This window comes from Xenopus tropicalis, chromosome 5 (genome assembly GCF_000004195.4).
Source record: "Xenopus tropicalis strain Nigerian chromosome 5, UCB_Xtro_10.0, whole genome shotgun sequence".
Classification (NCBI taxonomy): domain Eukaryota; kingdom Metazoa; phylum Chordata; class Amphibia; order Anura; family Pipidae; genus Xenopus; species Xenopus tropicalis.
This window is the reverse complement of record NC_030681.2, coordinates 66,896,418-67,040,596: the sequence shown is the minus strand read 5'-3', so window position 1 is coordinate 67,040,596 and position 144,179 is coordinate 66,896,418. Positions and strand designations below refer to the sequence as shown.

General features: G+C 38.3%; 3 protein-coding genes across 8 annotated transcripts in view; 1 reads left to right on the top strand and 2 right to left on the bottom strand.

The window, feature by feature from the left end:
• Window positions 1–57,852: 57,852 nt before the first annotated feature.
• On the top strand, window positions 57,853–74,035 carry hddc2 (HD domain containing 2). Of its 2 annotated transcripts, XM_002935994.5 has the most exons (6): window positions 57,857–57,975; window positions 59,409–59,530; window positions 61,789–61,891; window positions 62,608–62,676; window positions 71,112–71,250; window positions 73,829–74,035. In XM_002935994.5, exons 1-6 carry the CDS (start codon window positions 57,901–57,903, stop codon window positions 73,924–73,926), a joined length of 606 nt encoding a protein of 201 aa, XP_002936040.1. In that variant the 5' UTR covers window positions 57,857–57,900; the 3' UTR covers window positions 73,927–74,035. The 2 variants fall into 2 exon arrangements, with proteins under 2 accessions (XP_002936041.1, XP_002936040.1); XM_002935995.4 differs by lacking the exon at window positions 62,608–62,676 and having other exon boundaries at window positions 57,853–57,975.
• A 5,513-nt stretch (window positions 74,036–79,548) lies between these two features.
• tpd52l1 (tumor protein D52 like 1) lies at window positions 79,549–126,798 on the bottom strand. Of its 2 annotated transcripts, XM_002936010.5 has the most exons (8): window positions 126,614–126,797; window positions 101,583–101,698; window positions 98,871–99,019; window positions 93,427–93,528; window positions 92,302–92,316; window positions 90,382–90,420; window positions 88,265–88,325; window positions 79,549–83,501 (listed from the first exon to the last, which is right to left on the bottom strand). In XM_002936010.5, the coding sequence occupies exons 1-8, from the start codon at window positions 126,633–126,635 to the stop codon at window positions 83,373–83,375; spliced, it is 633 nt and encodes a 210-aa protein (XP_002936056.2). In that variant the 5' UTR covers window positions 126,636–126,797; the 3' UTR covers window positions 79,549–83,372. The 2 variants fall into 2 exon arrangements, with proteins under 2 accessions (XP_002936056.2, XP_017949722.1); XM_018094233.2 differs by lacking the exons at window positions 90,382–90,420; window positions 92,302–92,316 and having other exon boundaries at window positions 126,614–126,798.
• Window positions 126,799–143,795: 16,997 nt separating this feature from the next.
• The window catches only part of LOC100487252 (myosin-11), a 19,250-nt gene continuing 18,866 nt past the window's right edge, over window positions 143,796–144,179 (bottom strand). For all 4 annotated transcript variants that reach the window (XM_031901897.1, XM_031901899.1, XM_031901898.1 and 1 more), the window contains one exon: window positions 143,796–144,179. This exon is cut by the window's right edge and continues 74 nt beyond it. In XM_031901897.1, the coding sequence (XP_031757757.1) occupies window positions 144,050–144,179 (130 nt within the window). In that variant the 3' untranslated portion in view covers window positions 143,796–144,049.

The window sequence follows — 144,179 nt, the reverse complement described above, 5'->3', positions numbered from 1 at the left end:
TTGTTATACAACGATTATATAATCAATCCAAACCTAGGTAGATAGGTAGATGGTTGTAGCATCACTTGTGGGGTTGCTTTTCATCAGCCTAGGGGTCTTAAGTTTAAGCAAAGGCCAAAGGACAAAATGGTTAATGCCCTACAGTGGCCAAGGCAAAGTCCTAATTTAATTTCAACTGAGAATCTTCAGCAAAATGCATGCAATGTTATGCAATGTTATCCAATTAACCTAAAGAGCTGCAGAATATCTGCCTGGAGTTAAGCACAAACTGGGTTCTTTCCAGCTTTTGCCCTTTTAATATAATTGTAGATGGAGGGGAAGCTCACTGGTGGTACAGGCACAAACACAGCTACAATGGTTGTGCCCTCTCCTGATTTTACTCTGAATTCAGTGCATTCAATGTATTATTTTTATTGTGCATAAATAATAAATACATATTTCTTATACTGTGTGTAGAATTTGGTTTTAGGGCCCTGGGTTGCTGTACTGGTTCCCACTCCAGCAGCCATTGCAGAAATAGTTATAATGTCTTTTTCCAGCTTTACGCTTCTAGGTTCTGCTCTGGGGAGGAAGAACCAGTACACTGACCATAGGTCGTAAGGGGAGATTTATCCTTCTAAAAGCTTGCCAGTTTCTATAGAAGAAAATGGGAGTTCTCCCAGGCAAAAGTCAAGCCATATTTTCAATTTGAGATATTCAAGTTTTTGAGTTCTTTTCGAGTTTGTAAATTTGAAAAATCAAGGTATTCATGTTTTTTTTTTTATTCAAACGAGTTTTCTTTATTTATAAATAAGGGATAATTTAATATGTGAGTTTATTCGATTTAGAAGCAAAAACTTGAATTTGCAAACTCGAAAATTGACAAATAAGCCCACAAGTGTATTGCTTATAATTGTCACAAGAAGGTGACTTGGTAACTCATCAGTCCTGTTGGAAATTGGGATGGAAAAGCAGGGGTAACATTTTTGCATAAGGCTGCTGTACCTGGGTATGAAACACATGTGCTTCAATAGGTACTTCAAGTACCTAAATAGGTCTCAAGTACTCTATGGAGATATAGAGTAAGGCCAAGGAAGGCAACATGACAACTTTTGTGTGTGTATGTATAAATGCAAATGCAAATTTTATTATCTCTAATAAAATAAATTGAAAATAAATTGAAGATAATGCTTCTAACACATAACTAGAGTTTATTTTTAATTTAATGCTATAACAATTTCAATTTTCAATATAATAAGGAAACTTCCACTTTTGCTTCTCAGGAAATCCCTTTGCTAAATTAATTGAGAGAAAAATAAAAGTCTGAGAATAAGACTTAACTTAACTTAAGACTTCAACTTAATAAAGATGTTTCTTTGCCTCCACATGAGAGAGAATTATTTCAGCCATGAAGTTTTGGCTGGCTTTATGCTGTATGTTCACAAAAATAAGCATAACAAGACTGCATTACCTCCTGCTGCCTTTCCTGTTTTCTTTTTATATGAATGATCCCAGAATGCGACCCTTAATTTTTAAAATGGTAATTTTCTATTTAGGATTTTCCAATGGCACATATAACTAAAAAAGTATATTTTTATGAAAATGCTTTATTTAAATGAAGCAGGGTTTTATATATGAACTGTTTTATGAAATATGTTTTCATAGAGACCTACATTGTTCAGGGGTATCGTTTTCCTTTAAGTGATTCAAGGATTTTTGTTAATAATATCAATTTTCTATCTTACAGAAAATATAAGGACACATCTTGTTCATGCAACAAGTTTTCCCTGCATATTACAATGAAAGATTAATAGAAAGAGGCAGGAGCTCATTTTTGACTCTTGTGAAGCAATATTCATAAGGAAGTCATTGCTTTGACTATTGTTTAAAATTAACTGTCATAGGGAGAGTATATAACCTTTATGTTCCATGCTACCATCTTCCATATTTAACATGTTTCTTTCATGATTTCATCAATTAATCAATTACTAACTTTTCTATTTTTATGGACCTAAAATGTTATTGAAGGTTTGGTACATGTTGGGGACAGGTCCTTTTTCTGGGGTTGGTGACCAGGACAAACTTTGTCCTTATTAATTCATAATCTTATGCATTTCAGTAAACCCTGCCCTTAGTAATTATCAGTTTCAACATCTTGATTTCCTACTTTTAATATACAATAGTTTTCTGAATAACAACAGGAAAAGTATTTGTTTCACAGCTTATAACTTACTGGAAGTTTCTAAAGACAGATTTGCAAAGGCGTGTACACCAGGGGATGTCCTCTCACTACTGTAGCAATGTAGCATAGAGCTTAGAGTACCACTTCAGCACCAAAACCATGTTTCTACTCAAGTAAATCAATGCTCTGAACTGCAAAAATATAAAAAAAAATAGCAATTTAAAGCACCATGCCTGACCAGACAGACAGTATCCTTGCAAATGTATTAAGTTAATAAAATGAAACATACTTTAACGTGGTTTAAGTCCCAAACAAAGTTACAAAGCATTCTAGATAATATATTGTCTTTAAGAAATACATTTACATTATGTGAGAGGTGCAGCAATCACGGCAAAAGCATTTTATAACACTTGGCACATGGAAGATTCTGGAAACTATAAGCCAGAGGCAGGACTACAAGTGTGCATATCTTCCTTGAGGATAATGAAAAATAAAATTTGTTTCAGAAAAAAATTAGCAAATAAAAAAGGCAGTTGACAGTTCATCATTTTTAACAAAATAAACCTCTTTTAAGAGAAGATTGGCATTCATATTGTATTAAAAAAACTACAAGGCACAGGAGATTTCTGCAACCATTTTTTTTCATTATGGAATCCATAAAACCATTGTGAAATAGGCAAGAAGACCAAGCATGACTGTTTTTAATGGAAAAATCATGAGGCCGTTTTCTCTTTTTCCTCCTAATTTCACGTTTGATGCTGGCGGCCCCTAGAGAGAAAATCTAAAGCTGTAATAAAAAGGCCGCAATTCAGCATAAAGAGACATGCAAGGCACCACTTATATGCAGGCACATAGATCATATTCCCATTCTGTGTAACTTTTGGAGAAAGATATAGTTTAGTAATGATTTATTTCAAAAGTATTGCTAAACCTTAGCATGGAATCTACTGTATCAGCTTGGTCACATTTTTAAAGGACGTACAGACATTCAACAAGACACTAAAGAAGGTGTTTGTAACTGTGATTGTATATATAAGTCCCTTGGAAATTGAAACACATACAGTATGTAGTGCTTTCTACTACTGCTATATATGTATATATACTTGGATAGCACTTACATGTAGTGTGCTCTAATCTTTATTAGATATCAAAAATCTACCATAACAATAACTGTACAAATATATAAAGGCAACATTTTGAGGCACTACAGGTACCATGGTTCCTTTCCTAAAATATTTTCACCATTATTTAACCTCAGTACATTTATTAGTATGTATAGCAGTTGCATTTTTAAATAAAAATAAATGACTGTGTCGGTAACCTGTAGCTAAATGTATTACTGAGCATTTTACGTTTAAGGGGAAAAATCCAATGAGGTGCATGCTTAAAAATATTTTTTTTACAAATAGGTTTTATTATATTTTTCTTATAGTTTTTGAGATATAAATGTTTCATTAGTATGCTTTTTCAACCTTATATTTTCTTCTTGCTGCAAACAGATCACATGCTGTTTGTAAGTAAAGCTTTGCAAGCATTCAGCGCTTACATGCAAAAGGCGTATTAGGAAGAATAGGGTGCATTTGTTTCTGTGCTTCCCTGCTGTGAAACACAATGCAGGGAAGCATAGAAGCAAATGCTCATGAGTACAAGCCCTTAGACAAAAACAATTAAACATGTTTGTGAAAAAAAATTAGTAACATCCACTGAGTGAATTTTTATAAACTAGTGATGCCCATTAAAAACTCCTAAGCATCTTGTAAACATCTTTTTTTTATTAAAAAATATGTTTCTAATACTCATTTACTTTAACTGATTCTTATTCCAACCACCTGGGGGTTGAACTGAGTGGCTAATAGAGCTATAGTATATTTGGGGGTCCCTAAAATTATCCACATTGTGGGGTGTAGTACTGTACAGCAAAGCCCCCATCTTCCACTTACTCAAGTGTCAGTGCTTATGATGGGATGTGATTAAAACAGGAATGATCTAGATTGTAAGCTCTACGGGGCAGGGACCTCCATCCTCTTGTGTTTTTGACTCTTATCTTTTTGCAATTGTATCTTTTATTTATTTGTGCTTATTGTAATATTTTGTATTTATCTATTATCTTAATACCCCCTGTTTATATTAATGTATTCTACTGTACAGCGCTGCATACATAAGTAGCGCTTTATAAATAAAGATATACATACATACATACATACATACAATGGCACTTCTTTGCAGATTTTATTTGTTAGTATTTTTTGCTCATGATTGCTGTCAACTGATTATGTGGTGATGCTGGATACTAGTATCTGCCTCTATGCCTTAGGCATAGAGGGGGAGCTGCGCACTGGTGACTGACAGGGCATCTTTAAAACACTGGGGGACTGATTCAATCTTGCCTTTACTTCATGTATGTTCTATGAACAACCAGATTTGAGGGTAGAAGTGAGATGTCCATTTTAAATGATTTTTACTCTAATGATTTAAATGATTTTCTAACACTAAGTAAATTACCCCAACTGTGTGGCTAACCCCATTGAGGGCCCTAATGCGGCAGAATTAAGGGTTTAGACCAGGGGTGGGCAAACTACGGCCCGCGGGCCACATCCGGCCCCTTTGCCTTTTTAATCTGGCCCGCCGACGACGCCAAGTCTCATCACGCGAGACTTGGGGGCTGATTTACTAAGACAGGATTTCGAATCCGAATTGGAAAAATTCCGATTGGAAATGAACATTTTGCGACTTTTTCGGTAATTTTGCGATTTTTTCGTATTTTGGCGATTTTTTCGGCGTCTTTACGATTTTTGCGTAAAAACGCGAGTTTTTCGTAGCCATTACGAAAGTTGCGCAAAGTCGCGATTTTTTCGTAGCGTTAACACTTAAAAGGCGCAAGTTTTAACGCTGCGAAAAAATCGTGACTTTGCGCAACTTTCGTAATGGCTACGAAAAACTCGCGTTTTTACGCAAAAATCGTAAAGACGCCGAAAAAATCGCAAAAGATACGAAAAAATCGCAAAAGATACGAAAAAAATCACAAAATTCCCGATCATTACGAAAAAAACGCAATCGGACGCATTCGGCCCGTTCGTGGGTTAGTAAATGTGCCCCTTGGTGTCATTGGCGTGCCGGAATTAAAGAGAGAAGGGGGCCCGCCCTGGCCCGGTCCGGCCCGGGGGTGAGTAAATGTGGCCCGTGAGCCAAAAAGTTTGCCCACCCCTGGTTTAGACTTTGTGTACATGTTCATTTGCTGAATAACTTTGAGTGACCTCAAATGGTGCTTAACAGCAAAAAGTTAAAAAACTGATTTTTAAATCTGAAACATCATTACACATGCAGCCGCAAGTGTTGTCGCTTTAAAATGGACATAATGTAACACATTCATTAATTGTACCTAATTATGCTTACCTGTGTCTACTGAGCTGGTGGAGCTTGGAGCTGCTATCACCCTAAACATAGTGGTAGTTTCAGGGTTCCAACAGCAAACTGCATCAGAAGGCAGCAATAGGTGCAGAAAACTTGTGCCAAAGAATCACATGAAGAATTACTCTATAGAGTATATTTATCAAAGAGTGATGTTAGAGCTTGCTACAGTCTGCTGGAGTGAAATTCTGCCGCTTCTCATTCATTTCTATAGCATTGCTAAAGATAAATATATCAAAGGGTGAACTTTCACTTATTTTAAAAATCCCATAGAAATGAATAAAGAGTGATGGAATTTCCCTCTAGCGGACTGTAGCAAGCTTTAACTTCACTCTTTGATAAATCTACTCCTATATGACTCAACTTATACCTAGCAAACATGCAACCTCACAGTTAGGTTTCTTTTTGCACAATCGTGTAAAAAATAATTGTGGTGCATGCAACTCCCAGCATAGCCAAAATTGCAATGGAATTCTGAGAAATTCTGATTTGTGTGCATAACTTGCATTTGGAAAACTGCAACGCATTTGTAAATTACACGATGTATGCATTAAAGGACATGTAAACCCCACACACACAAATTTAATCAGTGAACAGCCTCTTTGAAACCATTCAATACCTGCCACACTGGTTGTCCAGAAATTAATAGTAAGGCTGCAACATCCCCTTAATCACTTAGATTTGCTTCTCCTCCTGTAACCCACTCGGCCCCCTCCCTCAGGAATTTGCTTTGGCTGTTGGCTTGTGGACATGCTCAGTTGTTCTAAGCTAAGATGACTAAACACGCCCCCCAGTCTAGCAGCCAGTAAAGAGATGGCATTGCTGGTTCCCATAGAAACTCTGCTCTAGATGTCTAGATTTTTTTCTCCTGAGCTCAGCTTTACCATTACAGTGCTCAAACAAAGCAGAACTTTTATCAAAGACAGTTCTGCCTGTGTGAGCCTTCATTCTTGATGAAACGTATGCTGAATAAAGGTTTTTGTTTGTGTGTATGCTGTTTGCAGATTTAAATGTATCTAGTTATGTATCAGAGTAAAAATGGCCACCAGGTGAAAGCTGCTATTTGCTTTAGGAAAATGTGATGGTGCTGGCAAGTGGAGGGGATATATGCAGTACAAATGATGCCATTTGGGTGGGGGAGATGTGCCCAACTGATATACATTGTAGGCAAATGTAGGATTTACATATCCTTTAACATAGTGAAGCAATATTTGAATTGTCACTTCAAATAAACTAGACACATTTGCATGATCTTACTGAATACCCCTTTAAGTATTCTAATTACTGTATATTCTGAAAAACTAGAGAGATATTCATACAGTCATCCTTGTTGCTATGATTGCATAGTAGTTTCTGTTTGTCAGATGAATTAATGCAACACGCTGGTAAGGGCCCAACTAAACACATCTATATTTCACTGCTTTTTAACAAATATGTAACCCTTTTAGTTAATATCAAGGCTGATGCTTTTAGTTATTGTCTGAGTTTTCCTTCTTTGCTGTAAACCATTTTGGTGCTTTTAAATACAAGGAGCATTTTGTCTGCTGCTGCCATATAGCAGAATCAACAACCCTGGCCACCTGTTACTGTTTAGAATTGAATTTAGTGTCAAGCACCCTGGCTGAAGAACACAGAGCAGTGACTTGCAGATGCTCAAACATGGGGTGTACCATTGGCCTTAATGTCAAATTTCGTATGATACATTTCTTGGTTTTGAAACAATTTGAAAATTTAACTTGGGGTTTGGATTCAGTCTGGTTTTAGACAGATCTTTACTGAAGGATTTAGTATTCAGATGTATCTAAATGTATTCTTTCATAATTTTGCCATAGTTCCAGTGGGCAATACCCTGTATCATCCCTACTCATTACTTGCAGTAACCACTCCATAAGTGACCCAGAATTTCAATAACATATTCATTTTTTCAGCTGGAGGACCAATACCTGTCACTGGGAATAGAAAAAAACTCTTTGTTCAGTTTTTCATAAACAGAGTAAAATATTAAAATGTACTTTTCAGGCACATTGTGTTCAGTCAAAATGTATTATATTTATCATGGATTATTACTAAATTCCTACAACATTAATGCCCATCTAAAATAATTCATCTTTGTTATATACCCCATAGTACATTTCACATCAAACCAAGTTTTAATCCATCAAATCTCCCGTTCATTTCCTATTGGGGACTAGTTAAGTATTTTAATACATTTTATCTTTGTTTTGTTGAACTTACCCTGCAGCCTTCTAAGAACTGAGTACCACAATTCAACTAAATATTTGCATACTCTTCTTTATCTATCCAATTTTACTGAAGAAACTGTTTCAACAATTATACAGAATGTTTATATATTTATATAAATGTATAGGGAGAGAGAGACTGAGTCTGGTCATTATGGGATATCAACCAATGTAAAAAAAGAATGTTTTCCCTTTGGTTAACTCTTCCCTAATGTTACAAAGAAAGGTTTCATTTTATTTACAAACTTTATTTCAAATTTTCATTTTCTACCAAATACAATCTTTTAATAGAGGTGACATTTGTTTATGATTACATTTTAGTACCTTTACCTAACACTTTCTAATGGCAAAGCTTCCTAAGGCCAAGTTCAGGCGGGTGTAAAAATAGAGGGATTGCTGACACAGATCAAACAAAAGATATAATTCTTACTGTTCTGTTTCTCATATTTCTTAAAGAAGAATTATTTTAGAGGTAGGCCCTGACAACAAATAGAATGTGGCCCAGGTGTAAAAATACCAGCACAGGAATAGTAAACTCCCTGATTTGTGTCAGCCATACCCTATTATGCCATAAATCCACCCATGATCTGACCAAACCCAACTTTTTTTTTGATCCCCACCAATCACAATTGTCTTATGGAGTCTCCCTCTGCCACATGGCCCCTGACTGGTCTATCCCCTGTAATCAAAGATGGTGGCCTTGCAATCAGGATTGGGGAAATACTGCATAAGGTGGTACAGCTCCTTTAATGTTACATAAAACATATTAGGAAGGGAGCACTGAGTTGATAGAAAATTGTGAACATCTTGATGGGATATACAGAAGAGGTTAATGAGGAGCTTTAAGAGTATTTATATTGTTAATACTGTAATTTTGTAATACTATAATTTAGAAATGTTACATAGATGTAGACAGTGTTCTACCAAGAGGAGATGAAGAACATTTAGAAGAGCACTCTGACTAAAACAAGACCTGTAGATATGGCCAAGATAAAAAATATGGAATTATCAGTAACTGAATATTTATATTTAGGCACTTAAATTGTTAATAGCATATGCTACAATTTTGCATTGTTTTCCTTATGCAGGAAGATAAGAAAGACAATAGGGCTCATTTACATACTGGAAGGTAGAGTGCAAAGTGCAAAAAATAGAACATGATATTTATTTGTATTTTGAACTCTGCATTTTTCCTTTGGTAAATTGGCGCAAGATCTCTGAGATCAGTTTTAAAGCAGAGGCCTGTGGCTGCACCCATGATTACAGCACTGCATGCATTTGGCAGTGCTGTATAAATGAGGGGTGGGTGGAGGTGGCATGTCGGGGGCTGCAGTGGATACAGGCCACTCTGTACTTACAACCAACAGAGTGCAGAACTGCCCACAGCACAGGTTAAATATGAATAAGCATTAAGGGGCATGGACCCCCTTACTGCTCCTGCACTTGCAGCTAGTGCAGTCATAAATGGGCCTTTAGAGCATCATTACTAAACTAAACCTTTACTAAACTAAAATTGCAGTACCTGGAACTCTGAAGCTAGTGCCACCTCTAAACAAGGTGGTAACTTCATGGTTCCTGTATCACACTGTGCCAACAGGTGCAGCACAGATGTGCTAAAAGAATAGGGTGCATGCGTCCGCTCACCGGAAACACCAGAAGTTATGCCAACTGCTTATTTCAGCACAATAACATCTAATTCGAATTCAAATTAGATAATTTATCTTTTTGTTCAGCAGCCCTCCAGTTTGGAATTTAACTTAGCAGCAAGGTAGTGGTTTGAATGAGAGACTGATTAAAAAAGAAAGATATATTCTAAAAAGTAGCAATAATAATAAAATCATAGCCTCACAAGGGTTTTTAAATCCCAGGTGAAAGCTGGAAAGAGGCTACAGAGAAATTTTAAAAATATAAAATGTATAAAACGTGTATAAAAATGTGAAGACCAACTGAAAAGTATATTAAACTAAAAGTTAACTTCTAGCTCAGTACAGACATCTGGGAGTTAAATACCTCTGCAGGCAGGACAACCAAGAAATTCTTAGCTCCATCTTCTCACTATAAGAACTATGAGAAGAACATTTTTGAACCCTCAGACAACAGGACCTCCAGATCAAAGGCTGATAGCATTGACAATACAGGCCCAGAAAAAGGATTTACTGTCAGTGCAAATGTCTCCTGACAGAAGGTGAATGTAATTTTTTTAAGCAGTTACAACCTCTGCAGCACTTCCTTTCCTTGGCAGAGGCAAAAAAAACTCTTAATTTGTAGAATTTTATGTTAAAATAGGCAGCTGTAATTGTATTGCCCAAATTAATGCACATAAGGTTGGATTGTATTAGAAGAGGTTGTTATACAATTCTTTTGTTTACAGCATGTTTATGTGTGAAATTAATTTAAAGGTCATCTTAATGAACATTTCCCTTTTTTTTCAAGTTTATTTTTTTTTTCCCAAAAATTTCACCACAAAATGTTTATGAATACATATATGCCAAACAGATTTTTTCCACATCACTTAGTGCTCACAGAGTATGCATAGGCAAACCTGTTTCCATGTTCTGAGTTTGAATAAGTGGTGGTACGGGATCTAGATAGAGGGAGAAAAGGTGAGGGAAGGGGAGAATCGAGGGGAGGGTTGAGAGGGGATACAGATGAGAAAATAGGTAGTTAGAAAGAAAATAGGTAGTAGAAAGAGTAGATGTACAAACAGTAACCATAACTGTGATAATAATACAGGTACAGGACCTGTTATCTGGAAACCCATTATCCAGATTTCCGAATTACGGAAAGGCCATCTCCCATAGACTCCATTGTAATAAAATAATTCACATTTTTAAAAATGGTTTCCTTTTTCCTGTACATTGTACTTGATCCCTACTAAGATATAATTAACCCTTATAGGAGGCAATACAATCCTATTGGGTTTAATTACTGTTTAAATAATTCTTTAGTAGACTTAAGGTAGGAGATTCGAATGATGGAAAGACCCCTTATCCGGAAAACCCCAGGTCCCAAGCATTCTGGATAACGGGTCCCATAATAGTAATAATATGCTGTCACTGTGTCTTTCTCTGTAAATAAGTGTTGAATTTTACTGGGCATACTCAGTTTCGAGTTGGGATTATTTATTTCCTGGGTTCTATCTTTCTATCCATGGGTTCCATATTTTTCAAAATGTTCTGAGGTCACCCATCCAAACTGCCACACCACCATGGCTAGTAGGGTCTAGCACAGCTGTGGTAAATCCATACAGTAGTCCCAGGAAGTTAAAGTGGTCTAAGACAACTGCAAGATACTGTCAAATAATGGAACATAAGGCCTTAAACTTTTTTTTAGATGGGATAGGAGTTGTAACATCAATTTTGAATTTCTCTTTGATGTACTTAAAGAGGCTCTTTCTCTTCACTGGATTGCAAAGTATGGAAGAGAACACAAATGCTTTATGGGGGGGAAAGTGATGAAGATGTGAATATGTAGCCTTTACCTTTGTTCTGGAGCATAAAAAAAATCCCATCATTTAATCCAAAGGGATTGATGGTATTCAGTTTATAAATCTATAAACACACATGTATATATACTGTATATATATATATATATATATATACAAGCTAGATCATTTGGAGGGGTTGACCTTGATGGACAGTTGTCTTTCTCAAGCTGAATTAACTATGCAACTATGATAGTAAGTCTATAAGAAACATGGTCCATTACTTCCTAAAGGGTAAATTGCATAGGTAATGTTTCACTGGTTTATTTTTTCTTATAGAATGAAATAATTTAAATGTCTTAATCTCACAATCATGTGACTGTTTTGCAAATAAGTATTTAATAAAGCAAGAAAAGATTATTTGCTGTCTTGCTTTCTGGGTGGAGAACATTAAGTTTCTGTGCCAGCATTGTAAAAGAAACATATGGTTTCACACCAGTGTCTTCAAAAGGAACATTTAGCATTATAACTCTATTTTAAGGGGATTAACAAGGACGGATTAAAAAAAAACAAACAAAAAAAAAGACTTAATTCAATATTACTGTCATTTTGAGTTGCCAGAAACAGAAGCACAGCAGAAGCAGCTGTCAGATGATTTTAAAGAATACGTAATGCAAATCTTTGGTTCAGTAAATGTACAAGAGTATTTTTAACATCTCTAATTATAGGTATGGAATCTATCATCCAGAATGTTTGGGACCTGGTGTTTTCTGGATAAGGGGTCTTTACATAAATTATATCTCCTTACCTTATGTCCACCAAAAAATATTTAAACATTCTCTCAGTGAATCCAAATGGTAATTGCAATATACCTTTGGTGGGGTTGTACACTGAGAATAAGAGCCATTTGCTTTTTCCCACTCTTCCATGCCTTTCCCAACGTTCCATGCCAAAAATATCAAGCCATGCACACTTTTGCATGCCACACCAATTTTAAAGACCACTGCCATGGCTGCTTTCTTTTCCTTAAAGTGTGTCTGACTCATATGGGCACAAAAATATACAGTGAGAGGCAGTGGGTAATCACACCCAAAGCATAGCATCTTATTTACAGTGAAAGGCAGTAGTTTCTGGTACCTCAAATACATTAGATACAGCAATAAGCATTGTGAAGAAACACCCTAGACACACTATACACTGTGAGACTACTGGACTACTGCAGCACAAATATGGCAGCCCCCATATAGAGGAACATGGGGGATTAGAGAAGTAGTGTAAGGATCAGGTTCTTTTATGGCAAACTTTACAGAAAAGACAATGTTTTGATATATCCGTACCATCAGTATCCCTAAGTATTTTTAACTTTTCTTTTTGCATATTTAGCCATAAGCTCTCCTCTCCCTGTTCAGCATCCCCTCTCCCCACCTTTCTCTTATGTTCTCTACATTGATTTTTTCATTTTCTTTGTATCCACAATTGTTTTCTGTTCTATCATTCACTGCAAAGCTCTCTTTTCCCTATCATTCATGCTTTTCTAAAAATTTTCTTTTATTTTTTGCTTTTTTTCTAATTGCTTTCTTTGTACTGCCTCCCTTCTTCTAAAGTTGCCATATTTCTCTTCATGTTCATTTTTATTTTATTGTTTTTGAATGGTTTGCCTTTTCATCTGCTTGTCTTTCCAGCTTTCAGTGTTGGACACTAATCCCAGCATGCAAAAACCTGTTGCTATTTTTATTACTCATTTTTCTGTTTAGATCCTTTCATGATTATATTTCAGCCTTACATTTAAAGTAGAAGGAAAGGTAAAATCAAAATCAAATAGATTTCAAGGCCAAACATTCCACTAACTGTAGGTTTAGAAAATTATACAGTTTTGGAAAGAATAGATTCTGACGAATCCAGAATAGGCAAAACTGTCTATCTGCTCCAAACTACCAAGTTGCAGTGCTAACCTAAATTTATCGGTTTTTATAAAATTTCATGACATGTTTGAAAAATCACTTCAGTCTATAGCATCTTATCTTCGTCAGGTCACGATTCCCCAAATACAAAATGTGTACACATGTTTTCTACTCCAAAGTACCAAGCTGCAAAGCTTTTCTAAAGTTGGCGATTTTGATGACATTTCCAAAAATTACCTAAAAGTTTCCATTTTGCAGCAACTTATCACCCACATGCCATTAGGCATCAAGACATATATTCTAACTATGAATGCAAACATTTAATATACTAGCCTTACTTCATATAGTTGAAACAGTTAGTGATGCACTTGACCTGCAAGCAGGGTTGCCACCTTTTTTTGGAAAAATTCCTGCCTTCCTTTAATTTTATCTTTCGTATTAATAACATTGGCATCAGCCATTATTTTTACTGGCTAGCCCAGTAAAATACAAGCCAGGTGGCAAAACTACCTGCAGGCTGTCAAAGCCATTAAATTACATCAGTTACCAGAGGAAATCGGGTCTAAGTCATTTCTACAAATCCTTATTGGATTTTTCTATTGTCAGGTTCTATATCTACATTAAATATATATATTATTTATATTAAACGTTACATATGTACTCAGTTGTGTAGCTTGAGGAAAGGGGATCGGTGCAACCAGTTCCTCCTCCCTGCCCCCACCTCCCTGCCCCCACCTCCCAGCCCTGACTGTGCCACTATATTTATAGGAAAAGGAAAGGCTAAGTCACTTGGGGGTGCCAAAATGTTAGGCACCCCCAAGTGACTTTAATCACTTACCTTGTACCCCGGGCTGGTGCCCCTGTTAGGAGAAAATTGCAGCAGCCCGGGGTACCTGTAGCGAGCGCTTCCTTCTTCTGTATTCGCACTGCCGGCAAATTCCCGGGACAATCGCATGCGCAGTTGAGTGAAAAGCTGACTTTATAGTTTAAGTTCGGCTTTTTCACTCTACTGTGCATGCGCACGCGTGCAAGGCAGGAAGGAGGAAGCGCTGCAGCTACCCCGGGCTGGTGCTGTTCTCTCCCAACAGGGGCACCAGCCCGGGGTAAAAGTTAGGCAATTTAAGTCACTTGGGGGTGCCTAACATTTTGGCACCCCCAAGTGACTTAGCCTTTCCTTCTCCTTTAAAGGTAGAAGAAGGGCCAGGAAGGGGGGACTATGGTACAGTGGACCCCATGGTCTGGGCCTCCCTGTTGCATGGGCCACCCAGGTCTGCTGTATACATAGCTATACCACTGTATGTACTAGGCGAAAAGGGTTGCAGTTGACACAAAGGGGCAGATTCAAGTACGAGTTTGAATGCCGAAATGGATAAAATTCGGAATAGATACTATAATTTCTGATGATCGCAAATATCACGAAAATGCTTACAAAAAAATCGTATTAGTCACGTTAATATTGTATTGGCGATCCGAAAGTCACAAAATTTTCATATCTGAATGATCGTAAACGGCATGGTTTTAGAAGCCTCCCATAGGCCTCCCATAGCCTCCCATAGGCAGCTCCAACCAGGCCAAAGGAAAGTCACGATACCGAAGCTTGAATGGATCCGAAACTTTCATACTCGGCGCAACAAATACGATTTTGTCACACAACTTGTTGCGCTTTTTGTTGCAAAGTACGAAAAAAACGCAAAAAAGATGCACAGTACGAAAAATACAATTTCTTTGTATTCTGAAGCTATCTTACTTTCATTAATGAGACCCCAAATGTATGTGTCAATATAAATGCGTCATAATTTTTTTATTCTGGCTTCAGTGAATAAACTGATTTACAAAAATTACATCCTAATAGAAGTGCAGAAATGATTGTTACATCAAGTTGCTGCTGTTATTTATTTTATATCTAAGGCACTGTGTGTATCTGTCAACATTTTAGCCCATAGATTTTATTATAGTATAATGGGTCACTTGGCAGAAACCTCTCTGTGTAGATAAATTCACCTGTTTAAAAATATATGTGCAATATAATTTTATTTAATATCTGGTTATAAATTCAAAGAAGAAACTGTGCTGTAGTGTTCCATAGGTACTCTAAGGGGCACATTTACTTGCTCACGAACGGGCCGAATGCGTCCGATTGCGTTTTTTTCGTAATGATCGGTATTTGGCGATTTTTCGGAAAATTGTCGCGACTTTTTCATTGCCATTCCGAATGTTGTGCAAAATCTGGCGATTTTTTCGTAGCGTTACTACTTGAGCGAAAAGTCGCAACTTTTTCGTAGCCTTCGCGCAGAGTACGAAAGATTCGGATTCATTCAAGCTTCAGTATGGTGACTTTACTTGGGCCAGGTTGGAGCTGTAGGGTGCCATTGAGTCCTATGGGAGGCTTCCAAAATCATGCTAAGTCTGAAAGTTTCGCCCGCCGCGCACGAGCGCTCAATACGAAAAAGTCGCGACAAGATACGAGCGCATCGTAATGGCTATGAAAAACTCGCGTTTTTTCGCGCAAATCCTACTGGTAACAAAAAAGTCTGACAATTTCCGAAAAGTCGTAAAGGTGCCGAAAAAATCGCAAAAAATACAAAAAAGTCGCAAAATGTTCGTTTTCCAATCGGAATTTTTCCAATTCGGATTCGTGGGTTAGTAAATGTGCCCCTAAGGGGCACATTTACTTACTCACGAACGGGGCGAATGCGTCCGATTGCGTTTTTTTCATAATGATCGGTATTTGGCGATTTTTCGGAAAATTGTCGCGACTTTTTCGTTGCCATTCTGAATGTTGCGCAAAATCTGACGATTTTTTCGTAGCGTTACTACTTGCGCGAAAAGTCGCGACTTTTTCGTAGCGTTCGTGCCGAGTACGAAAGATTCGGATTCATTCATGCTTCAGTATGGTGACTTTTCTTGGGCCAGGTTGGAGCTGCAGGGTGCCATTGAGTCCTATGGGAGGCTTCCAAAATCATGCTAAGTCTGAAAGTTTCGCCCGCCGCTTACGAGCGCTCCATACGAAAAAGTCGCGACAAGATACAAGCGCATCGTAATGGCTACGAAAAACTCGTGTTTTTTCTCGCAAATCGTATTGGTAACGAAAAAGTTGCGACAATTTCCGAAAAGTCGTAAAGGCACCGAAAAAAATCGCAAAAAATACGAAAAAGTCGCAAAATGTTCGTTTTCCAATCGGAATTTTTCCAATTCGGATTCGTGGGTTAGGAAATGTGCCCCTTAGAGTGAGGCCAATTGTTGTGACTTGGGAAGTGCTTGGAAAAAAAGTGCAATGCATTCTGGACAGTGTCAAAACTTTAATTTTTCAGCAACTGTGAAAGGTTTCATGTGTACTGTGTTTCCATGTATACTGGGCATCCTTCATGGATACCAACCAAACAGCAGGGGAGGTTTCTTCGTTTTTTTCTTATATACAATATGCTTAGCTGAATTTGTGCTGTGAGGAAATGGAATGTAACAACTTGTTTGCAGGGAAACAGCCAAGAACTGTTTTTTTGTTCTTTTACTCCTCACAGTTGTTAAAAAGTATTACACTGGGATAAAAAAATGCACATATAAGCAGAGCATCTGCACAATCAAGTTTCCAAATCAATCCAACCCCCTCCATAAGTTTTATAGAGACAAACTTTGACTCTGTGATACTACAAATGCCATGCCATGTTGCAAGTTTGATCTCAGATTAAGCAAACACCAAACCTTTTTTTAATGTTTTTTTACAAATGTTTGCTAAAAAAAATGTATCAAGACACAACATGAAAACTCTGAGATAGAGTAGTCCATTTGTGATTATCAAAAAGGATGTTCTACTGACTTCTATGGTATTTTATGAAAAAAAAAAATACTTTTCCAAAAAAATATGACACACAGAAGTACTGAAGTCTGAAGTATTGAAAGCAACCCACTGGTTCCACTACTTACATTCTATTTTTTATTCTCGGCCTGTTCCAAATTAAAAAGTTATGTTTTTTATTCTAAATGTATAAATGCAGTACATAGTACAAAATGCAGTTTTCACTAATTAGTGTGGATTTTGCTTGAATCGAATGTTGCAGAAAGTATTTTCATAGGGAGATGGCAACACTCTGGTGAACATGGGCCACAGGTTTAATCACAACATTAGCATCCAATTCACTGCAAGTAAGTAGCGGCTATTGACGCAACCTGCATGTGGTACACTCAAACTAATATCATATCCAAGCTGGCTGTAAGAGCAGGCTGGGTTGGCCTTTGGTACTGGATGCAAGTTGAGCAGGCATGAGTGTCAGTACCCTGAATGGCACCAATGCTTTCTCAGTTTGGTGCCCATTTTAGCATTTTGAACTTGAGATTGTAAATGAGGCTTAGAAACATTTAAAATAAGACAGCAACACTTCTGTGGTTTGCAATGGATTTGTGGATTGCTGCAATATATGTAAATTGTTGCAATAAATCATGGTTGTGGAGTTTTTTTCTGATTTTTAATTCCTGCAATCATGTTTTTTTTTTTTTTAAATAAAACTCATTGTAGGTAGTCCATCAAGTTCAACCCATCCAAGTAAACCCAGCACACACAACCTATACTTACCAATCTATACACTCACATACATAAACTATACATACAACCACTAATACTAACTGTGGATATTAGTATCACAATAGCCTTGGATATTCTGCTTGTTTAAAAACTTATCCAGGCCCCTCTTAAAGGCATTAACAGAATCTGCCATTACCACATCTCTAGGAAGGGCATTCCCCAACCTCACTGCCCTCACCGTGAAAAACCACCTACGCTGCTTCAAATGGAAGGCTCTGTTCCTCTAATCTAAAGGGGTGACCTCTGGTGCGCTGATTGTTTTTATGGGAAAAAAGAGCATCCCCTATCTGCCTTTATTCCCCTCTGATGTACTTGTACAGTGTAATCATGTGCCCTCTTTTCCAGAGAAAACAACCCCAACCTCAACAGTCTAACCTCATAGTTTAACCCTTCCACCCCCTTTACCAGTTTAGTTGCACGTCTCTGCACTCTCTCCAGCTCATTAATATCCTTCTTAAGGACTGGAGCCCAAAACTGCACTGCATACTCAAGGTGAGGCCTTACCAGGGACCTATAAAGGGGCAAAATTATGTTCTCATCCCTTGAGTCAATGCCCTTTTTTATACAAGACAGCACTTTATTTGCTTTAGTAGCCACAGAATGACACTGCCTGGAATTAGACAACTTGTTATCAACAAAAACCCCTAGATCCTTCTCCATTAAGGAAACCCCCAACACACTACCATTCAGTAGATAGTTTGCGTTTATATTATTCCTACCAAAGTGCATAACTTTGCACTTGTCAACATTGAATCTCATTTTCCTGTTTGCTGCCCAGTTTTCCAATTTTGTCAAATCACTCTGCAAAGCGGCAGCATCCTGCATGGAACTTATAGTTTTGCACAATTTAGTGTCATCAGCAAAAATAGATACAGTACTCTCTATGCCCGCCTCCAGGTCATTAATAAACAAGTTAAAAAGCAAGGGACAAAAGACTGACCCCTGCAGTACTCCACTAACCACACTGGTCCAATTAGAAAATTTTCCATTTACCATTTAATCTATCCTTCAGCCAGTTCTCTATCCAATTACAAATTTTATGTTCTAGGCCAATATTCCTCAATTTGATCATTAACCTTCTGTGATGTTCAGTATCAAATGCTTTAACAAAGTCCAAGTAGATGACATCAACTGCCATTCCAGCATCAAGGTTCCTGCTCACCTCCTCATAAAAGGCGACTAAATTAGTCTGGCAAGATCTGTTACGCATAAAACCCAGCTAACTTGAATGCTTTTAAAGGACATTTTTTCGTAACCAACCTCGACACTAACACTTTTATTCAGCCATAAAGGTTTTGCTTTGCGATGCTGGAATATACTGTTGTGTATACCTGCAAAGCAATGTTTTAAAGATGTTCCATTTTCCTTCTGTGTCTAACTCTATGAAAAGCCTTTCCCAGTTGACACATTGCAGAGATGCCCTTATACTGGCAAAGTCTGCACATCTAAAATCAAGCGTTTTAGTTAATCCCTTATAGAGCTGTCTCTGCAGCATTATCTCAAAGGAGACCATGTTGTGATCACTGTTCCCCAAATGCTCACCCACACAAATATTAGAGATGAGTTCAGTGTTATTATACTTATTACCAGGTCCAAAATAGAGTCATTCCTAGTAGGTTCTTGAAATAAAAAGTTGTCATTTAGCATATTTACAAACCTACTAGCTTTTTCTGACTTGGCCACCCCATTACTCCAGTCAATGTCCCGATAATTAAATTCCCCTACAATAACAACTTGACCCAGTTGTGAAGCCTCCTCCATTTGCAACAGTAGCTGGGTCTCATCCTCCTCATCTATACTTTTCTTTGTGATCTTCTGCCCTACTAAAAATTTCTACCCAAGAGATTCGACATTTTAATTGGTAATGTCTTTATTACATGGCTTTAAATCTGACTTTACATAAAGACAAACCCCTCCACCCTTTTTAATCTCTCTGTCCCTCCTGAAAAGTGTATAACCATTTAAATTCACGGCCCAGTCGCATTTTTCATCCCACCAGGTCTCAGTGATACCAATTAAATAATAATTTTCAATACATGCAATAGCCTGCAGCTCCCCTAATTTACCCGACAAGCTTCGCGCATTAGCCAGCATGCAGCGGAGATTATTACTTTTCCCTCTGATGTTTACATTAGCTAACAGAGAGTTAGAGCTAAGGTGAAAATTAGTCTGTTTCCCTTGTAACAATGGAACCTCCTTATCTGATAAACTATATGCCCCCCTAACTCCTCCCCCACAACCCTTTGCTAGTCCCACTGCCCCGTCTACACTAGATTTCCCATAAAACTCTAGCTCACCCCCCCTTGTCTAGTTTAAAAACTCCTCCAGCCTCTTAACCATTCTCTCCAGTAGCACAGCAGACCCCCTTCCATTGAGGTGCAATCCGTCATGGCTGTATAGATTGTACCCCAAAGAAAAGTCAGCCCAGTGCTCCAGGAACCCAAACCCTTCCTTCCTACACCAAGACTTTAGCCACGCATTTAGCTCCGTAAGCTCCCGCTGTCTCCCTAAACTTGCATGTGGCACCGGCAAAATTTCAGAGAAAACAACATTGGAGGACCTTTCCTTAATCTTAGAGTCTAGATCCCTGAACCCTCCACCTACCATTCATTTTGTTGTTAGTACCGATATGTACCAAGACAGCCGGGTCATGCCCAGCCCCTCCCAATAATTTGTCAACCGGATTAACCACATGCCGAACCCTGGCACCAGGAAGACAGCAAACTGTTCGGTTGAAGCGATCCGCTTGACAGATTACCCTGTCCACTTTCCTAATGATCGAATCCCCTATAACCACCATCTGTTTAGGCCTAGCTCTGCTCTCCTCCCCACCACTACTAGAGAAACTGGTCTCCCGGCTGTTAGAGAGATCAGCCTGATCTAGAACCGCCAGACCAGAGTTCACACTCCCATCTTCTTCACACAATCTGGCAAGTCTGTTGGGATGTGCAAACCCTGGCGCAGGGTTATTTAAAAGATTATCAAGAGGTTTAACATATACAAAAGAAAATTTGCTGAATTCTCATTTCAGTGATAAGGAGTGAGGAGACTGACACCTCTAAGACAAAAACCATTTATTAATAGTTAAACCTAATAACATTTACAGCTAGGCCTGAAATCACATTTAAAGGAGAAGGAAAGGTAAAAACTAAGTAAGCTTTATCAGAAAGGTCTATGTCAATACAGTCGTAAGCACTCACAGAAAAGCTGCACTGAGTCCTCTATCAAAAGAAACACAGGATTTCTTGTCTCCTTTTTTGTAAACATGTTGTTCGGGTGTTTTCCTCTCTCTCTCTTAATTCCCTGGGCATGAATCTGCGCAGATGTCAGGACCTGCCTGTATTTGAACTCTGGACTCTATGTTAGGCAGGTTCTGCATTACGTCGCTGAGCAGCAGGAGACCTTGGGCATCCAGCCCTAAACATTATATTCACCCCTCTTTCCTCCATTGTTCAGACTCGTCGCCTCCTCCTCCCTTAGTAAGCCCAGGTGGTTGCAATTGGACAATTATCGGGCTTTATAAGCCAGTTAGAAGCAACCCCTGGTTGCTTGTTCATTAAGCCTTTTTTGTGATCCTGTGACCATACCTGCCTGACTCCTGCCTGGTTCCTGCACCTTTACCTGCCCGTGTTCCTGCCTTACCCCTGCCTGGTTCCGTTCGCTAGAGATGTAGCTAACTGTTCGCCGGCGAACTAATTTGCACGAAAATCGGGTGTTCGCAAGTTCGCGAACTTTTAGCGATGTTCGCAATTTTGGGTTCGCCTTAGCTGGAGCCAAATTTTGACCTCTCACCCCAGAGCCAGCAGATACATGGCAGCCAATCAGGCAGCTCTCCCTCCTGGCCCTCCCCCGGACCACTCCCTTCCATATATAAACCGAAGCCCAGCAGCCATTTTACATTCTGCCTGTGTGTGCTTGTTGAGCATAGGGAGAGAGCTGTGCAGGGGTTTGATGGACAGTTTAGGTAGCTTTGCTGACTAGTAATCTACTTTCTACTGCTCTATATGTAGCTGCTGAGGACAGCTGTGTGATTTCTGCCCTTTACAGCAACAAAACGCAACGCTGTGTCAACAATGTATTTTTCAGAGAAATGTTTGCCCTTGATCCCCCTCCTGCATGCCACTGTCCAGGTCGTGGCACCCTTTAAACAACTTTAAAATCAGTTTTCTGGCCAGAAATGGCTTTTCTAGGTTTTAAAGTTCGCCTTCTCATTGAAGTCTATGGGGTTCGCAAAGTTCGCAAAAGTTCGCACTTTTTGGCAGAAGTTCGCGAACGGGTTCGCAAACTTTTTTTGTGAGGTTCGCTACATCTCTACCGTTCGCTTCACCCCATTCCTCGTCTCCTGTCCCTGACTTCTGTTGGATCTCCTGGTATTGACCTCGGCCTGTTTAATTGACTGCTCTGTCTTCAGCCTGCCCCTGACCACTGCCTGTTATTTGGACCTTCCTTGCCTGCTGCCAGTCCTGACCCTCTGCCTGCTTAAAGGAACAGTAACACCAAAAAATGAAACTGTATAAAAGTAACTAAAATATAATGTGCTGCTGCCCTGCACTGGTAAAAGTTGTGTGTTTACTTTAGAAAGTCTACTATAATTTATATAAATAAGCTGCTATGTAGCCATGGAGGCAGCCATTCAAAGGAGAAAAGGCACAGGCACATAGCAGATAACAGATAAAACACTATTGTATTCTACAGAACTTATCTTTTATCTGCTATGTAACCTGTGCCTTTTCTCCTTTTTTCCAGCTTGAATGGCTGCCCCCATGGCTACACAGCAGCATATTATATAAATTATAGTAGTGTTACTGTAGCAAACACACCAGTTTTACCAGTGCAGGGCAACAGTGCTCTTTCATTTTTTGGTGTTACTGTTCCTTTAACGGACTTGTATTGTTTGCCGCCTGCCTCTGACCACTGGACCGTTTTGTGGACTTTGTATTTTCTCGCTCAATCCTTATAATAAATGTCTCTGCATCTCAACATGCCTTATACTGATCTACAACAACGCTACCCTTTATATCCATATTACACAGCATATAGGCTCCTACCTGCCAGCCACCCACCTGTGGCTGCTCCTGACAGCAGATCTGTGTAATCTGACATATAACGGCTAGAGCTGTAGCAGAAGCTACTTAAAATGGCAGCTGCTGTCTTAGCAAACAGAGAAAGCTTCAAGAGCTGTTTACTCAGGTGTGGTAATGCTTTCTGCAGAATAAATATATTGTTCTAGGTGGCACCAATGTGGTAACTCTATTGACAGTAAAATGCCAAAATGACTTTCCTTCTCTTTTAATACACACTGATTTAATTTTTTCTATTGTAAATGAAATTGGTTAATCAGGTCATCATCTAAAATGATCTTACATTAACCTAGGACCCTTGTTTATTAGGGTGCAAGTGAAATCTGTTGCCATTCGTTTTCTGCCAGATAAGAAAAACCATAAAAACCTATGTTTACTGAAACTGTGTAGAGACTGCCTTGAATTTGCAAAGGGTTAACAAATCAATGACATTTTCAGCATCTCGGCAAACAACAATATCTAAATTCGTTAACAAAAAAGCCTCTTTACTTTACAGATTAGCAAACTTCTCTTTAAAATGATTTAAACAGATTTTATGAAGTGCAACATTTGGAGTAAATACAAGCAAATGGCCATGTGACTGAGGTAAAGCCACTTTTTCACTAACTAATAAACTTGAGAGCCAGGTTATTCAAGCTTTACTAAACGAGAAAAATGCTACAGAATGTTCTGAGCTTTAGCAGGGTTAATACCAGTTATGTGAGCTGTACTTGCCAAAGAACAGAGTACAATTAGTGCCAATAACAGATATGTTGCAGTCAGTTCTTATAAACCAAATGTATGCAATATTTTCCAACAAGCCTCTAACACATTTGACAATCTAATAAACTGAAAGACTGAAGTAGCATTATTACTACTTACTAAAAGAAAACAACCAGTGCTATTAACTCAAAACTGATCTGCACCAGTTTGTTTAAACTTTGAACTCACTTTGTTAATGAGCCCTAAAATAGGTATTTAACACGGTATTAAAGAGAGATGGGAAATATTATGTTCTACAAAGGAAATAATACTGGATATTACAATCAAAGCTAAAAAAAATAAAACTGGGTAAAACAGACTAGACAAAAATGTAATCTATAAAGGCTGGAGTGAGCAGATGTCTAACATAATAGCCAGAACACCACTTTCTGCTTTCAGCTCCCTATCCTCTTAGTTAATGACTTTGGGGGGGCACACGAGACATAAATGTTTAGTTAGTTTGCGGGCACGCAGGTCAGATTCAAAAGCAAACTAACGCAATAGTTATGTCCCTTATGGTTCCCCTCAAGTCACTGATTGGTTACTGACTGCTAACGGCTTAGAGAGCGTTAAAGGAGGAAGTAGAGTTCTGGCTATTCAATACAGGCTATAGAAAACATTTTTTATTTTGCAGTCTATTTAACCCAGTTTCATTTTTACATTGAACTGTTCCTTTAAGGAATTTACTGAAGGTTTATAATAAGCTCAATTTTTGAAATCCATGTATTGGACCCCTTAACAAGAAACCCATTATCCAGTTCCGAATTACGGAAAGCCTATCTCCCATAGACTCCATTTTAATCAAATAATTCACATTTTTAAAAATTCACTTTTTTTCTGTAATTATAAAACAGAACCTTGTACTTGATCCCAACTAAGATATAATTAATCCTTATTGGAGCCAAAATAATAATATTGGGTTTAAATAATTTTTTAAGTAGACTTAAGGTAGGAGATCCAAATTACGGAAAGACTCCTTATCAAGAAAACCCCAGGTCTCGAGCATTCTGGATAACGGGTCCCATACCTGTACTAATAAATATTATTATTAAAGTTTTTAATTCATTGCTTAGGAAGTATTTTGTTTTTTCTTAATTGTTAATTTGTTTATAAATGCAAAAGTAATTGTTTTGTGAGCTTGAGGAGGCAGACAAATAATCTTGATAAAGCACACTATATTGTAATAATAAAATGACTATTCTAATAATATGATAATCTAAAACTATGTCAAAACATTAATGTATAATAAAAGCTATTTATGAAAGCAGTTTGTGGGCTTCTTTGTCATGGTGATAGAAATTATGACTATAGATCACAATTGCTGGAAAATGACCCTTAATGGTACTTATCTCACTTCTTATTCCTTTTATTTTGAAAAATATATAAACTGCTGTTTGGATGAAAAGGCCTTAACATATATATTAAACAGCATGTTTATGTTAAAGGGGATCCAAACCCAAAACAATTTATTAGCAGAAACATACATAGAGTGATCCTCTGTGCACTTTTACAGTTTACATTAATTTTTTAGCAGTTTCAGACAGTTTTAGACTAATAGCAGTCTTGGAGCAACAGCTCTCTTTGAAGCGACCCTGTCTATGCACTTTCTATGCATTTCCTATATTCAGTTAACCCTGTATTCCCTGTATTCAACCATTAGCCATTCGGGCCTTAGCAGTCTAAAAATGTAAATACTGTATCTTAGAAAAACATAAAAAACTCACGTTAGCTGAAATTTACCTTGGGATACCAATGTACAGGGTCGGACTGGAGGTGCAGGGCCCACTGGGGCTACCACCCCTGAGGGCCCCACACCCCCCAAGGTGCCCCCGCTGCATCCCGTGCACCCCCCTCCGAATCCCGCGCACTCCTCACAGGGGCCCCCGCCGCGGCCCCCTAACCGGGGGGGGGGGCAGGTTTTTTCCCGGTGCCCTGGCAGCCCAGTCCGACCCTGGCAATGTGCCTTGTTACTGCACTGTTATTCCCACTTCTCTAAACATCATATACATCCTTGTTTCAGTGGATCATGCCAAGTAATTTGATGATTTGATCTTTACACAGTGGTGCATATTTATAAAAATGTGAATTTAGAGCTTAATACATAACATCTCGCCCACGTTCTATTCATTCATATGGGATTTTTAGAAGCATATTTATCAATAGGTTAAAATTAGAGTTCAACATTTGATAAATACACTTCTAAAAATCCCATATGAATGAATAGAATGTAGGCATTCTATGTTTTTATGTATTAAGCCCTAAACTCACATTTTCATAAATCTATTATTTTTATTATATTTATACGCTGTATATATACACATACATTTGTAGTTTACTCTATTTTCTGCCTTTAATGGTACAAACAAATCAAAATATACAATAAAATAATAATTACTCTTGCCCTTATGAATATTATAACTGTTCTTTGTTGTGTTAAAAGCATTTTGGCAATCCCAACGAGTTTGTCTCCTGCACAGTACTTGACTTATTTTTATTCACTGGAGTTCCAGAAAAATAATGCTGAGTCTTTGTAAAATAAAAGTGTTCCCTAGTGGAATCTCTAAATGAAGTGTGATGAGTCTGAAAAGAGAAAATCTCAAAACAAGTGTTCTTTAAAAAGGTTAAAATACAACATGCTATAAATTCTGGACTAAAACACAGTGGGAAGCCATAGAGCCAATTTAGTAACATAGTAAGTTGGGTTGAAAAAAGACATACGTCCATCACGTTCAGCCATAATGCCTATATATAACCTGCCTAACTTCTAGTTGATCCAAAGGAAGGCAAAAAACCCCATCTGAAGCCTCTCTAATTTGCCGCAGAGGGGAAAAAATTCCTTCCTGACTCCAAGATGGCAATCGGACCAGTCCCTGGATCAACTTGTACTAAGAGCTATCTCCCATAACCCTGTATTCCCTCACTTGCTAAGAATCCATTCAGCCCCTTCTTAAAGTTATATAATGTATCAGCCAGAACAACTGATTCTGGAAGAGAATTCCACAACCTCACAGTTTTCACAGTAAAAAATCCTTTCCGAATATTTAAATGGAACCTCCCTTCTTCTAAACGGAGTGGGTGCCCTCGTGTCCGTTGGAAGGACCTACTGGTAAATAAAACATTAGAAAGGTTATTATATGATCCCCTTATATACAGTGGCTTGCAAAAGTATTCGGCCCCCTTGAACTTTTCCACATTTTGTCACATTACAGCCACAAACATGAATCAATTTTATTGGAATTCCACATGAAAGACCAATACAAAGTGATGTACACGTGAGAAGTGGAATGAAAATCATACATGATTCCAAACATTTTTTACAAATAAATAACTGCAAAGTGGGGTGTGCGTAATTATTCAGCCCCCTTTGGTCTGAGTGCAGTCAATTGCCCATAGACATTGCCTGATGAGTGCTAATGACTAAATAGAGTGCACCTGTGTGTAATCTAATGTCAGTACAAATACAGCTGCTCTGTGACGGCCTCAGAGGTTGTCTAAGAGAATATTGGGAGCAACAACACCATGAAGTCCAAAGAACACACCAGATAGGTCAGGGATAAAGTTATTGAGAAATTTAAAGCAGGCTTAGGCTACAAAAAGATTTCCAAAGCCTTGAACATCCCACGGAGCACTGTTCAAGTGATCATTCAGAAATGGAAGGAGTATGGCACAACTGTAAACCTACCAAGACAAGGCCGTCCACCTAAACTCACAGGCCGAACAAGGAGAGCGCTGATCAGAAATGCAGCCAAGAGGCCCATGGTGACTCTGGACGAGCTGCAGAGATCTACAGCTCAGGTGGGGGAATCTGTCCATAGGACAACTATTAGTCGTGCACTGCACAAAGTTGGCCTTTATGAAAGAGTGGCAAGAAGAAAGCCATTGTTAACAGAAAACTATAAGAAGTCCCGTTTGCAGTTTGCCACAAGCCATGTGGGGGACACAGCAAACATGTGGAAGAAGGTGCTCTGGTCAGATGAGACCAAAATGGAACTTTTTGGCCAAAATGCAAAACGCTATGTGTGGCGGAAAACTAACACTGCACATCACTCTGAACACACCATCCTCACTGTGAAATATGGTGGTGGCAGCATCACGCTCTGGGGGTGCTTCTCTTCAGCAGGGACAGGGAAGCTGGTCAGAGTTGATGGGAAGATGGATGGAGCCAAATACAGGGCAATCTTGGAAGAAAACCCCTTGGAGTCTGCAAAAGACTTGAGACTGGGGCGGAGGTTCACCTTCCAGCAGGACAATGACCCTAAACATAAAGCCAGGGCAACAATGGAATGGTTTAAAACAAAACATATCCATGTGTTAGAATGGCCCAGTCAAAGTCCAAATCTAAATCCAATCGAGAATCTGTGGCAAGATCTGAAAACTGCTGTTCACAAACGCTGTCCATCTAATCTGACTGAGCTGGAGCTGTTTTGCAAAGAAGAATGGGACATACCCTAAAAGACTGGCAGCTGTAATTGCAGCAAAAGGTGGTTCTACAAAGTATTGACTCAGGGGGCTGAATAATTACGCACACCCCACTTTGCAGTTATTTATTTGTAAAAAATGTTTGGAATCACGTATGATTTTCGTTCCACTTCTCACGTGTACACCACTTTGTATTGGTCTTTCATGTCGAATTCCAATAAAATTGATTCATGTTTGTGGCTGTAATGTGACAAAATGTGGAAAAGTTCAAGGGGGCCGAATACTTTTGCAAGCCACTGTATTTATACATTGTTATCATGTCACCTCTTAAGCGCTTTTTCTCCAGTGTAAATAGACCCAACTTGGCCAGTCTTTCTTCATAACTTTCCATACCCTTTACCAGCTTAGTTGCCCTTCTCTGGACCCTCTCTAATTCAATAATGTCCCGTTTGAGCACTGGAGACCAAAACTGAACAGCATATTCTAGATTCTAGAATAACCCCCTCCTCCCATGAATCTATACCCCTTTTAATACAGCTCAAAACCTTGTTTGCCCTTACAGCTGCTGCCTGGCATTGCTTGCTACAGCCAAGTTTATTATCTACAAGGACTCCAAGGTCCTTCTCCATTATGGATTTGCCTAGTGCAGTCCCATTAAGGGTATACGGGGCTTGCATATTTTACATCCCAGGTGCATGACCTTACATTTATCCACATTAAATCTCATCTGCCACTTAGCCGCCCAGATTGCCAGTTGGTCAAGATCCTGCTGCAAGGATGCCACATCCTGGATAGAATTGAATGTTCTGCAGAGTTTTGTGTCATCTGCAAACACTGATACATTACTTATAATACCCTCCCCTAAGTCATTTATGAACAAGTTAAACAAAAGTGGACCCAGTACAGAACCCTGAGGGAACCCACTGAACCTTATTCCAAGTAGAGAATGTACCATTAACAACCACCCTCTGTACCCGATCCTGTAGCCAGTTTTCTATCCATGTACAAATGACTTCACTAAGACCAGTAGACCTTAGTTAAGAAAGCAGTCGTTTGTGGGGAATTTATAAAAATATAAAAATAAATGTAGTCAATAAAGTTAAAGTAACACATTTGTGTGAGTTTTTATTATTTACATGGAACATGTTCTATTGGGGTAAAAGCCACACCTATTTTTTTTTCTGCCATCGGGCACCTGTGCCACTTGCCACAGCCATCTGTGTGACACCTTTAGAAGAGCAATGCCATGATCAGTAGATGGGTAAAACCTTTAAAAATTGCCAGTTTTACAAAATATGTCAATTTAATACCATCAAAAAGTTAGCTATTTAAATGGGTATCCCTTCTGTTGATAACAGCCATGCAGCAAAATCATAGTTTTTAGATGGTGTCGACAGGATGCCATAGATGTACTTACAGATTTAATAGGAATGTCTAACCTATGTATAACCCAGTCTAGCCAAAAGGACACCGGATATTGCTTATTAGGCATATTCAGCTAAACTGATACTTGCTTCCAGGTCATGACACATTACACTGCTGAAAATAGTCCTATATCCTTCCTCTTTATTTCCTTTTTCCTCATTTAGCACTAAATTATCTATGTATCTTTCTTGTTTATTTATGTTGTGTTGATATCTAAAGGTCACAGAAAATCAATGCTACTCAACTGCTTACACTATAAATGCAAACCTTGCTAATAATCAAATTATTTTGAATATTTCAGTAAACACGATTCTATCAAGCAGTTAGAAAAAAAGCAGTGCATTACATAAATTCACTTTTTTGCCCCACACTTTTCAGTGGTCACAGCTAGAAAATCTCAGGACGCCTTTTATGCTACACAATGGAAACAATAAGTTGATTAGGTTGCCATTATGGGAACAATAAAAAGCTTATCGGAGCAATATGGGAACAGATGGGGTAACTGTAAAATTAAATGCAGTCATGGCTAAAATTCAAATCAGAATACTCTGTATTGATGACTTTACAAGCACCACCTTACCCTTTTTTGCTTGGTCGGTAATCTTCTCTCTGCATGTGTACCCTGCTGAGTTGACAGGGCTCTTCCACATAATATATGTTTGCACAGTTCATGCTCATAGAAAATGTATATTTTCCTGTATTTGTTTTTAAAAGAATGCAGTTTTCATTTACCTTATTTACTACTTTCCATATTAGTTGATTATGTATTTTGATATTAGTTGACATTATATTTCCAGATTAGTCTACTCAAATTTTGTGTCTTCTGTGCACTGGGGAATACCAATGTAAGTTATATCATGAGTACCTAAGTGTTATTATAACATGTCAGACATAAGTGACAAAAACATTTGAAAACTGCTGTACTGGTTGGTTTTTGCAGCTATTTTACTAAAATACACACTGGAAATTTTGATGTATTCTCAGTAGTGATGAGCAAATTTTTTTGCCAGGCATGGATTCGCAGCAAATTTCCACATTTCATCTTAGGCAAATGGTTTAGTGAAACTTCAGAGAAAATTCGCTGTGTAAAAATTTGTTGTGTATCAAAATAAGCAGTGGTGCGACAAACACATATTACAAATTTTTTGCCGTTCGCAAACTTTTTCTGTGAATTTTTCAGCGAAGCGAAACAAAACAGATTCAGTCATCACTAAGGGGCACATTTATTAAAGTTTGTTTCTTTTTCTGGCCTTGAAAGTTGTATAAACTCGATGTGGTATATATTTGAGTTAAACTTGATTGTTGCTGTACACAAAACACAGAAAGAAATCGCCAGCACTCCGTCTAATCCACGCTGTAGCATTGACCAGCTGCTAGTGCCAGCGCTCGGTCTAACCCACATTCTGGAGTTGACCAGATGCTAGAAATGATAAAAAGCCATTATTTATACACAAAGAGAAAGAAAGATTGCCAGCGCTTAGTTTGCCTTTAAAAATGATTTTTACAAAAAATGAGGTGTTAGTATCACACTTTGGCCAAAATATGTAAGCTCACGTGCCACGTCAAGGCCCCTCATTGTACGTGAGTCCTACACTGCTATATATACTAATGAGCTGGGGCTTAAAAGCTCCCTGCTTTTTCACTAGAGCCTTTTGAGCTAAAGGTAGGTGCAATAGGTCTTACTACTCAGTCACATTGTTTTCTGGGGGACTTTATTTTAATTGCATCACAGATTCAATGTCATTAGACAGTGTAGGACTCACGTACAATGAGGGGCCTTGACGTGGCACCTGAGCTTACATATTTTGGCCAAAGTGTGATACTAACACCTCATTTTTTGTAAAAATAATTTTTAAAGGCAAACTAAGCACTGGCAATCTTTCTTTCTCTTTGATTGTTGCTGTATTTATAAAATGTCACAATGTTTGAATTGTTGGTGAAAAAGTTTTGAGTTTACATTCGAAAATCCCGAATTTTTCAAGTTGAAAGTAATGTTAAAACTCAAAAAATTCTAGTTTAAATGGACATTCGTTTCCATGAATCCTCTTTATTTTACCTGAACAGCAATTGCTCCAGCAGCCATTTGCACTCATTCTTGGAAAACAATAATGTGTTTCACTTGAAACTGGGTAAAACAGAAAGTTGAAGCTGGGTGAAATTGAAAACAATGAGGGGATTAACTTCTGAAAATTGCTTAGTAAATGTGCCCCTAATTCTCAGTATTTTAAGGGTTATCACAATTAAAGGGAAAGTTCACCTTTCAATAAACATTTAGTACAGGTATGGGCAGTGCCATGCCAAAGGCTGAGTGCGGCCAAAGCAGAGCCAAGGCTGGTCATGCCTCCTACCCCCTCCAGCCAACCCCACTTCCACAATAAATTTCCAAATTTCCCCCCGCTGACCTGATACCCGCTCTGGGTATGGGATCCATTATTCAAAAAGTTCCAATATAAGGGATGGCCATCTTCCACTAAGTCCATTTTAAGCAACAAATTTTTATTTTTTCAATGATTTTCTGATTTTCCTTATTGGGTTCTGTCATTTTTAAATTTTAAAGATTCCAGTCAGAGCTAATTAAAAACACAGACAAGATAATACCAGTTGTAATCAGGGCCTTTTCAGGGGATAGGGCCACCGTGAGGCAGCCAAGTCGATGTGGCCACCATGCTTAGTTTTTCTGTGTCAGTGCGGGTTGGGGAGGTGCATCGCTAGCACAGTGTGTGCAGGGCAGCACCCCTGGTTGTAATTCATTTGAATGCATTTCAGGCAAGCCTTTACCATGTGTGTGTGTGCCGTCACTCCATGCCTGTCTAACCATTCCTTGCACAGGCACCCAGGTATTATTACCCTTAATGGTGTGCAGCTTCCATGCATTTTTGTATTATATATATATATATATATATATATATATACGCTGGTCAAAAAAATAAAGGGAACACAAAAATAAGACATCCTAGATCTGAATGAATGAAATATTCTTATTAAATACTTCCTTCTTTACATAGTTGAATGTGCTGACAACAAAATCACACAAAAATTATCAATGGAAATCAAATTTATCAACCCATAGAGGTCTGGATTTGGAGTCACACTCAAAATTAAAGTGGAAAAAAACACTACAGGCTGATCCACCTTTGATGTAATGTCCTTTAAACAAGTCAAAATGAGGCTCAGTAGTGTGTGTGGCCTCCACGTGCCTGTATGACCTCCCTACAACACCTGGGCATGCTCCTGATGAGGTGGCGGATGGTCTCCTGAGGGATCTCCTCCTAGACCTGGACTAAAGCATCCACCAACTCCTGGACAGTCTGTGGTGCAACGTGGCATTGGTGGATGGAGCGAGACATGATGTGCGCAATTGGATTCAGGAACTGCTGACACACTCCAGCCACATGAGGTCTAGCATTGTCTTGCATTAGGAGGAACCCAGGGCCAACCACACCAGCATATGGTCTCACAAGGGGTCTGAAGATCTCATCTTGGTACCTAATGGCAGTCAGGCTACCTCTGGCGAGCACATGGAGGGCTATGTGGCCCCCAAAGAAATGCCATCCCGCACCATTACTGACCCACTGCCAAACTAGTCATGCTGGAGGATGTTGCCGGCAGCAGAACGTTGTCCACGGCGTATCCAGACTCTGTAATGTCTGTCACATGTGCTCAGTGTGAACCTACTTTCATCTGTGAAGAGCACAGGGCGCCAGTAGTGAATTCTCCAATCTTGGTGTTCTCTGGCAAATGCCAAATATCCTGCACAATGTTGGGCTGTAAGCACAACCCACACCTGTGGACGTCGGACCCTCATGGAGTCTGTTTCTGACCGTTTGAGCAGACACATGCACATTTGTGGCTCGCTGGAGGTCATTTTGCAGCATTCAAAAGTGACCAAAACATCAGCCAGAAAGCAAAGGAACCAAGAAGTGGTCTGTGATCACCACCTGCAGAACCACTCCTTTATTGGGGATGTCTTGCTTATTGCCTATAATTTCCACCTGTTGTCTATTCCATTTGCACAACAGTATGTGAAATTGATTGTCAGTCAGTGTTGCTACCTAAGTGGACAGTTAGATTTCACAGAAGTGTGACTGACTTGGAGTTACATTGTGTTATTTAAGAGTTCCCTTTATATATATTTTGAGCAGTGCATATATATATATATCATTCCATTTCTAATACTACCACCCCCTACAAGCCTTACCAGAGGTTTTTTTTCCTCGTTCTTTCTACAATAAAAACCTTTGTTTGTGGTCCTCTTCCAACATTTTGGGCTCCTGTATGGTCTAATCACACATGCATAGGGCAGCATTAAAAACACTGCATGGTGGGTAAAAAATTCATTTGCTTTCAAAATTGAATTGAATTGAAATTTGCAAACTGCACTCATGTGCATAAATTATTCCTCTTGTCTCTAGGATGATGAAAGGTACTGGTCAAGAATGAAAATCAAATAAGCAATAGGCTGCATTCATAGAAGTTTGCCTTCAGCCAATCACAATTAAGATACCAGGCCTTTGGAAACAATTGGCAAGTTGGCCATAAGATATCGTAAGGGTTGACTGACATTTTCTGAGCACTGTAGCAATGCATTTCTCAGAACCTTTCTAGTTTGCTGCTATCAATGCTTGTCTTGGCCCTTGTGCTGACAACTTTTTACATGTACATTGTTTTTTGATTTGTGCTTGACTGCAGATAGGAAAAAAGTGTCATAAAATTCAGAACAACCTTTCAACCCTAAAAAAACATTCAGGTAATCTCTGTGTTGATCTTAAAATGAGTTCTAGATATCATTTAATAACCTTTTAACCCTCCCTGGGAACCCTGGATTCTCATGAGAAACTGCAGAGTTGCCTTATCTACGTCACACAAGTGTGCAGACGAGGGAACTGCACTGCTTAAAAATACAGCATTAGCAGCCGATTTCCCAGGCCAGATATAGCTCAATGACAGTGACAGGAAAAAGCTGTAGAAGACAAACTGAGAAATAGGGCAGACAGGAGCAGATGAGAGATGTGGCTGTGACAGTGTGAAAAGATGAAACTAAAATAAGTTGGATGCTGTGGAGACACTATGAGGTTCTTGCATTTTATATTAACCTATATTGCAGGAAGGGAAGCTATGTTTCCTGTAAGGCAAAGGAAAAAATACAGCAATTATATTATTTTGCTAATTGAAGAGGAAGCCTCCTCCGTCCACAGCCTTATCTATTTAGACTTCAAATGTGACGCTGCTGCAGATCAACCATAAGAACCTAATCCATGGTAGGTAGCAACCACTGTATGCTCAAGAAGATAAAAGAGCCTGGAACATTTCCAGACTACTGTAAAGCATCTTCCTTTTTCCTTAAAGTCAAAGCAGTCAAAAAACATGTCAAAGGCTGTTGGAGACATGAATATTGCTTCACTTCTGTAGAAGGAACATTTATTTAGCATGCGTTTCATCTGAGGATTGCGTTGTTCTAAATTGTATATTTGTAGCATTATCTGGTGTCCAGCCTGACCAATACTACAGTTCAGTTTTTTGGGCCCTAATCTCATAGTAAAAGCGCCAATGAAAGCTGCACACAAACTGATTGTAAATCAAGCTAAGTGGAGATGTGAGACAAAATCATTTATGCCTGCAGGTGCAGTGTGCAAAGTGCAATTTTTTAAATGCAGCATTTTTCCCCATAACTCCAGGGTCACTGTTGTTTAGAATAAATTATTTGTATACCGATTTCCCAATAGACCCCCTGAATTGAATTGAATGGTCTCAAGCTAGTCTGAACTGCAGTGGTTGAATTTGTACAGCAAGGGTTAAACAGTTTTAACAACAGGCGTGAACCCATAGAATCTTATGCTAATTCAATTTTAATAACGAATGCTTCAAGTTATGCCTTCTACATTAAGAAAATTTTACATGCCACATGCACCCAATCAACAAATGCATTTACATTCATTTTGCTTTATCACACACAACTTGGCCAAACACAATGCTGTACTGGGTAATGTTGTGGAAATTCAGATACTGGAAGTCATTTGGAGTAGAAGTTTATTTATTACAGATTTCATGTTATTCTGGGTTAGACTGAGTCAGAATAATCACACAAAGGATTGGGAGGGTTTTTATACCCTTTACACAAGCATGTTATACCAAGGCTCTGCAGAAGGGAGTATAGGGAGCTCTTGGAAAAGAAAAGGGAGAATTGTTGTCATACTTACCGTAATTCTCCTTTCCTTGTCACTCTCCATATCAGCATTAAAATCGGGAGGCCCCTCCCACCCCCGCCTACAGCCCAGACTGTCCCTCCCTCTCAAAAACTTTAAGTACACCCATAGGTACCCACCTACCTCGTCTAATACCAAGTACCAGACTACAAGGGTGGGAAATGCTGATATGGAGAGTGACCACGAAAGGAGAATTATGGTAAGTATGAAAACAATTCTCCCTTTTCCTGGTCACGCCATATCAGCATTAAAATTGGATCTACCAAGCCATACTGAACCCAATGAGGTGGGAACAAAAACAGAGACTTGAAGAACTGCAAAAATTAATTTAATGAGGAAAAAGCCAGATGAGAGCCTGAAGCAAAGGCATGACTACTGGACTCGGACAAGTCTAGCTGATAATGCCTGATGAAGGTCCTGGCTGAAGACCATGAAGCCACCTCACAGATCTGCACTGAAGATACCTCTGCCCATGCTGCCCAAGAGGTTGACACAGCCCTGGTCGAGTGTGCCCTCAGACCCTCTGCTTGCCTTGGGCTTGATAAGCCTTCTCAATGCAAATTGTAATCCATCTGCTAATGGTGGAAGTGGCAGCCCACAGACCTTTCCGACACCCTGCAGGGATGACGAACAACTTGTCTGACCTCCTGAAAGAATTAGAGATAATGTTTTAGGCAGATAATGTTGTAGGCAACAAACTGCGTCAATCTTCTGTAATTCCTCCGAATTCTGCACATCCGCAGAAAAAACAGGTAAGGATATCTCCCTTTTTAAATGGAAAGTTGAGACTACCTTAGGCAGGAATGACTTGACCGGCTTGAGTATAACTCTGTCATGGAGAAAAGAGATATGCCCCTCTACATGCCGATGCTACAGCCACCAGAAATAGAGTCTTTAGAGTGAGAAGCCAGGTGGAAATCGTTTCGAGAATCTCAAAGGGCAATAGAGACAGAGCCCTTGAAACCAAAGGGAGACTCCACAGAGGAGGAGACTTGACCTCTGGAGGACGGACCTTGAGAACTGCTGAGAAGAATCTCTTGACCATGGAGTCTTCGGCCAGAGATTTTCCAGACAAGGCTGACAGCGCTGAGACATGAACCTTGAGGGTTCTGTACTGCAATCCTTTGTCTAGACCCTCCTGTAGAAAACTTAAGTCACTCTGCATCTTCCAGAGAAGGAACCTCTCCCAAATCCTGTAGTAAGCCGCAGAGGTGGAAGGCTTCCTAGCTTTTAATAGGGTATCAACAACATTTTTGGAGAGACCTAGCCCTGAAAGTCTTTTGCGCTCAGCCTCCAGGCCTGAAGGGAAAGAGCAGACGGGTTCGGATGTAAGAGAGGACCCTGATTCAGCAGATCTCTCCTCACGGGAAGGGGCCACGGAGGAGCTACTGTGAGCTTCAGAAGCAGTGGATACCAGGGTCTGCGAGGCCAGTTCGGAGCCACCAGGACTAACTCCGCCCTCTCTTGAATGACTTTCAGAAGTGTTCTGGAGATGAGGGGAAAAGGTAGAAAGGCATAAGCCATATGGAAATACCTTCCAGTCTCAAGGCTGCCACTAGAGTAACTAACACTTTGGAGAACACCCTCGGAGCCGTGGAAAGACAGAAGGGGAGGCAACGAAACTGGAAGTGCTTTTCGGCGATGGCAAAGCATAGAAAGCGATGATGGGTCGCTGAGATTGGAATATGGAGATAGGCATCTCTCAAATCAATGTAAAGGAGCCAATCCCCTGGAAGGATAGACGAGATGATGGAAAAGATGGACTCCATCTTGAATTTCTGGACCCTCAGATGCTTCTTGATGAACTTGAGATCCAAGATGGGTCTCCATCCCCCTGAAACCTTCTTTACTAGAAAGAGGACTGAATAGACTCCCTTCCTTTGGTCTTCCATGGGGACTGGGACTACTGCCTTCTCCTCGACCAACCAATCTACATAATGGGTCAGAACCTCTCTTTTTTCTCCTGAGTTGGGAAAAGAGAAGACTATGAATTGGTCGACTGACGGAAGAGAGATAAACTCCAGCCGATAGCCCCTTCTTAAAACATCTAGGACCCAGCGATCCGAGACGGAGGAATGCCAGACATCTAGAAAATTCCCCAACCTGGCCCCTACCTCGCTGATTACGGACGACTAGTCAGGAAGACTGTTTGGATGACTGAGAAGGCCTTGACTTGTCTCCTTTAGGAAAGGTGGCATGACCCTTTTTCCAGGCAAAAGACTTGAAACTTTCTCCTGCTGAACTAGAAGAATAAGAAGGCCTGCCCTTCCCTGGACCGTGGGAACTGGAGGACCTGAATGGAAAGGTTTTTTGTTTCTTCTTTTCTTGGGGTAAGAAGAGGCTTTTACCCCTAATGCCTTAGAGATAACGTCATCCAGCTTTGGACCAAATAACCGTAGGCCCTCAAACGGAAGAGTGCAGAGGCTCATTTTGGAAGACATGTCGGCTGCCCAGGATCTTAGCCAGAGAGCCCGACGAGCCGAGACTGAGATGGCCATAGAACGCGCTGCCAGCCTAGTGAGATCCACCGCACACTCTGAGACAAAACCTGCTGCCAGCTTAAGTTCTGAAAGGCTTGAAGAGATCTCTTTGACATCAGCACCTTCCGCTAAGGCTCTGTCAATGCCATCAATCCAGAAGGACATAGCTTTGGCCACTGAGATCAAGGCTACAGCAGGCTTACAAGCTGCCCCTGCCACCAAAAAACTCTTTCTCAAATCAGACTCCACACGTCTGTCCATGGAGTCTTTAAGAGCGGAACAGTCATCTATGGGAAGGGTAGTCTTTTTAGCTAAATGTATGACAGCTGGGTCAACAGAAGGGACCGTGATCCACTCCTGCACTTCGGACTCCTTAAAAGGATAAAGTTTAGGAAACCTTGTCCCTTGTGAGACAAAAGAAACCTTTTTAGAGGCTTTCTGCCACTCTGCTTTGATGAGATCCGATACTTCCTGGAAGAGAGGAAAGGTCTGGCGGCTCCTGGATGGAGTAGGCAGAACCTTGAGAGTCTTGGAACTGTCCAACTCCTGCTCCACTCCTAAGGTCAAGCTAGAGAAGGACACCAACTACAAAAAGACTGGCGCCAAAAGAAAAAAGGGTTCCCCTGTGACACGAGCAACTTCCAAGTCACCCCCATGCCACTACCTCTGACATCTGATGACCTGCACAGCCACAAGGTTCATCCAAGGACAAGTTACAGGAACATACCATGCTGTCTCCCAAACTTTACCAGAAGGGGAGGGAAAACGGAAGCTCTCTGCCAATTCACCCAAGGAACATCAATGCACCTTAAGGAATATATCCAAACTGAGATATATAACTGAGTCCCTGAGATATATAACTGAGAACCTGAAGGAACTGTAGACAAGGACAGAAAGAAAAAAGACGAGGTAGGTGGGTACCTATGGGTGTACTTAAAGTTTTTGAGAGGGAGGGACAGTCTGGGCTGTAGGCGGGGGTGGGAGGGGCCTCCCGATTTTAATGCTGATATGGAGTGACCAGGAAAAGGGTGTTTCAGATGGGTTGTGCTTGTAACCGGACTCTGCATGGGTAAAACAATAACACAGTACATAGTAGCTGATAAGACCCACTCTGGAGAATGCAAAGGTACCTTGAGACTGCTTAACCCTTGCCTTATAGAGCAATAGTTTTTTTGCTGCTGTGGTCACTGACCCCCATCTGAGAGCCGCAAAGAGGTAGAACCAGAAGACTAATAAATTCTACTTAGAAACCATAGCAAAAAACCATGCAAAATACATTTGTACAATGTTTTTGGTTATGTGAAAATAATAAGCATTTTGGTGCATTAAATGGACAAATTTAAGTAGTGTGGTTCCTTTAACATAAGTACCACACTGGAAACTATATCTTGACGCCCCTTATTAATTATTTATCTTTTTCAAAATGTACCAATTACTTTTTGCCTTTCCATTACTCTTTCCCATATTTTTCCCAATGGGCCTAGAGCAGTTTATTGTTATTTATTGTGGTAAAATTTGTTTTATGTTTCCAGAGAACCCAATGCTGTATTTTTTCTAATTAAATATCCACAGACATGATGTTCTTTGGGTTCTTAGAAAACACAGAGACGAGGGGAAATGATGTATATATTTGTAAATCTGTAAAGTATGTTTAAAAAACTGTGTGGAGAATTGCACATAAAAGTGTATTTCTCTGCTTTTATGATTCTTGTAATCCTAGTGAAGATAAAAAAATATATATTAATATAAATGGAAAATTACCACATTTAAAAATAGCTAAATGTTTTGGAAACTTTAATTCAGACATCTTATTGGTTGCTGTTGTTCTAGAGATTTGGAGGAAACTTTTCCCTGTTATTACATTCCCTGTTATATTCCTTAAGGAGAAATTCAATAAGGAATAAGTCTTTGTATGGTACAGCTTATGTTATGGGCTTTTAACAGTGAAGATCTGTACTTCGAAAATGCCCTGCACAGTTCCCAATCTTCTCTTTTGCTGATTCAAAGTAAATGTTCTGTCAGATACCTCAGCTTAATGATTAATTCACCATATGCAGTTCATATTTTACATATAAAGAAGAAAGGTTGTTTGCTTGTGTATTCATTGTGTGTTTGGACATGGTATGCCAAAAGCTTAGAGACCGATCTTCTAATCAATAGGTACTCTTTGTTCAAAAACACATGGGACCCATGCAAGTATTGGCCTTTAAATCTTGGTGCCCCGTCTCATTTTGTTGCAAGATCACATAATATTTTTTCTGAATACACAGTTTTTCAGAATAAGAGTTTTGAAACCAGTGCATTCAGCATCATAACCTCATTTTCTGCAAATATTTTGATATTTTTTTTAACAATAACATAGATAAGAAGCAACTGCACAACCACAGAAGCTACAATAATATGCCGTAACATGCACACTCCAATAACTATCAAAGCATTTATGAGCTACAACACATAACAGGACACCCACATTAAAACCATTTAAAACCACAAAAATCAGATTCCTCCCCCAGAATGACAATTGTGTGACCTCACCAAATGAGTGGATTGCAACGTGTATGGCTACCTCATAATAACAGCTTAACACCATCTCAGAAGCACAGCCCACATGTTCAAACCCCAATTATATCTACAAGCGTGTCACTATCAGACTAAGGCAGGCAGGAGGGTGAAGCGAGTTCCAGGAGGCACCGTCCTCCACGTGTATAACCTCTCACAGTCATTGTCAGGAGTGATGTAATCGAAAAGATGCCATCCTCTTAAATAGTCCCAGGCAAAGCAATGACCTAGTTAGGTCCAGGGATATATAAATGGACAAATAGAAATCCAGGAAAGTTACATTTGCCTTTTTACAGCAAATAAAAGGCAAAGGTCCAAAGTCCACTGGATAACCCCCCAAATGTAACTTCTCCCGAATTCCCAAATGTATTTTTTTCAAATCCCATTGCTCTTATACCTTCCACCTTACCATTGTGGACAGTACTGAGGGGTGTATAATTGGGCATATAATTTGCTGCACACAGTACTGAAGAACAATGCTTCTGAACTCACTTATGTAATTTCTGTATGGTTCGTCCCACATAATATTTTGAGCATGTATATATTAATAGATAAACCACATTTTTGAACTTACAATTTATATAGCCCTTTTAATTTTAAACAACGTACTGTATATGCCTCATATCCCATATTCCGCCACAAGAAGAAGATATCACTTGTGTAGCTCCCAACACTTCCAAAACAAAATGCCATAGGACACAGTGTGTCCCATCGTCATTCCTGAGACCTGCAAATATTACCTAGAATCAAAAACAAAATCATTGTGTTGCAACACAAATTCAAATAAACTCAAAATAAAATCATACAAATTTCCCATTCGGAAAAAATACAGTACTGCCTTGAGGCCCAAATGATGCGGGATATTCAAATACAATAACTCCATACAACAGCCACCTCTGGTTCAAGAATTAGGGCCTCGACCAGCCCTGAATCTCCCATAAGGCCACTTTGTCTTTTTTGGCAGGTTTGATGTCACAATCACTGGGCACAGTCTTTTTACACATCATAAAAAATCTGCACCAGTGTACTGATAGCAGATGGTGGTGTGAAATTAGATCTTCCTTTGAATTTTATTGAGTGAGAGGATGCATCACAGATCTGTAGATCTATATCAAGTGTATCACCCATTTCCTTCGCTTTGTATAATCCACATTCGGGAGCTAACCAGCTGCTAGAGCCATTATTTGTACACACAAAAAAGAAAAAAATTGCCAGCACACAGTTTGCCTTTACAAATAGTTTTTTTTACAAAAAATGATGTGTTAGTACCACACTTTGGCCAAAATATATAAGCTTATGTGCCACCTCAAGGCCCCTCATTGTACATCTTACACTGCCTATTAGCATTGCAAATCCATAGTGCATTTAAAATCAAGTCCCTACAGCAACCAGAGTAACTAGTAAGTAGAGTAGAGTAGTAAGACCATGTTGCACTTACCCTTATTTCATGAGCTCTGGTGAATAAAGCAGGGAGCTTATAAGCCCCAGCCCATTAATATACATGTGTGAATCCTATACTACCCATTAACATTCTAAGTCTGTAGTGCATTTAAAGGAGAAGGAAAGTTACACGGGAGGGGGGGGGTGCCAAATTGTTAGGCAAGTGAGAGATCCTCTTCCAACTTCAGTATACACGCATGAATAGTAGAGTAAAAAGCTGAACTTTAACAAAGAAAAAAAAGAGGGCTTTTCGATCAACTGAACATGTGCGGGCCTAAGGATTGCTGCAAAATGAGAAGGAAGAGAATCGTTTGCCTCCATTTACCCTGCATTTACCAATGTAATTTTCTCCTAAATGGAGCACCAGCTGGGGGATTTAGGTAAGCTATTACAATTACTGTCAAATGTTATGCAGTAATTCAGTAATTTAGCCTTTCCTTTTTCTTTAAAATCAAGTCCCCCAGCCATCAGTGTGATTGAGTAGTAAGACCATGTTGCACCCTTAACTCAAGAGCTCTAGTGAGAATGTGAGAAGGACCCAGCTCATTAATATACACCAGTGAGTAATTCCAAATAAAATATATAAAAAATAAAATAGCTCAATCTGCAGCTCCACTCCCTTGAATTTTAGGCTTTTCTGATTAAATGATTAACTTGTTTTATCCCAAAATCATTATTGTATGATAATAAGTAAAATGAATACTCAGAGATCTGCATGCTTATAGTTATTTAAAGCCCAGTCTGTGTACATCAGGTTCCTGCAGGGAGTTTCAGAAACGCAACCTTTACCACCTGCAGATAATTTGGTTGTGACTGATGCCAAAAAAACAGGCTGAAAGCAGTTATGAGGGGATATGTGGTGTGAACAGCGTGCCAGCGTGCTGGTGTACGCCAGACATGGGAGGGGGCTGAAGGAAATCTCACCTCATAATGAGAAAAACAGACTTGGATGAGCTGGCACAAACAGGCTACCCTCTGTCACCAATGTATATTTGTTTTGGAAAGTAAGTCCTTTTCTCATGTACCTTGGTTTACACAACCATAAAATGTTTAGCTTATTACAATATGCAGAGTTTCCACTCTAGTTTAAACTAATAAAAAATTAATAGACATAATTCATAAGCAAACATACGTACAGATAATATTCCACTTGCTTAATATAATATTATGCATCAGACAAGCCCTTACTGCACAAATTACTTTTTTCCTATTTGTTTTTTTTCACATTGTGACTCCTTAAAATCTGAATCAAATATGGTACCAAAACCTTACAGTAAGCTCCTGGAATCCAAATATTAACTATCCTTTCCCTTTAACTCACCTATCCTTAAAGGAGAACTATAGCTTAACTAAAGAAGCACACTAGAAATATTGTACATTATTTTTTGGGCTTCTGTATCAGCCAAAGGCAGCCACAGCCCTCTAGCAGGGAAGATCTGTGCCTCCAAATATTCCCCAATAGCTCCCCATCTTTTCTAAAATATCAATGTCACGATATTTGGCAGATTTATTCAGATTTATATTACATGGTAGCTCTGAAACTAATGCAATTAGCATCAAAATGTAATAATCAGCCAAGTAAGATCTGCTTATATTAAAGCAGAACCTCATTTTCTTTTGGATAATTTGAGACAACCCATAAGATTAGCTTCTCAACAGCTATTTAGGGCACACTGAGCATGTGAGTGTTGCAGACACTTTCCAAGATGGGAGCTCCTGTGACAATTGTAAAGACCTGGATCATTGCTGCTATTGAGATGCTGAAGCTTTAAGCTGGTGTAGTAAGTTCAGTATATAAAATATGGCATTTTTGTCCATAATCATTTTAAGGGTTTAGTCCTTTAAGAGCCTTATGTAATGTAAAATCCATTCCATGCAGGATGCTGCCACTTTGCAGAGCAATTTGACAAAATTGGAAAACTGGGCAGCAAATTGGAAAATGAGGTTCAATGCGGAAAAGTGCAAAGTTATGCACTTTGGTAGAAATAATATAAACGCAAACTATCTACTGAATGGTAGTGTGTTGGGGGTATCCTTAATGGAGAAGGATCTAGGGGTTTTTGTAGATCACAAATTGTCTAATTCCAGGCAGTGTCATTCTGTGGCTACTAAAGCAAATAAAGTGTTGTCTTGTATAAAAAAGGGCATTGACTCAAGGGATGAAAACATAATTTTGCCTCTTTATAGGTCTCTGGTAAGGCCTCACCTTGAGTATGCGGTGCAGTTTTGGGTTCCAGTCCTGAAGAAGGATATTAATGAGCTGGAGAGAGTGCAGAGACTACAACTAAACTGGTAAAGGGGATGGAAGATTTAAACTATGAGGTTAGACTGTCAAGGTTGGGGTTGTTTTCTCTGGAAAAGAGGCGCTTGCGAGGGGACATGATTACTCTGTACAAGTACATTAGAGGGGATTATAGGCAAATAAGGGTGTTGTGTTTTCCCATAAAAACGATTAACGCACCAGAGGCCACCCCTTTAGATTTGAGGAACAGAGCTTCCATTTGAAGCAGCGTAGGTGGTTTTTCACGGTGAGGGCAGTGAGGTTGTGGAATGCCCTTTCTAGTGATAATGGCAGATTCTGTTAATGCCTTTAAGAGGGGCCTGGATGAGTTCTTGAACAAGCATAGTATCCAAGGCTATTGTGATACTAATATCTACAGTTAGTATAAGTGGTTGTATATATAGTTTATTTATAGATTGGTAAGTATAGGTTGTGTGTGCTGGGTTTACTTGGAAGGGTTAAACTTGAAGGACTATGTAAAATAAGGTGTAAAGTTTACCTAGATTTCATTAACCATGGCAACTGATCAGATGTTTGCTTTCAAACAAATGACCAGTAAATGCTGTCTACCAATTAATTGATTAAAGTATGTTGCCATATCAATTACACCATTACTAGTGATGAGCGAATCTGTCCCATTTCACACTGCCGAAAAATTTGCAAAACAATTCAGCAATGGCAAAATGCGGAATTCACTGCGAATCCATACCTGGTGAAAACATTTGCTCATCACTAACCATTACATTACCCTACTAAATAATTAGAGGACTTTGCATGAAATGTGTCTATTAATTGTGATTTCTCATATTGTGCTGGCAAGTAAAATAAAAACAAAACATTTATTTATACCTATTTATAACTTCTAAAGTGAAACAAACTGCAAAAGAAAGTTTTAATTAGGAGCAAATATTTATTTGATATGTATTTTAAATCTTTTTCTCAAACACAATTTCTGCTTATAAAACCACATTGCACAATTCAATGTACAATATATCACCAGCTGTACTTTTATATTGGTTTGTGTCAGAGCTCATCAGCTCCCCATATAGGAAGACACAGCATCTCCTGAATTATAATTCTCCACACGGTACCATTTTCAAAGCTCACTGATACACAATTGTGTATACTGTTCTGAATGTCAGACAGTTTAATTCTTCTTGGGAGTATGCCAACCCTGAACCTACAGATGTCTTTTGTAAGGTCTCATCTTGGGCTGGGAAGTACAATAGCATGATATGTTCTTGCTGTCAGAATCCATAGTTCCCATGCTCAGTTTTGTGTACAGAAAATGGGTGTGGAGACTGGGTGCTAGATAACCTGTCAACCATGCGAGAAACTGTTAATTGATGACATTCACTCCCAAAGAGTCCACACCATTGTAGTCTGAGCTGGAGTTTGGATAATGGCAAAAAAATAAGAAGCTGTTTTATTGTTTGCTTTTTAATTCCAAAATCAGACAGATTTTATTATCTTTATCTTTTATTAGCCAGAATTAATCTGAAAACTTCATAAAGGCTTGAACTGCTTGCTTGGTCATAGCAAACTCAGACTGATACAGTATGCCAGAAGTTGAGTCTAATTCTGCACTGGTGGGTGTGCAAGGCTGTGACCACAAAATTCAAAGACAAGAGGTCCTCTGCACACCCATTATCAATATATACAGCACTATGGCAGGTTCACACAGAGTAAGGTGCAGATTTGATTGCTTGAATGGGCAATAAATAAGAAAGAATTTGGCAAATGATTACTCTGATTTCAATACTTCACAATTGTTTTTCGTAGATGGCGTCAGATTGACAAAATGCATGCAACAAATTGGATGTAGTCACGCATGTCAAAATATAATTGGACCAATACAAAAATTTGATTAGTAAAGTACATGTAATATTTTCCATCCGACATAATGTGACTGTCGGATGCCAACATGGCATGCAGTGAATGGGATATTGTCGCATCCAGTCAGAGCAACTTTTTTTCTGCATTGAAACATGTAGGATGCAGGAACAAAAAACTTCATTTTACTTTATCTGATCTGACATTACACTACAGCCAACGGAGATCAGATTTTATGGGATCCTACAAAATCTTGTGGCGTTGCATGGAGGATCAGATTAACTCAACGAAAATCCCCAAAATCTGATGAAAACACTTGTGGAGTTTAGCCTTAAAGCCGACTCAGGTCCTTTAGACCGATTCAACAGCTTTTCTGCCCGTGTAAGGGCACCCCAAATGGGCCTATTCCGATATCTGGCCTAAAATGGGCCAAAAATCAGGCAGGTTTGATTTTCCCTTCGGATCAGGACCGCATCAGCTCATTAATGAATAAAATATCCTAATATACTGATAATAAGGGAGTGTAGATGACCCTTTTAGACTGTGTGACATTTGACAGACCATATTTAGGAGAATTAAATCACATTTAAGCAAAAGAATGCTAATTTGTTTTATAGGTGTTAGAGTTCAGAGGCTGCTCTTGTTAGTCCCTTAAGCAAGGTAATGGCGGACTAATGATTTGGACAAGCAGTTTTCCGAGTTTCAGCTAACAAAAGAGTTTAGTAATTTGTCAGCATCAATGTTCAGCATCATTACCCATAAATTATTTGATTTATTGATCTATCATAATTCATCCCCATAATTTATAAAACAAAAAAGATACACAAGGTACAACTTACTTATATTTATTACATTTTAAATAAAATATTAAAGGTCTTAATATATGAATACCAATAATACCAATAATACACTTCAGTTTTCAGAAAGCTGCATAGAACATACTTGGCCAAATGTTGTCCCTTAAAGGAGAAGGAAAGGTGGAATCCCTGGGGAGTCCCAAATTTCAGGCACCCTTCAGTGATTAAGATCACTTACCTGATACCCCAGGCTGGTGCTCCTATTAACAGGAAATCGCACCAGAACAGGGTACATGCAGGCGATCCTCTTCGTTTATTCTCCTTTCACTGCAATCCCAGGGCCCACGCAATGGCAGTGAAGCCAGAAATCTGACTTTTTTGTTAAAGTGTGGCTTTTCACTCTATTGCACACAAGCGCAGCTGGCGAGAAGGAGGAGGTTCGCTGGCTTGCCTGTACCCCAGGCCGGTGCAGTTTTTTGCTAACAGGAGCACCAGCCTGGGGTATTAGGTAAGTAAATACAATCACTGGGGAGTGCAAAAATGTTAGGGACCTCCCACCTCACCATTCCTTCTACTTTAATATGCACAAAATAAATATTTATAGTTCTTCAAAATATTGATTTATTTAATCTGACTGTTGACTGTTGGCAACCGCATTTAATATACTTGTTAAGTGATACTAGTAACCAACATAAAGAATCATAAGGAAACATTTATTGGTATTCATCTGTAATTTAATAATACTGTACAATCACTCTAAAGTTTTGGCAAATGTTCAATGGCTAGTTTATAAGAAAGAGTGACATTTTCAAGAATGTTTTGATAAATTTCATTTGGCAAACCCATTTTTACACTTTTGCTGAAGACCTTGCAAACATTATGCAGTTAGCAAACACTTTTACTTGACTTTATCCAGAGAGTAACATAAAAAAGATAAGCTTGTACCTCAATTGTTATGTATGTATTTGTTGTAACAATTAAATATAGATCCTGGCCTGCTTGGCCAGCATAATTATCTTCTTGATATAATGAAGCTCAGGAAAGAGTTGTTTATATATGGAGATGACATCATCTCAGTTTAGTTTAAACTTATATAACTTGTCTTTATTGGGTTTCATGTTTCATTTTGGCATCACCAGTTTAGATCTGAAAGTTGTGGTAAATGTGATACACCATTCCATTTCAACATTAGTTACAAACACAGGTACTTAGTATGGAGCACTTCTGCCTTGCACCGCGGGGATCTGGATTGTGATTCTGCTGGGATCTGGAGTGTGATTCTGGCTTAATTACTATGGTATCTCTAATGAGCTTGTATATTCTTCACATTTCTGTGTGGATTTCCTCTGGGTTTCCTCCCACACTCCGAAAACATACAGGCAAGTCGAAGGGTTACTGATTTTTATGGTATACTTTTTATTTCAAAATTACACTGTTTACATAGAAAATCATTTACTTTATCATTTAAAATTTTATTCTTGAACCAACAAATGTATTTTGTTCTACTGGGAGCTGCTATCTACCCTTTGTTCTGTTAATCTGCTGCTTAGCAATAAAGTGTGACTGAAGTTTATCAGAGCACAGGTCACATGGTTGTGGAACCCTGGGAAATGAAGAATATGGCTAGCCCCAAAGGGAATTTCCAAATTTAAATATTAAAAAACCTGTTTGTGTTTTTGAAAAACAGATTTCAATGCAGGATTCTGCTGGAGAAGCTCTATTGACCATAGTGTGTGTGAATGTGATAGAAACCTTAGATTATATGCTCCACTGGGGCAAGGACTGATAGACAATCTCTGTAACATTTTACATAAATTTGTTGGAAGCTATACAGATAATAACACTAATTACATCTGCCATGGTGGTGCACAACTCCAGGTATAAGTATACTCTCCTTAGTATTTTAGCTCTGATATCTGGGCAACCTTTAGAACATAATATGAGATCCCTTGTAACAAAAAAACCATGTAAAATATGGATTTGCAGGGCCCCGGTAATATTCATCCCTGGTGGCTGCCCTGCCAGTCTGGCATACTGTAGTAGGTTTTTATAATTTCGCAATTTGCAATTGTGTCTGATATTTGGGAACAAAAAGACTGAACTTTTTTGAATTTTTTATTTAAGTTTTAATTTGTCAAGCAGATTAGAAACTAGTGCAGGGGAGAAAATGTAAGCCATTTTTAAGGATAAATCAATTTAGAAGGGTAGAATAACATGTATATGTCTGTATATCATTTACTGCGTATTTGTGGCATGTGGTGTATTCAAGGGAGACAGACAAGGCCAGATAACTCATAGCAAGTGCCACAAATATGCTTCCAAACAAAGAATATAATTTCAGCATTGCTGTAAAAACCAACATTTTTTCAGCAGAGACTTTTAGTAAACTGCTGTATCAGAAAGCTGATCAGTTAAAATGTTTATGATATATGACAGATTCTTTTAAATTTATGATATATTATTCAAAATATCAGCTTTTTTTTGGTAAACCCAGTTCAATTCATCTCCTAAACAGAAACAGATAAACAGTAACACTGGGGCCATGAGACAAGGTGGGCAAAAAGCTGCCTGTGGTTTTAAAAGTGGATAATTAGCTCTTCTAGAGCATTAAGGATGCAGCCTCCTCTTTGTCAGAAAGTACTGTCTGGCATTTGCAGTCGAAGTTTATCTTCTCAAGAATCTCTTTCCAGTATAATGTATTATTGTACTTAATATATAATTAAGTATAATGGTAAACGTGAGATATTTTTACTATAAGACTGCAATTTTATAATAAAATATTGTTGCAACTGTTGCAATATAAAACAATTCTATCATAAACATTATTTTGCACACAGTTAAAATAGATGTTTGCCATGGTGACATTTTGCCAGGATTTGTCATATAAATTGGTTAACATTTACCCCAATCCCCTTACTATAGAATAACTTACCATAAAGGTCAATTACCATGGAGACAGTTGTCACGGAACCTGTATCAGTGAAAAATATAGCCGTAGCTATGGTTACCTTTTCCATTGAGATGGAGACCATTATTGTGGCAAGTGTTACCATGGGGACAGCTGTTATGGAAATAAGTAGCAATTTCAGTGCAGAATATTGTCATAGAAACTGTTCCAAGGGAAATTTAGAGTAATGACAGATGCTATGGAAACCACTACCATGGTGACAGATTTTATAGACATGGGTGCTATGGAAACCATCACAAAGGTGATGTTAACATAAAGAATATGAACATGGGGATATGTATAAAGATTTCCAGCATAATCACAATCATGTCAACAGCTGCCTGGAAGACCACACCCATAAAAACTGTTATCATGGCATCACTTGTCATGGATAATGTTGCCATGGAAACTTTGCTGTGAAAGGTTTTTACTGTGGCAACTGCTGCCATGTTTTAGTAGTGTTGTTCTCTAGATAACAACTGCAGTACGGACCATTAACCAGTAGTCTTTTGCCATGAAAAATTTTATGTTATAGTGTCTTACTTCTACATACACTATCAATACACAGTACATTTAGGAGAAACTAACACTAAGCAGTGTTATAAACTGTGGATCACAGTGCTTGTAAACCAATGGCATGCTGATTTTCCCATTGAAAAGTTGCCACAGGGACATCTGCCTTGAAGCCAGTTTCCATATTTCTCTGGTAACCTGCATCATGTTGCCAGTTGCCATATATAACATATTCTTAATGACTTTTACCAAGTCAGATCTTGTTTTGGAAACTTTTACTATGTAAAATCTGCCACATGGAAATGTTAGTAGTGATAGTTTGCTGCTATAATGTTTGTTTAAAGGGACATGATTTTATGGTATACTTTTTATTTCTAAAATTACACTGTTCACATAAATAATTTACTTTGCCATTTAAAATTTTATTTTTTAACCAACAAATGTATTTTTTAGTTGTAATATTGGTGTGTAGGCAGCCATCTCAGTGCATTGTGCCTGAGAAATGCTTTCAAATAACCTATTGTTTCTCCTAATCCCATGTAGCTCAAGGAGTCCCAAGCCGGACTTGGATTTGTTACTATTGAGTGCTATTCTGACATCTTATGGGAGCTTTTATCTTGCTGCCGTCCCATTGTTCTGCTGGGAGGGGGGTTATATCACTCCAACTTGCAGCTCAGCAGTAAAGTGTGGTTTATCAGAGCACAGGTGATATGGTTGTAGCACCTTGGGAAATGAAGAATATGGCTAGCCCAATGTAAAATTTCAAAATTAAATATCAAAAAAAAATTTAAATGCAGGATTCTGCTGAAGAAGCTTTATTACGTGATGCATTTTGAAAAAAACCCACGTTTTCCCATAACAGTATTCCCTTATGGAACTCTTTGTTTTAGTGCTATTGTAGTGCTACCGACAAAACTATTTTCAAAATTGGGCTTTCTGGAATTTTCTGTGACCTGCGCTCCCGCTCACAATTCCAGGTGTTTCCAAATGGTTGCTGACCATGTACATGGAGTCATGGAAATATTAACCACAGCATTCTGTGTACTGCCCTATAGCCAAAATATATTCATCCCTTTATATTCAACTCCTATCCAAAACTTTGCAGTTTCTGATTCTTATTTTGTATGCAAGCTTTTAAAGCCTTTATGAAATACAGAAAATCAGTTGCTCAGACAAAGAATTTAACTAAATTGGTCTAGCATAATTTTCCACTGATAAACCCAAGATGCCTTGGATTTGGAGGGTTATTTTTTTCTTGAAGATTTGTTAGTTAAAAGTAATTCCAGAAATTAAAATTCACAAGATAATGATGTAATTCTTATTGTTCTCTGGCTAATATGACTTTCTTGATGCACTTCTTGTGATGTGTGCAATACTGGATTTATAAAAAGGACCATAGATAAAATATAAGGGGAGAGGAGTTTTTCAAGTTTTTCAAGTTTTTTTAAATCTCTACCACTGAAAAGCAGTAGTATAGTTACACAAAAATCTAAATAGAAAATGCAGATTATCTTTCCAAAACATTGGCCTCTAGTATTTAAAGGAACATTTGCAAAACAAAGCAGTATGAAATATACTGGCTACTACTGCAGAAGGGTATGGAGGATCAACTACTATGTAACTATGTCATAAATAATTTGCTGAAAATTGTGAAATTAGTTTTGTTTTTACACATTCAAACATAGTAAGTAACATAGTAGGTTAGCTTAACAAAAAACAAACACGTCCATCAAGTTCAACGTTTTATGTCTATATAAAACTTGCCTAACTGCTAGCTGATCCAGAGTAAGGCAAAAAAACACCTGTTTAAAGTCTCTCAAAGGGGAAAAACACCCTTCCTAACCAAAAGGTGCCTGGATCCAGTCCCTGGATAAACTTGAACTAAGAGGTATTTTCAATAACCCTGTATTTTCTCACTTGCTAAAAAAAGCCATCCAACCCCTTCTTGAAGCTATTTAATGTATTAGCAAGAGAGAATTTCACAACTACAGCTTTAAAAAACTGTTCTAAATATTTTGGTTAACTTCTTTTGTTCTAATCGGAATGGATGCCCTCATGCCTGCTGGAAGGACCTACTGGTAAATAATCCATTAGAGAGATTAATATATGGTCCTTTTCTATATTTTTACAATGTTATAATATTCTCTCTCTATTCCAGTGTCAACAGACCTAACTGTCTTTCTTTATAACTGAGACTTTCTACACCCTTTATCAGTTTAGTTGCCCTTCTTTGGACCCTCCCCCCTCATTCAATAATATCCTGTTTAAGCATTACAGACCAAAACTTCACAGCATATTCTAGATGGGGCCTTACCAGCGCTCTGTAAAGCAGAAGAATAACCCTTCTCCCATGAATCTATGCCCCTTCTAATACAACTCAAAACCTTGTTTGTCCCTCTGCAGACGGGGTCTCCTACATAAATCCTTAATCTCCACTCTCTATGGCATGTTTAATGATTTACTTATAGATCCGTGTTCAAAACATAACTACATGCTTAAATAGGAAAGGATATCTGCAACAGATACCACTGGAGGAATGGGAGAAAATATGGGATGATGCTAGGCAAAATGCATCATGTGTTAAGGGAAAAGTAACACTAAAAATTTTCAAGTACAAAACTATTCTACCCTGCCCCAATAATTGCCCTATCCTGCACACCATTTAATATTTTGAATGCTTTATTAGAAAATACCTGTTAAAACTTGGCTTCCAGTCATTTGAAACAGGACGATAGGGTGATGCAAGGCAGAATCCACTATGCAGCGATTGATTGGTCGATCCTCACATCCTGGATGGATTTAATTGGGCTGCATAGTTTTGTGTCATCAGCAAACCGATACATTACGTATAATACCCTCCCCTAGGTCATTAACAAACAAGTTAAATAAAAGCAAACCCAATGCAGAACCCTGCAGGACACCACTGTGCCATTATGTACCATTAACAACCAACCTCTGAACACAATCCTGTAGCCGGTTTTCTATCCATGTGCAAACAACTTCACTAAGACCAACAGTCCTTAGTTTAGAAAGAAGTCCTTTGTTAGGCACATCATAAATTTGTCTGACATGACCTATCTTTCATAAAGCCATGCTGATTACCATTCAGAATGCCATTCCCCAGAAAATCATTTTGAATGTGAACCCTTACATAGATATAGTTACATAGTTACATAGGGTTGAAAAAAGACCATTGTCCATCAAGTTCAACTCATCCGAGTAAACCCAGCACACAACCTATACTAACCTATCTATACACTCACATACATAAACTATATATATACAACCAGTAATACTAACTGTAGATATTAGTATCACAATAGCCTTGGATATTCTGCTTGTTCAAAAACTCATCCAGGCCCCTCTTAAAGGCATTAACAGAGTCTGCCATTACCACATCACTAGGAAGGGCATTCCACAGCCTCACTGCCCTCACCGTGAAAAACCACCTACGCTGCTTCAAATGGAAGCTCTGTTCCTCTAATCCAGGGGTAGGGAACCTATGGCTCGGGAGCCAGATGTGGCTCTTTTGATGGCTGCATCTGGCTTACTGCCAAACCTTTAATAAAAAAATAACGGGGGTGTGGCCTGCACACGGCGTATAGAAGACGTGTTCTAAGCCTTAGAACACATCTTCTATCTGCCGAGCGCAGGCCACGCCCTCCTCTGCATCCGGCATCCTTGGCACCCACCCTACCTAGCCCTGCCGCATCTGCGGGCAAACATATAGTATGGCTCTCACGGAATTAAATTTTAAAATATGTGGTGTTTATGGCTCTCTCAGCCAAAAAGGTTGCCGACCCCTGCTCTAATCTATAGGGGTGACCTCTGGTGCGCTGATTGTTTTTATGGGAAAAAAGAACATCCCCAAACTGCCTATAATCCCCTCTAATGTACTTGTACAGAGTAATCATGTCCCCTCGCAAGCGCCTCTTTTCCAGAAAAAACAACCCCAACCTCGACAGTCTAACCTCATAGTTTAAATCTTCCATCCCCTTTACCAGTTTAGTTGCACGTCTCTGCACTCTCTCCAGCTCATTAATATCCTTCTTAAGGACTGGAGCCCAAAACTGCACTGCATACTCAAGGTGAGGCCTTACCAGGGACCTATAAAGAGGCAAAAATATGTTCTCATCCCTTGAGTCAATGCCCTTTTTTATACAAGACAGCACTTTATTTGCTGTAGTAGCCACAGAATGACACTGCCTGGAATTAGACAACTTGTGATCTACAAAAAACCCTAGATCCTTCTCCATTAAGGATGCCCCCAACACACTACCATTCAGTAGATAGTTTGCGTTTATATTATTTCTACCAAAGTGCATAACTTTGCACTTGTCAACATTGAACTTCATTTTCCAGTTTGCTGCCCAGTTTTCCAATTTTGTCAAATCGCTCTGCAAAGCGGCAGCATCCTGCATGGAACTTATAGTTTTGCACAATTTAGTGTCATCAGCAAAAATAGAAACAGTACTGTCTATGCCCACCTCCAGGTCATTAATAAACAAGTTAAAAAGCAAAGGACCAAGGACTGACCCCTGCGGTACTCCACTAACCACACTGGCCCAATTAGAAAATGTTCCATTTACGACCACTCTTTGTACTCTATCCTTCAGCCAGTTCTCTATCCAATTACAAATATTATGTTCTAGGCCAATATTCCTCAATTTGATCATTAACCTTCTGTGAGGTACTGTATCAAACGCTTTAGCAAAATCTAAGTAGATGACATCAACTGCCATTCCAACGTCAAGGTTCCTGCTCACCTCCTCATAAAAGGCAACTAAATTAGTCTGGCAAGATCTGTTACGCATAAAACCATGCTGGCACAAACTAATAGTATTGTGAACTGCAATGTATTCAACTATCCTATCCCTTATTACCCCTTCCTAAGCTTAACAAGCCTTCAAATAACTTGCCCACCACAGATGTCAAACTTACTGTCTATAATTTCTAGGCTTTCCTTTAATCCATAGGCACCATAGCCTATTAAAGTAAGTCTGAGAAAATTAGAAATAGAGGCGTGGCTTAGAGTGAACTAAGCTCTCTGAGCACCCAAGGGTGAAGAAAAGAATCGATTTAGCACTTTTGCCTTTTCTATTACCATTATAACAACATTATTACTATTATTTAATGGAACCATACTCCCATTTAATATTAATATACTTGAACTTTTTGGGGTTAGTATAACAGTAATAAAACAGTAAAACAATCTGCTCCTAATTTTCTATCTTTGCCTTCCAGATTGCTGTTTACAACATTTATTATAATGTTTTTATACTGTTTATGAATGCAGCTTCTGTACCCCCTGACTTAATCAGTTTGTTTATATTTATATTGTTTTTTTAGGATCTTTAGGTAGTCCAGACAGAAATGGTTTTTTTGCCGACCCAATATACTATAACAAATATATTTATACAATTACATTCTCCCCAACAACAAACTATGCTGTATTGTAAATTGTTAGAAGCTTTTGAGATTAGCAACAATCAGAAATACAGAAAGTGTAGAAAAAAAGAAGAGAGAAAGGTCTACTTCAAATTTTGTGCAAGTGAAAAATTTGTTTGTGCTATCAAACAGAAAAGTCCCCTTGGTTTACAGCGCCACCTTCAGTCAGTCTAACCAACAGACTTGCTCACACTGCTAGTTGCTTGTTAAATAAGAAAATATCCCACATTCTTGGACTTATAGACGCATATCCGCAAAAAGTGTTTGTTTTTTTATTAACTTCTAATGCATACATCAACATTCTATGACACTGTCAAGCCTAGGTAGGGAGGGCACTGACTGCACCAGTCCCTCTTCACATAAATCCTCTCTAACACAGAGCTTGATTTAAGACACACTAGGCAGGTCTCTGTGCTCAGAAATGAAGTGAAGAACACTGCAGCTATTTACACAATGCCCCACGCATTTACAATTGCATCATGCACATTCCAAAATAAAAAGAATGTGTCTTTAAAGTTGCTTTTTACACTTCTTGTTGGCTGCTATCCAAGGCAGTGCAAGAGGTCTAAAAAGAAGTACTATATTATTAATTATTGTATACATTATAACACTATATAACCAGAGGCTACTCCCAGGAGTAGCCTCAGCTGTGCTTCACTGTTTCCAACAGTCTGTCAGGCTGAACAAAAAGAACAATAAAAAAACAATCTAATACCATTATCTACTGGGCCGCCTTTAGGCTAATGTTCCATGGGGAGATTAGTCGCCCGCAATAAATTTCTGCTCCTGCGGGCGACTAATCTCACCGAAATGCCTTCCCACCGTCAGTGATGCAAACTGCTGGTGGGAAAGCATATTCTTCACTATATTGCCCAAATTTTCCTCGCAAAGGAAAACCTCCACATGTGACACTAGCCTTAGTAGATCCAATGTTAACAGATGCATTTTACTTATAAACTATATAATTCAGGAAATCTGAAGCTCAGCTGTAATAATAAATAACAGAATTATGTTTAAAGTTTAACTGAAAAACATAAATTGCATCATTATAAAGTCTAAAACAACTGGACTTCTCTGAGTTTTTTTCCTTGAAAACGTTTCACCACTCATCCGAGTGGCTTCTTCAGTTCTAATGACTGGTAGGGAATTCCCCGGTATTTAAACTCTTGATGGTAGTACAGTCACAGACATCCAATCACAATGGTTACACTGAATTTATTCAGTTAGGTGTTGGCTGACAGGTGTAAGAAGGAATGATCCAGTCACAATGGTACCATGATTCTCATTGATGAAGGTGTTAATCTTTCAAAGTACATGACTGGAAGTGTGAACTGTTGTGAAACCGCAGGGGTAAGGATGTCAAGTTGTTTTAGACTTAATTCTACTAGATACTGTATATCATGACCTGGTTGAATGAGAATCTTCATAAACATGCATCATTATTATTAAAGGAGGCACTTCAGTGATACACAGTATCTTATTGAAAAATGAAAGCGACAAGGAGGCCTATTTGCAATGTTAGCAGAACTACTGTTCTGTTATACATTTAATAATAAAGTGAATTAGCATAAAAGGGGCAATTAATCGATGACAAGACCCTTGACAAATTCAATAAATACAATGTAAGATCGAGCTCCTGTATTGGAACACGATCAAATCCATTGCAATGTCACCTGGGGGTAAATTCTTGTTTTGCGTCTAGTATTATTTATCCATAACTACAGACTTTAATGTCTCCTATGACAAGTAGTCAACTCGCGGATATTGTAATCATGCAAAGGCTTTACAATTAATGTTTTTCTACAAAATCAAGCCTCTGCACCCCAATACCGCAGAATTTCACCACGAACTGCGTCCAGCAATACAAGTATCTTCCCGAACTAAACTAGACTATCTAGATATAGCCATAAAGCGAGAGGACGACAAACACCAATCGCGTTCAAGTTCTAATCACGTGCACATTTCCTGGCAGGCTGCATGATTGGTCATCTGCTAGCGAGGCGTGGCTCACTGCGTATCAACAATGGCCGCTGCCGGTAGCTGCTCTAGTGCAGGGAAGAGCTTGCTGCAATTCATGAAACTTGTAGGGCAGCTCAAGGTAATAGAGTACACTCGACCTTTCCAAGGAGGGAATTTGCCTGCTAGCATTATACGAGGGATTTTACATAGGGATCTTAAGCCAATGTATATCTATTCAGCAGGTTTGCAGCTGCAGTTAGCAGAATTCACTCGAAAGCCGGGTTAGTTACACATCATCTAAACTAGGGTTCTTTAGTCCTTAGCTAAAGAATCTGTGGTATAAGAAGCAAATCTGAATTTAATACAGCTACTCCTCTGTCTAAAAAGAGAAATTCGCTAACTGTAATTCATTCATCCTGTTGTACCCTTGGAGGCTAAATTTGATTGGATAAAATAAAAGCTCTATCTTGCATACATAAAGACACCACCCCCTTTAAACTGTGTCTAATTTAAAAGGTGTCCTTCTTTAAAAGGGAATGTGGCCATGTAATCCAGATGTCAGACCATAAAAGAATACCTTTGCAGTACACTAGCATTTTTAGACACTATCCCCTATATGTAATAAAAAGACAAATTTTGCTCAGCAGTAACCCATAGCAACCAATAAGATGTTTGCTTTTAAACAGGTGACCAGTAATTTCTCCCTGCTCGTTGGTTGCTATGGGATACTGCTCCTGGGCAAATTTAGTGTCTTTTATTACATAACCCCCAAAAAGTAACTTATAACAAGCCAACTGATGGAAGGAGTATCATAAAGGCAGAAACCCACCATATATATGTGTACTTCTGAGCAAATATTGTAAAATTCTATCCTGGTGCATTAAAGCCATCATCTTACCTTTTTTAAAACTCCCTCGCACTGTTGTGTAAAATAAAGCAAGTGCTTGCATCATTTGACCTATGGATGTCAGCTGCAAATATCAAATGTATAATCTGGCATGTCTAATTGGACCAGTGTTAGATTGCCTAGGACATTGCTGAATTACACACTTGGACTTCCTCCATCTGCAAGTCAGTGTGCGAGTGGTACTGTACTTGTTATTCACTTCCGTTTATACAACAGTGTTCAGACAGTGTGTCTCAACTATCAGAACTGGCAAGAGAGTGCTGAGAGGTGAATTTCAACTTCGGGATCACTTTAAACAGTGGACCATTTTAATTGCAATATTGAGAGAGCCAGGCTATGGTCTTGTGTGTTTTCCTTACTGTGGTCACACCTCAAAGAATGTGTTTGCTGTTGTCAGGGTAAGATGCATCTACAGGTGTCTGGGATCATATTTTTATTCTGTATAGGTCATATATTTTGCGTTCTGGTACTCATATCTGATGATGTTGAGGGTTTGCTTTTAATAGTGTTGTAAATATATATATATAAAATCAATGCAGAATATTGGCTCAGGCACCCAGGTAAAACAACTGTGTATGGTATTTTTATGTAGCGATTTTGGGACAAAATTTAGTCACTAATGGTTTTTTTGTTTGCTGATTTCTTATTTTCTCTCTTTCTTACAGAGAGTCCCTAGGACTGGCTGGATATACCGGCAAGTGGAGAAACCAGAAAGTGTGTCAGACCATATGTACAGGATGGCAGTTATGGCAATGCTCACTGAAGACAGAAAACTAAATAAAGATAGGTAAATGGGAACTGCCATTTGTACTATAAAATTACATTTTTTTTCTTGGTTGGAATGTATGAAATATAGCTAAATTCTTCACAAATCTATGAAGTTCCACTCATTTCCGAATCTCTACGTATTACTACGCCTGATGGTGTAGGGTGTAGGGTACTTAATATAGAGCCCATTATCCCACCTTCCAGCAGGAGTTAGTTTGTGTCTAAGCTGCTAGTTTCTGCTCCCACAGTGACTCATTTCCCATCCATTAATGTGATGCAAAAGCCTAACTTTGTTTACATCAATATGCTCTAAAGGAAGGTACCAGGTTGCTCTCACACTGCAGAGCCCATTTATTAAAGCAATTTTAGCAGTAGCCTTTGTCACAGGCTAGCTTGGGTTAACATTTAGTGGCCTCTGTTTTACACATCTGTATACTATATTTTCTTTGTACTGTTATAGGATTTGTTATCCAGAATGCAAAGCGAATGTGTTTTTTAGATAAAAAGTCTTCCTGTAATGTTTACCATCATGTCTTAAATCTCTTAAAAACATTTACATTTTTTTAAACCTGCCAAGTTTTGCCATAAAAATAGATTTATACTAGTTTACATAACACCTGAAAAACTAAATTTGTCTAGGCTACAAGCCACTAGGATAATCCCAGTGTTTGATAACTAATTGGAAAATACAAAAGTAGGACACAAGCTCTCTTGAAATGTAACTTTTATTTTACTACTATTAAAAACCACAATATTATCCGTAGGAAAAGAGCCAGTTATAAATTAATCTATTTTTTTTATTAGACTATAATTCACTTGTTGGTTGCTGCTGGAAGATATATATTCATGATGTTATTAAGTGTCTTTCAGACTAGACCTATAACTAAGGCCTGTCTAAAATAATTCCTAAAGTGACAGGTTAGAGGTGTTAATTTCAAAAAATAATTAACATGTTTAAAGACAGTGCCTCCTACCATTAATATTACCTTGGCACAATATTTAGGGATATTTAAGGATATCACAAAATGTATCTTAGTATACGTTGCAGTTTCCTGTGCTGCATCCAAAATGTCGGAAGCATTCACCTGGACCACCGATAAGGAGCGGTGAGGGACCTGACTCAACCTAAAAAATAAAACAGTCTTTATATATATATATATATATATATATATATATATATATATATATATATATATATATATATATGAACTTGTTGGCTACCAGTTACAATTTTAAGCAATTTATAAATACGGAGACAAGCACCAGATTAAATAGAGGGCTTGGGTGCCCAAGCCCCATGCCTTTCACTAGAAATGTTTACTCCATTCAATTAACCACACAACCCAGAAAACCTTAAAAAAAATCTTTAAAGAGTCAGGTCCCTCACCGCTCCTTATCGGTGGTCCAGGTGAATGCTGGACTTATAAAGAGCTGCACTATGTTTTCATCTTTAAAGGAGAAGGGACCATATAATGTAGGCACCTCCCATGATTATAATTGCTTACCCTGAGCTCCTTGGTGGGTACACCTGTTGCCAGTTGCTGGAAACTACACTAGCTCGGGGTAATACTGTTGGAGCCCCACATAGCCATCATCATCCTATTTCTGGATCTTCTCTAAGTTTCAGTCTGGGTGCTCATGCGTAGTGAGAGTGAAAAGACAAACTTAGAGGCAAAGTTCCTGCAAGTTTTAGCTAGCAGGAACACTGGTCCAGGGTCTTAGGTGAGTGATTATATTCACATTTAGCACCCCAGGGATTATACCATTCGCTTTTTTACTGAGCAGAGAATTACACATAGCATCTCAAAAGTAAACAGTCAGGAGAAGAGCTTTAGAGACATTTTCTGTTTCAGTAGTTACATACCCTTTAACAAGTGCCAGTTATTACTGTCACTATCTGAGACACTTTGTACTTTGTGACAGATTTGTTCTTTTGATCTCTGCATTATTTAATACATTTTGTATTATTACCTTCAAATAGACATTAGCTGATGGCTTCATATGCAGCAGTGGATAAGGCCACAGCAAAAACATAAGTCATTTTTCATATGAATAATGGAAATACATAGGTCCAGATTTATGATTACTTGAGCTTTAAAGGAAATCCTGCATGAATTTGCTGTCTATTTTAGGAAAATAAACCATATTTTAGCATGTGGTATATTTTCCTTTTCATAAAACACACAACACATTTTTTTACAGTGCTAGTTTTCCTGAAATATTGGAATGATTCAGTGCTTTTGTGACAGATACTGTTTTTTAATTTTTCTATCTTAGATGTATAAGGCTTGCTCTTGTGCATGACATGGCAGAGTGCATTGTGGGTGATATTGCTCCTGCTGACAATATATCAAAAGAAGAGAAACACAGAAAAGAAAAGGTGGGTGGTTTTCTTTTTAATTCTCTTCATTGTAGTGATTATAATTAGTGACTTTTCTTTGAGCATCACATGTAAGCACTATTAATTTCCACTCCCTTAACCTTCAGTTCATTTTACGGAAATCAACGATTAAAAAAAATGACAACATTAAAGCCTTCTTTTCCCAAAGTGAATACTTTTTTTCATTAATTGTTTCAGTATGTGGTTATGTGGTATAGTTTTGTAGGCTTTGTTTCTAACAGGGTGGTTTCTATAACTCTGTATTTTGTAGAGCTATGTATTTCTTACATGTGGCATTAACAGTGCCACTGCTAAGTGGGAATGCCATTATTTCCAGGAAACTGGACAAATAGCTCACGGCCTGTGCATTCTGGCATTTTGAACATTAAGCTGTAAGATATGGACTGCTAGCTGCGTTTTCTCCTGATATTTTCAATAATGCTATTTTTACACATTTAGATAAAGCATATTATTTACCATACAAACCTTGCTTGGTTGGAATAGTCAGTGACCTCAGTAAACTAATTATGTTAATTGCTTAACTGAATACTTTGGTAACTAAAACAGTTATATTATTTGAAACCATGAAATACAAAGATCAGTTTTAAATAGTTTTAGAACCTGCTGCAGGGGTCATTCCCCTTTTAAAAGAAAAAGCTAAATTTACAAACTGTTAAACTGAAGTATATCTATTTGTGTACAAAACTCTGTTGTAGGATGCCATGCAGCATCTCACACAACTGTTACCAGACATCTTGAAGACAGAGGTGTATAATTTATGGGAGGTAAGATATTTATTTACTTTGCTTCTTATGTACTAAATGTGCAGATTTCCTGTTAAGGAGAAGCCCAAAGCGTACCTTAATAGGTTATGGCTTTGCTGTCAGTTGTAAGTGTGCATCCTTTTAGGACCCAGAGCCTGTGTCTGCTGGGTATTCTGGGATTTAAAGGGGTTTTGGGGACATATGGAGCACAGACTGATAAGTAGTTTCCTGAAAAATATTATATCTACATAGTTTAGGTGGCCCTAAAAGGATATTTGCACACAGAAGGAATTCCTAAATTTTTCATAAAATTTCATTTAGCTCACCTACTAGGGTTAAAACCATCCAGTCTAATTGCTGATCAGATCCATGGTAATTGTACAGAGTTGCTAACTTGGTTGACCCAGTTGGTGAGCATTACACTATAGGGAATTCCATTAAACATAGACATTTTGGGGGCAAAACTGTGTTTTTTCACAGAATCTTCCCTGCCTTTTTTATCATTTCATTCGGCTCTCTGAAGCTGCAAGAAAGTAACTTTTCTACACTACACATACAATCTTTTTTTCTGGATTGCTGCAGTGTAACAGACTATATTCATCTGGTTTAATATAGCCAGTACAGAGTGATTATTTTGTATTTTCTGTCCATATACAAGGCAAGGGAATACTGTAGGAAACTGGATAAATTTGTGGAGTTAAACTACCCCAAAATTTTTTGGGACAAAACTGGTTTAATCCCCCTGCTTTTATAAGGGCTCTCTGCAGCTCCAGTAAAGTAACTTTCTTATGCTACTATATTATACCCCGCAGTGCTCTTGTTCTAGATTTCTGAAATGTAACAGACTGTACCCATCTGTTCTAAAATAACCATTACAGAGTAGTTACTTTGTATTTCCTATCCTGTACATAGTATCAGGGCTGTGGAGTCGGTAGATAAATTCTCCGACTCCTCAGTTTCTGATACTTCCGACTCCGACTCCTCTGTTTTTAATATGCTAATGTATTTTATACATCCAGGAAGGGGAAGGGGCAGTTAAAACACAACTGAACTGATAATAAACTGATAGACAATTTTATCTATACTCCTACTCCTAATGATTTCCATAGAATCCCATAGTCATGTTTAAAGTTTAAGCTAACATTACAGCTGAATTACAGCAGTTTTTCAAATGTTTTAAAGCTTCAGTCTTAAAGGAACAGTAACACCAAAAAATAAAAGAGCTTTAAAGTAATAAAAATATAATGCACTGTTGCCCTGCACTGGTAAAACTGGTGTGTTTGCTACAGTAAAACTACTATAATTTATATAATAAGCTGCTGTGTAGCCACGGGGGCAGCCATTCAAGCTGGAAAAAAGGAGAAAAGGCACAGGTTACATAGCAGATAACAGACAAGTTCTGTAGAATACAATAGTGTTTTATCTGTTATCTGCTATGTGCCTGTGCCTTTTCTCCTTTGAATGGCTGCCCCCATGGCTACACAGCAGCTTACTTATATAAACTATAGTAGGGTTTCTGTAGCAAACACCCCAGCTGTACCAGTGCAGGAACAGCTGCCCCCGGGGCTACACAGCAGGGTATTTATATAAACTATAGTAGGGTTTCTGTAGCAAACACCCCAGCTGTACCAGTGCAGGAACAGCTGCCCCCGGGGCTACACAGCAGGGTATTTATATAAACTATAGTAGGGTTTCTGTAGCAAACACCCCAGCTGTACCAGTGCAGGAATGGCTGCCCCCGGGGCTACACAGCGGGGTATTTATATAAACTATAGTAGGGTTTCTGTAGCAAACACCCCAGCTGTACCGGTGCAGGAATGTCTGCCCCCGGGGCTACACAGCGGGGTATTTATATAAGCTATTGTAGGGATTCTGTAGCAAAAACCCCAGCTGTACCGGTGCAGGGATGGCTGCCCCTGGGGCTACACAGCAGGGTATTTATATAAACTATAGTAGGGTTTCTGTAGCAAACACCCCAGCTGTACCAGTGCAGGAATGTCTGCCCCCGGGGCTACACAGCAGGGTATTTATATAAACTATAGTAGGGTTTCTGTAGCAAACACCCCAGCTGTACCAGTGCAGGAATGGCTGCCCCCGGGGCTACGCAGCGGGGTATTTATATAAACTATAGTAGGGTTTCTGTAGCAAACACCCCAGCTGTACCAGTGCAGGAACGGCTGCCCCCGGGGCTACACAGCAGGGTATTTATATAAACTATAGTAGGGTTTCTGTAGCAAACCCCCCAGCTGTACCAGTGCAGGAATGGCTGCCCGCGGGGCTACACAGCCTTTATATAAACTATAGTAGGGTTTCTGTAGCAAACACCCCAGCTGTACCAGTGCAGGAATGGCTGCCCCCATACTACACATCAGCTTATTTATATAAATTATAGTAGATTTTCTGAAGTAAACACACAGTGCAGGGCAGCAGCACATTATATTTTAGTTACTTTTATACACTTTCATTTTTTGGTGTTACTGTTCCTTTAAACTATTGACTATCCATTCCCTTCACGCATACAAGTATTTCTAGTCTTAATTAGTTATCAGTGAGAGTTAGGCTAGGTTCACAGTGGGCATTGTGTTCCCAGTAACAGAGGAACACGACGCAGTGGAGCTGCCGCACCTTAACTGTGCGTTACGTCCCATTTAGTGAAGCATACAGTCAATGAAAAGCATGCTTCATGGTCACTCAACATGTTCATTTATGCACTGCTTGCATTAGGCTTTATTCCTATAGCAGAGAAGTAATTAATTATGACTGTTTGTGAATTGGGACATTTAAACTTGCTTTATTTTTTTTTTTATTCCCATTTAAATTTAGTAGGAGTCGGAGTCGGTTCATTTTTTGCCAACTCCGACTCCAGGTACCCAAAATTGCCCTCAACTCCGACTCCACAGCCCTGCATAGTATTCTCTACAAATCAGTTTGAGTGCATTATTGTCATATCAAACTGAAATAGTACATTCGTTAGTATCCAAGTTTAATGCTAAATGTAAACAGTTCTTTGTTAAAAAGATGTTATAGTCAGTTGGAAAATAATGTAATCGCCATGGAAGATGTTATTTTCAACTTTGAAATGTCTAAATATATCAGGAAGGTTTAGCTATAATGCTTTACAAGCTATGGAATTACATTTCCCAGCTTTTTCTGGAAACCAAACTGTTAGGAGATGCTGCAAAAACTACAGTTCAACTACAGGTGTAGCCTTCAGCATTTCAAGGATGCTTCATGGTTTTTTTGCCCAGCAATAGCTGAAGGCTGCATGGTAAACTTCTCTGATATATGAGGTTATGGAAATGCTTAGATAGAACTTAAGGGTATAGTGTAGTAACCCTTCTGCAGGGCAGTAGTAGGAAATATGGTGCTCTCTCTCTCCTTTGATTGCTATTATGCCTTTGAAGTATCAATGACAGAATAGGGAGTAACTAAAAAGCTGACAAATTTCTCTCATACCCTTAGGGCAATGGCCATGGGGAAGGCTGGTTCCCTACAGTAGCCGAGATTAACCACAGGCGACCAGTCTCCCGAAATGCCTTCCTACTGGCAACTTCGGAAAATGAAGCATCACGTATGGCTTCCCAGTATTTCACTTTGTTGCTGGTGGGAAGGCATTTCTGGGATATTAGTCACCTGTGGTAGTCCTGTGGGCCATTGCCCTCATACTGACACCCTGTGCAGAAAAGAGTCTTGATTGCTGTCTCATAGTCAGCTATCCTTGCTGTCCTCGCATAGGCTACCTTTGTTTTGGTACAATAAATATATCTGACTTTTACATACCTGCTCTCATACAAAGAATAATGCAAAGACATATATGATGTGTTTGCGGAATACCAAAACATGAAGGGGCCCATTCATTAAAGCACAATTTTTTTCTGGTTAAAAGCATGATTGGAAAAAATTCGGAGTAACCACAATTATTTCTGATGTTCGAAATTGTCACAAAAATTATTTTTGTAAGAAAATATTTTTTCCTATGAAAATATCATGGTTGCGATCCGAAACTCACAAAATTTTCAGGATCCAAACGATTGTAAACAACTCAAAAACCTTTCTGGCTTTTAAACTTCAATGCATGATTTTGAAAGCCTTCCATAGGACTCAATTGGCACTGTACAGATCCAACCTGGCCACGACACCAAAGCTTGAATGAATTCCAAAATGGTCGTAGCGTTTTCAAAAAATAAGACTTTTTTTGTGGACGTTAACGAAAACTACGAAAAAGTTGTGCAATTTTAATGATGTTACCGTGGTCATTGCAAAAAAAAATCTTGCTTTAATGAATGGGCCCCAAAAATATAAGCAATGATGCTTGCTGATTTCAGTGGCAATTACATTTGCAAATAAATAACATTATTGAAAATTTATGTATATTGCAAACTTGAATTACTAGAACTAGCATTTTATTTGCTTATAATATAAAAAATAAACATCCTTTACATATTGTTTCTTTATGTAGTTTCTCTTTAATTTGTTTTTTAAAATGTAATTGTAAGGCATAACAGTGTAAATAAAAATAAATTGATAAATTAGTTGGGTACTATTTGAAAACAGTAAGGGGCAAATTTATTAATGATCATTATATAACGATTAATTGTGATTTATAAAAACCCCCTGTTTTTATTAACACCAACATTGATTCATAATAAATCAAACCAATTAACGAATTGATCAAATTTTATCGATCACCCTAGATAGTGGATTCAATCAATCTCAATGTCCATTTAGAAAAAAAAAAAAAAGACTTTTTTTCTGATAAAAAACAAATCCTGAACGCATGAACAATGATCAGTATTAATGATTTCGGTCTAACTGGAAATCTAACTGGAATACTGGAAAAATCAGCCTACATTTTTGTGATGGTAAACTACACAAAACATTAAAAGGTGTGTTTAAATTCCCCTTGTGTAGCTTGGAACTCAGCTAGTTAACGGTGCCTGTCAGTAGCACTGTCACTAGAACAAAGACTTTTCCAGTTTGCTGTGCAGTCAAATCTGCACTTCATTTGTGTTACATTTGCAAAAAATGTTACGGTTGCCATGGTGACTGGCTCTCCTATAAAATGTATTAGCTTAGTATTTAGAAACAATTTGTCCATTTACAGGCAGGCTCACTAATTCACAGCATGTATAAAAAAGTGAATTTCTACACTTGCAGTTGCAATAAAGGTTAAAGGAGACAAACGGTTATATTCAGTTGTTAGCTATGCATTCATGCATTCTATTTCTATGCTAAAAATAGAATAAAATGCTAAAAGCTAGAATAAAACGGCAACTTTTCTATTAGCTTTGATTCCATTTTTTATTCCAAAATTGCTTTATATTAACACTACTTCCTGTCTATGCTTGGCTGTGTAAGTCTCTCAGTGCTGCTGGTCACAAAATACACACTAATAAAATATTTGTGAGCAGTTCCCATTAGTGCTCCCTTTGTAAGACCTTTTTCTTATGCAGCTGCTCTCCTTCTATCCCATATGCAGCTCTGATCCTGGATTGTTCTGTCACCCCACCACCACCTGTTCACTTACTGGCCAAAATAAAATTTTAAATGAGCTGTACAGACTTACCCCAGCCTTCAGTAAAATGCCACATACCTGCCGCTCTCTCCCTCCCTGCCACCTTGCCCATTCACTTAGCTTTTAAAACCCCCTGGCCAGTACAAGCAGGAGATAGGTTTATAACTTCCTGTGAGATCTTCCAGACATACCTATCTCTTGTTTGGAAGTTGGAAGACCAGCTTACATTGCTAGGTGATTTTAACAGAGGAACTGCATTGTAATTAAATTTAATGTAAGCAGTGATGTATTACATGTGGTTATGTGTGTTATAAAGGAAAGGGATATCGCTGGGGATTGCCAAAATGTTAATCATCCTCCCAGAGATCCTGGGCCAGTGCTTCTGTTTACTGAACACTGCACCGGCCTGGGGAGCTACGTTAAAGCACCACATTGCAATCTTCTTTGATTTTTTATGAATCTTCTCTCTGATAGTGACAAGCAAATCCATTTCGCTTTGCCAGAAAATTTGCGAAACAACAGGAAAATCCGTGAAACGGCAAAAAATCTGTGAAACACAATTGTTGAGCAACTTCTTACAGTGATTCCAGCAACACACAGACTATTGGAATGCATGATTAGTGGATTTGACTCGTAGTAATGAAATATTTACAGAATGCAGGCAAGCAAGGGGAGAAAGGTGGATAAATGTTATGGCGAGCCAGGATGAAATTGGGATCTGAAACATTTGCATGACCAACCATGGTTAAAAACCCTCCCACAAATTGTGTCTTTAGAATTGATTTTTAGGAAATGTAGAAACAGGAAAGAGATTATGAAAAGCAAACGCTAATATAGCATGTTAAAGAGGCTGTTCTTTCTGCATATTGGTGATATTTGCTTATGGTTTAAGCATCACCATTTATTCATTATGGTGGAACATATATACACTGTAAAAGCAGCTTTATCTAGATAGATTTCCACTGGCTACAAATTCCCTACTTGAGAAGTAAAAGGTCAGATGTATCAGTGTTTTGTCTGAAAACTTGCAGTGATGATCCAATCCATTCAATAGGCTAGTTTTAGAATTTAATAATTATATATCTGAACCCATATTCATCATTGTCTGAGCCTTCAGGATTTTTATCTCAGACAGACTGGTCTTGGATATCAAGTCTTATTGAAGGCTGTGAGCTATGATAAATGTAACAACTCCAGTTGATTCAATCAATTTTAATATTGCTCCAATCTACTTTCCAGGGTAATTGTTAAGATTCAGAGTATCTGCACAGGTCATTCATATATCAAGTCAAGTAAGGTTCACACAGTGAGACTAAACCATGAATTAATCTGCCCCTTGATCTGTTAGTTCTTTTTTTTACTTGCGGGGGATTAGAAGAATTATACAGTACAACTTTTTATTTCTGTAAAACTTTTTTTTTTTAAACAAGGAACAGACTTGCTAGAGCAAATGCTCTGATAAAGGCTATAATAAATGCTAATAAAGGCTTATTTGTTTTCTCTAATTAGACTTGTTTAAGATTAGTCCAATTTAAAGGAGCAAAACTATTTTTGCAGCAAACCCCTAAAACACAAAACAAAATACTAGTTTTTGTGTGTGTCAACAGAAAGCATATTTTTTCTGTCTCTCTTCATTTTGACTGGGATTCTACGCTCATGCCCATTACTCTTGTATTATTAATTTTTTGGTTATTATTAGTTGTATTCTTTATATAGGAGCTTACAGTCTAAAGGTGGTCATACACAAGCCGATTTCAGCTGCCGATTCTTGTCCTTCAGACTAATTCAGCAGCTTATCTGCCTGTATGGCCACCACTGATGGGCCTACATGGCCAGATCTCGATTGGACAGGTTTGGTTTTCCAGCTCGTTGATGCAGACCACAGTCCGATGGCATCTATGCTTGCCAATGTAATTAGCCCAATATCGCCCACCTTAGGAAGGCATATATGAGGAAAAGGTCTACTCATTTAGCAACCTCGGATCTTACCAGTTATGCCCACCTTAAATCCCTATTACATTACCACACACTGGTCAATTTTATTGGGAACCAGTTAACTTGCATGTATGTTTTTAAAATGTGAGGGGAAACTAGAGTAACCTTTGGAAAGGCACACAGACACAAGCAGAACATACAAACTGCAGAGAGTGTTCTGACTGAAATCAACCGCAGCTCTGCAAAGCAGCAATTTTTTAATGCTTTTTCAAATGCATGCTAAGTGCTAAAATGCATATATTGTGCTTATATGCATTTATTTAAATATGCCTAAGTGCATTTGTCAGTTTCAAATGCAACCTTCTATTCTGTTGTCTTCTGAATGCATGTCAAGCGCAAGAAAATGCAGCATGTGGCATCTAAATAAACTTATGAAACACCAATGCCACAAAACACAATTAGCTGATGTCTTTTGGTGCGCTCAAACCTGCATCTGTAATGGTTGTAAACCGCAGAAAAACTGCCCATTTGTAAGAACCCTAAGAGCCTTGCCATGATTGGTTCCTGATGTGCATTGTTTGCCGTAAAAGATACAGTACTGTGTAGATTAATGCTGTAAATTGTCAGTTCTTGGCATTCTACATAGGCATCCCCTATACTATCCTCTGTCTAAGACAGGTAGAAAGTACAGGGCTGCATTGTGTTCCTGTTTTCATGAGGGTCAGGCTGGTGGAAGGCACATAGACCCTCTTCATACCCTCTTATTTCTGCATCATTGACTGCTGCATGAGCTTCTGCAAGTAAGTCCCTACTGTGAAAGTAGCTGGCTCCACTCTGATCCCCTGCGAAAGTTGATAAGCACTAAGGGGAGTGATATTGTGTTCCTTAGTGCTCTGCCACTTAAAGCAATGAAAATATATGCTTTGGGCTTAATGAGAAATATGCTTGCTGCACTGGTATTTCTGCAGTAATTGCTATTTTCTGTTTATAAACATATTGCACACAGGAGTATGAGCACCAGTCCACAGCTGAAGCCAAGTTTGTGAAAGAATTAGACCAGTGTGAGATGATACTTCAAGCTCTAGAGTATGAAGAACTGGAGAACAGACCAGGAAGGCTCCAGGACTTCTATAATTCAACAGCAGGTATGTGGTTTGGCTTTTACTTGTTTTTGACAAGCAGATATGTAGATGAATTACAATTTTTCCTAATATTTTCAGAAAAATACCTTGGATAAACTAAAGCAGGACTGTCAAACTGGCGGCCTGCGCCCCCCCATCTGGCTGCTGTGACTGCTTACCTTTAAATGGTATCCATACTGAGATTAACTGGCCCCCTGAATGGTTCACATCGCAAATTCAGGCTGTAAACCCATGTATTGTTTAAACAAATAATCCCCTGTACTGTTCACACCTTTTAATCCCTGCACTGTTCACCCCCTGCCATACTCTGCCTGCCCTATGCTGCCTGTGTGTGGCAACATAGGACAGGCAGAATATGACACACACAGTCAGCATAGGGCAGGCATGTTGTGGCACACACAGGCAGCATAAGGCAGGCAGAGTATGGTACACACAGGCAGGGTAGGGCAGGGAGAGTATGGCACACAGGCAGGGTAGGGCAACCTGTGTGCCATACTCTCCCTGCCCTACCCTGCCTGTGTGTACCATACTCTGCCTGCCCTATGCTGCCTATGTGCCTTACTCTGCCTGCCCTATGGTTCCTGTGGGACGTGAACCTGGCAGGGGTTTGTTCTGGTAGTTTGTTAGTATTTGGAAATTATATGGTCCCTAAGGTGTGTAATTATATGATGGGGGTTGCTGTGCTATCCATATGGGAGGAGGAGGCATATGGATTTAAGGTTCTGTCTGAAATCTTATGATATAATATAATTCTTTTGCATATGAATGAAGGGTCATATCACTACACCAACCATTTTGGTTTTCTGTGCTACCACCATTAATGTGGGTATGGTCTTTAAAGCTCTTGTAATAACATGGGTGTGGTTTTAAAAAAAGGGGAGTGGTCAAAACTGGCTTCCATTATCAGCCCTCCACCATGTAGGCGAGAAAAATTCCAGAACAGCACTGAACTAAAGGATCTATGCATAAACTAGATATATAGAGAATAATTTACCCTATTGTAAAATGTAAGTATAAGTCACTGAGAAGTTCCATAACTATATAAAGAAGTGCCAGCACTTCAGTGAGTCATGTGACAATTTATATATTTGAGCACTGATTATAATCAATGACATCACTAAGCACTGTTATATATCATTTACAGGCTATGCCTCTGGTGTATAATATGCATGTGAAATATCTTTTTCGTTAAATCGATGGACCATGAGAAATCAAAGATCATTATCATATTATACAAAGTACAGGTATGGGATCTAGTAACTAGAAAGCTTGGTTAAAGGGGCCATACACGTACCAATTTAGATCTTTTCTGTGGCCTCCATTGATGTTCAGTGCTGACTCGTCAGATATGGAGGTAGAAACAATAGGGATTCTACCTCCATCTGATGATTCAGCCCTAAGCGCAGAGTTTGCTCGGCGGCGCCGTTGAAAAATCTTTTGTCCCACCCGATCGTCGAGACGACCGATATCCGATGCTTTCACGATGTTGGTCATTGCGAGGATCCACCATACAAAGAACATCGCACAAAACAAGGTTTCGGATGATAATAACAGTGTGTGTATGGCCACCTTTAGGGTTCCTTTATATTTTGGTTCACTAAATTCTTTTACATTCAATAAACTTACTAGGATTATTTTGCATTCTGTATGGTTTAGTTTAGGATCAAGTAGAAGGCTTTATTTTATATTATAGAGAAAAAGAAAAGCATTTAAAATTTGTTGAAATATTTACTTAAAATGGACTTATAGGAGGTTTTGCTGGAATCCAGAGGTTTCTGGATAAGAGATCCCATATCTGCATATAGTTAACCAGTAGTGAATCGTAATATAGTCTTAATGTGGCTGAACTGAAGGTATGTTCTTTCAAGGTTTAACGTTTTTGCATACTTATTATTTGACTTATATTTCCATCTGCATATACTTAATGTAGCAGCGTGCAGATTTTTGTGGATGCTATAATAATGTGTAAAAACTTTACCCACTTTTCTTTACCCACAGTTCTTTTTTAATTTTTTTGTACTTTACGCAATTTGCTAGTCTAACTTTCCCCACAGAATATTGATGTTTGCTACCACATTGCAAATCTACCATCCAGTGTTTTTTCTGCCTGAAACTCTTTGCTGTGAACCTTGTTATTATACTGATATTTTGTGTTCTAAGCGGCTAAGAAATTGTCAAGGTTCCTGCTGACGTCTGGCAGTGGATTGCGGAGGTGTGATGGTCTATGTCATACCGTTATTTGCGTTAGCAGTGAAATAGGTTTTCAAAAAAAATGCAAATGATGGATATATATTTAGATGTTTGATGTAATGAACACTAGATTTAGCAAGAAACAGATTATGGAAACTGCTAGGAGGTGGCTACTAATTTAAACAACTAAATATATATCAGCCCGAAAAAGGCATAGTTCAGTAATACAAAATATTTAAGAAGGTATAAATATCTCCAGTTTCCTTTAATGAATAGATTACTTAAACATGATTCATTCTATCTTTAATAAAACACAAAATATGTTTGTTCTACAATTTTAATACTTTCAGAGTAATTATATTCAGCTATGCCATTTTTCCTTTTTTTTCAGGGAAATTTAACCATCCGGAAGTTGTCCAGCTTGTTTCAGCAATCTATGAGGAAAGAGACAGCGCAATAGCTGCAAATGCGAGAAGTTCTCAGAAATAATGTTTTAAGAAACTTGTTTATAGTTTTTATGTAATTGCAGTCAACATTTGTTTTCATTTTACACTATAATATAGCTATTGGTTCAAAAATAAATATCAACTGTACATTATTTTTTTCTATGTATTTTTTCCTCTGTCCTACCATTTTTTTTATTTCATTTTTATTTTTCCCCTTAGAATAAAACCACATTACAGAGTTTGCATAGCTACTCATTTTAGGCAAAATAGAAAAGAAATGGATGTTGAATGGATTCTCCTTTTAAAGGAGAAGGAAAGGTAAAAACTCAGTAAGCTTTATCAGAAAGGTCTATGCAAATACAGCCATAAGCACTCACAGAAACGCTGCACTGACTTTTGTCTTTGTTTACCTATGCCAGCTCTCTCCTCATCTGCTCCCCCTCCCACAAGAATGCTAAGAACTCCCTCCCCCCCCCCCTTAGGAATGTGTGACCTGAGCCATACAACAGGAAGCTTACTCGTAGTCTTACAAACTGCACATGTACTGGGGTCTTGGTCTTGGTGCAGGAGCAAGGCATTATGGGAATTTTGTTTACACAGCTCAGCGTTTTTTTTCCCTATGAGGCTTCTGATCATCTGAACAGGTGAAATATGGGGAGACCTAAGGGCACTATTGGGAGACCTAAGGGCACTATTGAGAGACCTGAAGGTATGCCTGCAGTTTGAGATTAACTATTTATTAGCATTTCTTCTACTTTAATGTTTATGTGGTGTTTTGCACTAGTTCTCCACATAAGAGCTCTACTGATAGTACATTTCCAAGTGTTTGCTGCTGTTTGACAAAGTTAACATCTTCACTACTAATGGTATGCATGCAAGGGCATTTGAGCTCCTGGCATTTTTCTGTTTCTACAATGCCATGCAGCAGAAACATGGGCATAATGTATTAGCCCATAGAGAGCTAAGAGCCAATTAAGGATTGGCATAGCATAACATTAGCATGGGGACTTGAATCAGATAGATGATGTTTCTGGGGCTAATATTATGGTTTCCCTTGCCTAATGTCAGTCTGCTAGTGCTGTGTATCCTTTATCATGTTGATACCCATTGCAGCTACAATCTATATCTGTCCGTCTGTCTGTCTGTCTGTCTATCTATCTGTCTACAGTGTGCAACTTAAGAACAACTCTATCTCTCTAATGTTGGAAAATCAATATTTACAAGGGAAAGTTACTCCTTTGCATATTTGAATATCTCTCCTAAAAATATTTTTGTCTTTCTAAAGTATAGAGACCTTGCCTATGTGCATTTCTCTACCTCTTATACTTTTCCTATGGTATATCTCTTTGACATTTTATTTTTACTCTTTCTATGAGACACGAACCTGTTTGCATTAATATGGTATAACTTGACAGTGATTTATAAGTGTCCTTTCTAAAAAGGTATCATTCCAGATTTATGACCACTGATTCAGTAGACCTACTGGAAACAGCATCTGGAAAGGGTTCTGCAACTATAGGTAACAAAAGAACATTCCCGAACAGAGGGTAAATTTAGACAGGCTACTCTTTGTAATGGATTATTTCAACATTTGCGATACTAGGGGGCAGATTCATCAAAGTACGAGTTTGAATCCCGAAATGGGTAAAATTCGGATTAGATACGATAATTTCTGATGATCGTATATGTCACGAATATGCTTACAAAAAATCGTAATAGTCACGATAATATCGTATTGGCAGTCCGAAAGTCACAAAACTTTTGTATCTGAATGATCGTAAACGGCAGGAAAACCTTTCTGACTTTGATCCTTCTTTGCATGTTTTTGGAAGCCTCCCATAGGACTCAATGGCACTCTGCAGCTCCAACCTGGCCCAAGGAAAGTCATGATAACAAAGCTTTGATGAATCCGAAACTTTTGTACAGATACGTTTTTGTAGCACAAATTGTCGCAAAGTACGAAAAAGTCTTGCAAATTAACAAAAAAGTTGCACAGTTCGAAAACTTGGAAAAAATATTATTTTTTTTGTAATCGGAAACAATCGTACTTTGATAAATGTGCCCCATTGTGGTGATTACAGGTAATGACTACATCAGAGCTTTATAATACGCCATTTGTTTGACAAAATTTATTATGTAAAATATTTTGCATCCTTTATAAGTTGCGTCTGAGTGATGTCAGAGATGCATTAGAGAAAAAGATCAAATAACTTTCAGTATCTTCAATGACTGGCGAGCCACAGCTCTGAATGAAGGCTTAGTGGGTGACTAATAAACATTTTAGAACTCTTTGTCAGAGAATCTGTAAGACCACTTTCTATTATATCTGTGTAATATTGACAAGCTGAGAGCATACCGCACTGCAGATAAGAATGATAATCACAGACTGAGCATGAAGCACTGCTTCAGTTCACTATGGGGAGAATCTAATTAATGATATCTGCAGGCAAATTTTTCAAATAAAGTTCAAGTGGTTATTAAGTGGAATAATTTCCTTTGTTACAAAATGTTCATAGTCCATTCCATTTCCTTTTATGAAACAACCCCTGGAGGGAAATATTTTCAGTTATCATTCTAATTGCCTTTATCAAAACATCACTTTTTAAATTAAAAAACAAAAATGCTCAAGTGCAAAAAAGAAAATAAAACAACCTCAGGCTCTGGTGTTTGTAGTGTCACGGACCTAAGAAAGAGCATGCGTTAAATGCCATTTCTTTTAACTTAGTGGATTTTTTTTTATTGTACTTTAAATGGCTATTGTAAAAAGTTCTGACCTACTTTAGTAACTGGGGCAAAGTAAACAGCCTGCAAGGTTTAGAGGATATCCAGCAGAAAAATAATGTAAACTGTACTGTAAATCTTTTCTGCTGGTTGATAAAGCTTCCCATATCACAGTACTTTTTAAACACTGCATTTATATAAACCGCCTGCTTGTTACAAAAGTCACCACTGGGCTTTGAGTTATCAAGGGTCAGGTTATATCTAGGGTCTTGATGTTAATTATGCTTCTTATTGATTTTACCTCCCCAAGAATCTTTAGTTCTTTCTAGAAAACTACTTTGTCTTACAGATAATTTGGTAGTAGAGCTTAAAGGGATTCTGTAATGATTTTTATGGTGTTCTTTTTATTTCTTAATTATACTGTTTACATTACAAATAATTCACGCTACCATTGCACAGTTTATTTTTGAACCAACATCTATTTTTCTTTTAGTTGTAATATTGGTGTGTAGGCAGCATTGTGCCTGAGTCTGAGCTTTTAGAAAGAGCCAGTGCTACGCATTAGAACTGATTTCTGGTAACCTATTGTTTCTCCTACTCCCATGTAACTAGGAGTCGCAAGCTGGACTTGGATTTTTTACTCTAAAATGCTATTCTGATATCTACCACAGGTGTCAAGGAGCTGCTGTACTGTTACCTTCCCATTGTTCTGCTGATTGTAAGCTCTTTTGGGCAGGGCCCTCTTCACCTCTTGTATCGGTTATTGATTGCTTTATATGTTACTCTGTATGTCCGATGTATGACACCCACTTATTGTACAGCGCTGCGGAATATGTTGGCGCTTTATAAATAAATGTTAATAATAATAATTGGCTGCTGGGGGTAAAATGGGAGTGGGATGATTTCACTCCAACTTGCAGTACATCAGTAAAGAGTGACTGAAGTCAAACGGCTGTGGCATCTTGTGAAATGAAGAACATAGCTAACCCATGTGAATATGCAGAGTGTCATTAAAGCATTAATGTATGCTTTTGCTGGAAGTAGGGGGCCTTCTCTAAATCATAAAATACAGTTCAGACTATTATTTGAACAAAACTTTACACTTAGTGCTACACATTTAGACATATAACATTCTCCTTGCATCCACAAAATTCAGAGCAATTCACACTGCCTCATGCACTACAGTCCATTAGCTGCAACCTTTGAACCTAGATGATGATGCATTTTACACATGGGCTAGTGTGTGGGGCTGCTCACCGATGTAAAAAAGTATGTGCTCCTGGCAAATATTCTTTTCCCCAATATCATTTACAGTCATGCAACACTTATCTAATGTTGTTCCATTGTGAAGTGATGCAAGTGAAACTTTTCACCACCCACTATTGAAAGCAGTGGGACTACAAGCTCATAATTTATCACCTCACATAGTTTAAGGTGAGGAAGGGGTTATATTAAATACTCTGAGCCTAAGGGGGACATTCTCCCATTTTTACACAGACAGGTTATGATGGTTTTCCTTTAATCTTTGGAATTAGGTAAATGTAAAAAAAGAGCATTTATATTTCTACTTTTACAGCTGAGGAGGTTATGTCCAAAAGGGGGGAGGGATATATTTTAACTTTGAGAATGAAGCACACTATTTGATTAAAAGTATCCTGTGCACCCAGATACTTTTAAGAAAGGGTTAGATGAATTTTTAACAAGGGAGAAAATAGACAGCTATTTATATTCTTTGTACACTATTGATCGAGGGAATGGTCTGATTGCTCAGACCATCCATCAGAATGGATTTTTTTTCCTTCTGAGAGCTCTGCTCTAGGAAAGCTATTTCAGAAATTCGTCTCTTAAAGAAGAAGGAAAGGTATAATTACTCAGGTGCTAAATCTGTTCGGCATCAGCCTGTGATTCTCATTAGCTGTGTTATCTATGGCCAAAAGCTGGTTAACCCAACCGGGCACTTCACATGCATGCACTCCAATGACGCAGCAGCAGGTGGTGAATGAGAATGACCTGCCATTGGTGAGGGGTCAAGGGTCTAGACTAGGGGTAGGCAACAGCAGAAGTATGTGCCCAGCCCTACCCAACCATTGCGCCCTAAGCACATGCCTTTTCTGCCTACCCCTAGTTCCAGCCCTGACCACCCTGTATTGTGTAGCTTTCTTGATAATGGGTTTCTAAATAACAAACCCCTTAGCTGTAATAATTTTTGAAGTAAGTTTTACTACTTTTTCTTATATTTTAAGATGATAAATGATTTGCTTTTGCTTTCTTAATCTATTAAACACAAGTTAAACATGTTGTTTATCAGTAATGCATTGCAAACTCATGCTTAAATCAATTAAAATCTCTTGGCCACTCACAGCGTAAGTGTTGCTTACACCCAGAATGTTAGGTTGAAAACGTTAAATATAAACAAGTGCAATACAAAATAATAAATACTGTTTGCGAAAGGGGACTAGTCTTTTGAAAATTACATATGAAACACTTTTTTTTAAATGAAAACATCCATGTACAGTTTACAATCTCTGCTGTCAATCATATATTACCTTCCCCACCTCTATGTTTCAGGCACAATTACTTTCACTTTGTATTCTGCGCCTCCTAGATGTCATTGCCCTCGTCACATTTCCTCTCTCTGTTCACTGTTTATTGTAGCCTGGGCATGAACAAGTACATTAGGTACACCATTCTAGTGCATACATTTGATTTCAGGATGATGCAAAGTTTGCTTTATCTGTGGATTCCAAAAGAACGAAGAAAGCAAGATTTAAATCATTTATATAGTGAACTAACAAAAAAATAGGATTTGAAATTATTTCTATGATGACAGGTCAGTTGTAACATTCACTACAGTTATAGTGGTGTTGGTTTTTCCTGATACGAAAATATATTAAACATTTCTATGTTTCATGCCCCTACAACTTAGCAGCAATTATTGGACACATTTATTTTTTCCAAATCAGGTCATTTTAATAAGAATATCAATTTCATATACAGAAAACTATTGATCTACTATTTGGATACTTCTTTACTTTGCTTTTTTTGGTTCACGTTATAGACACTAACAAAAGCATACAAAATATCATATAATCAGATAAAGCAGAAAAAACAAGGGTTCAAGTAACTCAAATCACAAACACAGATTTGAAAATATGTAACACAATTACTATCTATATTCTACTTAAAAGCTATTTATGTGCAATAGTTTGTATCTCTATCTCTTCACAGAATTTGAAGTTTGCATTGTAGGACGTTCAAGCTCTTGTGAGCAGGGCAACTAATCCTATTTTTTGATGTCACCCTTGTTTGTAAAATTATCTTAAGACCCCTGTTTGTTGACGATGATGACAACATGCACATATTACATACAGGGCTTGTGTAAATGCAGCCTTGGGAAGCGTCACCCTGTTGATAAAAATGGGGCTGATTTATCAACGTACATATTCAAATTTTTGTCACAATATTTTTTTTTGCCAAAGCTCACTCATCACAGTTTCTTAAACTTGAATGTTTGATATTTACTAAGCGCAAAACTTGAAAAGCTCAAACGTAAAACTTTGGCTTCTAAAAGCTTGCAAATTTATGTAGAAGTCAATCGTAGCAAAATGTAAGCAACTTTTTCAATGTAAGTTCTTGGAATTACAGTATTTTGACATTCTGTAAAGTCATTGAAAATGTTGAATAGAATGCAAATTTGCTACATTTATTTTTGTATTCATTTTTTTTTTAATAAATAAGCATACATTTGAGTTTGGTAAGTTTTACAGTTTATAAAAAAAAAAAAAAATTCTAATTTTGATAAAGAGGCCCCTCTGTCTCTAAATTCCTAGGATAGGAAGCAGTACAATTTTTGGGGAACAGTTGTAATTTTAGTTTCATACTTGCATTAATATGCCCCTATGTATCCCCTGATCTATATCTAGAAGTAACCCATACTGGAAAAAAAACTCTAAAAAAACTTCTCAAATGATATTACTGGAAGCCCAGTACCATAAGAATTAAATTAAATAAGTATTTAAAAATGATGTATCATTGCTAAGAATGTTTTGAAGAAGCTTGAGAAGCACTTCCATTCTGGAGTGTCATATAAAATGTCATATAAAATGAGGATTTAAATTATTTATGATTTAAGGGCTAATCTTAGTCTGTTTTAGCAGAGAAAAATGCATTTAAAGGTAAACAAACAAAAGTGCTAAAGGTAACAATGAAATCGCTACTCAGTTTTACATATATTAGTATCACAATCATTTGTGGCAATTACAAAAATGAATAAATTGTAGACTGTTGAATGTGAAAGGGCTGTGTGTTGGAAAATGGTATATATTCCAGATTATAAAAATATATACATGAGAAATCTTTGCAAGTGCCAGGGTCCATAGGAGGGGTAATTTACTCTTTACACAAGTTATAGAGCACTAAGGGGCACAACATCCACTTATTGCTCATTTACCAAACCCTTGTGCCTATATCCAGTGCAAAGCAGCCTTCTACACTATCAGACATGATAAAATAGATATGGAGAATGGCACTGCAGTGAGCAGTAAAATGAATATATATACAGGTATATATATAATATGAATATTTTTTAAATATGTAAATAGTAACAAAATTAAGCATTTGGGTGGGGCCCTTATTATCAGAAGGAAGTCAGTTGGCTCATTAAAGCGGGGAAAAAGCAAAGATTCTGAACTGTCTGTCTGTACAACTGTGGCACCAGCTAATAAGGGCTTGCTTTTTAATAGTTGCATTTCTAATAAAATGACTATTGATGCATGGATGACTCTAGAGGAAATTTAAAAGAAACTTGAATATGTAAGGGTAAACAAAGGTCAAGGACCGGATGGTATTCATCCCAGAGCATTAATGAGCTTAGCTCTGTGATTTTCAAACCTCTTTACTTTTATTGTCTTGCATAAAAAAGAGCATTAATTGGGGGGATAAAAGAGATGAAAAACGTAATTTTACCTTTTTATAGGTCCCTGGTAAGACCTCACCTTGAGTATGCAGTGCAGTTTTGGGCTCCAGTCCTTAAGAAGGATATAAATGAGCTGGAGAGAGTGCAGAGATATACAACTAACCAGGAAAAATGTATGAAGAATTAAAACTATATGGGTAGACTGTCAAGGTTGGGGTTGATTTCTCTGGAGAAAAGGTGCTTGTGAGGGAACATAATTACACTTTACATTAGAGAACATTATAGACAAATAGTGGGGGATATTTTTTCCAGATGAACAAAACTTTAATTTGAAGCAGCGTAGGGGCTAAAAAAAAAGTAGAATAACTATACATACTGTAGTTGTTGGCCTTAAGATTTACAGAGCTGGTAACACCCCCTATATTTTCAGGAGTTACGTGATTTTGGCACCTCTCCCCACTCTCTCCCACCACCCACACCCATACATTTTCACGATTTGTCTGAAAACTTCCTGTTAACCAATTGTAAATGCGTGGTTAGCATTATTTTGGCTACAGCTGCACATTTGGGAGTCACATCACTTCTGAGAGCGCGTGCTTGCGTATGATGTCACTTCCGGTCTTTGGTGTAATTTTTCACCAGTGGGCCAGCAGGCCACGCACCATCCCTCACTGACTGAATGTTAAAAGTTTACAACTCTGGATTAAATATGCTGCCTCAAATGCTATATATCAAGTCAGAGACCTGATTTGGCACTGGAAAAGTCTCTTAATCTGTGTGTGTCTCGGGACCCACAGCAGGCACATGATGGCTGTGAAATGACAAAAGAAAAGTTCTATATAAATTTCCCTTTCTTTTGCTTTAACCTCTTAATATTTACATTAGTGGTCCTGTATGATTATGTTGTTTTATTCTTTAATACTAATGAACATTTAAAATACATTTTTGAGACATTTGTGGTTCTCCTCCCACAAAGATCATCTTCTTTCTCAGTGCCCTCATGATAATGCCATCACGCTTTAGGAACAGATGATAGAGCCTTGGATCTGAGACCTAATTAATGTGTAAAAACTGTTTAGTTTTAAAACAATGAACAGCAAGAATCACTGTCACCACTTTGAAAGTTGAAAGTTGGGCTATCTTCACTAAACTCACCTCCCCCTTCCTTTGTAAACAAGACAATTTTTCCAGAGACATTTAAACAATCAAACCTTCTACCTTATATAAGCAGCAGCCTTTGAGCAGCTCATTTTCAGTACAAGTACTAAAGTGAAACTGGCTTCATATTCTTGTTAATGCCAGAAATAACAGAAACCATATTTCTTAATTAAAACAATAGAAAGTATGTTCAGCACACAGCTTTTTCATTTATGTGGAAAAGGGGTGTATAGTGGCCCCTTTAAATTGCATTATATAATCTCTTATATCAAAATATATATATATTTCTTGGGGAGTTTCAAAATCAATATCTTGACAACATGCACATTTCAAGTGTGTGCTTACTATGCTTTGAAAAAGTCCCAAGGTTTTCCTCTATCTAATACATATCAAGTATTTATCTACATTGATTTAAGTTTTGGAAATGTTTTCTATTTTGACTTGACTAGATAACAAACTGTACTATTTCATGTGTAATGTTTTATGTCTCCCCATGATGTTCTTAAACTTAGTTTTATTAATTCCCTCCAAAAAGTCCTAAAAAATAACTTAACTTGATCAAACCAGATCAAACTATTTAACCTTTTTGTAATCAACTGTCTTTCAAAGGTATTTAAATAAATATGATTTAAAACAGGTCGCATTATAGAACTAGATAGGCCTACATGGAGCATCTATTGAAACGTTATTGCTTATCACTGTAAATCTTCTTCAGCTTCGGGCAGTAGGGTCCCAGCCAATGAACTGTGTGCACTTGCATGAGCTGTAGAACTCAGGACCTCTTCAAAGCTTCCTTGGGTTTGATTTGCTGATCCAACCTTTGCCTGGTAATCACAATAAAAAGACAAACTGATATAGATACAGTGGTGTGAAAAACTATTTGCCCCCTTCCTGATATCTTATTCTTTTGCATGTTTGTCACACTTAAATGTTTCTGCTCATCAAAAACCGTTAACTATTAGTCAAAGATAACATAATTGAACACAAAATGCAGTTTTTAAATGAAGGTTCACGTTATTAAGGGAGAAAAAAACCTCCAAATCTACATGGCCCTGTGTGAAAAAGTGATTGCCCCCCTTGTTAAAAATAACTTAACTGTGGTTTATCAATTTCAATTTTCAATTTCAATATCAATTTCTGTAGTCACCCCCAGGTCTGATTACTGCCACACCTGTTTCAATCAAGAAATCACTTAAATAGGAGCTACCTGACACAGAGAAGTAGACCAAAAGCACCTCAAAAGCTAGACATCATGCCAAGATCCAAAGAAATTCAGGAACAAATGAGAACAAAAGTAATTGAGATCTATCAGTCTGGTAAAGGTTATAAAGCCAATTCTAAAGCTTTGGGACTCCAGCGAACCACAGTGAGAGCCATTATCCACAAATGGCAAAAACATGGAACAGTGGTGAACCTTCCCAGGAGTGGCCGGCCGACCAAAATTACCCCAAGAGCGCAGAGACAACTCATCCGAGAGGCCACAAAAGACCCCAGGACAACATCTAAAGAACTGCAGGCCTCACTTGCCTCAATTAAGGTGAGTGTTCACGACTCCACCATAAGAAAGAGACTGGGCAAAAACGGCCTGCATGGCAGATTTCCAAGGCACAAACCACTTTTAAGCAAAAAGAACATTATGGCTCGTCTCAATTTTGCTAAAAAACATCTCAATGATTGCCAAGACTTTTGGGAAAATACCTTGTGGATCGACGAGACAAAAGTTGAACTTTTTGGAAGGTGCGTGTCCCGTTACATCTGGCGTAAAAGTAACACAGCATTTCAGAAAAAGAACATCATACCAACAGTAAAATATGGTGGTGGTAGTGTGATGGTCTGGGGTTGTTTTGCTGCTTCAGGACCTGGAAGGCTTGCTGTGATAGATGGAACCATGAATTCTACTGTCTACCAAAAAATCCTGAAGGAGAATGTCCGGCCATCTGTTCGTCAACTCAAGCTGAAGCGATTTTGGGTGCTGCAGCAGGACAATGACCCAAAACACACCAGCAAATCCACCTCTGAATGGCTGAAGAAAAACAAAATGAAGACTTTGGAGTGGCCTAGTCAAAGTCCTGACCTGAATCCTATTGAGATGTTGTGGCATGACCTTAAAAAGGCGGTTCATGCTAGAAAACCCTCAAATAAAGCTGAATTACAACAATTCTGCAAATAGGAGTGGGCCAAAATTCCTCCAGAGCGCTGTAAAAGACTCGTTGCAAGTTATCACAAACGCTTGATTGCAGTTATTGCTGCTAAGGGTGGCCCAACCAGTTATTAGGTTCAGGGGGCAATTACTTTTTCACACATGGCCATGTAGGTTTGGATTTTTTTTCTCCCTAAATAATAAAAACCCTCATTTAAAAACTGCATTTTGTGTTTACTTGTGTTATCTTTGACTAATAGTTAAATGTGTTTGATGATCAGAAACATTTTGTGTGACAAACATGCAAAAGAATAAGAAATCAGGAAGGGGGCAAATAGTTTTTCACACCACTGTATAAAGTACAGGTCCCATGTCTTACAAAAGTATTCAAACCTTTGAACATTTGTCTAATTTACTTGAAGAACAAGAAAAGAAGAATTGTGCTACTATACAGGGGCAATAATACACAGCATATATCCTACCTAATGTTCTGGGCACATTATAAATGAAATTCACAATACATTACCCTGCATATATTTTAATCCTAATGCTCCTTTGCCTTTCTGTATATAATATGCTGGAGATTTTTCTTATAAATTTGATCTAATTTTATTATCTGGTGGAGATTCCATCACCCATTGCTTTCACAGTTCAATGTGTTTTAAATCCTACAAAACCCCTCTACTTAAGCTACTTTTAGGGGGAGATTTACAAAGACCCGAACGCTGGGAGTGTTCATGCGAACGCTCCGAGTGTATTCTCGCCAATTTTTTCACGCACGCGCGACTTTTACGTGCGGCCACATGAAAAATTCGGAAAGGCGCTGCCGCTGTTTGCAGTGGTTCGGTATGAAAATTCTGTGACTTTCGGATCGCCAATACGATATTATCGTGACTAATACGATTTTTTCGTAAGCATTTTCGTGATATTTGCGATCTTCAGAAATTTTCGTTTCCAATCCGAATTTTTCCCATTCGGGATTCGAACTCGTGTTTTGATAAATCTGCCCCTTAGACTTTAACCTGTGGCCCCTAAAATGGTGTTACTCTAAAGCTTCCATAATCCATAGATAGCCACTCATTTAGCAGGTTTTCCCAGAGAATAATAGGAGTGGTAGTTTGGCAAAGGTTTGTGAGCTGTTGCTTAGTGACTTGTGCTGATCACTGAGGGTGTTCCAACAGATATATTCTATCCACTTTTAATTTGAATCACAGTTCAGAACATTATCAGCAACATATTTACAGTCATGTGATATATAGGCAATATATCACCTAACGTTTGGTTTGTTTACACAAGATAGACCTAACTAGACTTAGAAACAGTGTGAGCAATGGGTAATTATGCCAAACTTTTCTGTTACAGAATTGTGCTATGCACCTAGCCTATGTTAAGATGTTCTGAAGTGCTGTTGAATGTTTCCTAGGCAACATGGAAAATGTCTTTGTCTTCACATTTTGTACTGTTTTGTGTATCATGTTCAGCTGCACCCCCCATCTCCACATTTCCTCTAATGCTACTGCATATTTGATTCACCATCTGTTAAAGGCGACTGTGTTCCACTGTCTGTACCCTTGAGCTAAAAGGACTTTTATAATAAACATCAAGATCATTTTAATGATTTTCAACTTAATAGGGATTGCAGTTGCTGGCATATCCATTCAGTGATCTTAAAATGATTATATTTGGCTATACCATTTCCACATTCAGTCTTCTCTTTTTGCAGACTTATCTTATCATACAGCTGACAATATGTTGATTTGGAAATCTTGCAGATTTTATCCCTTGTAATTCCTTAGATTACAGAACTGGTAAACAAATGCTGGGATGCTAATACTATAGAGTTTACACTTTGTGCTTGCATGACAACATGCAGTGTGGCATTATAATAGTTATCCAGCATTTAAAGTGTTTGGGAAATTTTGGCAGTATTTTGAAAATAACTCCAAAATGCTTTAAAGGGTACTAAAAGCCAGTCAGAATGTGAGGCTAATTATCTGATATTCCAATAAATAATTTCCAAGCTGTGGCAAATTACATAAAGCAGAGCTGTCACACATAAAAATGTTTATCAAATTAAAAACATTAGAGAGGATTATTGACAGATAGCGATGTGCTTTTTTCCATAAAAATGATCAGTGCACCAGAGGCCAACCCTTTAAATCAGAGGAACTTTCATTTGAAGCAGTGTAGGTGATTTTTTATGGTGAAGGCAGTGAGGTTGTGGAATGCCCTTCCCAGTGATGTTGTAATGGCAGATTCTGTTAATGCCTTTATGAGGGGCCTAGATGAGTTCTTGAACAAGCATAATATCCAAGGCTATTGTAATACAGTTAGTAATGATGTTGTTATAAATGGTTTATGTATGTGTGTATAGATAAGTCAGTATAGGTTTTTGTGTGCTGGGTTTACTTGAAAGGGTTGACCTTAATGGACTCTGGTCTTTTCTCAACCCTTTGTAAAATATGTATGTAACTATATCCCAAGGTGTTTTGGCCACTAGGAGACAGTGCCCCTAACAATGACCCTAATGGCTTAAACACAGGGACAGACTGGGTCAGCTGGGCACCGGGAAAAAACCCGGTGGATCCCACCGAGCCAGTCCCTGACACTGCTCCTCCCTGAACTCCACGATCGCACTGAAAATAAGTATAATGCACGCTCGTTCAGGAGGGGGAGGGGGTTGGGTGGTGGCATGAGTCCCTGGTAAGGGTGTTGGGGGCCCAACAGATGACTGACTGAATTTGAGTATCTGCCTTCATAGTGACCTTAGCGTGTGCTAATAGAACATACATTATAGCTTAAAAAACAAAAAAGGGCATTTGTAATGTGATTTTATTAAAGGAATAGTAACACCAAAAAATTAAATGTATCAAAGTAATTAATATTTTATGAACCATTGCCCTGCACTGGTAAAAGTTGTTTGCTTCAGAAATGCTACTCTAGTTAAACAAATCTGCTTTGTAGAGTGGGAGTAGCCATTGAAATTTAAAAAAAAAAAAAAAAGGAAGAAAAGGCACAGGTTACATAGCAGATAACAGATAGTTGCATAGTTCCCCATTGGATTCTACAGAGCTTATCTGTTAACCACTCATGCAACCTATGCCTTTTCTCCTTTCCAGCTGCCTCTGTGGCTACACAGTAGCTTATTTATATTAATTATAGTAGTCTTTCTGAAGCAAACACACTTTTACCAGTGTAGGGCAACAGTACATTATATCTGAATTATTTAAAAAAAAAAATATTTGGTGTTACTGTTCTTTAAGTGAAAAGAAACCATCATTTATGTATGATGCTTTTTTTAATATGCTACTGCTCTCACAAGCAGGCCATATATGGTAAGACCTGGATCATCATAAAAGCAGAGAAACCATTCGCTGGACCTGTAACATTACCAAAGACATTCTTATTTCATTTATTTATTTAGTCTAAAAATGAACTGAAACTTACTCTCAATGTAGTTACTGTATTCTCAACTCTCTCTTCAAATGACTTGAATGTTGGGGAATTCCTGGATGAATACAGCAATGGGAGAGACAGTGATCCGCATGTGGCACAACACACCAAACCTCTCAAGTGGGTTATAAGCATATAGTATTATAACACTTTCCAGAAATATTAACTATGCGGTTGATTTAATAAATACTATGGTGGTAATGTTATCATTACCGATGGTATTTATGATAAATGAATCTATATTTGTTTGTTCTGAAGGATGTTCCTTCTATAGTTCCTTCTAACATCCATAATTACCCACTTCATTCTGTGGCCTAGCATGATTGTATTTGAACAAGTGAAAGACAGCATTAAGGTTTAGGTGAATAAATCTATTAAGATCCACAGTATACAAGGTTGTGGGGTGCATACCTCGACCTTTAAGATTTTAAGTTCTGCAAGTGTGCTTTATTGGTTATGGCCATTTCCTAGTTAATGGTCATTGACCATATTAATGGATGACTACAGTTTAGCCATCAAAATCACATACTGTATAGTTGATCGTCCTATGGAATTACCTATTGAATCATCCAGTTCAATCCTTTCAGTTTTATGTTCTAAACCAGGGCTCCCCATCCTTTCTTACTCGTGAGCCACAGTCAAATGTAAAAAGACTCAGAGAGCAACACAAGCCCATAAAAGTTCATGGAGGAGCCAAATAAGGGCTAAGATTGGCTAGTAGGCAGCCTCTATGTACACTATCAGCTTACAGGGGGCTTTATTTGGTAGTAAATCCTGTTTTTATTCAACGAAAATGTGTCACTAAGCCAGAAATTCAAAAATAACTCCCTGGTTTGGGGGCACTGAGAGCAACATCCAAGGGGTTGGGGAGCAACAAGTTGCTCCCGAGCCACTGGTTGGGGATCACTGTTCTAAACTTTTTCATATTGACTGCACTTAAACCACTCTTGCTTATTACATTAATTATTCGTTGTATTATATTTAAGGTAATAGAGCTTTTAAAGGTATGCATTAGTAATGAGCAAATCTGTCCCGTGTCGCTTCTTTGGAAACTTCAGAAAAATTATCAAAACGCAAAAAAATCGCCTAGAGTGAAATGTGGCATTTTGCTGTAAATTCATGTCTGGTGAAAAAAATTGCTCATCACTTGTGTGCACACAGTTTAAAAAGATTTTTTTTGTGCAAAGCCCTCAGAAAATTAGGAAATCCCACTGCTTTCCATAGCACGTAGTGCACAGAATTTCTGAAATGCAGAGGCATATGGAATCCCAAAATGCTCCATTTATTTTTAAGTTCAGACAGTGTTAATGCATCTGTTTTACATAAGCCCAGCTAAATGAGCTCATGTCAAGTCCTGCCATAGGGGTATTTTCCTTTTAATAAGCTGTCATTGTTTTGGTCTGTGTTTCGTGGTCCTCCAATAAAAATAATTCTAATGAAGAATTCTGCCTGAAGATTTGCTCATTGAGTGCCTCTTCTTCAAAAAACACTGTTTTAATTAAATTCTAAAAAATACATTAGTATACTGGTATAAAAAAATCAATGAAATAGTTTTTTAAAAATAGTATTGAAGTAATTTTAAAGAATTCACTTCTTCCAACATTATTGCATATGCAGCAAGGAAGCTTTGAAAAAGATTTTAAAGAGGGTTTCATTTCTTGAGACTGTATCCAAAACAAGAAATACAGACCATTTGGCTTCTCAAACTGTGCTCAGCAGCTCCTTTCTTCCATTGCTAAATATAAATTCTGTGTTCTTTTTTTCCACGTTACCACAGAAAATTAAACTTCACAATCACAATTATGTTGTCTAACATACTTAAGGTTAATGGTGTTATTAGCATATATTTTTGTCCTGTTATCACTGAAGCTTACATACTAATTGTTTAGAAAGTGTTGCGCTAATGATTCACTCCTTCCTCCCGTGCACAGTTGCCTCTGGGAATTTAATGTGTGTCAGCCATTTCTCAATCAGCTTTAAACAATACAGGTAAAAAGAGCAATGCATGCACACAAAAAAACATATTACAGCAGTTAGAGAAGTACCATACATACATACAAAAGTACAACCATGTATTTTCAAAACACATTCACACATGCCAGTAAAATTACCTCATGGCTGGCATACTTATGGAGTGGCGAATGGAATAGCTGCCACAAGAAGGCATTAGAGGAAACAAAACAAAATGCATCACTGTAAATTACGAAGCCCAAACCAATTATTCCTTTTAATTAAACACACTTTATTCCTATCTGAGCATCAAGACTGTTAGAATTTACTGTTAAGAGGGAAACAATAACAAAGTAATTTTTTTTAGCTCATTTTAGTTTATAGATATGCCACTGACATGATAGGGACTAAGATTATATTGACCTTATATTGACCTATGTAATAAATGGACATGCAGACAAATTAACTATGGACAAAGAATTGAGTTGGGACACACTTTTTTTACAGGTCTGCATGAGGCCCCCCATTATTATGAGAAACTACCCACCACCACCACATGTGAGTTTCATAGGCATTCAGTAACAGTTAAATGTATGTGTAATATTACAGTAGACTGAACGCTCCCTGAATACTTTTTCCATGAAAGCATTTGCTTTCTCCCCTCAACAGCAAGTTTTATACTCCGTTTCTTGTACTTTTGGAATCCATGGGGATCAGAAGGCCTCTAGATTTAAACAGTTGTGTAACTTATCCATATATACATTAAGCAGTCTCCCTGTTAAAGTCTTGGGGTAAATTTTTAATGCATATATGCAAACTACTGTGGGAATGTGTCCTGTTCAAAAAATGCCTTTACTGCTGACCACTGGGAATTTAAATCTATGCCTTATTATTATTGTAGATTTAAATGTAAGTGTATCGTATTTCCCATGACTAACAAACTGTATTTTCGTTCCACAAGAGATACCAATATAAGTAAAATTAATATATATGAATAATAATTTGTGTCACTAACATGTAATATGAGAGAAAAAACAGAGTTTGGATGATGCAAATTAAATTAAACATTTTTGTTGGAAATGGAATGCCTGGTGAGTAGCCTTACACCTGCACAGTCTACTTTTGGGTGATAAGCAATTTTTATATCCATCAACAGGAAGTACTGGATGGTGTGTTCAACTGATTATAATAGTGTGGGAAATATAGGTTTTAGTGGAAATGTTCAGATATTTTCTTTGCTGGTTTGAAGATAGGGTGCTTTAGAAAGAAAACATTTCAGACAACGAAACCCACAGGATCAGAGCACAGAAGCTAAACAAATACAAAGAAAATGTCAAAGCAACCATTGGGTGGCCCTCACATTCCTGGTGATTAATAGGCTTTTGAAAAAGGCCCTGAAAAAGTTACACTGATTGTAAGTAATTGTTACTTGGAGTTCCTATACCTGACTGTTTTACTAACCTAACTGTCAGTTATAGCTTCTAATGCCTACTACTTACAAATGCCTACTACTCCACAAATATGGCAGCCCCCTCATAGAGGATCAAGGTGGATCATATAGGTAATGTAAAAACATCTGGAAAATACTTTTATGGCAAAATTATAAATATCATGCAAAGACAATGTTATAATATATGTAAAAAAGGCTCTAATTTCACATGTCAGTATCTCTTTAAGGCTAATGTCCCACAGAGCAAGTTAGTCAGTTGTGATCTCTGCTACCATGGCCCATTAACCACTCTCACATACCTTTCCACTGGCAACAATAGGAGTCACCTGTGGAAAGGATTATGCATTGCTTTAGCTTTTGGCCTTTCTACCAGCGACTGCTTTTGTTGCTGGTGGAAAGGCATTTTGGAGCAGTTAATTGCCCACAACAGATGTCTGCTACCGCGGATGACTGCTTCAAAATGCCTTTCCACCGGAAACTGAAAGCGGGCAACTAACTTGCTCCGTGGGACTGTAGCCTTACTGCTTTACTAATATAGTAAATAGCAACAAAGAACAATATAAATACAAAAGTATTCCTCATCTATATAAAACAGAAATAAGTAAATAAAAAATTAAGGAGTTTACCTTACCTAATAGAATGCGATCTGAAGCAGAAGATGGAATAGCAACAAAACATAACAGTATTAAATAACCTTAATTCAGAAAGATGCATTGTGGCTTGATCTGATTTGCAGTCCACTAAGCAAAATGATACTTATTCAGCTACATAATGCCTGTTTATGGTAATCAGTATCAGCACCAATGTATTGCTTACACAAAATTACCATCTATGGGGTATATGTATCAAAGGGTGGGAACAGAACTTGCAATAGGAATATTTTTCAGAGATGCAAATTTTACCTTTGCCAAACTGTGGCTCTATTCTCAACCTAAAATAAATATGCCCCTATGAACATACTCCACAGTTTTGATTCCATCTTGAGTATATTTCTAGGTTTAAACTTACAAGGTCACAAGGGAAATAGCAAGTCTGCTCTTTTTGTGTTGTATCAAAATGGCGAGGAAAATAGTTGTTGGCAACAGTAACAACAACTAAATGTCTAATACTTTTATTCAAGGTAAATGCTTCATGTTCAGTATAAAAAATAACAAAGATAACTTAATATTTTAGACTTATTGAACACAATTTTACCATCTTCTTTCATTATCACATTAGAAACTGGAGCCAACATTGTATCCACAGTTTATACAAATAAAATATTGTTTTCGAATGCAAATGTGTACTAAAATGTGGTTTACTTCTGTTTCAGTTAAATGGGATAAAATGTATAAAACGGTGGCAGAACTGCAAATCATGCCTCAGGCTTGTACAAAATCACCTGGAATTTAAAGGGTTAAACAATAGTTCAATTGTTTCAGATGGGAGATAGTATACATTATGAAATATAAATGTATACAGTATCTTCTGAACCTATTCAGAAGCACTGCATAACTTCAGATTTAAATTTAAAACTGTTCCTGCCTGAGGTATTTGTTACTCACATAATTTGGGATAAAGTTGGAAAGACACATGCATGCACAAGGAGTGATTTAGTCATTTCCAACAGGATATCTAAGGAACTGGCTCATAAGTAGCTAAGAAGCACTTGGTTCTTAGCTACCACCTCTTTAATTCATTTAGGAACTTGGTTTGTGTGTAGTCCTTTGGAAACAGGTAATTTCAAGGCTGGTAGTGGAAAGAGAAAGAGCAGTACCTCATATCTCCCAGCTTCTTCCCAATTGCACTTCCCACATTAGTTATAGCAGCTGTTGCTTTTAGTCCAGCTTGGCTTAGAGTTTCCTGGGTTTTCTTATACCTAAATTTTAAGGAGAAAGGACAAGATAATAACAAAGTCCACTTAACAAACTAAATATTTTTATAATATAATTGAACTATATAAATAAGAGATGAGAAACCATTGTTATAGAAGGTTAATATATTCATACAGCAAGTGAGTTTTGCATTGAAAACTTCAAAGTGCAAGAACAAGGTCATTTTCTACTAATTAGTCTTGTCAAAATGGGGATGCACCTTGCAGGTCCTTTAAGTATCACTGATGAGGGACATTGCTATACAATAATGATTATTAGCATGAACTTTGCTGGGAGAGAGAGAGAGAGGTAGGGCTACTGGAAAACTCAGAATAATTATTTAAAGGACATTTTGACCCTACATTTTCCTACCATGTATATAAGTTTGACAAATCTCCCCCACCCACACTGCATCGTTTGTACTGCATATATCCCCTTTGTTCGCCAGCACCATCACATTTTCCTAAAACAAATAGCAGCTTTCAACTGGTGGTCATTTTCCCTCTGACATCATCAGTGAATTCTACATCTGCAAACAGCATGTGCGCTGTAACGTTCATGCAATGAAGAATGCAGGCTTACACAGGCCGAACTTACTTTTAAGGATGCACTGAATCCGGGATTCGGCCAAGATTTGGCCTTTTCAGCGGAATTCGGAAGAATCCATGTCCTGCCCAAATCGAATCCAAATCCTTAAAATCATGTGACTTTTCGTCACATAAACAAGAGTTTTTTTCGCTGTGCACAGTTCTTTCAGTAAAGTAATTTGCATATGCAAATAAGGATTCAGATTTGGTTCGGTATTCACCTAAATCTTTCATAAAGGATTCAGAGTTCAGCTGAAGCCCAAAATAGTGGATTTGATGCATCCCTACTTACTTTGATAAAAAAAAAGTCCTGCTTGGATTGAGCACTGTAATGGTTAAACTCAGCTCAGGAGAGAAGGGTAGGAGAAAAAAAAAAACATGTTTCTCCAGCAGGGTGCACTATAGACTGGAGGGTTTTTTTTGGCAACCTGAGTTGAGAAGAACTGAGCATACTCAGTTAGCCAAGAGCCAAAGTCAATTCCTAAGGGAGGGGGCTGAGTGGGTTAAAGAAGAAAAAAAGAAGTGATTAAGGGGATGCTGTAGCCTTACTATTAACATTTTAACAACTGGAGTGGCAGGTATTTAGATATTTCAAAGAGGCTGTTTGCTGAATACATTTTTTGTGGGGGGTTTATATGTCCTTTAACCAACAGATAAGTTATATTATAATAGGTGGCCTGGCAAATAATTTTACATTGCAATAAATATTGCCCTCTTAAATATTTTCTCTTGAGTCAATATTTTGTGATGCCCTGTGTGCTCCCTCACTGATTACCAAAAAGGAAATAATGCAGGTTCTACCTGTAGCTTTTGGAGGAAATAGGGGTGTAAAATATGCATCTCTGTTTGTACATTGTCTGAAGTAACTAGTATGTATGTGTGCCCTTGGTTTATTTCTGAGCACAGTAGTTCATACAAGCCAAAGCGTGAGCTTTATGTGTATATACAGTATAATACAGACTCTAGTACACCATATACTGACTTTCTTGACAATTTTGTGCTTCGTAAACAGTGTTGGAAAGGCCCTTACCTATTTCATTTGCACATCATGTTTTTTTAGTGGAGTCCCACTAATTAATGATTTATCATTAATGATTAGGGGAGGGTGTTGTAAGTAATGTATCAGTGTTTGCTAATGACACAAAACTAGCAGCCCAATTAATTCCATGCAGAATGTGGAATCCTTGCAGCAGGAGCTTGACAAACTGGCAATCTGGGCTGTAGCAAGCAATGCCAGGAAGCAGCTACAAAGGCAAACAAGGGTTTGAGCTGTATGAAAAGGAGCATGAGAAGGGAGCAGAGTCATTTTGGGTTAGGCTTGTTTCAATTTCTGCTTGGTGAGTTTCAATAGTGAGTAGTTGCGCAGACATGGCAAAAAAGCTCAGTTTTTATGTTTTCTGTTTCACTGTGCTGGGAGAGATCGTCTTTTGTCAGTGTGACGATCATTTGCGGTATCACACTTTACCCCGGGGTCACTCTGTTGATGACGCAGATGGTGAGGAGGCCTTGCTTTCCTCTGCTTTATTGGAATACTGCACACGTTCACCAAACAAATGGCAGCACTTGTTTAAAGCTTCTGGTTTTGTTACAGAAAGACTAATGAAGCATTAAGAAAACCATTTCTTGGTGCAATGAGAGTTAGTACCCAAATAGTGTCTACACAACATCATGGTAATTGGCTGACCAGTGATCCATTTACTGACTTAATTAGTGACACTCTTCTCACATTAAATCCTGAATTCATTTAAGTGCTGATCTGTGCTTATCTAAAGAACAACAGCTGTAGCGCCCAAATCATTTTTGCTTAGTTTTTCATCCTTAAAGCATTATGGGACTGTGCAATTGGAAATGTGCACTTTGAGCCATTCACATTTACTCATATCAGACATCTGTGTATTTTCTATTTTTTCCAGGTAAACAATTTGCAAATTTTACAATTGAAAATGTAGACAATTATTCATGGCTAAAGAGAGCAAATCGCAAAGTTACTGCACCACTGCTTTACCCAAACCAGCTACTCAGATCAAAACAATAAATGAATATTAAATATATAACCATACAACAATAGCTTTAACTAGGTGAATCCAAAATGATCTGCAAAGCCAAATAGTTTAGCGACCAGTCATTTTACGTTGTAGGAAATACCTACAAGATGAGTCTGTAGATGTCTAAGGAGCAAATTAATCAAAATTTGAGTTTAACACAATTTGATTTTTTTGCAGCAGACATTGCAAATTTGACTTCCCGTTACTCAAATTTTTGAGATTTATTGAGCATACAAACACAAAAACTGCAGCATGTATGGTATACTTGATAACATGCCCATGTGGGCTTTCATATGTTGGAAAAAGAGATCAGACCTTAAGGCTGAGGATTGATGGACATAGATCTGCAATAAGCCAGAATACAGGGTTCCAGTCATATGACTAATGGGAATGCACATGGTTGAGTGAGTGCTATGTGTTTTACCTTTATATACTGTGTTTTTTTATTGTGAATTGGGTCTTGCTAAAGATGGTGACCGAAACGTTGGCCTGTTCTTTTAAATGGTTTAAATAAAGTTAATTATTTTAAGAAAAAGGTTCAACAGTGTCTTGATAAAGGTCTTAGGTGGAGACCGAAACGTTGGCCTGTTTTAATACTATGACACAATAAAAGTAATGTTTTATCCTTAAAAGATCCTGGTGTGCACCTTATATCGTTGGATTTTTGGATAGTTTGATACATGGAGGTAGCACCCAGGTAATTTGTATTGCAGGTTTGGTGTGCTGAAAGTGTCTTGGACTGTGTATGTATATATATATATATATATATACACATATATATACACAAAGGATGGCACACCGCTACATAACATACCTCGGGTGCTCGGTAAAGGGTTCCAATAGATGGTGCAACTAATAAACCTGTAGCTAAACATTTTATGGAGAAGGGTCACAGGCTCCCTACCTTTAGATATATTGCTATTGACCATGTTCCACCCTTGCGGAGAGGAGGTGATAGATCTAGAGCTTTGCTCTAGAGGGAGGTGTTCTGGATTAAAAAATTGAACACCTTGGCCCCATTGGGATTAAATAAACACTGTTCCTTAATGGAACAGTGTTGCAGTGCTTTTTCCATTTGCTATATTTTAACTGTTCTACTTTGTTACATGTTGTGTCATCATGCTTTTTTGGTCTCTGGATTAGATCAGTGGATATGCTTTTAATTGATGTTCTCTCTGACTGTGTATACACCTGTATGATTTGAGATGAATGATTATTATTTAATTCTGAATACAGGGTTCCAGTCATATGACTAATGGGAATGCACATGGTTGAGTGAGTGCTATGTGTTTTACCTTTATATACCGTGTTTTTTATTGTGAACTGGTAAAGGTGGTGACCGAAACGTTGGCCTGTTCTTTTAAATGGTTTAAATAAAGTTAATTTTTTTAAGAAAAAGGTTCAACATTTTTATATATATATATATATATATATATTAATGTAAGGTGATGGGCCAGAATATAAATGGGAGTTTATGGCCAGTGGTATGCTCATTATAATTCTCCTTATGGTGTTTGATATTGTTTTCTCCTTGGTACAGGGTTTCTTTTAATTTTGACACATGACTGGAATGACTTGTGCCATTGGGTGTGGGTTTGTGCTTTTATCTATTTATAGCTTTGATGGTTTTTACATGTTTAAGGTCTTGACAAAGGCCCAAGATGGGGGCCGAAACGTTGACCTATTTCTCCATGTATTAAGTTTTATATATTTCAATAAAAGCTAATTTTTAAAGGATTCCCAGTGTGCACCGCTATACCTGTGGACTTTATTGAAATTGCTTGAATCGGTAGCACCTGGGTCAATTAGCCATTTGCTAAGGAGTGCTGAACCCTCGTGGTTTGTATATATATATATATATATACACAAAGGATGGCACACCGCTACATAACATACCTCGGGTGCTCGGTAAAGGGTTCCAATAGTATAAAAAAGACCAGCAACTCCGGGATTTCTTGTGAAAAATCAAAACATATATTCAAAGTAGCATAAACAGCCGACATAACGTTTCGGTCCCCATCGGTCCCAATTGCCCTGAGAAAGGTCCCGATGGGGACCGAAACGTTACGTCGGCTGTTTATGCTACTTTGAATATATGATTTGATTTTTCACAAGAAATCCCGGAGTTGCTGGCCTTTTTTATACTAATATATATATATATATATATATATATATATATATATATATATATATATATATATACAAAATCCAAAAATAGGTAGCACACCATAAGCTGACATTGATATCTGGGGGCCAGTTCAGTAAAAATAGATAAAAATGCAAACATTGACGGCACTCACAATTTGCACAAAAAATTGTCAAAGAACATATACTGTAAGTTACAAAACAGTGAGGTTTTTATGAATCCATCCAACTGAAAGTTTTTTCTGCTTAAATTGAATTTCGCACATAAATTTTCATGTGTACCATAAAATAATGTTTTCTCATGAAATTGAATCTGGCCCAGTATGTGATAGTGATCCATTTAAATACAGTGGCATGATGTGGCAGAGTTTTCTTTATCCATGCTCTTTAAATATCTTTAAAAATTAGCTGTCCTTTGATTATCCAAGAACATTTGACAAATGTGTTCAGATGGAGTTGACTGGAAGATTTGTATTAAAAATGAAAACCAATCCTCAAAAACAATACAAATCCATGCATATATATTAGCAGCACAGTACAGCACAGTACAGTACAAAGTTAAGGACTTACGCTGAGTGGGTTTGTACATCGTGCCAGCTGCGACTGAAGTTCTGCTTCAACTCATTCATCATGCTGACTCCAAGCTTTTGCTTTATTTCTACGAGGTGCTTCTCTTTAGCTGCTAACACTTGCCGTAGAGTAACAATTTCATTCTCCAACTATGTAGAAAATACAGAAAGAGAAAGCAGGATTACAGTGAGCAGATCTAATCCTGTGAGGACCCAGGTCAGTTTACAGTTAAATATTTTGTGTGGTGATAGAGAGAACAAATTTAATTAGTTTGATAAATGTTAATTAGAGAATTACCTCACTCATTCCTTCTTGTTAAGGGCCCTTAAGGACAGTGTTCTGCATTGTTGCATAATGGACTTTACTGTTTTCAACAGGCAACAACACATCAAGAAGTTGAGCGTATATTATTCATATATTTAGCTCATAACCAAAATAAAAATATACCAATCTTGAAACAAAATTAAAAATCTACAAAATACTTTTAATGCTGTCATATTAAAATGGTTGTTCACCTTTGTATTAACATTTAGTATGATATTCTAAGATTATTTGGAATTGATGTTTATTTTTTAGTCTTTGTGGAATTTTAGATGCAATCTGCTTGCTAAGGTCTTGTTTACCCTAGTAATCAAGCAGTGCTTTGAACGAGAGACTAGAATTTGAATATAAGAGGAACTGAACAGTAAGGCAAGGAATGAAAAGTTATAAAAAATAATAAAATTGTAGCCTCACAGACAGCGCCAGATTTCACTATAGGGCGCCCATGAATCAATTTTATTGGAATTCCACGTGAAAGACCAATACAAAGTGGTGTACACGTGAGAAGTGGAACGAAAATCATACATGATTCCAAACATTTTTTACAAATAAATAACTGCAAAGTGGGGTGTGCGTAATTATTCAGCCCCCTTTGGTCTGAGTGCAGTCAGTTGCCCATAGACATTGCCTGATGAGTGCTAATGACTAAATAGGGTGCACCTGTGTGTAATCTAATGTCAGTACAAATACAGCTGCTCTGTGAAGGCCTCAGAGGTTGTCTAAGAGAATATTGGGAGCAACAACACCATGAAGTCCAAAGACCACACCAGACAGGTCAGGGATAAAGTTATTGAGAAATTTAAAGCAGGCTTAGGCTACAAAAAGATTTCCAAAGCCTTGAACATCCCACGGAGCACTGTTCAAGCGATTATTCAGAAATGGAAGGAGTATGGCACAACTGTAAACCTACCAAGACAAGGCCGTCCACCTAAACTCACAGGCCGAACAAGGAGAGCGCTGATCAGAAATGCAGCCAAGAGGCCCATGGTGACTCTGGACGAGCTGCAGAGATCTACAGCTCAGGTGGGGGAATCTGTCCATAGGACAACTATTAGTCGTGCACAGCACAAAGTTGGCCTTTATGGAAGAGTGGCAAGAAGAAAGCCATTGTTAACAGAAAACCATAAGAAGTCCCGTTTGCCACAAGCCATGTGGGGGACACAGCAAACATGTGGAAGAAGGTGCTCTGCTCAAATGAGACTAAAATGGAACTTTCTGGCCAAAATGAAAAACGCTATGTGTGGCGGAAAACTAACACTGCACATCACTCTGAACACACCATCCCCACTGTCAAATATGGTGGTGGCAGCATCATGCTCTGGGGGTGCTTCTCTTCAGCAGGGACAGGGAAGCTGGTCAGAGTTGATGGGAAGATGGATGGAGCCAAATACAGGGCAATCTTGGAAGAAAACCTCTTGGAGTCTGCAAAAGACTGGGGCGGAGGTTCACCTTCCAGCAGGACAACGACCCTAAACATAAAGCCAGGGCAACAATGGAATGGTTTAAAACAAAACATATCCATGTGTTAGAATGGCCCAGTCAAAGTCCAGATCTAAATCCAATCGAGAATCTGTGGCAAGATCTGAAAACTGCTGTTCACAATCGCTGTCCATCTAATCTGACTGAGCAGGAGCTGTTTTGCAAAGAAGAATGGGCAAGGATTTCAGTCTCTAGATGTGCAAAGCTGGTAGAGACATACCCTAAAAGACTGGCAGCTGTAATTGCAATACAAAGTATTGACTCAGGGGGCTGAATAATTACGCACACCCCCACTTTGCAGTTATTTATTTTTTATTTGCATTAAAAAATGTTTGGAATCATGTATGATTTTCGTTCCACTTCTCACGTGTACACCCCTTTGTATTGGTCTTTCACGTGGAATTCCAATAAAATTGATTCATGTTTGTGGCTGTAATGTGACAAAATGTGGAAAAGTTCAAGGGGGCCGAATACTTTTGCAAGCCACTGTAATTGTACCAGCACACCGTTGACATTTGTTTGCACACACCTACAGTAATCTGTATAATGCCATTGCCTATTAAACAATCTGTAGCTATGGCTATCTAGGCATTATGTTATATGGTATTCACTATCCTTTAAATTGCTTTTTGTATTTAGAATCCTCACGCAGCTGCAGATCTCATCCTTTATCACTTCGAGTACTAATTTAAAATGACACTGTTCCATCCATCCAATATTTGTGTATTTTCCACTCACATCTGTGGATGTTTTGTTGATTACATTTCTGTACAGCTAAATATTTTTTTATATAGGAAACTTATTTTGGCATTTTGAAGAGTATGCAAAAATATTAATCTTCTACTAATAATAGCAGTTAAATATTTTTTCCCAGGATGGAGAAACAAATAACAAAATATGCAGAAAAATCACCTTAAACAATTCACTCTTCAGTTCTTCTTTCTCTTCTTCAGATATAGTTTCAGAATAATCAATGTCTGTAGCAAGTTCCTCATCTGTTTCCTGAAGGGGCTGAGTGTCCAAGAGATCTGTAACCAAGTGTCATAGTAGTCTGTCAGTAACTTCAACATGTACTTAATGCTGGATATTATTGAACTTAAAGACATCCCAAAGAAAGGCAACAAAGCTGGTTAAGGTTATGGAAAGTCCAGGGCAAGGCGGGGTCCTAGGAAACTCGCCCAGCCACCTGGGGGGCTGGAGGTTAAATTATGATGAGGTGGTGGGGGATTAGTGGTAGGCAGAGAGAAGATGTACGTGCCTAAGCCCCCCCACCTTTGCGCCCTAGGCATGTGCTTCTTGTCATCTTGTTTGACCCTAGGAAAGTCTCAGTTATAAAGAAAGACTAAGTTGATAATGTTTACTTAAGGGGAGATATAATAACTACTGTATGTATAAACATTTAAGGGGAGCATATAATAATCTCTCTAATACTTTATTTACTCTTATATTACTAGTTATTTACTAGTTTATTACTAGTGTCCAGCAGACATGGAGGCATTCATTCCAATTAGAAGAAGGCTGGTTCCAATAGCCTCAAGAAGGGGTTGGATGGCTTTTTACCAAATCACTAAAAACAGGGTTACTGAACTTAGCTTTTAGCAAACTCTTTATCTAGAGACTGGTCGACGCAAATCATCAAGCAGAAAATGAGGTTCAAATGTCATAGAAGCCAATGCTACTTGCACTGATTTCTGACCTGTCATATAATGATAATTTGCATTAATCACATCACTAATCAGCCTTCTGTTGGGACTTTCACATTCTATATACAGTATATTGTGTGTCGGTCCCTAAGTTTAGGTAACTGACATCAGCTCAGATAATATGATGTTAATTCAGCAGAAAAAGCGATGGGGAGCTACTTCTACTGTGGATGACTTTGAATTCACAGATCTTCACTGCTAGAGGGCTATGGTTGCCTTGGGCTGGTATTTCCATGTTTAGATTAAAACATGAGTGTAAACTGCTATATAGCTTGCCTCAGCTTAAAGGAGAACTAAAAATGAATATGTATATATATATATATATATACTGTATATATATATATATATATATATATTATATATATATATTTTATATACTGTACTTACTGCACCAGCCTAAAGTTTTAGCATCTCAATAGCAGCTATGATCCAGGACTTCCAACTTGTCACAGAAGCTTCCCTTCTTGGAAAGTGTCTGCTCAGTGTGCTCTGGGCAGCTAAGCAAAATCTGGTCTATCATAAAAGCTGATGCTTCAGGACTGCTTATTACATTCTGATGCTAATTAATCTGTGCTGCCATGCAGTAATTATTTGTATTAATTACTAATCAGCCTTATATTGAATCATTTATATTCTATATATATAGTGTATTGTGCATTGGTCCATAAGGTCAGTTACTGACAGCAGCAAAGAACATGTGCAGTGAATCAGCAGATAGAAGATGGGGGCTACTGGTGCGGTTGCCTTGGGCTACTACAGAAGCCCATAACATAAATATACAACATTACTGCCCTACTTATTTAGATAGGATTTAGTTCTCCCTTAACCATTTATGTACACTTTAACAGAATATCAGTTAAGTTGTCACAAGTTATTGAATACCTACAGTACCTTTGCTACCTTAAAGAAAAATAATAGCATCTTTAACTTCTAAGTAAAGCAAGAAACATTCTGTGCACAAAGAAGCTACAACCTTAAAGGGGTTGTTCACCAACAGTTCACATTACTAAAACAAATCTTTTCTATAAACATACAGTGAAACCTCAATTTAACATCCCCTGATTTTACGTTTTCCTGCATTTTACACCATTGTTTTGTGGCCCCACTAATATATAACACATAATAAACTTCGTTGATTTTACATTTTCACAGATTTTGCACCATTTTTTTCTGGTCCCCTGAAAAACTTGAAATGGGGGGTTCTACTGTAGTTAACAAAAAATGTGCAGCTGAAGAGATATTCACCTCAGAATCACCCCTCTGCTGATCCTTCACTTCTGCACAGACCTTGTGGGGGTCAGTAAACCCTATAAACACTACAGTTAAGTAAGTAAGCCTCAGCAAATGCATGTACTTCGCAGTTAGAAATTTGCTGGATATTATCAAGGCAGAAGAAGCAAATGAATAAATGGAATGCAAAAAGCTTGGTGTTGCTTAGGCAGTCTAAAAATGCTAAAAATTAAAATTAAATGCAAATTGCAAAAGTGCTCAGAAAAGCACCCCTTTAAGAGGATTTACTTTTCCCTTGGTTAGACATGGATCCAAGCAATACTTGGGGGACATTTATATGACATTGTGCCAATTTTTCAGCTGCAGCAATAAAAATACACTGAACTGTGCGGACAAACTCTTGTGTTAATCTTATAATCCATCCTGAATGTATCAGTTGAATTACCTGCTAATACTGTATAGAAGAAAAAAGCAAAGTAAGGCAAAGCTATGCATGTTGCTCGATTTTTCAGCAGGTGAGTTTTATTTGAGGTGTCCTGCTGCTGTACACTCACTGGAAATTGTAAAATGCAAAGTAACAGTGCAGTTGGAGAGTGTGTGTGGGAGGCAATGCTTTTCAATTTGCAGACTTATTGTAGGGTATCAGGAAAAATAACTATTTTAAGGATGTATAGAGCAAAACATTTTGAGTCCTTTCTTTCGGCTACAAGTACTGAGTTTACAGAGAGCATGCTGGCAGGGAAGGTTTTAAGGTAAAAAATTAGATATATAAAGGCAGCAGAGCCTTGTTTCTGTCAAATATGTGCCTTAAAATACTAATTGCCACTGAAATAAAAGAGTTTATTTTGTGTTACAGAATGGAATATGTTTATTCAGTGCAAAGACTGCTATAATACGAATAGGCAGAGTCTCAACAACCACTCCAAAAATGGTGGCAGCACACCAGCAAATGCAAAATGTTTGGACATGTAATTTTAAGGGGCATTTAAAGGTACACATCTACTTTTGTTCAACAAAATTAGTGAAAATTGCATTGAGAAACTATTTAGCCTATGTTTTTCGGGGGTTCTTTTTTTATTAGTATTACTATTAACATGTATTTATAAAGAGCCACCATATTCTGCTGTACTGTACACACCATAGGTGTGAAGTTTCCTCTTAAGGCAACTTCGTCGACCTTGGCAAATTGTGGCGCCGCGTATGCCATCCCACTGGTGACTTACATTCTAGCCGGTGGGATGGCATTGTGGGGAGATTAATCGCGACAACATAGATTTGTTGTGGCAAGACTAATGTCCCCGTGTATCACGCCCTAAGAATTCTAGGAATTTAACCCTTACTAGGTCCCCTCTTAATCAGGCAAGTTTATTTAAATAGAGATAATGTGCATGTGTATAAACAAGAGTCACCCTTTGCTTGAGCGTAGCTATTTGCAGCCAGGCTAGCAGATAACGAGTGGTTCATTATCTTTGAACAGCAAATTGATTAAGTGCTTAATGGCAAAAGCACCAGGAAGATCAAAATAATTAATTTACCCTTTGCACTGTTTAGCACAAAAAACTCCAACAAGCTCACTAAGGAGGGCCATAGGCTGTCTACCTGCTGTGCACTCCCACAGAGAAAAACAGGCAGCAACCTTACTTCAGTGCTCAGTAGTGACTTAAAGGAGAAGGAAAGGCTAATAAAGAGTTAATCTCAAGTTGCAGGCATACCTTCAGTTCTCTCAATAGTGCCATTAAGTCTCCCCATATTTCTCCTGTTCAGATGATCAGAAGCAGGAAGAAAAAACGCTGAGCTGTGTAAAGAAAGTTCCCATAATGCCTCGCTCCTGCACCAAGAGTAAGACCGGTGTACATGCTCAGTGTGTAAGACTATGGGGCACATTTATCAATCCACGAACGCTCCAAATGCGTTTTTTTCGTAATGATCGGTATTTTTGCGACTTTTTCATCACCGTCACGACTTTTTCGTATTTTGCATGTATTTTTTGTGACTTTTTCGTCGCCGTCGTGAAAAAATCCTATTGTTGCGCCGAGTACAAAAATTTCGGATTCATTCAAGCTTCGGTATTGTGACTTTCCTTGGGTCAGGTTGAAGCTGCAGAGTGCCATTTATTCCTATGGGAGGCTTCCAAAGTCGGAAAGTTTTTCCCGCCGCTTACGATCGTTCAATATGATAAAGTTGCGATGGCGACGAAATAGTCACGAAAAATACGAAACGTTGCAATATTTTTGTTTCCAATCCGAATTTTTCCCATTTCGGAATTCGAATTCATGTTTTGGTAATCTGCCCCTATGAGTCAGCTTCCTGCTGATTGGCTCAGATCCACATTCCTAAGGAGGGGGAGTGAGTTCTTAGCATTCTTGGGGGAGGGGGGAGCAGGAGAGGGTAAAAGAGCAGAGAGCTGCGTGTCTCTGGACAGGAAAACAGACACAATAAATCTTTTGACAGAGGGCTCAATGCAGCGCTTATGTGCTTATGGCTGTATTTACATAGACCTTTCTGAAAAAGCTTACTTAGTTTTTACCTTTCTTTCTCCTTTAAGCCTAAATGGTCAGGCACTATAGTCCACAACTGGGAAAATCTGCAAAAATGTAGCTGCTAATGTGGGTAAAAATATGATGAATTGTGCCAAAAATATCACTTGCAAACTACACTTGCATTGGTAAATTGTGTTTGTTGCTTGCCTCCTCATCTATTCAAATTCATACCATACCTTACATTTATTTACTGTATATTTCACACAAGTTCACATATTGCAGTAACACACCAACCTACAGGTCATTTATGAATGGCACTAAAAATATACATGGAATTATTGTTATTGCATATATGGACGTCCCACAATATCTGTGTAGTAGTAGTATTAGAAAAAACTTCTTCTGTTTAACAGATACTATCACACATGCCACAGGACCTGGGGCCAAGGCTGGGGGAATTCCCCATGTATGGCATTATATACAGGGAAACGAGAGTGGCCCCTCTCACCAATTCCTGATTAGGCAAAGGGATCAATCCCCAGCATTCGCACACCGAATCCTGCCTGGCCTGTACAGATTCCTTGCTGCCAACTTGCCTTTTGAGATTTTACAGCCTCGTTAAAATAAATGAATCAATGCTCTTTTAGTTGTGATCAATTGTTTAACCATATTTGAAAATGATTATATTAAAGTTAGAGGTTTTTTTAAAAAAAAATATGCTAGTGATTAAGGAAAATAGAATAGAATATTTGACATACTGGCGGGTCACCTTTTGCAAAAAAAATGTCCACTGTCAATTTAACTTGTAGGGAAAACATTGTGATCAGGTCAGGATTCAAAACAGGCCCTGGCATTTCAAGTACGCAGAGGTAAAATTGGCCCCCCACAGGCCCAATAAATAGTGACTGTCTGTGGCAACTTAGAGCAGCCCCTCTGGCATTTGCCAGAATCTACAAATTGCCAGCCCAATCCTGGGTGTGACCTAGAGCAGATTGTAGGCATGCTGCACTTTTGTCATTTTTTACAGAACTGTAACTAAATGTACATGGTGTACTAGTAACTGCCAGCAATGCGTTTCAGAGACTGACTGACATCTAGGACATGAAGCTGTAGGATGCTGGGTTTTTTTTATTTATTTTACCTTTTGTCAATATTCATATTCTAATCTGCTCAAATAGTCATGCCTGTGTAATCATTGCATCATGTTCTTATCCATGTGTTAAATAGAGTCTTTATGTTTCCTTCACAGGAGCAAGGTTGGATTATTTATGTGTGATTTTCCACATGTTAGAAAAGTGGCTGATTTGGTTGGCTTGTTCTGTGATGCATCCATCCCATGTGGAAAATGTGGTCTCTTATAATGAGAAGTACTAATTGCAGGAGTGATATTTTAGGAGTATTGTCAATGTCAAAATGGATTTTCATTCTGCTATGGTATTTCTTTTAAAATTCTAACCTAAAGCTCATTGGCACATACCTTTATATGTATCTACAGTAAGGGGTAGATTTACTAAAACTCCATAATTTCTCTTTTTTTTATTCTCAAATTTGAGTAAAATCGTTTTTCCAAATATCTAATATTTACTAAAAATAATCGTAAGGAAAATTTGCTGCAAGAAAAGTTGTAAAAAAATTCAACTTTTTCAAATTGTTGCCGCGAAAATCCTGACTTTATTGAATTGTCGCTGTGACAATTAAAAAAAGTTGAGTTTTCAAACAAAACCCAGGAAAATCTCTAAAGTTTCAATAAAGAACTTCAAGGAAAGGGAAGGGTCCTTTGCCATTGACTACATGAACTCGACTAGTATATCCTGCCAAATTGTTGAATTCGAATTTTTAGACATTTAGACGCACAGTAAATCTTGGAAAAGCTTTTTTCTCTGCAACTTTTTATGCTAAAAAGTCAAGTTTAAAATGAAAATTCGAGTTTAAAAATCGATGGTTGATAAACAGGCCCCTAAAAGTTATATTTGAAGTCAATTTTTTTCTTTTTAATTCTCCAATAGAAGAAAAATATATGGAGCAGTCAAATCATCACTGAATAGAATGCACATTTATTAAGTCCATTTAAAAACACGTTGTGCGAGTGCAAAACAGGACCATACGCTTGATGCGTTTCGTGGTGTCACGCCACTTTCTCTTTTTAATTCTAGCACATTTTCAAATAAGAAGTTTGTGATGGAATGTGGCCATATCATACTGGCTAGTTTACTGTATCTTTTAATAAAAAGCCATGGGTTTCAGGCATGTCCATCTCTCCAAATTTGAGGTTAATGTCTCCTTATGTGGGCCTTTAATAAAGCACCACCTTGAGAAAGTGTTTTTTGCCATTTTGCTAAGCTTGGATTTTTCCATCCAACTTCTGACCAGAATACATATGTCTTTTCAAAATTAGCTTGGGGCAATAGATTTTACCAAACCCTGTATTTTAACCATGGGCCTAAAGGCTACCCATAAACAGAGTTAACAGCTTTTTCTCAGATTATACTGTATGATTCTCAGGCTCAGCAGACTCTAAATCTACCAAGCACCATCAGAGTGACACTGCATTAGGATTCAACAATCTGAGCCATTCAGACTTTCCAACCGGATGTATGTAGGAAACGTATTGCAAATAATCTCTCTCACTCAGTGCCCTTCACTATGCTCACAAGATCTGTGTGTAAGGTCTTTGTTACAAAGCCACATGACCCCGAACAGAAACCTACAGTAGGTGCATTTGGTACATTTATAGCCTAACCAGTTTTATCCAACAGATGTAGTTGCACTACCTTTTTTTCAGGAGTTATGTGTATAAAGCGTTTGAACACTCAAAACCTACAGACATGATATTCACATCAGATAGCGATTCATTAATTTTTAGTCTTTGAAGGTATAGCGTGCAGCCTACTGTGATCAGAGAGTGACAAGTGGAGAGGGGTTGGGGGTCGGCAAAAGTATATCCTGAGATCTTCCATGACCCTGAACTAGGAATAGGCAGACAGAATATGTACATGCCTAGTCTCCCCCTCAGTATTGCACCCTAGGCATGTGCCTGTTCTGCCTACCCCTAGTTCCAACCCTGATTCGATAAGCCAATATGACAGATCTTTTAAAAATTCCAAAAAGATTCTGCAGGTCACCAATAGCATTAACAAACTGATTTTTGATAAATATCCCATTGTGTTAAATTTCACCTATTCCCATACCATTCTGTATACTGTGTATACGCAACTGTAACATTAATATTGGCTCTGAATTCTGACATTTCAATAAAATACGTCACCACTTGTAGTTCTAGAATCAGGTGGGGCTTACTGAAAAGGGAGAAGTGCCTCCAGTTGTGATTAAAGTTAGCCATTAAAGTAGCTAATATACCATTATTAGAACAATACAGATGGAATTAGTTTGCTGAAAACCTAAATAAAATTTTACTGATTTACATTTTTGAGTTGCATTCACTTCTTTTAATTTTTAATTCAGCTTGAATTGCATCTTCGAATGCTTTAGGGCAGTGCTGTCCAACCTCGTGGTACAGAGGGATGGAATTTTTCTGGCCTACGTGGTGGAGGGCTGATAACAGAAGCCAGTTTTGACCACTCCTCTTTTTTAAACTGCATCCACTTCAAACCACACCCATGTTACCACAAGAGCTTTTGAGACCATGCCCACCTTAATGGTGGTAGTGCAAAAACACAAATGGTTGGTGCTTACTGTAGGGATATCACCCTTCATTCATATGTGAAATAATTATATTATGTCATTATGACACACCTTTAAAGGAGAAGGAAAGGCATTTTGGCATTTTACTGCCAATAGATTTGCCACATTAGTGCCACCTATAACATTATATTTATTCTGCAGGAACCATTACTATACCTGAGTAAACAGCTTTAGAAGCTTTCTCCGTTTGCTCAACATAGCAGCTGCCAATTTAGGTAGCTTCTTTCCTGCAGTCTCTAGGCATTTTAGGTGAGATCACACATTCCTAAGGGAGGGGGGAGGGAGTTCTTAGCATTCTGGTGGGAGGGGGAGCGGAGGAGAGAACTGCGCAGACTCTGGCCCGGGGAATTAAGGATGTTTCTGAGAGAGGAAGTCAGACACTGCAACATCATGGTTACAAAAAAGAGACAAGAAATCCTGTGTTTCTTTTGATAGAGGACACATGCTTATGGCTGTATTTAGATAGACCTTTCTGATGAAGCTTACTTAGTTTTTACCTTTCCTTCTTCTTTAAATCCATATTCCTCCTCCTCCCCCCCCCCCCCCCCCCCGTGGATAGCACAGCAACCCCCTTCGCATAATTATACACCTTAGGAACCATATATTGACTATTTTCAAATGCTAACAAACTTCCAGAACAAACCCCTGCCAGGTTCACCTCCCACAGGCAGCATAGGGCAGGCAGAGTATGGCACACACAGGCAGCATAGGGCAGAGAGAGTATGGCACACACAGGCAGCATAGGGCAGGCAGTACATACAGTGACACAATGATGAGGTCTGAGGTGTGAACAGCTGAACATTGTGGGTTCTTAGGTCTGAGGTGTGAACAATACAGGGATTACATGTTTAAACAATACACGGGTTTACAGCCTGAATCTGAGGTGTGAACCATGCAGTACTGATACCATTTTAAGTTTACACAAAGGTAAGCAGTCACAGCAGCCAGACAGGTGGGGGGGGGCCACACAGAGGAGGGCAGCAGGCCACCAGTTGGACAGCGCTGCTTTAGGGTAAGGACACACAGGGCATTATTACATAAGGTTTTTAAAAATGTGGATTGAGTGTAAATACGCATAAAATACATTCCTATAGGCAATTATGGGATACGCAACATTGTAATGTCATAGGGCGCTTACAAGTCGACAACCACTATGCTATGCCATCATATGCATTTTTCTGCTGTAACACCAACACACCTACAAAACTCCATTCCATATAAACAAGGGATCCACATAGTAGCAGATATACTAAGGTGAAATAAGCATACGTGTATTTACAAAATGGAGGCAAATCTCTTGCAAGATGGCTCGTGCCCATACACATTAGTGGCGTAGCTTTCATGATGTAATTACATTATGTAATGACCCTGGGCCACCTTTCCTCGCTACATTTGGCTAAGAAACACACATTATAAGCTGTGTGGTTTTATTAGTATGCTCAAACCTGTGTTTTTAAAAAAAAAAAAAACATGGCATAAAAACACCCCATGTGCCCTTGCCCTTAAACATAGTTGCCAAGTTGTAGAGCTACATATATAGTTTAGGTCAAGCACTGAATCATAACTGGCAGGATTTTTATAAATACAGGCCACAGAGCATTACGTTAAAATACATTTTCTTGTACTAAGAACTTTAGCTAAGTACTTCATGCTTGCTGCACAAGTTGCCCAAAAGCTCAAGGCTACTTGTTTTGTCTAGTGTATGAAGTGTAATCCTTACTATTTTCGTTTAGGAACATAAAATCACCAAAAGTATCTCAAGGCAAAACTGAAAACAGTATGGGGAGGGAGGCCAAGAACAGATTAACTGCAGGCTGATTCGATGAACTGAAAATTCATATCAGCCCATTGCATTACATGCATATTAAAAAATACCTGCGCAAGTATAAATACAAACCCATATATGAAAAACAATAGGGGATTTCTTCTATGATTTTGTTATTCTGTTAGCACCAGTACATATCTGCAATTTGTAACATTGCAATTTGTTGTATGATATGTTTTTTTTTACTAGATGACTGTATATATAATACTTTGCTGCTCTGTTCTCTGTGCACTTCCTAATGTATTTTCTAATGTATTCATAATTATAAAACAATAAAAACCATTTAACATAAAAGCAATAGGGGAGGAATTGTGTGTATAGATTTACACATATTTATCAATAGATAGAAAAAAGGCACATACAGTACATACATTTAGTTTAGCTTTATAAAATACAGTAGTGTTCAGACTATGATTACACCTGCAAAAATATATTTCTATATAAAAAGTCTGCCAAGGAATTCTATACATAAATAACTCTAATACCGAATATATGCCTGTGCAGAAATTAAGAACACAGAGATGAACGTGGAGACTCCTAAGATTCAGAGTAGGCGGAAGAGCTAAAGGCTAATCACTGCACGGATGGCTGCTCTATACAAATGTCACTTATTGTTTGGGAAAACACTTCAACTGTAAAAATATACATGTCAGATGCACAAAACCTAATTATGAGAAATATGGATTATGGTGCATGATGACAATTTTTCTATCACTTTGCCACTGCCACATACTGACTATACAAGCCAGTATCTATACATCATAAACAAATGCTTCTTAAATTCAGAACATGAACTGATGTAACAGAAGAACTAATTCGTGATTAGTGAAGAAAACAATTTAAAAAGCAGAACTTTAAATGGCATAGCCTTATTTAAAGGAGAAGGAAAGGTAAAAACTAATAAAGCTTTATCAGAAAGGTCTATGTAACTAGAAAGGTCTATGTAACAGAAAAGTTGCACTGAGTCCTCTATCAAAAGAAACAAAGAATTTCTTGTCTTCTTTTTTGTAAACATGTTCATGGGTATCTGACTTCCTCTTTCAGAAAAATCCTTCATTCCTGGGGCCAAAGTCCGCACAGCTCTCTCCTCTCTCCTGCTCCCCCCTCCTATAAGAATTTATAAAATGTATTCCCCCCACCCTTAGGAATGTGTAATCTGACCTACAGCTAGAGCTGCAAGCAGGAAGCTACTTAAAATGTCAGCTGCTGTCTTAAACAAACAGAGAAAGATTCTAGGGCTCTTTACTCAGGCATGGCAATGCTTTCTGCAGAATAAATATATTGTTCTTGGTGGCACTAATGTGGCGAATCTATTGGCAGTAAAGGGGTGGTTCAATTTTAAGTTAACTTGTGTATGTTATATGTGATCCAAGTAATTTCCAGCTTTCGGGGGTGACCCCTTCTTCAGGTGCAGTGACTGCACCTGAAGAAGGGGTCGCCCCTGAAAGCTTGTGCTGTTTGTCCATTTCTGCAAATAAATGATTTAAAGGCATTGCCGACAGACTGGAGTGCTTCTTCCCCTTTGCAAAGATACATGGAAAAAAGGCTTGGGAGCGGCTGTGGAAGTCAAGCACCCTCTGAGAACATGTATGTAAGTGGTGTGCTGAAGATTTTTGTTTATGTTGATTGTACATTAAATAGGTAAACATATTAATGCTTCTGGGACATTTGAGTTCCCTTTCCGGGTTTTGTTACTTTTGGATCGTAGACAGTCATATATTTAAAAAGGATATGCTGCAAACCTTAGAGGGCTTTTTCTCTTGAAGCTTTGAGATCTGAAGTAAAAAGTAAAGAACCAAACGTTGCAGAAGCATACATGCAAGAATGAAAAAACACAAACTTATATAGGTAAACTTTTCCATTAGACATGTATTACAGTTGTAATGCATTAGAATTTATGCATTAGAATTTAAAGCTAATAGTGTCCAATGTATGTAAGGATTATGGCATTGTTGGCATATCTACACATCTTTTATAGTACAGGCAATACAATTTATAAAATAAAGGGCAGCTACTTGCATGTCACTACTGTAGTGGTTTGTTGCTTCTCTTTTCATTAACAGCTTTTGTGTTGTACATTCAGCAAATCTGACATACTATCTCTGCTTTTTTGCAGCAATGTCTGTGTACTCATAGATTGCATATAATAACTCGCTTTCAAATTCCCATTAATTGTAGAATTATTATAAACATAAGAACAAATAAGTGTAATTGTGTTGAGTTCTCATTTGCAGAACTGCAAAATGTAGGCTTTCAAAAGTATTCATTGCAACTCTATAACTGATATTTGATAACTGTACATGATGGACATTGTGTTAGCCTATATAATTATATATGGTATAATGCTTTCTGCCTAATATGCTTTTATTATATGGATAAATAAGAAATTTGCCTTCCAGAACGTTGTGCTCCTCATACCAGATTTAAAAAATGGCATAAGGAGCAGGTTGCAGCAGGCAAGCCAGGTCCTTACCACCTTACATAGGGAGCTCCGTTGCAGTCTGCATCTAATGCTGCTCCCTAATGTGCACCCTAATGCAGGTAGCACTCATTCAGAGGGCTAAAATATAGCTATGTGCAAGCTCTACCACAGACAGATCAGTCTTTATTTTATAAAGGGCCTTGTTTCATTCTCCATTCTTTGATTCCTCACCATTTTCCTATCCTTAAATCACTTATTGGGTATAATGCTCCAGTCTAGTCCTTACATGTAAATGAATGCCATATTTGGGATCAAGGAAATAATCCATTACAAAGTGTTAATCAAGATATTTAAAAATGTTTTTTTATGCCAGACAAAAAGCCTAAAATCACATTGTTTAACAGTAAATTCATTCAAAAGTCAATGGGACAAACTTAAGTAAAGAAAATTGTGAAAAATGCTCAGTATAGGTAGAGCTCCTTTACAACATTTTTAACCAGTTTTTTCAACTAACCTTAAATGCACAAGAAGCGACCCTGTTTCATTCAGTTTGCTGTTGGAAGCTTATCACTGAAATGGCAATGACACAAGGGCACAAATTGCCCTTCATATAATGAATGTGATGAAGCAGAATTATAGATAGTATTTAAAGTACATAGCCTTCAAAACTGGTACACAGTAATAACAGGCTGAGAAGTTTAAATAACTCTTGCAAGAAATTTTGAGATTAATGGTTGCTAAGAGTACTACGCATTACTGAGTCATGTGTCTGTATCCCTTAGCAACCCACTGCCAGTCTAGTCAATCACAGTGATATGCTATAGAACATTGGCAACAAATCTAATCTGTTTCCTTAGGCTAGAGATGCTCATTAATTCAAGGTATAAAATATGTGAAAGAATCTAGAATTTGAAATACTTCGGTAGTCAGATATTTGAGGCATTGCTTTAATTTTTCATTAATTATTAACCAAACCTTTTTCTTTACAGCATGGTAACACTTGTACAAAAATATTATAGGGACAATTTATGGGGATATCCCAATGTATCTACATAGATAATAAATGTATCCTCTCATCCCCCCCCCCAAAAAAAAAAAACAGAACATGTTTTTAGGAAAGTGCTACAAGTGCTGTATAATCTTACACACAGGGAAGACAAACAATGAATAAAATAAATATGTATAACTATACGGAGATTAAGATCTGTGTAGTAAGAGACACACTAGCGAGGAGTTCCCTGCCCCATAGAGCTTACAACAAAGTGGATGGATAATATACAGGCACAAATTGCAAAACAAAGTTTTGTCATTTGAAGAGGTTGAGAGAGGGTCCTATAGGGATGGATTTAGGAGCAGTGAGATAGGAAGGTTTTTGACCAAAGATGGCAGTGGGTGTGGATGGTGTATAAAGACATTTGATCTGAGAGGAGATGGCTAGGAACCTACGAGGAGGCAAGTAAAGAAATGTGAGGAGCAGGGGAGTGAATGGCTTTGGACATTAGCAAAAGGATTTTGTATGCTATTCTTTTGCTTAAAGGGGTAGTTCACCTTTAACTTAATTTTAGTATGGCGTAAACAGTGATATTCTGAGACACGTTGCAATGTTTTTTTATATTATATAGTATTTTGTTCAGGAGCTCTTAGAGTTTAGAGTTTCAGCAGTCAATTTACCCTAGTGTAGACACAGAGAGCTGTTTTTTTTAAGTTGACAAAAAGCATAAACCAGTGGCTTTTGATCTCCATTAATTTTCTTTAACGGAATCACTGTTGCTACGGCCTCACAGTGGGCCTGTAACACTAGTGACCAGGCAGTGGCTTCAATAAGTGACTAGAATTTGAATAGTAGCGGGACTGAATAGAAAGATACCTAAGAAAAAGTAGCAATAACAATAAAATTGTAGCCTCACACAGCAATAGTTTTTTGGTTGCTGGTTCAGTAGATCATGAGAGCTGGAAAAAGGCAAGTCATTCAGAAATGTTCAGTTAGTAGGAGACAGCAAAGTCAGTATAAATGAACACCAAGCGCTCCGGACTAGAAGGGTCTTTTAAAAGCAGGTCCTTTATTGATTCATTAAAAAGCTAAACGCCTGACGCGTTTCGTGCGCGTGCGCACTTACTCATAGGCCATAGTAGGAGACAGCAGTAGTCGAAACTGGAAAGAATAAAAGCATGGATTAATGTTTTAGTTGTTATGTGTGAAAGAAAGGGGTTATCTTGGTAATATTTCGATGAAAAAAAAACCTAGCAGGTTTTGGCAGTGGCATTAAAATTATTTGAGAATGTGAGGTACTGGTCAAAGATATCCCCAGGATAGGAGAGGATGTTATCATACTTTATCATTCATATCATTTTAATAAGAAAAATAATATTTTAATTCTTTGAACAAACTTGCTCAGAATGTCATTGCTTTCAGCTTCTTCACCGGCCCTGCAAGTAACAAAAGGAAAGCAAGGCTGACACAGCATGTCTAATATCTACTGTCCCATAGCTGCAAATTTTCCACTAGTGGTACCTTTCTTCGCTGCCAACAATAGCAGTTATTTAAATCTAATCTTGAGGAAAGGTGCTAGGGCTGTGTGTTTAACTGCTAAAAATCCAATGCCATGGGGCAAATGTGAGAAAGAGAAATGCTTTGGTGGCAGAAGGGAAAGCTCACTGACATTTTTGAAGAGATATCTAGAGAAGTTATTCTCTTCACATAATAAATATGCTACTTTGAAAGTAAACTTTTATAGTTATATTTCTATTAGTAATCTGAAGCTTTCAAAGTGTTTCTATCCCACAAAAGTCACAAAGTGGGAGGGCTTGTTTTTCCTATTCCCGTACTTTATAAAATATTTCAATCCTGAAAATATAAAGAATAAGGCTGAGTTGTTAGAGAGAAAACAAAAATGTCAGCTAAAGATTATTATTATTATTAACATGGATGTATATAGTGCTAACATATTCCTCAGAACAGAATAATAAATGGGTGTATACACTAGACATGCAGATTACATACATACAAAAAAAAAAAAATAAAACAACTAATACAAGAGGTAAAAAAAGATCTACCCAAAAATCTTACAGTCTAGAAATCTGGAATGAGAAAGAGCCTATCCGCTCACCTCATCTCCATGATGTCATATGCATGCCTGGCTTTAGTCTTACTAGGCCAAACTACTGTGGGATTCACAGCAGCTACTTATTTTTTTTCCTTATTAAATATGTCCTGACTTTCAGTAAAGAGCCCCCGCCATTTTCTTATGAAGCAATACATTTACTGAAGATGATACCTGTGTTAATTCGTCAGATTGTGTTTGACTGCCTTGAGCAGTTGAATACCATGTAAATCGCATGTAGGGAGTACACAGTAACATGGTAAGTTAGGTTGGACATACGTCCATCAAGTTCAACCATAATGCCTACATAACCTGCCTAACTGCTAGCTGATCCACAGGAAGGCAAAAAAACTCCAAATGAGGCCTCTCTAATTTGCCGAAGAGGGGGGAAACATTTCTTCCTGACTCCAAGGTGGCAATCAAACCAGTCCCTGGATCAACTTGTACTAAGAGCCCATAACCCTGTATTTCCTCACTTGCTAAAAAACCATCCAACCCATTCATGAAGCTATCTAATGTATTAGCCAGTACAACTAATTCAGGAAGGGAATTCCACAGCTTCACAGCTCTCACAGTAAAAAATCCTTTCTGAATATTAAGATAAAACCTCCTTTCTTCTAATCGGAATGGCCTTGTGTCCTCTGGAAGTACCTACTGCTAAATAAAGCATTATTATATGTTCCCCTTATATATTTATACATAGTTATCATACCACCCCATAAGCACATCTTCTCTAGTGTAATCTACCCTAACTGGCCCAGTCTTTCTTCGTAATTGAGACTTTCTATACCTTTTGCCAGCTTAGTTGCCCTTCTGCTCCCCCTCTAACTCAATATGAGTCCCGTTTGAGCACTGGAGACCAAAACTGAACACCATATTCTAGATGGGGCCTTACCAGTGCTCTGTAAAGGGGAAGAATAACCCCCTCCTCCCGTGAATCTATACCCCTTTTAATACAGCTCAAAACCTTGTTTGCCCTTGCAGCTGCTGCCTGGCATTGCTTGCTACAGCCAAGTTTATTATCTACAAGGACTCCAAGGTCCTTCTCCATTATGGATTTGCCAAGTACAATCCCATTAACGGTATAAGTTAAAAAAATCTTTTAATATATGGTTATCATGCAACAACAACAACATTGCATTCAAAAGGTACATATACAAAATCCATTAGTAAACAAAAATATGCAAAAACATTCTTTTAATGCAGTACCACCCTACTATATGTTTTTTATAGTGTGCAGGGTTTATATGTGGGCTTCTATTGTACATTTATATATATATATATATATATATAATCCTCTATTGGGAGGATTTTGAAACCTTAGCACAGGGGTGGGAAAACTTTTTGGCTCAGGGGCCACATTGACTAACAGACAGGCCGGACCGGGCCGGGACAGCGTTACGCCCGGAGCTGCCATCAAAAATTATGGGGCCTCTCAGCTCCCCCCCAGCATCCTCCATGACCTGCGGCTCCCTCCTCCAGCGACCTGCTGCTTCCTCCGTCCCGTCCTTCTGTTCCCCGGCTCCCCAATGCATTCTTTTATATGGTTGCGCCCCGTGCGTGCTGACGCTGTGCGCACGCATGGGGCGCAACCAATCAGGGCCTGTCATTCTTTTAAGGGGGCCGGAGACGGCGGGGCCGGATTGAAAGGGCTAACGGGCCGGATGTGGCCCGCGGGCCGTAGTTTGCCCACCCCTGCCTTAGCACCTAAATCCATTTCCTATTTGATGAAATTGTTTTAAAGGGCAAGTATATAGCCCAGAGTGCCATCCATCATTCTAATTTATTCATATTTTCACATCCCAGATGCATGACTTTACATTTATCCACATTAAATCTCATCTGCCACTTAGCCATCCAGATTGCTAGTTTGTCACGCTCCTGCTGCAAGAATGCCACATCCTGGATAGAATTGACTGGGCTGCAGAGTTTTGTGTCATCTGCAAACACTGATACATTACTTATAATTAGTGATGGGCGAAAAGTTTTGCCAGGCATGGATTCATGGTGAATTTCCACGTTTCGCCATTGGCGGATTGGTTTGCGAAGCGGATGGAAAAAATTTGCCACGCGTCCTAAAATTTTCACCCGCATCAAAAGAATAGTCGCAGGTGTCAAAATAATAGTCGGGCAACAAAAGAATAGCTGCGCGACAAAAGAATAGCCGTGGGCGACAATTTTTTTTTTTACGTGCAACATTTTCGCTGTTTCGCGAATCTTTCGAAAGATTTGTGAATTTTTTGGCGAAACGGGACAGATTCGCTCATCACTACTTATAATACCCTCCACTAAGTCATTAATGAACAAGTTAAACAAAAGTGGACCCAGAACAGAACCCTGAGGGACCCCACTGAGAACCTTACTCCATGTAGAGAATGTACCATTAACAACCACCCTCTGTACCCGATCCTGTAGCCAGTTTTCTATCCTATGTGCAAACAACTTTAATAAGACCAACAGATCTTAGTAGTGATGAGTGAATATTCAGGAAACATGAGTGCCATGTGTCTTTTACAAGGATAGATTCCTAAAACATGGGAGTGTCATCAAAGCGGGGAAAGAAAATACACCACTGGTTCAACATTGCATATCACATCAACACAATGTTTCCTCCCTGAAAATTATGGGGATTGAACAGGTCCACTCTGCTGGGGGAGGTATAAAAAGAAATACTTCACTACTTAGAAAGGAAGCAGAATGGATTTTTTGTCTTAAAGGAGAAGGAAAGGTAAAAACTAAGTAAGCTTTATCAGAAAGGTCTATGTAAATACAGCCATAAGCACTTACAGAAACGCTGCACTGACTTCTCTGAAAAAAGATTAATTGTGTCTGTAATTCCTGTGCCACAGACACACAGCTTTCTGTTCTCTGCTCTTTCCTGCTCCCCCCTCTCTCAAGCATGCTAAGAACTCACTCCCCCCCCCCTTAGGAATGTGGATCTGAGCCAATCAGCAGGAAGCTGACTCATAGAGGGAGATAACCTTTTTACTAGCCTTTCCTTCTCCTTTAATACAGTTTTTCCAAACCTTTCTTGTTTTTTAGATTGAGATTGACTGGGTTGAAACGCATTGGGCTTTATTTTCTATGATTTTGTAATAAATTTTTATTTTGTATTTACTTTCTTTGAGTGTCCTTTTTCTGCTGATTCACTGCACATGAGTTGTGCTGCTGTCAGTTACCAGAGTTAGGGACCCACTTACAATATAATGTATATACAGATTGTAAGCTCTTTTGGGCAGGGCCCTCTTCACCTCTTGTATCGGTTATTGATTGCTTTATATGTTACTCTGTATGTCCAATGTATGTAACCCACTTATTGTACAGCACTGCGGAATATGTTGGCGCTTTATAAATAAATGTTAATGTAATGTAATATACAGAATATAAATGTCACAATACAAGACTGATTAGTAAATAATTCAGATTATTTGTACAGAGCAGCTCTGAAGCCAGTGCAATAAGCATCAAAATGTAAAGTGAGTGTCACTGATACTCCTAACAAAAGTTTGAGAGCTCCTGTGAGAATTTGAAAGCCTGGATCATTACTACTATAAAGATTTTTAACCTTTTGGCTAATAAAATATGTTCAGTATAAAAAATATGGCATATCTAGCTTTATTCATTTTTAGGGTTTAGTTTTCTTTTAAGGGATTATGTGTGTACCAACTACCACACAAGCAGACAAGTGTCACAAGGCTGTTTAACATATCTGTTGTGTCATCTATGATCCAGATTATTTGAATGCATTTTGATTGCAGAGGTTGGCAGGGATTAGAAATGGATTGTATCAGGACACTATAATACCTGTATATGAGTTCTATATACTGGACGTTTTTGAATTAGGTAACTGTTCAAAACCATATTATTACATTAAAAATCAAGAAAAGGCTGCATATTTTTAAACTGAGACAACTGAAATAGGTTTAGATGATTCATTAAATAAGTTAATGAGCTACTACTACTAGTGATGAGCGAATCTGTTCCGTTTTGCAAAAAATTAGTGGAATGCATTTATCGTGCCCTTTTTTGACGCGACTGTGCCCAATTTGACGTGCGACCACATCTTTTCCACACAGTGAATTTTTCTGCGGTGAATTTTCTCTGACGTTTTGCAAAACAATTCGCCAATGGCAAAATGCGGAAATTCACTGCGAATCCATGCCTGCCGAAATAATTTGCTCATTACTCACTACTATTACTAGCCCAAGAATTCCACATAATAAATTCTATACCTGTACTATATAAATATTTTCTTATGATTAATTTAGAAAACTAAGAGGGTCAGGGATGCAACATTATTATGACAATTATTAATCTATTTTGCATTAAATATTGTGAATGGTTGTTTTTTGGTCTTTAATGCCACAGATCTCTGTGGCTAAATACTGAACAATGTTATGCTGGATTACATTAAGCCATTCCAGTTTGTTCCAATTTGCCTTTTTACACAAGGAGTAGTACTGGCACATACGGGGCCCAGCAAGCCATCTACACCGTGTAAATCGAGCATAAAACCTGGTATGCTCTGATCCCCAGATCCCCTATGGCCTTTAAAAAAAGAATCACTGATGGGAAAAATAATCAGAAAACTAAAATGGTAGTATTTGTTAGGCTTTGTGTTGATTGTGTGGTTACAGAACACACAGAGTACTGATTCATCGAGATTTTAGACATCATGTATTTTTCCAGTTTCCAGTTTGTTGACTTTTCCAGTTCTGCCTTGACAATCACCGTTTTGGCACCACTAATAGAAAATCCCTGTAAAGGTGTAAATGCATTTATACATTTACTTTGTATATGATGACACAACAACACATGCTTTTCAGGCAGAATCTGCTCTGAATCATGCCAGTTCTTACTGGACATAGTAGAAAATCAGTTTGGCAGTGACTCATGTTGGCAAGTTTCTACAATTATTAGCCAAACAGAATAATGGTCTCCCTCTCCCTGCATAAGAGCCTATAACTATGTGGCTACCTGTGTAGTCAAATTAGCAAATGATCTACTCTTTGCACAACAAATTCAATGTGTAAACAGTGTTTCATTAAAATATTTTAGATTTAATGTCTCATTAAGCATGCATAGAAGCTACCAATAGAAATCCTGCTTGCAGCTGAAAATAATGTTTGAATTCAAACAGCTTGGCCTCTCTTCTCGCAGTTCTCTCGCTTGTTACTCTTTTTCACAAACAGGTCTCGGGACATCTCTTTCACCTATTTTTTCTAAAACTTTGGTTGTAAGAGCCAAGCTGCTTTATGTTTACCTTTCTTCTGCTTTTACAGCCTACACCATGCTTCCCAGGGAGAGATTGTGGAACCCCTGAACCAGTGCACTTTCAAAACATATGCAGGAAATTGATGTATAGAAAAGGTACTTTAATCATACTCACTGCTCAACAAAGACTATAAACAAGCTGGGGAAATAGGGTCTTCCAAGCCTGTGGGCCAGCTTGGTATTGTCTAATGCAGTGCTGTCCAATTTACTACATGTAGTGAGACAATTATTTCTCATACAGCATGTTGGAGGGCCGGATTAAATTAAATTTATTGACAAATAGTGAAATCTATGGAACCTTTGAGCCCAAAAATCTGTCAACCTGCACGCTACTAATATGAATGGTTGATTAGGAAACATTAAAATGTAAATTGCAGAAGAAAAACTAAAACGTTGTACTATAGTTTACATGTAAAATCATAGATAATGCTAGATCAAAAGTATATGTGGTTATAATGGCCAAACCTAAGTGGATATTTTTTATATTGTATGTTTTCACTGTGTGTTCCCTTTAAGAAAAAAAACCAGCAAAGCCCTTCCCATAGTAAAATACAAACCAACAGGTAAAAGTAAATGCAACAAAAATGGTCTTCCATTTTCACTTATGTACTTTGGTTGTGGTAAATTAGTGATTTTTTTTAAGGGAACACACATTACAGACAAAGCAAAGGTCATATCAGATACTGTTACCTTAGATATATATCCCATTAACCCCCATATGTAAAAAAAAAAAAGGCACTAAGTTTTCCCAGGAGCAGTAACCCATAGCAAACAATGAGATATTTGCTTTTAAACAGGTAACCAGTTAATGCTGCCTGCTGCTTGGTTGCTATGTGTTACTGCTCCTGGGCAAACTTAGTACCTTTTATTACATAACCCCCCCAGAGTCAACCACATGCGGAAGTATCATCTAGTGCACCTTCTTAATAACACAGCAACCTACAACTTCCCAGTTACCTTCTTTAATTACTGGTAAAATTTTGTTTATTTTGCTCATTGGTATATTGCAGTATATTCCACTCTATAAAGCTTGCAAATTTCCTTACACATAGACAACAGAGCTGAGCTTGTCACACACGAGCTGAAAGCAGAAGGGGCGTTGCAGGTTTGTGATTGGGCATATTTATTCACTTGGGAGGCATTTAAATTAAAATCCGGAAGAGGGGAACAAACATGGCTGCTCCGTGGGTCTGTAATTCGTGCTACCATAATTATGAAGCGAAAAACTTTGCAGATTTAGTTTATAAGGAATTTAAAGCTGATACAAATTAAAACACAACAGCAGGTGTAAAAAAATTTTTAATTGGCCCTCAGTATCACTTTAAAGGAGAAGGAATGGTAAAAAAAATGGTACTTAATCATAGGCTCAAGCCTATGATTAAGTACCGTGAGGTATGAAACGCGTTAGGCTCCTTGTATCATGTGTTAGCTTAATAAAAGTTTTGTGATTTTACTTCAATCTCTCGTGAACAAGTGCTATTCTTCACTCAAAATACCGGAGTGCCTGCCTTTTTCTACATTTTTGATTTATCACTGAGTCCTCTATGAAAAGAATTTCTTGTTTCCTTTTTTATGAACATGTTCTTCAGTATCAGACTTTCTCTCTTTTAGGGCTCCTTCAGGTTTGGGGCATGAGTCTGCTCAGTTCTCTCCTCTCTCCCTCCTCCCATAAGAATGTATAAGAACTCACTGTCCCCTCCATTAGGAATGTAGCTGCAGCAGGAAGCTACAAAGACCAAGCTAAAATGGCAGCTGCTTTCAGAGGGAGCTTCTAGGGCTCTTTACTCGGGTATAGTAAAGCTTTCTGCAGAATATAGTGTTCTAGGTGGCACTAATGTGGCGAATCTATTGGCAGTAAAATGCCAAAATGACTTTCCTTTTCCTTTAAGTTGTATGTGGTTTCAAGTATAGTTTCATTTGGGCAAATACCACTGATTTGTTTTGTTTGCCACTTGCCCAGATAAGCAAATTTGAGGGTAAAAGTAAGAAAACGTATGCATTAGTTCTCCCACCCATTTGACATATGTCCAGATAAGTGTACTTTTTACAGCTACACATAGACAGACAGATTTATTATGCAGTGTAAAAAATGCCAACAAAATTTGCCACACATTGCCAGGCTTCATAAAAAGCTGTGTCATTTATTATGTGTTTTTTCTTAAAGCAACTTCCGCCAGAACTTACACAATGTCTGAAGTGGCATAAAATAACTGCATTGAATCTGTTGTTTAGATAGTGTAAAAAAAAAAACACACCTTAATAAATTCTCGATTTTTTTTTACACAGCTTTATAACGCCATTGTTGGCAGGTTTCTGATAGGTTGGGACTCTTTTAATACCTCTTTAGTTAGCACTGGGCAACTTTTTTAACATGCTGTACCACATTCTTTGTGGGCTAGTCCTTTATATAATGACTTTTAAAGTATAAAACAGAAAGCAAAGGAATATGTGTCTCTATTTGAGGCATGAATATTTCTGAAGTCAACTATGGCATATAATGGAAATAGGACCATGAGCCTTTTATTTTACTCAGACATGGAATGACAGTACTGTGACTTACAAAATCAGAAACTAAATGTAATACAGTTATTATGATGTGCCAGTCATACTTTTTAGGCTATGTCCAAAGAAAAAAGGATTTTACTCCCTATGTATTATGCTTCATTAATTACAGTGTATGTTTTACATCTATTTGAAAAATGAAATTCATGTGAATCCTGTACCCAGTGTATGTTTTACATCTATTTGAAAAATGAAATTCATGTGACAATCCTGTATCACAGAGTTTATTCGGGCAATTTATATCTTAAAATATATGTAGTAGCCATTATGTTGTTGTGATTACTGGATTAACTCTGTAATCTAGCAAGCTAGGCTAGGCAAAAAAATTTTTTCTAAAGGAACTATATATGCCATTATGTTTATCGCCCCCATTTCACAATTTTAGCATATGTCTGTCACTCTAGAAACCAATTACAAACTTCACCTTACAGTACTGTACGTTGTTTTTTGGTTATATGGTTACAATATCCCTTACAACACTTAAAAAAACCCCAGAAAAGTTGCTACACAATTCATAATGAATGGCTTTCAAGCACAGAAAAAATGAACGTCATTAGAATGGCTGTTGGCTTTGCTCTCACCATTCTATTACATCCCAGGGCACCATGGTACAGGTACATGCTGATTATCTCAAGATGTTACAGAGAAGATTTGCACCTAGCCCACTGCTCCAGACTCAAGCTGGAGGCTTGACATCGCTAGAATCACTGCAATTAGGAATCACTGTAGTTAAAATCAAATCCATCTGTGATTAGGACCACTCTGCCAACTGCATTATTTTTATAACTCTCCTCCGATCTTCAGATGTTCTAATTAGCTAAACTTTCAGTATGGAAAAAAAAAATTATTCTTGTATAGTTTAATGCAGCTGAAAGACTTTGGGCGATATAGGGTTAAAGTAAAATAAGAAAAGAAGAAATAACATACTATAAGTGAATATTCTAATATTTTGCAACTTACGGTCTATCTGTAGAAAGTATGTCTAAGTCTGATTGATTATAAGGTTATCAATTAACTAACAAGTTCTGGCTCATAATAATACAAAGATGTATAAAACTGCACAATGCTTATACATATATATGTAACTAAAAAATATTTTTGTGATTACGTAAGTTCATAAATCAGGATTGAAACTAGCAAAGGAAATTTTTCTTTTATATAAACAGGCAGCTAAGCCATTCTGCTTGCCAGGTGTTGCTAAACTGCAACTTCCAGCATCCCAATGGCATGTTTGGATGGCACGAGCTGTAGTTCAGAAACTGCTGGAAAGCCACAGGTTGTAGACTACTACTGCACTGCAATATCATGTAATTCAATGCAGTTCCTGCTAAATATGATTTCTCAGAGAATGTGGAGTGTCTTTGAAATAACACCTCTCAGGAGGGTGATAAGCCTTCTGCAAATTTACAACCCATCTTTTCAGCTGTAGCACACTATCAGATCAGGAAACAGCTTCTAGTATTTCTCACATACAGCGAGTGTGAAAAGCAGCAAACTAAATTAACTATTTCACAGCCAGAAATGTTCAGTGATTTCACACTATTGGAAAAATGGTGACAAGACGGTGTATGGACATTACACAAGCATTATGTGGCACGCTAAGTGTGACATAATCAGTGATGGGAAACACACACATTGACTGACCTGGCTGTCCCTTGTTCTCCATGCTGTGTGTGTGTCTTAAGGCTTTTAAGACAGATGTCAGAGTAAAGAACCCAGGGCTGGTCAGTGGATACTACTGTACCTCAGTTTAAAGCCAGATATCTCAATCTAAGTACAGCAGTCAGTTCTCCCTCCTACTGCTGCTTGTGTCAGCTCCACCTCTCTATTCTGACATCACAGCACAACACAGCGCACACCTCCACAGCTATTATGTGTTCTGTGTTTCAACCGGGAAGAACATTAACTCCTTCCCTGCTAAACAGCTAAATGCATGTCTTATTAAAAATGATTTTCCAAGAGCTCCATACAAAACCATGCAACGTGGTGTTTTCATTTGTTATATGCAACAAACATTACAGGATTTTTTATTTTTACTTTGATTTTGGTTTTATAAGGAGGTAAAGGAAATGATTTTACAAGTGGGAGAAAAGCTCAACAATGACATCTTGCTTTCTGACTGCTCACTGTAAGACAGTCTCCAATATTAGAGAAAGTAGATTTCAAGGGCAAGTTCATTTAGGATGTGTTTTGATTTTAGACAGTCATAAGCAAAGACATTTTGCATATAAATTTTAGTGTATACAATTTAGACTTGTTTATTTGTATATACTAGAGAGTAATTTCATTAGCAAGGTGGATTAAAATAAGGTGAAACGAAGGCAAAGGAAAGATGAAAGAAATGACACATTCAAAAACTACAGCACTTTCTGGCTGCAAGGGTCACAGTCTCTACAAAACAAAAACTGTAGTACCGTGTTAGCCAGTGTCAAAAATAATAATAAAAAAACAACAAAACACAAATACAAGAGTATTGTAGAAATGATACCTATATTGGCTAACAATAAAAATACATCGCAAGCTTTCGGAGCTCTAAGGCCCCTTCATCAGGCAGAATGCAAATGAGAACTGAAATGGCACAACATTTATACTGATAGATCAGAGAGAAGTGTTTACAAGCAATAAATTAGGAAGTTACAGATAGATAGAGATAACTTGTGAAGATAGCGAAAGTAATTAAGGTTTATTAGGGTGGGTTGTAAATAGTCCAGGGGTCTAGATTCAGTCAGATCAGATAGTGTGACATGAAACCTGACCCCAAATTAAGGCCCTGTCTTAATGTGTTGAATAACTCCATACATTTGAATTCATAGATCTTCCTTTCTGGTTCAGATCCAAAGTTCCTTTTTAGAATTAACACCTTCATGTCCTGAAGCCTGTGGTCCTGATTGCAGAAGTGTTGTCCCACTGGTGTATCACACGTTTTGGTATTGATCTTATATCTGTGATGGTTCATCCTTGTGCGCAGTTTTTGCCCTGTTTCTCCAATGTACATTCCTCCTGTAGGGCACTTAGTGCATATGATCATGTACACCACATTGGAGGAAGCACATGAATAGCAGTCCCGAATGGTGTAGACTTTTTGTGTATTCGGTATTGCAATTTGATTTTTGCACAGGATGTATTTGCAAGTCTCACATCTTTTGCTGTTGCAGGGAAATGTACCTGCTTTAGTTGTTTGGGGAAGAGCACTTCTAACAATCATTTTCCTCAGACTGGGTGGTTGTCTATAGGACAGAAGGGGTAGTTCAGGGAATATCTCCTTTAGTCTGGTATCTGTATGGAGCATGGGCTGCAGGTCCCTGGCTATTTTTCTTATAATGTTCAGCTGTGGGTTGTAGGTGACAGGGTACCAATTGTAGTCACCTACAACCCACAGCTGAACATTATAAGAAAAATAGCCAGTATAAATGTTGTGCCATTTCAGTTCTCATTTGCATTCTGCCTGATGAAGGGGCCTTAGAGCTCCGAAAGCTTGCAATGTATTTTTATTGTTAGCCAATATAGGTATCATTTCTACAATACTCTTGTATTTGTGTTTTGTTGTTTTTTTTATTATTATTTTAGTCTCTACAAAGAGATCAGCTTAATTTTTAGGACAGAGAAGGGATGAACACAAGTCCCTCCCACAAAAAGCCTCACCCACCAACACTCTCTGTTTTCACCCACTTTAAATCAAAACTGTTTTGCCATTTCCTCCTAATGAACAGTTTGATGCTCAGTGTGCATAGATCTACCTTAGTATGTGGCCTGTAGGGACCCCAAAATGAAAATTGTGCATATGGCTTTTCTTGGCTGCCAGTTCAGGTTCAGCTTCAGCTTCAGCTTTGAAACAGCGCCTTGCCTGTGTATTGTGTGTCATAGCACAGCACAACCTCTCATCATTCCACAATGTACTACCTTTCTGTACCCTCATTTACTCTTTTTGTTTCTCCTATTTTCTTCTCTCCTGTTCACATATCCTACAGACATGTTTCTGCTATGAAATTTTACAATTAAAGAACAAGGGAAAAAATACAAAACATTATTTTATTGCATTTAAATGCAAACGAACAACTGCATAATTAGATTTCCAATGATTGCATCATTGGGTAGCTGATCTTTCTAAATAAAAATGGTGAAATACATTTTAGGCTGCTGCTTTTAGATTTGTTGGAATCAAGCTTCCTTTGTAGACTAAAAATGGTCAGGTTCTCTGATGGTTTGAGCCTAGGGTTATCTGTCATATATCTAGTTGAATATACCTGTATAAGCTTCCATCCCAGTAATGATCAGACATTAAGGCTGGGGCCTGCATCCACTGCTTTCAGCCCTCATAAGGAGCAGAGCATAACTTATGTGTGACTGGTCCTTTTGGGTCTACCACCTTTATAGTTGCGACACTGATAAGAAGGTAAGTCCCAGAGTTTGGAAATCTCTAGGGAATCTAGCTTATGGGGAAACACCAAATCTACTGTAAGAAATAATTTACCTATCAGTTTTATTACTTACCGATTCTGAGATAATAGAATCATACTGGAATCGGTTAGCATTAGAGCCAGTTATAGCATGTGAAATATGTCATGTACACAGCATAAATATCTTGGCTGCAGATATTTTGAAGATGTAATAATTAAATTCCTATATATACAGTGGCTTGCAAAAGTATTCAGCCCCCTTGAACTTTTCCACATTTTGTCACATTACAGCCACAAACATGAATCAATTTTATTGGAATTCCACGTGAAAGACCAATGCAAAGTGGTGTACACGTGAGAAGTGGAACGAAAATCATATGTGATTCCAAACATTTTTTACAAATAAATAACTGCAAAGTGGGGTGTGCGTAATTATTCAGCCCCCTTTGGTCTGAGTGCAGTCAATTGCCCATAGACATTGCCTGATGAGTGCTAATGACTAAATAGAGTGCACCTGTGTGTAATCTAATGTCAGTACAAATACAGCTGCTCTGTGACGGCCTCAGAGGTTGTCTAAGAGAATATTGGGAGCAACAACACCATGAAGTCCAAAGAACACACCAGACAGGTCAGGAATAAAGTTATTGAGAAATTTAAAGCAGGCTTAGGCTACAAAAAGATTTCCAAAGCCTTGAACATCCCACGGAGCACTGTTCAAGCGATCATTCAGAAATGGAAGGAGTATGGCACAACTGTAAACCTACCAAGACAAGGCCGTCCATGTCCAAATTCTTTACCTTCTAGCCTTCTATAGAAGTGCACGAAAGCTCTACCTAACTTATAATTTTTATTGAGTTTTGTAAAAAAAAAGAAAAAGGAAAAAAACAGGGGGGGGGGAATAAAAAGGTGGATTAATACAAACATAATATACAGAGTGTACAGCGGGTATCAGGCACATTCACTGCATATTTTAGTGGTCATTGTCCGTCTCGTTGTTTTCCTTGGTGTTTAGTGAGGCCTTGGGTGTGCGCGGGGTGGGAGGCATATCCTCTTAGTTCCCATATGGACCAGATATTTAAATAGTTATTTGTCTTGTTTTGTATGGCCAGCATCCTGGATTCAAAGAGTCTGTTGTCGTTTACTTTTTTTATGATCTCAGCGGTCGTTGGTATTGTTGTCAGCTTCCATTTAGAGGCTATTGCTAGCCTTATGGCTGTGAGAATTTGATTGAATAGTACTTGAGTATGTTTGTGCATTTTGTCAAAGGGCTTGCCTAGTACAAATGTAGATATTTCTTTTGGGACTGGAGATCCTAAGAGATGGTTTAAAATGTTGGCTACTTCTGTCCATAATGGTTGGAGAAGTGGGCATTCCCAAAATATGTATTAGGGTGCCCCGTGCCCCACAGTTTCTCCAGCAGAGGGGAGAGCAGTCTTGGAAGCTTGCGTAATTTGTCTGGGATCATTATTTTGTAAATATTTTCCTTTTGTCATGCAAATGTTACCATTTTTTTTGTGTTGGACCATATGGAGTCACAGTCTGTTTGGGATAGAGGCGCTTGAAGTGTGAGGTTCCATTTGGTCATATAGGTGTGATGAGGGGTTTGATCTTGGAGTGGTTGGGTTAACATCTTGTATATAGTTGATATCAGCCTTTTTTGAGGAGGCCTTGCTTTGCTATTGTTTCAAATGCTGTAGATAGGATGGGTGCTGTTGGTTTAGTATATGTAGTTACGAAGTTGCAGAGTTGGAGGTATTCAAAAAACAATAGTTTAACAGTTGGTGCTCTTTCTTTTAGTTTGGGGTATGTGTAGATTGCATGAGTTTGTGGATCTATCAAGTCTCCAATACTGAAAAAATCTGTTTTTAACCATTTGTTATAAAATGAAGGTGTTGTGCCTGGTTCGAAGGTTGGATTTTTGAGATACATTGCAATTCCAGGGTGTGTTGATTTTAGGTTGTACTGTCTTTGAAGTCTGTTCCATAATTGTAATGTCAATTGTGTCGAGTTTAGTAAAGTTGATGGTACTTTAAAATTTCCATTTGTAAACCAGATGAGTGGGTTTCTGTGGGTGTCTCCTGCCATGGTATTTTCTATAAGGCCTCAGGTGGTTTGTGGGGTCCAATGGGACCAGGACAGTAATTGTCTTAGATGTGCCGCCTCGTAGTAATTTTTGAGCACAGGTGCTCTTAGTCCTCCGTATTGGAGTGGAGACATTAATACTGATTGGGGAATCCAGTGTCTATGATGGTTCCAGATGAATTTGTGGAGAGTTTTTTGTAGTTCGGTGAATGTTTTAGGTTGAATTTTGACTGGTAGTGTTTCAAATAAATACAATAATTTTGGGAGGATAGACATCTTTACTGCAGCTATTCTTCTGAACCATGAGATGGATTGTGTAGACCATTTGAGAAGCATAGTCTTTGTATGGTGAATCAGAGGTTTGAAATGAGTCATATAGTTGATGGTAGTTTGCTGTTATCTGTGTCCCCAAGTATGAGAGTGCATCCGTTTTCCAACTATAGTTAAAGGTCTTTTTGAGAGCGTCCAAAGATGTAGCAGGATATGTAATGGAAGTGCTTCTGTTTTGCTTCTGTTTACTTTGTATCCAGAGATTAAGCCATAAGTATCTAATAAAGCATGCAAATTGGGGAGTGAAATTATTGGGTTAGACAATGTTAACAAAACGTCATCTGCAAAGAGGGCTGTTTTGAATTGCATAGAATTAACTGTGATACCTGTGATTTTGGGGTCGCTTCTAATAGGAGCCGCTATGGGTTCTATACTAAGAGCGTAGAGAAGGGGGGATAAAGGGCAGCCCTGTCTTGTACCGTTTGTTATTGCAATGGGGTCTTTGGTTTTGCTTGCTAGTTTCAGATAAGTTTGAGGCTTGTTGTATAGGCTGTATAATGCTGTTAGGAAAGGACCTGAAAGACTGAGGTGTTTTAAGAGTGTGAAAAGGTAGGGCCTTTGTAGAAAGCCTTTTCTGCGTCTAAGCTTAATAAAAGGGAGGGTGAGCTTTTCCTATTGATTATTTCTATGAGATCTATTGTGCATCTGGTATTGTCCCCTGGCGGCCTAATATAAAGCCTACTTGATCTTTATGAATCATCTTTGTTAGAATTGGGGCTAAGTGATTTGCTAATATTTTTGAGAACAGTTTTAGATCCAAGTTTAAGAGTGCAATTGGTCTGTAGTTAGAACATAAGGTGGGGTCTTTTCCTGGTTTGGGAATCAAAGATAGGTTTGAAGTTAGGTTAGATGCTGGTATTGAAGTTCCTAGGAGGTAGTCATTGAATAGCCTTAACAGGTATGGCGAGAGGATATGTGCATAGAGTTTGTAATATTTATAAGTAAATCCATCTGGGCCGGGTGTTTTTCCATTTGGCATATTTTTAAGGGTGTATGCTAGTTCTTCATTTGTAATTGCTTTATTTAGGGTTTCTAGGTCGCTTTCTGAAAATTTTTGGAGGGGTAGTTTGTTTAAAAATTGGTCAATAGGTTCAGAGTCTTAATTTTCTCTGGATGTGTGTGGCCTTAAGTTGTATAGTTTCTGGTAATATGCTTGGAATTGAGAGGCTATCTGCTCGGGGTCATGTTTTAGGTGTCCGGAGGGAGTTGCTAGGGAGGTTATTCTAGTTTGCATTTTTTGATCTCTTCATTTTTTAGCTAATAGTGTGTGTTGTTTGTCGCTCTTTTCATAATAGTTTTTTTTAATCCAAATTATGGCCTTCTCTGCTTCTTTATGTTTGTGTGCGGCCAGCTTTTTACGTAACATAGTGATTTGTGAAAGTACAGATTCAGTTTTCAAAGTGTTTTAAAGATTTTCAAGGTTCCGTAGTTGTTTATGTGTAGTTAGGTAATCTTCATTTTTTCTTTAAGTGGGAAGTTATAGAGATAAGGTGGCCTCTGATTGTTGCCTTATGGGCTTCCCAGAATGTTGGTAAGGAAGAGACCGTGCCTTCATTCTCTCTAAAGTAGTCTTTGAGGTTTGACTCAATCTTCTTATATATCTCCGGGTTGTGGAGTAGGGTTTCATTTAATCTCCAGTGTGACCTTTTGGGAGGTAGTTCTGGCAAGTCTATTGTTAAAGTTATAGGGGCATGATCTGACCAGGTTATGGGTTGTATCTCAGTTGAGAAGGGCAGTTGTATGCATGGTTGTGAGATAAAAAAAAATCTAGTCGGGAGTGGGATTTATATACATTGGAATAAAAGGAATATTGATGTGCCGTAGGGTGGTTGATTCGCCAAGCATCAAATAGTGCTGCCTGTCGGGTCAACTGTTTAAAAAGTTTGGACATATTGTGTGCTGTTTGGTCTGGAGAGGGGTGAGATCTGTCTGCATGCTGAGAGAAAACCAGGTTGAAATCTCCTCCTATAATTGTATATTGGTGAGGGACCTGCTGGACCTTAGAAATAATTTTCTTAAGGAATTTGATTTGGTGTCTGTTAGGAGAGTAGACATTTGATTGTCATCAAATGGTTTGGTTTTTTGGTGCAGCAGACCCTTGATAGCAGTGGCAGTGAGAGTGTCTTATTTATTGAAGTTGCATTTTTTAATAAAACAAGTAAGTAAAATAAGTAAAGCATCATAAAACACATGGTTGCATTAAACAAGGAAAAAATGAAGAAAACTTGTATAAAAAGGTAAGTATAATTGAACATATAAATTTGTGACTTTGTCACGTGGTATCAAACTGAGTTGGCCTTAGAGATTAGGCCAGATATAGCGAGGCAATTTTTTACCAAGAAAAAAGTTTTAGGTGGGCTCAGAGAGTGATTTCTGAGCCTGGTTGGAACTAAGGGTTCCTGTTGGCGGGGGTAGGTAGCCAGTCGTGGAGTGTGGCACTACTGTGTGTTGTTTTAGATCATGTAGAGAAGTTCTTCATAAACCCCAGATTGGGTTCTTGATGTGTAGCCTGAGGTGTTATGTTGCTCATCTTCAGCAAAGTGGGGGTTTTTCAATTGTCTCGTGGTGGTGTTGGGCTCAGTGCCAGTCTAGGAGTGGGGGATGTACCTCCTATTTTTTTCCATTGAGGGCTTGGTGGTGGGGAGTGTTTATCCCCTTGCGGGGGAGAGCCTGAGTTATTCGGTTGTGAGTTGAACCCCAAAGGTTTAAGGAATCTGTTTCCGTTTTGGGGGTGTTTCAATATATAGGTTTGGCCATTTCTGTTTACTATCAACTTGAATGGGTATCCTCAGCGACGCGGAATTTTGTGTTTGCTGAGTTTTTGCGTAATGGGTCTCAGTTCCCTCCTCTTTGCCAATGTTATTGGTGATAAGTCAGTGAAAGCACCCAATGATATCACGTGGAGGCTTTGTTGGTGGAGGTTTTAAGGCAAGTGAGCGGTGTGCTCTATCGAAACGCCACAGATCTGGTTGTATGTCTGGGCATATGGTAGAAAATACGTTTTTCAGATAAGTCTGAATTTCAGTATTATTTAACTCTTCTGGGACCCCTCTTATTCTGAGGTTTTGCCTTCTAGACCTATTCTCTTGGTCTTCACACAAGTTGCGTATTGTTGCATTTTCTTCCTCAATATTGATAAAACGCTGTGCTATGTCATCTGTGAGTGTTTCTAATTTGTCAGTTCTTTCCCCTCTTTAATGGCAGCAGCTACTGCTGTGGATACCTGTGTAGTAGTAGTTTGTAGTGTGGACTGCAGTTTGATTAGCTGATCGCTCAGTATTTGGGCTGTAACTGGGGCATTGTCTGTGGTGCAGTGTGTTTCAGGCTGGAATGGTGAATGCAGAGGCGACTCAAATGCTGGGGAGTTAGCGCTACTCACAGAACCTAGAGGGGGCCATCTATGGAAGCTATTATATTCTGCGCTGTGTCTGACTGGGCGCCATCTTGTGAAGCCACGTGTTTGTCAGGGCCTGCGGTCTTATGGAGGTATGGCGACATGGTGGTGCGTTGGCCGCAGAGTTTCTTTTTCCCCATTTCGTGGCGGGTGTCTCAGGAAGTTGTGGTGGCCCGAGTTATCTCCAATCTGCTATCGGGTATGCTATTTATTGGGCTGGAGAAGGGGTAGTGAAGCAGAGCTCTTAGACTGTGCATGTGCCTGCGTCCATGGTTGGCCATGCCCCAACATAAAGGCTTTTTAAACAGACCTGTGTACAGCAGCGCTTTGCAAACTGCTCTCCTGTCTAGCATCCTGGCTCTCAAAAATAATTCAGATAAAGCAGCTAAAACAGTCATACATTAAAGGGTGAACTATAGAAAAAATTATATTTTTTCTAAATATAATAAAATAAATTGTTTGTATCCTTGTATGCCTAAATGAAAAGCAAGTTATTCTTCAATATTCCCCTCTCAGCAACCTGTCTCTGTCCATGTGGGTTGAACAAAACTCTGTGCAGATTAAATTAAACAAGTGGCGTGTATGTCCGTGCTCACCATTGCCCCTGCTGTTGCATAATGTTTGACTGCGTCATTGGCGTCACTGGCGCTAGCACCAATCCAGCCACTTGGCAGTATGCCTGCACAAATTTAGAACTTCCTTACCACAGTCATAAGTTGTTTCACAAAGCGAGGAACTCTCTCTTTGTAACTAACATAACTACAGCCAACTGGTATGATTATGAATTTGTCCAGGGCACTGAAATTAGGATTCCCCTTGGCTAAAAATTCATTTTTGTGTTTGCTGCTCTACCAATGGTATTACACAAGAAATAAGCTTGCGCTGCATTATTTTGAGGTGATGATACATACGTTGTTTTTTGCTTTTTCTCCTGCACAGTCTGAGTAACCTAGAAGGGGCCCCGTTGGAAAGTGTAGCCTAAAGGCTTCACATCACATTAATCCTCCACTGGTTCTGCGCATGGACATTGACTATTTATAGGTGCCAGCTTCCCCCTGCATTTGCTAAGTGATCTTTTTCCTGTAAACACTAAACCTTCTGCTTCTTCAGTTCCTGATCTTCTGGTGTGACTTCGGCTTGTCCTCTGGTTCTTGATTCCCTGCTGCCCATCCTAACCTCGGCGCATCTCCTGACTACGAATCTGTGCTGCCTGTCCTGGCCTTGGCTTGTTTTGTTGACCACGAATCTGCATTTCCGATCCTGTGCTTGGTTATTTTTGGTACTCCTGCCTATATACATAATACCTCTAGAGATGAGCGCATCTGTCCCCCTTCACCATAAAATTCTCGAAACGGCGAAAAATTCATGAAACGCATTTGTTGCGCAATTTTTTTTTTTGTCGTCCGCGCTTTTTGCCGCGACTGTGCCCGTTTTGGTGCGTGACAAAATTTCCGCGTGACTAATTTTTCCATAACGAATTTTCACGTAAGTTTCAAAACCAATTCGCTAATGGTGAAATGCGGAAATTCGCTGCGAATTTCGCCTGCCGGAAAAATTCGCTCATCAATAAATACCTCCCTTGTTCACACTCCAAGGGTCGGTATTGTGAAATCTGTAGGTGCTGCCTTAACCATCTCATTGGAACTTTCATCTAAGGTACGCAATAGCTACAGAAAATAAGAATTAATGGGGACATATCTTAAATGGCCTATTCACCTTTAAGTGAACTTTTAGTATTATATAGAAAGTGCTATTCACAATTTGCAATTGTCTTCATTTTTTATTTATTTTGGTGGTTTTTAACTGATTTAGATTTTTGTTAATCAGCTATCCAGTATGGAATTTAAGCAGCTATCTAGGTTATAAGGGTCCAACTTACCCTAACAATCAGCCAGTGGTTTGAATGAGAGACTGGAATATGAATAGAAGAGGGACTGAATAGAAATCTAAATAATAAAAGGTAAGAATAACAATGACATTATTACAAAATGTATGTCTAGCACACAGCCGTGAGTGTTGGCTGGAAGTATTTTGAGCGTGTGTTGTTTGAGCAGTGTAGATTTATGTATGCCTCTGAAAAGGCTACAGGCATGTGCAACTCCCGGGACCTTCACACCCATTTGAGCGTGCTTGACCAGCTGTGGATCTTCCTGTGAAGTTAATGACCAGGACACTGGAGGTTGCTTGCAAACCAACAATAATTCTTTATTTACTCCAAGACAGCATTTAGTAGAATTATAATCAGAAACAGGTTCCCTTTATGGATATCCAGACCAGGAGGTTCTTTCACATCAAATGATCCCCACTCTTGGGGTATTACTTAAGCCCTGAGCTAACCACTAGGTTTTCCCTGAAACTATGGCCAGTAATTCTGTGAGGTAATAACCTCTCAATTCTCCTCATAGGGGCCTGGAACTTCCCAACTAAATAACCTTTCTATGTTTTCACTCCTAGAGTGACTATAACTGTTCTAACTACATTAACTAAACTCACTTCTGTACATACCTCTTAGTGAGGTGAAGTCCCAGGAAGAAGACGAGGCTGGCAAGCGAGCGGACCTTCTCCCGATATCTCCACCTACGGGTGGGCGATATCGGCCTAATTTGGTCGTTTGGCCCTGGAGCCAAACGATCGAACTAAAACGACGGGCATAAGCACAGTTGGTTCAGGGAGTGCATTGTCCCTGATCCGACTAAATTTTTAAACCTGCCCAATTGATATCTGCCCGATTTCAGGCCAGATATCGGTCGGGCAGGCCTTTGTTAGTGCCCATACACAGGCCGATAAGCTGCCGAGTCATTCTAAGGAACCGATATTGGCAGCTAGAATCGGCCTGTGTGTGGGCACCTTAACACGTGTGGGTCATCCCCTTTTATACTGGAGAACACCTCCACCTAGTGCATATTCCTGAACTGCAGGGGAAGCTCTCTTTTAACCTGGAAAGAATAGTTTTAATAAGCACATTATTAGGTGTCCACGTCTAAATAAAGGTCACTTGACTGGCATGCCTGCCTTAAGGGGAACCTAAGTCACAATTTTTTGTGCCCAATACTAGTTGTAGCTAAAGCCATAAAACATAAATGTTCCACAATCTGTTAATCATTATAAGGTTCCCATGGGTGGGGAATGGATATGAATTTACATGCTTTTCATGTGAATTTCATTTAAATATAAAAGTGAAAATGGACCCTTGGACTTAACTCTTGGTCAATAGTAGCTGTAATGTACAGTTACAAGGTGCAAGCGCTTTCTGTATGGTCTAATTTTTGCACATAAAACTGCCCCAGCTAATAGTAAATTAGGCAATCCCATTTTCTCTTAATCAACAAAATGTACTACGGATTAAATGGCACATCTAAACAGGATGAAACCTTTTCAGTATACAATAATGGATAACTTATGGAATAACAGACAGGTACAAAAGAAATAGAACAATTAGCGCATTTGTAGGCAAACACATGCATTATAGTTACTATGGCAACCTGCCCTTTCATTTTCATTTTTCTACTTACCTGCCTACACATATAAATAAACTGAGATGCCTTGTTACATTTTACTTTGCACAGAACATGCTGTGGCATATAGGTTAACCGTGGTGAGTAGCAGCTGGGTGATTACATTATAAAATACAGTTTTGTATTGATTTTTTCTACACAATAGCCAACATTGCCTGACATGCAGTATTAAATATTTATGGATTTCTGTACAATATTAAATCTAAATATTCATTTTGCATCTGAACCCAATTGTTTTCTGTCTGTCTCCTTTTTTTAATACATTTTTCTAGTACATTGTTAAGACCGGGACATCAACCCAATAGTATTCTAAATCTCCTATCACTTAAATATTCATTCTCACTGTCTAATTTTAAAATAACTATAACACTATAACATGTAAAAGACTTGCTCTTTGTACAGGTGCATGGGCCATGCACACAGCGAATTTTCAAAACAATGGAAATGGGGTGTAATATTTACCAAAACCCCCTTTTTTGAAGTCCTGTATTGGCAGCAAAGGATCAGGAGGATTACTGCACACTAGCCTTTAGAAGGCAGGACGACACAAGCATTTTAGGACTCCCCACCCAAACTCTTCCTCATATTAATCCCACGTCTGACACTTTCCACTAACACAGTTACAAGAATGAAGACAGAAAGGAATTGCGAAGTTAACAAAGCCTATTTTCTGGGTACAATCCTAGACATCACAGGAACAGAATGGTTCATCTAAATACTTGTTAATGGGAACAAAGAGGAAGTGAAGGCTCCAAACAAAATATGCCCAATAAGGTTATAGAGCCACATTAATAAGGCTTTCTGATCAATAAAAGATTCGTTCAACTTATAAAATACCATAAAAGGTAAAAAGACAACCAAGTGTCCACTTTGAATAACTGCCCTAAAGATGCATGATGACCATTTCTCTGGCACATCAATATCAGGCATCTTGATCCATCTGGTAATGAATTACTATTCTGTTCTACTTATGATTAGCTCTGTGTAACTAAAAAGTCTCTCTAATTGGCTGCAGAAAGTGCTTCTGTAGATGTATAAATTCTGGTGCAGTTTGCAATGTAATTTTAGGAGCAAAGGTCACATTGAGGCATTCCCTAAAAGCTTTGAATTTGAAGCTGTTGTCAACCAACTTCCACTGGAGATACAGCCTTGTCTTATTATCATAGCATAAGTTGTGCTGAAAACTTGCTTACTTGCAAAGAAATTCTACAGTCAGCATAGGAAAATTGACAATGGGTACCACTTGAGGCTGTTAATGCAGCTGATGAGATGCAAACAGGATCTGGCTGAGGTGAAAAACTGTCTGTTTTGTTTCTGCTGACAAGAACACTTTGTGACTGATGGGATTGAAGCTTAGCCTAGGACAGGGGTAGGGAACCTATGGCTCGGGAGCCAGATGTGGCTCTTTTGATGGCTGCTTCTGGCTCCCTGCCAAATCTTTAATTAAAAAAAACAAAAAAAAAAACATAGGGGGCATGGCCTGCGCACGGTGGATAGAAGACGTGTTCTAAGCCTTAGAACACGTCTTCTATCTGCCGAGCGCAGGCCACGCCCTCCTCCGCATTGCATCCGGCATCCTTGGCACCCACCCTACCTTGCCCCTGTGCTCGGCGGATAGAAGACGTGGTCTAAGCCTTAGAACACGTCTTCTATCCGCCGAGCGCAGGCCTACTCCGCATTGCATCCGCATCCGGCATCCTTGGGACCCCCTCCACCTTGCCCCGCAGCATGCATGGGCAAACATATTGTATGGCTCTCACGGAATTACATTTTAAAATATGTGGTGTTTATGGCTCTCTCAGCCAAAAAGGTTCCCGACCCCTGGCCTAGGAAGGTAACTGACTAGGTAGTAATGAAGTTGCTCTTAAAGGAGAAGGAAAGGCTAAGTCACTTGGGGGTGCCAAAATGTTAGGCACCCCCAAGTGACTTAGAGCGCCTACCTTGTACCCCGGGCTGGTGCCCCTGTACGGAGGGAACAGCACCAGCCCGGGGCACCTGTAGACACCGCTTCCTCCTTCCTTTGCGCGCTGCCGGCGAAATCCGCCGGCCGGCGCATACGCAGTAGAGTGAAAAGCCGACTTTAATGTTTAAGTTCGGCTTTTCACTCTACTGCGCATGCGCGCGCAAGCGAGGAGGAAGGAGGAAGCGCCGGCAGCTACCCCGGGCTGGTGCTGTTCCCTCCGTACAGGGGCACCAGCCCGGGGTAAAAGGTAAGTGATCTAAGTCACTTGGGGGTGCCTAACATTTTGGCACCCCCAAGTGACTTAGCCTTTCCTTCTTATTTAAAGACATGAATGTTTCAGGCATGCCTCTATAGAATTTGTATGCACCTGCTGGAACTGGAGCCATCTTGTAGGACAAAGATCATAGTAGAAGACTGGTAAACTAGGCTAAAGAGTCACCACGGTCTCAGGTGTGCCACTAAGAGAGCCACAACTTTGAAGATGAGAGGCTAAAAGGAAGTGTAGATACTGATGGTGGTCTGCATTGATGGGGATTTGTAGGTGGGGATCTTTTAAGACATACCTCAATATGTAATAAAAGACACTAAGTTTGCCCAGGAGCAGTAAACCATAGCAACCAATAAGATGTTTGTTTTTTAAAAGGTGACCAGTAAATGCTACCTGCTGATTGGTTGCTATGGGTTACTGTTCTTCGGCAAACTTACTGCCTTTTATTACATAACTACTTAAAGATGTTAAAAAGTTTGCAGAGCTTTGGTATGAGCTGGTTGCCTTTTCTATACTGGCTATGACCAATTGGCTTAATTTTTCCCATAGTTACATAGGGTTGAAAAAAGAGTCCGTCAAGTTCAAACCTTCCAAGTAATCCCAGCACACACAAACCTATAATGACCTATCTATACTATCACATACATAAGCCATATATACAAACATTAATACTAACTGTAGATTTTAGTATCACAATAGCCTTGGATACTATGCTTCAAGAAAATCATCCAAGCCCTTCTGAAAGACAACAGAATCTGCCATCACTAGGAAGGGCATTCCACAACCTCAACCTAAATCTGTTGAGGCTCTTAAAGGGGTTGTTTACTTTTAAATTAACTTTTAGTATGACATAGACATTTGTATTCTGAGACAATTTGCAATTGGTTTTAATTTTTTGTGTTTAATTTATTTCCTTTTCTTCAGCAGCTCTTCAGTTTGGTATTTTAGCAGCTATCTGGTTGCTAGGGTCTTGTTTACCTTAGTAACCAGGCAGTGGTTAGAATGAGAGGCTGGAATATGGATAGGAGAAAACTTAATATAAAGATAAGGAATAAACAGTAACAATAACGATAAAATTATAGCCTCACAGAGCAAAAGTTTTTGGCTGCCAGTGTCAGTGACCCCCACTGAAAAGACGTAGAAAAATAAGTCAAATATAACCTACTAAAAGTTAATTTAGAGGTGAACCACCCCTTTAACGTTGAGTACAATACTTTGAGAGCTACTTTTAGGCAAAATACATGTGGAAAAAGAAATTCAGCTACAAGTTAACATTTCAATTACCTTTCCTAGGCGTTCTAAATGCACCATTAGGGACAGATTTTTCAACATTCAAAAGTTTTTTCAAATTTTAAAAAAATCTGGAGTCCTGAATGTGCACTTATTTAAGAAACAACTTGCACCTTAAAAACTTGATCGCTTAAAAAAACATGAAATAAACAACTGGAACTGTGTAAAATCACATTCTACACTTCATTTCGATGAGTCTGCCAAATTTAAAATTGGTCTCAAAAGCTGAACTGAAAAATAGCTTATAACAGACTTATCACAAGCCGGCTCACTGTACAAAACACCAGAAGATTCCTTCACATTGTGGGTGCTAATTGTATTGAGCTATTGGAATGTTTTCACTGTGATAATTCTCTGCACAAAATTCTCTGTCCACAGTGGCAAGGCATTTTCTGGCATTTTTTCATCAAGCCACAAGAGACAAAACACCATGTTTGCCATTGCCCTAAGAAAAAAACAGCTTATCTTCTATTAAAATCTTTATTATAGCTTTCTGTTATGCAAAAGGTTAACATACAAAATCTTTCTGTTAATCTTCAAAGCCATTTACTCCTCCGCAATACAGTACATTTCTTCATTTTGTCTCTGTGTTCCTGGTTGTCTGTTCCTCTCACAGCCACCCTCTTTTCACACCACCCACATTCACTGCCATATACTTTTTAATTTTTTCCCTTCTCTTGCTGCACCTTATCTCTGAAAGCGAATCCCTGAATTCCACCTTAAAGTGGCCATACACAGGCAGATCTAAGCTTCCGATTCGCGTAATTCAGACTGATTTGGTTGCCCTCCGAAGGTCTCCCTGACCTACATCTGGCCAATTTTTGGCCAGATATCAATCGGTCAGGCTTGATTGAGGACCACAACGGCTCATTGATATGGTCCTTGCTCCAACTTAGGGCCAAACAATCACATTAGCACTATATCGCCCACTCAAGGTAGGCATATCGGGGAAAAGATTCACTTCTTTGGCAACCTCGCCAAGCAAGCAGATCTTACCGTGTATAGCCACCTTTAGGAGCTTATATGGAGTGTATATATATATGAATAGAAAGTGAGTAAAGTATTCCGTGGTTAGCACTAATCGCACAATATAATAAATCTGCCTCTAAGAGTTAAAGGTGGCCATAAACATGAAGATCAGCTCACTTGCCGATCTTTCTGCTGCCAAGCTCCATCTAAAGGACTTGAATCGGCAGCTTAAATCTGTCTATGCATGGCCACCTTTAGCTGTCAATGGAACTTCTACTGTTACTGCTCAGTCTAGCATCAATGAAAAGTTTGGTCCTGATCAGGCACAGTAAAGTCAGTTTTCTGCATGTTGTGGATCACTAGAAGAGAGCCTGTAAACTAGCACTAGTCTTGAAGAAGGAAGATGGAAAACAAAAAAAAAAAACCAAAACATATTTTTTTAACATTCAAGAAACAGAAGTGGCAAAGAAGGGATAATGGGCACAAGCAATGTTTGGAAAACCCCTTGCAGATTATAGGGCAAATATTAATACTGCAAGAAAGCAACCATTGCTTTCTACCAGAGGTAGCATTCAGAAATCTTCCTGCATACTATTGAGAATTAAAATAAACATTAAAACACCCAGAATGTGTATGTTTATATATACAGTATACAACACATGAACAACATATATACATGTTTATTTGTTATAAATCTAAACTGGCAAAACCAAAGGCAACAATATTTTTTTTCAAATAAAATGTTTTGGATTTTGCTCAAAAAACATGCTGATTACGGTTTGGGTTTTGGATTCACTCCCATTTTTTATGCAGGATGCGTTATTTATCTGAATTAAAGATAATGGGTTAGGATCATCGCTATTACACAGGTGTTAATGTTTTCCAACACAAACTGATGGCTCAGCTAAGGACCTGGACAGAGATTTCATAGAACCAGCCATATCCGAGATCTCTTTCCATTTTGTTGATTGCATTGATCTGTGCAGTTCTTGCTCAAACTTT

Coding starts and splice junctions, on each gene's coding strand:
- tpd52l1 (XM_002936010.5), bottom strand. CDS start 126,635: ATGGAGAACAAGGGACAGCCAG. Junction 101,699..126,613: donor GGAGAACAAGGGACAGCCAG/GTCAGTCAATGT, acceptor ACTTGGTTACAG/ATCTCTTGGACACTCAGCCC. Junction 83,502..88,264: donor ATACAGTAACTACATTGAGA/GTAAGTTTCAGT, acceptor TGTGATTACCAG/GCAAAGGTTGGATCAGCAAA.
- hddc2 (XM_002935994.5), top strand. CDS start 57,901: ATGGCCGCTGCCGGTAGCTGCTCTAGTGCAGGGAAGAGCTTGCTGCAA. Junction 61,892..62,607: donor AGAAACACAGAAAAGAAAAG/GTGGGTGGTTTT, acceptor ACTCTGTTGTAG/GATGCCATGCAGCATCTCAC. Junction 62,677..71,111: donor AGGTGTATAATTTATGGGAG/GTAAGATATTTA, acceptor TATTGCACACAG/GAGTATGAGCACCAGTCCAC.